General features: G+C 36.4%; 3 protein-coding genes across 3 annotated transcripts; 2 read left to right on the forward strand and 1 right to left on the reverse strand.

Annotated features, from left to right (window-relative positions):
• Positions 1–13447: 13447 nt before the first annotated feature.
• LOC149796792 (uncharacterized) lies at positions 13448–42818 on the forward strand. The gene is made up of 17 exons (XM_089961443.1): positions 13448–13576; positions 14009–14143; positions 17840–17977; positions 19768–19905; positions 20510–20644; positions 22788–22925; positions 24702–24839; positions 25421–25555; positions 27623–27760; positions 29554–29691; positions 30171–30305; positions 35306–35443; positions 37657–37791; positions 38922–39059; positions 39824–39961; positions 41468–41620; positions 42444–42818. The coding sequence occupies exons 1-17, from the start codon at positions 13566–13568 to the stop codon at positions 42496–42498; spliced, it is 2136 nt and encodes a 711-aa protein (XP_089817569.1). The 5' UTR covers positions 13448–13565; the 3' UTR covers positions 42499–42818.
• Positions 42819–44088: 1270 nt separating this feature from the next.
• Positions 44089–56975, forward strand: LOC149796793 (uncharacterized). The gene is made up of 7 exons (XM_089961444.1): positions 44089–44173; positions 49304–49441; positions 51812–51946; positions 53077–53214; positions 53978–54115; positions 55625–55777; positions 56601–56975. Exons 1-7 carry the CDS (start codon positions 44115–44117, stop codon positions 56653–56655), a joined length of 816 nt encoding a protein of 271 aa, XP_089817570.1. The 5' UTR covers positions 44089–44114; the 3' UTR covers positions 56656–56975.
• An 11231-nt stretch (positions 56976–68206) lies between these two features.
• On the reverse strand, positions 68207–120628 carry LOC149796794 (ATP-binding cassette sub-family E member 1). The gene is made up of 16 exons (XM_089961445.1): positions 120529–120628; positions 116540–116706; positions 114146–114231; positions 107832–107929; positions 105961–106078; positions 104894–105031; positions 103669–103738; positions 101948–102044; positions 95173–95384; positions 93762–93911; positions 87134–87265; positions 84858–85027; positions 77927–78069; positions 71797–71919; positions 70958–71069; positions 68207–69218 (listed from the first exon to the last, which is right to left on the reverse strand). The coding sequence occupies exons 2-16, from the start codon at positions 116670–116672 to the stop codon at positions 69171–69173; spliced, it is 1830 nt and encodes a 609-aa protein (XP_089817571.1). The 5' UTR covers positions 116673–116706; positions 120529–120628; the 3' UTR covers positions 68207–69170.
• Between the last annotated feature and the right edge of the window lie 23551 nt (positions 120629–144179).

Genomic DNA, 144179 nt, shown 5'->3' on the forward strand with positions numbered 1-144179 from the left:
AGATAAGGTGTATCAGATAAGGTGTATCAGATAAGGTGTATCAGATAAGGTGTATCAGATAATGTGTATCAGATAAGGTGTATAGGATAAGGTGTATCAGATAAGGTGTATAGGATAAGGTGTATCAGATAAGATGTATCAGATAAGGTGTATCAGATAAGGTGTATCAGATAAGATGTATCAGATAAGGTGTATCAGATAAGGTGTATCAGATAAGGTGTATCAGATAAGGTGTATAGGATAAGGTGTATCAGATAAGATGTATCAGATAAGGTGTATCAGATAAGGTGTATCAGATAAGGTGTATAGGATAAGGTGTATCAGATAAGGTGTATAGGATAAGGTGTATCAGATAAGATGTATCAGATAAGGTGTATCAGATAAGGTGTATCAGATAAGATGTATCAGATAAGGTGTATCAGATAAGGTGTATCAGATAAGGTGTATAGGATAAGGTGTATCAGATAAGATGTATCAGATAAGGTGTATCAGATAAGGTGTATCAGATAAGGTGTATCAGATAAGGTGTATCAGATAAGATGTATCAGATAAGGTGTATCAGATAAGGTGTATATGATAAGATGTATCAGATAAGGTGTATCAGATAAGGTGTATATGATAAGGTGTATCAGATAAGATGTATAGGATAAGGTGTATCAGATAAGATGTATAGGATAAGGTGTATCAGATAAGGTGTATCAGATAAGGTGTATCAGATAAGGTGTATAGGATAAGGTGTATCAGATAAGGTGTATAGGATAAGGTGTATCAGATAAGATGTATAGGATAAGGTGTATCAGATAAGATGTATAGGATAAGGTGTATCAGATAAGGTGTATCAGATAAGGTGTATATGATAAGGTGTATATGATAAGGTGTATAGGATAAGGTGTATCGGGAAAGGTGTATCAGATAAGGTGTATCAGATAAGGTGTATCAGATAAGGTGTATAGGATAAGGTGTATCAGATAAGATGTATCAGATAAGGTGTATCAGATAAGGTGTATATGATAAGATGTATCAGATAAGATGTATAGGATAAGGTGTATCAGATAAGGTGTATCAGATAAGGTGTATCAGATAAGGTGTATAGGATAAGGTGTATAGGATAAGGTGTATCAGATAAGGTGTATAGGATAAGGTGTATCAGATAAGGTGTATCAGATAAGATGTATCAGATAAGGTGTATCAGATAAGGTGTATCAGATAAGGTGTATCTGATAAGGTGTATAGGATAAGGTGTATCAGATAAGGTGTATCAGATAAGATGTATAGGATAAGGTGTATCAGATAAGATGTATAGGATAAGGTGTATCAGATAAGGTGTATCAGATAAGGTGTATAGGATAAGGTGTATCAGATAAGGTGTATAGGATAAGGTGTATCAGATAAGGTGTATAGGATAAGGTGTATCAGATAAGGTGTATCAGATAAGGTGTATCAGATAAGATGTATCAGATAAGGTGTATCAGATAAGGTGTATCAGATAAGGTGTATAGGATAAGGTGTATAGGATAGACTGAGAATATTGCATGGGTTTACGTTTAATCTTGAAATATATTGTTTTTAACGTCATCTCAATCATTCTCTCTTTAGAACTACACCTGTCTGAAACCGCGTTTCGGGTTTCAGAAACTTTAACCAGTGCGTGTATGACCGTGTAAATTAGTCAACTGCCTATATACCTGCCTATTTCTCAATCAACTGATGCATACTTTCTTTGACACGATGAGGGTTTTTATTTCTTCTATATTTTCTAAGTAATTCCAATTAGATTTTCTAAGAGGTAGTTTCTATATGTTTCTACCTAATGAAGAGCGCTTAAAGTCATGGCCTGAAAAACATAAAGCTTACAATTTTAAGCTTAACATTTTATGTCGACCAATCGCAGTTGACTTACTTTTAAAAGTTCATTTTTGATGTCTGATATCTGAAGCTCAGTTTTAGACTGAAGTTCAGAGTTTTATGATCTCCAGTCCTCAGAATCACGATTTTGTCTGAGAAAGAAAATCGAATTAAAACTAAACATGCTCAGAGTCGATCGGTCTCATTAAAATTGGGCACGTTTGCAGACTAGAATTAATTAGATACACCCAAAATCTGTGTGACTCTTAACTTGAGTGAACTTAGTAAAGATACCGTAGATTACATTTTGCACTTCACGATTCCGCTCCTGTGACCTAGTGGCTAGAGCGTCCGACTCGGGTGCGAGAGGTCGCAGGTTCGAACCCCAGCAGAGGCACACCAAAGACTTATAAAAATAATACTAACACAGCTGCCTCGCTAGGCGACTAGCATTAAAAGGTTAGTTTAAGGACTGGTCGGCCTGGAGTCAGGATAATGTGACTGGGTAGGACATGATGCTACATGTCTGCGGCATGATGCCACAGTGCTAGGCATAGCTGTAGACTGCCACACTGCAGACACTGTAGCGATATGACTGGAAACTTGTTAAAGCTACGTCAAAATCCAGATCACACACACTCACAATTCCACAACGACGGACCACGTCCGTTACTACAATGCCTCTCAGCTGAAGTGTACACTCAAACTAACAATAACGTTTGTCATAAGTTTTTGTTTTATTTTCTAAAGTAAAGTATAACCGTCATCTGTAACAAAATGTATTGCTACTTTAAAATTTCATGTTCTGTAACATGTTGTCTTCACTGGAAAACATCAACATTTGACTTTGAATGTGCACTCAGGTAGCGTAATGATGTCGATATAAGACGAGGCTTGGAGCGATTGATGAACACCTACAATGGACCGTAAGAACCTGAGATAAAAAAGAAGAGAAAAGAACGCAGATTAACTACAATGAGTCGAAAGTTAGATGCAGTACAAATATATACTGTTGAAATGTAACAATGTGAAAGAAATCAGCAATTAAAAACAGGAGCGTACCTAGAGTATTTGACACCTGGGGCGGATCCTTTTTTTTGGAACCCCATAAATAATTTTAAAATTTAAACACTGAGAAAAATATTTGTGTTTGCAATCATATTTTTAAATAGTACAATACTGTCATAAGTAAATTGGAAATAAGAAAAGTGCAGGATAGTAAATCTTCAGTGAATAGGTAATACTGCATTTTATTTATACAAGAAACACAGACATCAAATTCCGAGGGCACCCTCATCCTGGCTGTTACCCTAGGTGGACCGCCCATTCGCAACCCCGTTAGTTCGCCACTGTTCTAAAAGTATAGCAATAATAATAATAATAATAATAATAACAATAAGAAGAAGAAGAAGAAGAAGAAGAAGAAGAAGAAGAAGAAGAAGAAAAGAAAGAAAGAAAGAAAGAAAGAAAGAAGGTGAAGAGGAGAAGAAGAAGAAAAAACAGTATATAAAGTAGTCTTATGTCTGTCGTTTAAAGATGGACGAAAATCATAGACTGGTATTTGCATGAAAGAAAGCAATTACCAAATTATTTTTTCATGATTTGAAAGTTATCTGAAACAATGTTTCAAAGATGGGCATAAAGTGTTAGTCAACATTCTAATATAAGGATACGTTTTAGACGATAGCTTAATGCAGGAGGAATACTTTCGCCATCTAAAGACGCAAATGTATTTGCCACGATACAAACAGTTATCGTGTTTTTGGACAATTGAGTCTTTCATATTTTCATGAAATTGTTTACAGATATTGGAAAACCTTTATGTCGTAATGAAAAATTGTATACATTTTTCTGAATATTAAAAATAGTTTTCACAAAGACTCTAATTCTCCACTATAAAAAGATAATTGTAGCTCACGATAAGATGGGAATGGTGGCTGCGTCATTTTGGTTTTTAAAACTGTTTAACTGTTCTCTATTATCTTATAAGTTTGTAAAAGTACCCATTTTCTGAAGGGCTAAAGAAATATAAGCAAAATGAGTTATAAGTCATCAGAAAATTTTAAAATCTAGAATTGAACATTTAAAAAATTTCTAAATAGTTTTGAACAGATTAATCTGCCATTTAAGAAACATAACACATTATCAATTTTCTAATACTTGCAAAGTTTCAAAATCACTGAAAATGACAAATTTGTCCATGTTTGTTGAGTGCGCAGACCAATAACGGCAGGCTTCTTCGGGCTGAATCTCTTTACGTTTGACGACGGGTAACTTTACCTTGTAATGCTGTCTTACATTGATTTGCATAATACAGTCACATGACACTTTTGACATGCAGACATATGGTCTGTTAAATGCAACGTACACACAAAGTATAAAATCATCAAAGAAATTAACTAAGAAAATACATGAACGAACTGACATCGAATAATGAGAAGCTCGATTAGAAACACTGAATTTTCCAAATCAGTGTTCGCATTGGAAATATTCAAGATAATAATAATAATAATAATAATAGCAATAATAATAATAATAATATTATTATTATTATTATTATTATTATTATTATTATTATTATTATTATTATTAAAGTTGCGAAGTTTTACATCGTCAATATTAAGAAATGAAGTCTTAGGAATTTCAGCAATTACATTTAATAATTTTCTCAACATGCACAATAATATAAACATTCATACTCTAAACTAGCATTAATTTATTATACTTGATATTGGACAATATTGATATCCTTGATTTAAGCACATGACGCAAATGCATAAATAAATATATTATATTATAGCAAACAAACTAGTATATGTATAAATCTTGTTTCTGATACATATTTTCGCCATTAAGTTTACAAAGGACACATAATTATAAAATGATATTCATATTGTATACGTTCAATATTTCTCAGTCCATGCATCAAACATTATTATGTTCACCTCTTTCTGCAGTATAGTATCGACCTGTACCTGTTCTAAGCCCATGCGCAAAATCATGTACCTGTTCTAAGCTCATGCACAGACACGCCTTACACACACAATCATGATAGTAGTAGCAAATCAGTCCAGATAACATTCCCGTGGTCTGGATGAATGAAGGAAAAGTGTGCATTGCAAGTATGGTTTTATGAAGATTCTACCGGGAGTGAAACAAAATGAATTCAACAGAGTTTGACTATCAATTAAGTTGTAAAATTATGTCATGGATACATACATAGAATGCTTATTAGTATTCACAATTGATACAATGCCGTAACTGATGTCATGCGCATAAAGAGACATTCATAAATAGCAAATGAGTAAAGAACTATTAAATGTACTTCATAAAAAAACAGTATCACTTTGGAGATGCCAGTTACTAATATAAACGTGTGGACTCTTCAAGAAGCAAACAAAAATAAAAGAAAAGCAGCAAAAAAAAAACAAAAAAAACCAAACAGTATAAACAAAATAAATGAAAGGAATATTTCCTTTAATAATTGCCTTAAAAGTTGACATGCAACTGATACCACTAATCTCTCTCTCTCTCTCTTCCAAACACCCACACACGCACACACACGCGCACACGCACACAAAAGCTTTCTTTTTCATATAGGATCGCCGATCCACATAATTTGTCGTTGAGAACTTATATTTTGAATGGAAGAATATGGTCATATTGCAATTTATTGGATACGATTTATACCAGACTCGATTTATTTTACAAAAATGTCGAATGCAGTTTTGCCTCATTATCATTGTATTGCTATACGCAGATAATACATAATTTATTTCATTTTGCATTTGGGTAGGGCCGAATATTCTGAGCTTACATTGTTTTAAATTTTATTTTAAACATTTTAAATAAATATTCGTATTAACGATTTAAAGAAAAAAATCTTCGATAAAACGTCGAAAAGTTTGACAGTGCATACTTTTGAAAAGCATGTAAGAGAAGGGTGGTCTTACGGCCATCAGGAGAAAGTCTTACTGTTTTAAAGAATGTATTGTGTATTCTTCGACTTTAATGTTTCAATACTCAAAATGATACTTTCTCAAGTAGTTGACCGCATGTATTTGAACAGTTACATGTATTGAATACATGGTACAGAGTGTATGCTAACAGCCATTTGATGTTACAGCTGATGTAAATTTTTCCATGAAAAGTACTTGAAATTATCTTGAAACTGTTTGGTACAGGGACGAACTTTCTGTAAAAGCTGTGATTACTCAATGAGCCAACAACAAACTTCCCGTACCATCCCGTTACCGTGATGATAGAGTCGTATATTTCCAGTCATATCACCCTAATGAAATGGCCTAGGTAGACCCTACGTGAATGACTCAGAAATGCTTTCTTATCAGATGAGATGTGGATACAGACAATGTCCATGACTGAAAAGTCCGTAATAGGAGTGAGTAAGCAAATGGACGTGCGCATGGTGAACCGTGATCTTCAGAACTGTCCTCAAGGCTGAAAATCCAGAGCTCCCACAAAGATATGAATATTGCACTACGTCATTGTTCTTGAGAAAAGGTTTGCGCTGAAAACGATATAAATTAAGTACCAATCAAAAGGGTATAAAAAGAAGCTATTGGACACTGGGGCCATCACAAAACTGCTGGACGTTGAGTACGCACATAATCCTATCGAAGAAGGAGTAGACACCATGCAGTCTGTCCTAATTGTAACTCTTTTCGGCTTTGTGGCCATTACAGGTGAGAGTGCCAGTCTCTCTCTCTCTCTCTCTCTCTCTCTCTCTCATCTGTAAGTACAAATGGTGTGCTTGTTTGTTTAACTTTGAAATTACTTCATAGAATTTAAAGAAGTTGTCATTTTATGCATACCGTTTGAAGCAATTAACATGGTGCATATATTTGCAAAATGAAAGAAGAACATTACAGTTATTTAAATAGCTTCACAACTTTTGAAATAGTCAAAGCAGGGCTTATATAGCAATTACCGTGTTAGACATCGTCATAAAGATGCTTGTTTGTGTGGGGGTGGAATAGGGTGTCTTTTTCTTATTTCAATAGTAGAGAAGTATGACGATAAATTATACTAATTTATCCCGGGTTTCAGAAACAGAAGCTTTAACGTACTTTAGTGGACATAAATTGTTCATTTCGGTTGTGATAATAAACTTTATTTAGTTCGAATCTATTATATGTTATTTCATTGATAGTGTTTAAAGCTAATCATGCAAGTATATTACACAAATCACACATAGTTTCACTAAGTCCGTGTTTCTTTTTCAGCCGGAAATCCAGTTTGTTTGTGCAAGATGGAGTATACACCAGTATGTGGGCTGGACGGCAGGACATATAGCAACCAGTGTGAAATGGAGTGCAAGTAATGTCAATATATGGCCCTAAAGCATGTCAATATCAGTATATCTATGTTTATCTTTATTTATGTCTACATTATGATGGAAATTGTATGTATCATTTTGATATTGCTATATTAACAATCATAGCATTTGTAGTATCCTTGGTGATATTTGAAGAATGAAGTATCACTAAGATTATTTACCAACTCTAAAACACGTTTAATTTGCCCGAAATAATAAAAGAAAATTAGGGAACATGCAGTTATGTCAACGAGTACCATATTATGAACAATTACGGATTAAGTCTTTTGAAATAGTAAGATTTTCCATAAAAAGAATCATGACCATTTTTAAAAACGGTTGGACTGTTTAGAAAGAAAATCTTCCATGTACAGTAACACACAGATAAGTCTTTAATTTGCTTAGCACTAAGAGTATGGCAAATGACTAATATGGCGATAAACATTTTCTCAGCTTATTGAAAATCTATTTAATCGATTAAAATCAATCATGTATTGCTTGTGCTGAATGAATACTCGATCTTATAGTTCAACGGGTCGCAATGCTATGTGAGGAAAGCAATGAATTTGATTATGTCAAGAAAAGAAATATACAACTGAGACCGGTATGTATAAAAAAAATCCAGACTTACGCATAAAATAAAATTTGCATAACCGACAAAATCACACCACTTCTCTGTCCGCACAAACAAACACACACACGCACACACATATATTTACGCGAAGTTATCATAAGTAAGATCGTCGCAAGCACGAAAAATGTAGTAAATATAATCTTTTGTTTTGTCCGGTGCATGGGATGACAAGTTTGGTGATAGGATCACATAAAGTGACGTAAAAGTGTTATGACATTTCTTTAACTGAAGGAAAAAATTGTGACTGGGTGTGTGTCAAGAAGCAATGTTAATCAAGAATATTAAATGTTATAATGACCGTAGAAATTGTCAGTTCAATTTGGTATCAAAACGCTTTGCCTTAAAAACATTGCTTAGTCGTACTTTTATTAAGCCGGTGTTGTTCGGTCATATGTTGCGATACATTATTGCATGTATTCTAATTTGTGTAATTAATGCAATAATTAACATGGCAACTGAATGAGAGCAATGTTGACTAATTTATAATATTCTCGTTAGGTATAAGGCCAAGCAAGTGTTAAAAAACTAAATATATTCTTGAGTTGATTTTGTTTATTCACATGGATGGGCATGACTCATTTTCTTTCCTTTGCTTAAATCCATACCATTACTATTTAGTTTGTAATAATTTGATTTAATAAGCTTGGAATGAAACTAACAAATGTAATGTACTCATAGACATGTGGATGGGATTATCCGGTTCACGAGTTTAATTACTGGATCAGTCGATCCGTGATACCCACAAATTCAATCCAACTGAAATCTCTCTCTCTCTCTCTCTCTCTCTCTCTCTCTCTCTCTCTCTATATATATATATATATATATATATATATATATATATATATATATAGATAGATAGATAGATGATGATATTCTTTTATTCCTCCATTTTCTGAAGATTTTAAGACAAAAAAGAAATGCATTTAAATACATAGAATCACAAAAATAGTAGATTCGTTACTTATTGAATTATTTCCAATAGCAAACGAATAAATAAATTAAAATCATTACTAATCTAGATAGAGATATATATACGATAGAACATTTGAAAATGTATCCTCACAACAAAAATAGTTTCCTACTCTCTTTGCAATCCAGTACAAGTATTTCTTTCGTTATATTTTGAGTGAGTTCTCTATTGAATCGAATATATAATATCCTTTATCTTAATGAAATACTTGGTAGATAGTCTGATCATATTTATCCATGCCTCAAATTCTAAACGTTCTGATATATCATTTAAACCACCAAGTAGTATAATCAGTATAACATCATCGATCTGATCACAGAAATCACGGTAAATCACTGGAGGCATATACAAAAATAGACTTTCCATCAAGTGGTTTCTGTCGTCTGAGGTTAAGGCACAATTCATCGAAATGTGCAAAATACGGTCATGACTTATTTTGCCACATAGGGGACACAGTCCAGGTCTTGCTTGCATTCCTCCAATACGAATTAATGTACCATATTCCATTTTTCTGCTTGACTCAGTGTAAGCTATTTTCCATAGATGATGCATTTTTAATCCTGGATTAATTTTTAAAAATCTACCAAATCCCTCTGATGGATTTCTGATACTCATTTCATGTTTTCTCTCCTCTAATATCTGTATTCTTGTCCCAATTAAGTTTTTCCATGTTATTTTGTCTGGAAATTTTCCAGTGAAAATAAAGTCGTTGAGATAATCTTCTAAATCATACTTTTTTAGTACAGTATTTACATCATATATAAAAGAGTTGTAGCTATGTTGGGGGTCAAAAATAAAATTTCCAACAGCCCAGAGGAAAACCTTTTTAGCCGTTAAATTTGCTGATGTTCTACACATGCGACCAAGGAATACGAGTTTTTGCTTATCTATGCGAGCTTCCATTGATATCATCCCCAAGCACGATGTCGTAGATCCAATAGGCGATCACTGAGGGAAACCTTGTACTCTCTGGGCGAAATATCGTTGTATTTTCTCCATTGATTCAATGCCCTGATATGACATATTAAACCAGAGTTCTGAGCCATACAAAGCAGATGGCAATATAACTATTTCCCAGACTTTCACAGAGACTATAGGATTCATTCCATTTGCATTTAATCCAATTGAGTATAGTGAGTTTGTTACACGTTTAGCTTTATCGTAGGAATAGATTATACGATCATTAGTTTTCATTGATTGCGAAAAGGTAACTCCTGCATATTTCACTTTTTTTGCTCTAGGAATATTCTGTGATCCCAGAGTAATTCCATTTGATGAGTACACTTCCTTTCTTTTACTAAATATCATCCAATTACTCTTGTTAGAGTTATATTTCAATTTCCACTTCTGTGCATACTGATAAGCTGTATTCACGAGTATTTGCAATCCATTCAGCGTAGAGCTTAGTAGAGTAGTGTCGTCTGCCAAAAGCATGCCAGGTATGTTCATCTGATTCACTGTTATCCCGCAATTAGTCATTACTAGCTCATTCAATAGGTCATTTATGTACACGAGAAATAAAAAAGCCGACATTACACGCCCTTGACCAACGCCTCTCCGTAATGGAAATGTGTTAGATATACATCCTCTACACGCTACACAAGCACTTGACTGTGTGTAGGAATGGGCGATTATTCTCCATATTTTTGCATTAATTCCTAATATTTTTAGTTTTTTTAATAGTCCACAATGCCACAGTCTATCGAATGCCTTTTCGTTATCCAGAAAAACAGCATATACATTATTAGAGTTATGATTATTAAAGTACATCAAACATTCTTGAAGAGTAAAAGCAGCGGAGATAGATCCAGCCTCCTTACGAAATCCAAATTGATAAGGATGTGGAAAGTTTATTTTGTCTAAATACTTTTGAATTCTAGTCATCAATATTTTTTCAAACAATTTTCCCAGACAAGATGTCAATGTTATACCACGATAATTCACTGGATCCTTTTTATCTTTACCATTTTGTTTGTATATCGGTATAATCATCCCACATCTATATACATTAGGTAAATACTCATACTGGATCATGTAATTAAAGAGGGCAGTTAAATGTCTGATTAAATATTTTCCACCATACTTTAAGTGTTCATTCGATATGCAATCAATGCCTGGTGATTTTTTTGTTTTTAGAGACTTGATATGCTGCAACACTTCTTCCTCTGTAATATTATTACATTTTATGTTATCAGTCTCTAGTTTGCTTTCTTCGTACATATTCTTCATTTTGACACAATCATTATGTTCCTCATCTGTTGTACCACTTAATTCAGAAAAATATAGTTTCCATAGATTGACACATTCATCCAAAGTATTAGATTCTACCCCTCGAAATGCAGTATTACCAATGTCCGATTTATCTTTTCTATTTTCCCGTATGACTGCATAGAATTCGTCTATTCCCATTTCTGCACTCTTTTCTATCTCTTCAAATATGCACTCTTTATATACCTTTTTCTCTTGCCTATGTTTCTTTCTAAACTTTCTTTTCGCGTCCTTGTATCTTCTTTTGATGCTACACTCTGTGCTTCTATTTTTTCCTGCTTTGATCCATTCTCCGCGCGCTTTTCTCATATTCTGATGTAAATTTTCAAGCCCACTTTTCTTCCAGTATGGTTTCAAGTGCGATTTGAATTCGGACTTTGGAATATATCGGTCTGATGCAGTTATTACACTCTTAGTTATCAATTCATTATACTTCTCTATATCTTCTACCTTTTTCCACTCATAGGTGAAATTCAAGAATGCACTAACATCAGATTTATACATGCTCATTTCTAATGGATTTGCCAAGTTCCATATCATTCTTGGAGATACACATGTCTTTTTATTTTCCTTCAGTATATCTTTTGTAAGTGCCGATGTAATAGGTAGGTGATCCGATATTGAGAAATCAATTTTGTCATTTACTATGTGTCTTTTTACAGTACCTCTAATTATTTCAGGTATTAATATATAATCAAGTGTGGACGTTCGTGACATGTCTTTTGATCTATACGTGATGTAATGTTCATGTGGTTTTATCACCAGCGTAGCAACTATGTTTCTCTGTTCTATTCTTTTTTTGAGAGCAAGATCTCTTCTTGTTGGATTTTTATTTTTTTTGTTGTTGTTGTTGATCTAGGGTTTAACGCCATTTTTCAGCACAAGATAGGCTATACATGGCGGCCAGTATAACTGGTGGAGGAAGAACCCTGGAAAACCCAGGGAAGAACCACCGACCCACGAGAAGCTACTGGCAGGCTTTCCCACGTACCCACGCTAGCCGAGCCTTGGACTCGAACCCATGCAGACAGAGGTGAGATGGCAGTGATCCGGAACGGTGAGCGCTTTAGATCACTCGGCCACTCCGGGCCCCGTTGGATTTTTACACACAAGATCTACATTCATGTCGCCTATAATTATGCATATATTTTCAGCAGAATACCTATCATACACATCAAAAACATTTTCACAAAATTTGTCATATGCATCATCAGTTCTAGTTGTCGAGGGAAAGTAGGTTGCAATCAAAATTATAGGTTCCAAGTCTCTCACTAAGATTTTCACTGTCATAATATTTGGGAACTCATTTTGTAAGGTGCTTGCTTTGCATAGTGATGATCTATAAAATACGGCAACCCCGCCACTACCTCTATAGCATTGTTGTATCTCTTCAGTGGGATGACAAGTTTGGTGATAGGATCACATAAAGTGACGTAAAAGTGTTATGACATTTCTTTAACTGAAGGAAAAAATTGTGACTGGGTGTGTGTCAAGAAGCAATGTTAATCAAGAATATTAAATGTTATAATGACCGTAGAAATTGTCAGTTCAATTTGGTATCAAAACGCTTTGCCTTAAAAACATTGCTTAGTCGTACTTTTATTAAGCCGGTGTTGTTCGGTCATATGTTGCGATACATTATTGCATGTATTCTAATTTGTGTAATTAATGCAATAATTAACATGGCAACTGAATGAGAGCAATGTTGACTAATTTATAATATTCTCGTTAGGTATAAGGCCAAGCAAGTGTTAAAAAACTAAATATATTCTTGAGTTGATTTTGTTTATTCACATGGATGGGCATGACTCATTTTCTTTCCTTTGCTTAAATCCATACCATTACTATTTAGTTTGTAATAATTTGATTTAATAAGCTTGGAATGAAACTAACAAATGTAATGTACTCATAGACATGTGGATGGGATTATCCGGTTCACGAGTTTAATTACTGGATCAGTCGATCCGTGATACCCACAAATTCAATCCAACTGAAATCTCTCTCTCTCTCTCTCTCTCTCTCTCTCTCTCTCTCTATATATATATATATATATATATATATATATATATATATATATATATATATATATATATATATATATATATAGATAGATAGATAGATAGAGAGAGAGAGAGAGAGAGAGAGAGAGAGAGAGAGAGAAATTGTCTAATGCAATTTCAAAGAAATTTCCAAAGAAATGCACAAAATATTGACATTTCCATCTAACATATGAAAAGATGTTTGGAAACAACAATCGCGAAAGTGCGATTGGATTATAGATGCGTCACTGTTTTCAGCATTTTTGTTGTTGTATATTTGATATTTTTTTCGATAGCGTACAGTATGTGGAAGTATGGTAGTAATGCACTTTCTTTACATTTTGTAGTGGCGTTAAACTGGACCACACTGGACTCTGTCGCACACCTAAAGTGTTCAATTGCCCTGATCCCTGCCCTCGGACTTACGATCCCGTTTGTGGAACTGACGGTGTTACCTATGCCAATGAATGTGAAATGAAATGCAGGTGAGCTACAAGGACATCATCAATAGGTGTGCATGAGTGCGTACATATGAGTGTGCGTGCATGATTGAATGTGCGTTTTACTCAGTCAGACAAGTGAACCCAGGCATTGACCAACGTAACGGGACAACATTTAATATGGGGGGCGGGGTCTGGTCGCTATGCGTTAAACCTCAGTAATGAAAACTTCCTTTTCAAACTTTTGAGGGATATATTCTTATCATATTAAAGGGATTCAACAAACTGAGTAAAAAATGTGTCAGTCTGAGCTTCATGCCTTCTTCATCGCCCCACCACTAGTCGCTTACCATTATTTGTTCTCTTCCTTTCATTAAAAAAACATCGACAGATTAAATGTAATGAACAAACAGTATTTGAATAAAATGTCGAAGTAGACGCAGAAAGAGTTTTAATACGTACACGTTTCCTTTCCAGAGGTGTTGCAATGGCTTACGAAGGCGAATGCAAGGCCAAAAGGTCCACTGATGGATGTGCATGTCCTACGATCTACACGCCCGTGTGCGGAAAGGACGGACAAACTTACGGCAACGATTGCGCCATGAAATGCAGGTAAGCCTTGAAAATATTCAGGTCAGTTTACGTTGGAGGCCTTAGCTCTGTGTGTGTGTGTGTGTGTGTGTGTGTGTGTGTGCGTGTGCGTGCGTGTGTGTGTGTGCGTGTGTATGTGTGTGATTTGGAATTTTAACGTAGCTTTAACAATTTTTCAGCCATATCGCTACGATGTCTGCAGTGTGACAGTCTATAGTGATGTCTAGCAATGGGGCATCATGCCGCAAACATGTAGCATGATGTCCGACCCAGTCACATTATCCTGATACCAGGCCAACCAGTCCTAACACTACCTCTTAATGCTGAACGCCAAGCGGGGTACCATTTTTGTAAGTCTTTGCATGACTCGGCAGGGGATCGAACGCATGACCTCCCACGTCCGAGGCGGATGCTCTAACCACTAGGCCACCTGAGCGGTTCCATGCCTCCTTGTTCCTTTTGATCATCTGTAGGACCTCATTTTACGCTATAGCCATTGTTGTGTTGATGTGTCGTTAAACCCTAATATAAAAACATGTATTTTGCACCCATGCAACATGGAAATCTAACTGATTTGCTTTAATTTTTATTTTTAATTTAGCTCCAGTTGTCTAAGCCCGGTTGTTTTTTTTCTTCATCGTATTACTTCCATTTATTAAGCGTGATTTCGCAATTCTATCAGATGTTTTTTGTTGTTATTTCCTCACGAGTATAACTTGTGTACTTTGGATCGACTAGTCACGGCATTACCTTCATTAACATATTCGGATTAATGCGCTCTGAAGGTCAAACATGTAGCACGTGACGCTCAACGTTGTAGGTAAGGTTGCCGCTCTACAGTTTCGTACCTTACACAGGAGGATTTGTTGTCGTTGTTGTTGTTGTTGTAGGGTTTAACGCCATTTTTCAGCACACGATAGGCTATACATGGCGGCCAGTATTATTGGTGGAGGAAGAACCCGGAAAAACCCCTGAAAGAACCACCTACCCACGAGAAGCTACTGGCAAGATTTCTCACATACCCACATCAGCCGAATCCGAGACTGGAACCCCCGCAGACAGAGGTGAGATGGCAGTAATCCGTAACAGAGAGCGCTTTAGACCACTCGGCCACTCGGGGCCCCGTGCACAGGAGGAAAATTATTTCCTAGGTTTTCCTTACGTTTTATCTTGGTTATTAAAAAAGACCTTGTATATGGATGGTGTAGTTAAAATAACTTTTAATTCCCTTCGTGTATAATTAATGGGCGAAATCTGGATTACATATTATACCTTAATTTAGAAGTGCATATCTCAAAAGACCGCTAGCTCCGTTTGGTTATTTTCACTTCTTGGTCTTGAGAAGTAAGTTGTGGAGAAATAGGTAGTAACTATTTTTTAAATAAAATAAAAATTGTATAATTCATTCATTACACTTTCAAAGGTTAGTATTGTCTACTATGGCAAAATTCATTTTCTCTATTGTAATAACTGCTAAAATCAACGTACGTTGGACTACTTCAAGTTCATATCTTGAGCAAATAACAAATAGGAGCAGCATTTCGATTCGGCGGATGCTTTAGGCATTATTATGCGTTAATATTTCCCTAATTTATACATAAAGAAATTTCAGTTATAACAAGTGTTGATGAACTTACTAAAGCATATTGTAAAATTTAAGGTTTATTTTAATTTGAAAGGATGGAGCTGGGTAATAAAAATAATGTCGGGGTCTGCACCAAGACAGGGAAATCCAAGTCAAGGTGCATAGTCTTTGTCTCTGAACTCGGCAGAGCCTCGTGGGAGACAAATAATGTGCCTCGACTGAGATTTCTTTGCCTTGGTGAAAACCTCAACATAGACTGTATTAATCAATGTTAATTGCACAAGTTCTAAATATTTAGACTGCCAATAACTTCCGCTGGATTTCAGCCAAAGAACGTTTGACTAGATATAACAAATGCTTTCTGGTTAACTTGATGAAATCCATTGGAAAGAAAGACACTCAAAGTTTTAACGGTCATATATGTTGACAGATTGGCACCATGTGTATAATCAGAAAGTTCGCCAAGTTGCAAAAGTTCTAAATATTTAGATATCACACTGCAAATACCTCCCGCTGGATTTGAGTCGCAGAACGCATGTCTAGATATAGCAGATGCTTTCTGGTAAACTTGGTGAAATCCTTTCAAGAGAGAGACACTCCAAGTTTTAACGGTCATATATGTTGACCGATTGGCAATATGTGAAAGTTCGCCAAGTAAGGAGGCTATCTTTCCAATTTGGTTCACTTTTTTTTAGAAAAATAAGAAGTCGTTTGAAAATTTTTATACTTTAGTAACGACGGTAATATTTGATGGCGGACCGGCATCACTGGTATAAAAATTACAAGGCTTTCGTGCTGTGCCGATTTCTTTCAAATTTGGTCAGAACCTGTTGAATGCTGTTTAAGAAGATTTTATTTCTAAATTAATAATTACTGAGCATGAAGATGGTAGCGAAATAGTCTTTACAATAGTCAATTCCACGATTACAAATACATATAATTTTTTAACTAGGTTAAAACAACCATTACACGTTATGTTTAAAAATTCATGTTAAATAATTAAAAGAAATACAAAAATGTTTCAAAGCTTCTAAAGAGACTTGAATCCAATTGTCTCCAAAAGAAGTGTATCCTGGTGTTCCTAACATTTAAATCTTTGCATTGATTTCATCAAGAAAATGTATAAAATATAGTACAGTCTTGTTTTTATCGCTACAAAAAGGCGAACTAGTATCATGGAGTCTAACGGAAAACTATTCATTGACGGCTTAGGCGTTGCTTAAATACGATTCAGGAAAGCTGAGAATCATAACTCGCTACCGAAAAAAAGTCATCACCTCTAATGATGATCTTAAACGACGTTCTTCGGCGTTACGAACAATTACTAGGTCCGTTTTCCGGTGTTTTACGGAAATGTGCGAACCGTGGAATAATATTTTCGTTTTCCAAATATAGTCGATTGCCTGGGTATTTTAGCTTCCGTTTAACTTCATAGTTCATAACCTTTCCAGTATGTTTTTTCAGGTTTACAGATGTCATCACATATAGATAGGCTGTACTAGAACTTTCACGATGGACTGATAACTTGTTTATAAAGCAACTATTCGTGTCTGTACTTGTACAATGTTACTGAATACTGAATACGCTAACTTGAAAGATAATAATAAGATTACAATACACTTATGCAATGCAAAAGGTATTGTGACCCATTTAGCAACCCAAATCTTTATTAAAATAGTATACATTTGAATTATAAGAGTAAAAATTGCTTTGAATAAAAATTGTTAAAAATCCAATCCTATCATAGTCACCAATCAACAACATTTAGGATACACAGCGTAAGTCAAACCTCTCAATATAGTCACCAATCAAGAACATACAGGATAGATACCTAGGTAATCTAAGTCGAACCTCCCAATATAGTCACCAATCTGCAACATATAGGTTACACAGTCTAAGTCGAATCTCTAAATAGATTCACCAATCAACAACAGATATATCACACATCATACCTTTCTTAAATTTTTGTCCAGTAAGTTTTCCCCTATATGTTAACGCATCTTGGTAGAGACGCCTTTCAGAACGAGTTATCTCAATCTCGAAGTTGACTGGTAAAAAGACTTTTACTGCAATGGATCTGCAATGGATCGTATCATCGCTTCTCACCCAGAATAATCTATAAATATTTGCAGTGGTGTCGAGTTGGCTCATGAAGGAGAATGCAAAGCGACAAGTTCTGCTGAGCACGCATGCATCTGTACCATGGAACATATCCCTGTGTGTGGGACTGACGGTCAGACCTATACGAATGAGTGCGCCCTCAAGTGCAAGTAAGCTAAACCAATTTTTGGTGTGGAAAATCTTACATTATACATGAAAAAGCATAGAAAATATATCCAATCGATTAAAATAACTGATTGATTTATAATAGATCTTTGCTTCTGAACTTATTAAAAGGTGCTAATAAATACAAGATATTTTACATAAACAGTCACTTCTTATAGATAAAATATGAATACACACTATCTACAGCCATGCTGATTGTGTATTTAAGCGAGCAACAAATTGTTTTATTTAAAAATCAACCATGCTTACATTTTAACAGCAAGCCGGTGAATATGCCATCTCCGTAAGGAGAAAATGATTAGTGATGGAAAAATACACATCTGTATTAGGCATGCCTATAATAATACAGACTTGTACACCTAATAAAATCTGCAAAGTCAAAAACTAGTACACATACACGCCCCGCGCAGGATTGGGGTAGGGGACAAGTGCCCCTGTCACGTGGAACCCATTATTTGCCGTGGATAAAATTGCATGTGTTTAAATAAACCATATTTAGGTCTAAACCGTCTAATACTTAGCCTAATATAGTTATATTAATTATACACATAAAAACGACAGTTTAAGCTCTAGTTTTAGAGTGTATTTGTAGATCTGCAAGATTATCACTGTCTTAATTCCGCTGGTCCCCCAGAGCCCACCCCACCCCCAACACACTGATACGAATTTATCAAAAGGCAGATGGTCGCAAATATGGAAATAACATCTTAATGCACATGTCAGAAACTGTAAATTTAACTTTTTATTGTCTCAAGGGCAGCGGATGACAACCGTGGTCGTACGGTAACATCACACACACACACACACAGAGAAAAAAAAATGGTTTTAGTCAAGGATGTGAGTTGTTGTAACGGCCGTAATTACTGCGAATCCAATATGGCACTAACATGGTTAATTTTTAATCAACTTTTGCTGAGTTCTAATATGCTTTTACAATTGTTTTGTGATACTTTGTTGTAATATGTTATTGCATGTAAACTGACTGAGATAAATAATGTTGCAATTAATATGGTAATTAAATGAAAGCCAGGAAGATTGGTTTATAATTCTATCATTAGTCATAAGGTAATGAAGGCTTGGAAAAATGCTATTGGTTTTAATTTCGTTATCCTAATGATGGGAATGGACTATTTTTCTTTCTTTTATTTAATTTAATCTTTTTGTTCTTCCGTTTCTCTTGTCATCGCATCAGAGTTAGTCGGAGTTTAATTTTTGTCTGATCCCACGACGAAGTCCCTACTCAATAATAAGAAGAATTTGTGAAAATTTGATCTCCTATAATAAGCTTGGAACAAAACTAAGAATATGCTAAAAGATAAATTTTTCCCATTCTTTTCGAAAGTTTTGAATTTCAAAGAATTTCGAAAGGAACTGAAGCAATATGAATTACATTGCCACATAAACTGCGAACGGATATTTGGAAGCAATAATTTCCTATTGTCGAGTTATATTTTTGCTTTATTCTTAACGTACAACTGGCGCTATATCACTAGAATTGTGCAGACGTAATTTGAACCCTATATATGCAACAAAAAAAAAATGAACAGAATTGGTGTTCGAAATCTAATTTCTAACAGATCTTTAAAAAAATACGTGGAGAATTGGTCTAAGTGCCATTTTACCTAGCTGTACTCCACGATGTGCTTCGTAAGCGCACACATGCGCCAAAGTTAAAACATTCATGGTTTCTATTAACAAGAAAGCTGATTTTATATATCAGATAGCGTATCACCTGTGGAAATGTGTTATGAATACTTTTTGTTAACATTTTTAGTGGAGTTCAATTGGAGCACACTGGACCGTGTCACACACCTAAAGTGTTCAATTGCCCTGAGCCCTGCCCTCGGACTTACGATCCCGTTTGTGGAACTGACGGTGTTACCTATGCCAATGAGTGTGAAATGAAATGCAGGTAAGCAATGAGGAGGTCATCGACGTGTGTGCATGTGTGTGTGTGTGTGTGTGTGTGTGTGTGTGCGCGCGCGCACGCGCGTGTACATGTATGCATATATACTAAATGGAGTCGGAAACGCGACCCCATACATTGTCCAACGCAATAGGACAACATTTAGCCTGGTAGTAAATTCACTTGTATATATGCAAAAATATTACTCGTTAGAGATTCAACAGTCTGTTAGATGATAAAGCTAAATGAATCACATTATTTCACATACGATAAAAGCTCAGAAACAGAAAAAGAACGAAGCTTGCATTTAGTCGCTACGCTTTGAACCACAATAATAAAAGTTTCGTGCTCAATATTTTGTCATATCATATCTCATGTATTTCTTGTTTCACAAAAAGGAAAACAAATAAGTGGAGAAAACATGCGTTAGTCTGGGCTTCCTGCCTTTTACATTTTCAGAACACTACTTGCTTGCGCTTTATTTGTTCTCTTCCATTCATTACAAAAACAATATATACAAAGGAAATTTAATAAGTAAAAGTATTTGAATACAAATATCGTTGAAAACTCAAAATTAAATTTTAATTGTTACAAATACTTCGTTCTCCAGAGGTGTTGCCTTGGCTTATGCAGGCGAATGTAAGGCCAAGAGGTCCATTGATGGATGCGTATGTCCTTTGATCTACGTGCCCGCGTGCGGAAAGGACGGACAGACGTATAGCAACGACTGCACCATGAAATGCAGGTAAGCCTTAAAAGGATTCATCTCAATTTGCTCTGGAGGTCGTTGCCAGGAACGGGTCTATGTTATGTTTGGTCCTAAACATGTGTGTCGTACCTTTTTTACGTTATATCAAAGATTGTGCTGACGTGTCGTTAACCATATATATATATATATATATATATATATATGCACAAAACACACACACACACACACACACACACACACACACGTCTCTAACCTCAATTTTCATATCTCGTTCAAGGTCTCTAAGCCCAGTTGCTCTTATATTCATATGTCATTCATTAATTTAGTATGAGATCACCATACAATCACATGTTTCTGTTGTTACTTCCTCGCGCGTAGAACTCATGAACATTGGATCGACTAGCCTTGGCACTACTTTAACATATTCATATTAATGTTCTGTGAAAATACAGTATGTCGACATTGTCGCCAATTTGTATATTGCAAATGTACACAACTTCACCTTATACCAGTCGCAGGTTTATAAATACTAATTAACTTTAGAGCGGAACCAAAATCCAAGCATGCAAAATTATAATTGTTTATATGTTTGTTTGTGCGTGTGTGTATGTGCGTGTCTGTCTGGCGGCGGTGGTTAAGAACGGCAACACATATACACTGACTCCACTGCTGTAATTATATAGATTTTCATGAAACGTTTTATTGCCGACTTATCAATGAAGGTGAGGAAATAAGAGTACATGAGGAATACAATATTGTTGATGAATTGAATAAAGTATAGTGAAGAAATGAAAGTATATTTTAATTTGAAACAATGGACATTGAGCTTGAAAAAATAATGTTGCGGTCTTCTCCAAAACGGTGAAATCCAAGTCAATGTTGATCTTATTTTCTTCTGGCTCGGCAGAGCCTCGTAGGAGGCAAATAATTTACCTCAAATGGGATTTCCTTATCAAGTTCAAATCCCCATCATAGATTTTATTAATCTGTGTTAATTACGCAAGTTCTAAATATTTAGATATCGTTCTGCAGATACCACCGCTGGATTTCACCTACAGAACGTGTGCCTAAATTAAACGGATGCTTTCTGGTAAACTTGGTAAAATCCATTTGAGTTTAAGACATTTAAAATTTTAACGGTCATATCTGTTAACCATGGGCTCTATGTTTATAATCCTAAAGTTCTCTCAACTACGATCCTTTCAATTTCGTTAACTTTGTTGTTGGATAGTTTTCATTTTTTTTTTATAGACGAGGTTGTTTGAACATTTTATATTCGAATAACGACGGTAATATCTGATGGCGGATCGGTTTCATTTGTACAAAATTAAAAGGCTTTCATACTGTGCTAATTTCTTTCAAATCTAGTCAGAGACTGTTGAGCCTTGTTTAATTACACATTTAAATGTTGTCTTAGCGGCGGCCATATGTGATGAGAAGCCGAGTTGGTTCAGTGGTTATCGTAACAAACTTGCAACTGAAAAGATGCAGGTTTAGATCCTACCATCGGATCAGACCAGGCCGGCTAACGTAGTGTATCCTTGGGCAAGGAACTAACTGATCTGTTTGAGTTGCTGTGCCATAAAACACCAAACCAAATCATACAACATATGATGACTAATCAGCATTTATTACATACATTTGACATACATTGGTACCAGAAGGCTTCTTATCAAATCAGGTACAAACTGGTGAAGTGTTTTGTGAGAAGAGGTTGTAAATGACATTTTGAAATGACGACGCAAAACAAGAGCTAGATCCTAAACATGTTTTATGATACACAATCCAAGTGGAACATCTCAAAATAGTCACCAATCAATAACGTATAGGACAAAATATAAGTCGAACATCCCAACATAGTCACCAATCAACAGCACGCAGTATACACAATACAAGTAGAACTTCCCAATATAGTCACCATTCAAGAACACACAGGATAGACGATCTAAGTTGAACCTCCCAGTATTGTCACCAGTCAACAACACATACCTCAAACAGCATGCCTTTCTTAAATTTTCCTTCCAGCAAGTCCCCCGCCCCCATATTTTACGCTTCTTGGTAGCGAAACGTCTTTCACGACCATTTTGTTTTCAATCTCAAAGTTGACTGACCAAGAGAGTTCTACTGTAATGGATTAAATCATCGCTTTTCACCCAGAATAATGTACCAACATTTTCAGTGGTGTCGAGTTGGCTCATGAAGGAGAGTGCAAATCGACGAGTTCTGCTGAGCACGCTTGCATCTGTACCATGGAATATATCCCTGTGTGTGGCACTGACAGTATCACCTACACAAATGAATGCGCCCTCAAGTGCAAGTAAGCTAATCCAATTTTTGTTGCTGAAAATCTTACATTGTCCATGAAAAATTATAGAAAATACATCCAATCAATTAAAATAACTTATTGATTGTGATGTATTTATCATCGATCTTTGCATTTTGAACGAATTCCAGGTGTTAATGTCTGCCATATATTTGATTTTATAAACAGTCACTTCTTTAGGGATATAGCATGTATAGTCACATAGTGCACATAGTGTATTAAACGAGCAACACAGTGTTTCATGGGAAATTCAACCACGTTATATTTTATCAGCAAGCTGGTGAATATGCCATATGTGTGAGGAGAAGTCGACTAATGATGGAAAAATACACATCTGTAGTCAGCATACCTATAATAATAAACCCGATTTGTACATCCGGAGTGGGTGGTGGGTGGGGAGGGAGTGTCCCAATCACGGGGAATACATTATTTATCGTGGGTAAAATTACATATGATTAAATAAAGCATATATAGGTCTAAACCGCCTAATTTTTATCCTAATATAGCTATAATAATTATTTACATCTAAAGGTCAGTTTAAAAGCTGCTTTCAATGTGTATTTGTAGATCTGTAAGGTTCTCCCTGACTTAGGTCCCCCAAAGCCTGAAAACACACACACACACACACACACACACACACACACACACTTATACGCATTTATGAAAGGGCACATTATCGTAAATATGGTAATAATTGCTTAATGCACGTGTTAAAAATAGTAAATGTAACTTTTTATTGGCTCAGGGGCATCGGATGACAACCATTGTCGTACGATAACACTATAAAAAAATCACATTGAAAGATTCAAATCGTAATGAAACAATCCTAACTAGGTCATGTTTTAATCAAGGATGTCAGTTGTTGTAACGGCCGTAACTACCGCGAATCCAAGATGGCACTAACATGGTTTGGCTTTAAAAGTTTTATATGCTTAACCTTTGCTCAGTCCAGGTATGCTTTTATAGTTGTTTTGTGAAACTGTGTTGTAATATATTATTGCAATAAATATATACTGGGATAAATAATACTGAAATTAATATTGGAATAAAATGAAAGCCAAGAAGGTTATTGTACAAGTTTCGCATTACTCAAATTGTAAAGTAGAGTAGAAAAAGAAAAAAAGAAATGTTTTTTTATTCTAATTTCGTTTTTTCTATAGGTGGTCATGAGTTAATTTTCTTTTTGTATATAATTTAACCTTTTTGTCCCTCCTTTCCTCTTGTCACCGTATCAGTGTAAGTCGTAGTCTAGTTATTGTCTGACCCCACTTCGAAATCTCAACTCAATAATAGGAAGAATTTGTGAAAATTTGATCTCCTAAGCTTGGAACGAAACTAATAACATAATAAAAGATAATGTTTTCCAATTCGTTTTCACTTTCAAAGATTTTCGAAAGGAAATGTAGCAATATGAATTAGATTGCCACATAAAGTGTGAACGGATATTGAAGCAAAAATTTCCTATTAACTGCAACAATATAGTTAGAATTGTGCTGATGTGATGTAAACCCTATGCATGCAATTAATGAACTAAAGTGGTATTCGAAATCAAACTTCTTACATGTTGAACTTTAAAAATGCGTGGAGAGTTCGTCTAAGTGATATTTTATGTAGCTGTACTCCGCGATTTCCGTCTTTCGATCACATATGCGCCAAGCTTTAAAACATTTTCACATGATTTCTATTAATAAGAAAGTTGCTTTTCTATATATCCGATAGCGTGTCACCTGCTGAAATATGCTAGGAACCCATTTTTTATAACAATTGTAGTGGAGTTCAATTGGAGCACACTGGACCGTGTCACACACCTAAAGTGTTCAATTGCCCTGAGCCCTGCCCTCGGACTTACGATCCCGTTTGTGGAACTGACGGTGTTACTTATGCCAATGAGTGTGAAATGAAATGCAGGTGAGCAATGAGGTCATCGATGTGTGTGCGTGTGTGTGTGTGTGCTTGTGTGTGTGTACATGTATGTATGTGTTCTAAATTTAGTCGGAAACGTGACTCAAGGCATTGTCCAGGGTAATAGGACAACATTTAACCTGCTAGTAAATTCACTTGTATATATGCAAAAATGTAACTCATTAGAGATTCAGCAGTCTATGAGATGATAAAAAGCTAAATGTATCACATTATTTCACATCCGATGAAAGCTCCGAAACAGTAAGAGAACGCAGCATGCATTTAGTCGCTACGGTTTTAACAAGAATAATAAAAGTTTCGTGCTCAATATTTTGTCATATCATATCTCAGGTATTTTTTATTTCACAAAAAGAAAACAAATAAGCTGAGAAAAAATGCGTTAGTCTGGGTTTTCCTTCCTTCTACATTTCCAGAACACTAGTTGCTTGCTGCCTTTTATTTGTTCTCATCCTTTCATTAGAAAAACAATATCTATAAATGAAATGTGATAAATAGAAGTATTTGAATAAAATGTCGTTGTAGGCTCATAAATAATTTTTAATCGGTCCATATATTTCGTTCTTCAGGGGTGTTGCCCTGGCTTATGCAGGCGAATGCAAGGCCAAGAGGTCCGCTGATGTATGCGTATGTCCTATGATGTACAAGCCAGTGTGCGGAAAGGACGGACAGACGTATAGCAACGAATGCACCATGAAATGCAGGTAAGCTTTAAAAGGATTCATCTCAATTTGCTCTGGAGGTCGTCGCCAAGAATGGATCTATGTTATTTTTGCTCCTCAATATATTTGTGGAACCCTTTTTACGTTATAGTAAAGAGTGTGCTATATATATACAGACACACTTCTCTGACCTCAATTTTCATATCTCTTTCAAGATCTGAAAACCCGGGTATTGTTATTTTCATTTGCCATTCATTGATTTAGTACGAGATCGCCATACAATCATATGTTTCTGTTGTTACTTCCTCGCACGTAGAACTCCTGAACTTTGGAACGACTAGCCAGGACACTACTTTAACGTATTCATATTAATGCGCTGTGAAAATCCAGTATGTCGATATTGTTGCCAATGTGTATATTGCAAATGTACACAACTTCACATTATACCAGTCGCGGTTTTAGAAATACTTATTAACTGTAGAGTGGAACCGAAATCCAAGCATGTAAAATCATAATTGTTAAACTGTTTGTTTGTGCGTGTGTGTATGTGCGTGTTTGTCTGAAGGCGGTGGTTAAAAGCAGCGGCACATATATGATGACTCCACTACTGTAATTATATAGATTTTCATGAAACGTTTGATGGCCGACTTATCAATGAAAGTGAGGAAATAAGAGTACATGAGGAATACAATATTGTTGGTAAATTTAATAAAGTGCAGTGTAGAAATGAAATTATATATTAATTTGAAATTATTGAGCTTGTTCCGGTCTGCACATAAACGGAGAAATTCAAGTCAATGTTGATCTTATTTTCTGCTGGCTCGGCTGAGCCTCGTAGGAGGCAAATAATGTACCTCAAATGGGATTTCCTTATCAAGCTCAAATCCCCATCATAGATTTTAGTAATCTGTGTTAATTACGCAAGTTCTAAATATTTAGATATCGTTCTGCAGATACCACCACTGTATTTCACCTACAGAACGTGTGTCTGAATTGAACGGATGCTTTCTGATAAACTCGGTAAAATCCATTTGAATGTAATACATTTCAAATTTTAATCGTCATATATATATTAACGAACGGCACGATGTGCATAATCCAAAAGCTCTCTCAACCACGATCCTTTCAATTTGGTTAACTTTTGTTGTGGGATAGTTTTCTTTTTGTTTTTTATATTTTTATTGACGTGGTCCTTTGAACATTTTTATATTTGATTAGCGACGGTAATATCTGATGGCGGATCGGATTCATTTGTACAAAATTAAAAGGCTTTCATACTGTGCTAATTTCTTTCAAATCTAGTCAGAGAATGTTGAGCGGTGTTTAATTGCACATTTAAATGTTGTCTTAGCGGCGGCCATATGTGATGAGAAGCCGAGTTGGTTCAGTGGTTATCGTAACAAACTTGGAACTGAAAGGATGCAGATTTAGATCCTACCATCGGATCAGACCAGGTTGGCTACCGTAGTGTATCCTTGGGCAAGGAACTAATTTGTTTGAGTTCCTGTGTCATAAAACACCAAACCAAATTATGCAATATATGATGAGTAATCAGCATTTATTACATACATTTGACATCCACTGGTACCAGAAGGCTTCTTATCAAATCAGGTGCAAACTGGTGAAGTGTTTTGTGAGAAGACGTTGTAAATGACATTTCGAAATGACTACGCAAGACAAGAGCTAGATCCTAAACATCTTTTACGATACACAATCCAAGTGGAACATCTCAAAATAGTCACCAATCAATAACGTATAGGACAAAATATAAGTCGAACATCCCAACATAGTCACCAATCAACAGCACGCAGTATACACAATACAATTCGAACCTCCCAATATAGTCACCATTCAAGAACACACAGGATAGACAATCTAAGTTAAACCTCCCAGTATTGTCACCAGTCAACAACAGATACATCAAACAACATGCCTTTCTTAAATTTTCCTTCCAGCAAGTTCCTCACCCCCATATTCCACGCTTCTTGGTAGCGAAACGTCTTTCACGACCATTTTGTTTTTAATCTCAAAGTTGACTGACCAAGAGAGTTCTACTGTAATGGATTAAATCATCGCTTTTCACCCAGAATAATGTATCAACATTTTCAGTGGTGTCGAGTTGGCTCATGAAGGAGAGTGCAAATCGACGAGTTCTGCTGAGCACGCTTGCATCTGTACCATGGAATATATCCCTGTGTGTGGCACTGACAGTATCACCTACACAAATGAATGCGCCCTCAAGTGCAAGTAAGCTAATTCAATTTTTGTTGCTGAAAATCTTACATTGTCCATGAAAAATTATAGAAAATACATCCAATCAATTAAAATAACTTATTGATTGTGATGTATTTATCATCGATCTTTGCATTTTGAACGAATTCCAGGTGTTAATGTCTGCCATATATTTGATTTTATAAACAGTCACTTCTTTAGGGATATAGTATGTATAGTCACATAGTGCACATAGTGTATTAAACGAGCATCACAGTGTTTCATGGGAAATTCAACCACGTTATATTTTATCAGAAAGCTGGTGAATATGCCATATGTGTGAGGAGAAGTCGACTAATGATGGAAAAATACACATCTGTAGTCAGCATACCTATAATAATAAACCCGATTTGTACATCCGCGCGCCGGAGTGGATGGGGAGGGAGTGTCCCAATCACGGGGAACACATTATTAATCTTGGATAAAATTACATATGATTAAATAAAGCATATATAGGTCTAAACCGCCTAATTTTTATCCTAGTATAGCTATAATAATTATTTACATCTAAAGGTCAGTTTAAAGGCTGCTTTCAATGTGTATTTGTAGATCTGTAAGGTTCTCCCTGACTTAGGTCCCCCAAAGCCTGAAAACACTCACACGCACACACACACACACAGCCACACACACACACACACACTTATACGCATTTATGAAAGGGCATATGGTCGTAAATATGGTAATAATCTCTTAATACACGTGTTAAAAATAGTAAATTTAACTTTTTATTGTCTCAGGGGCATCGGACGACAATCATTGTCGTACGATAACACTATAAAAAAATCACATTGAAAGATTCAAATCGTAATGAAACAATCCTAACTAGGTTATGTTTTAATCAAGGATGTCAGTTGTTGTAACGGCCTTAATTACTGCGAATCCAAGATGGCACTAACATTGTTTGATTTTAAAGGTTTTATATGCTTAACCTTTGCTCAGTCCAGGTATGCTTTTATAGTTGTTTTGTGAAATTATGTTGTAATATATTATTGCAATAAATATATACTGGGATAAATAATACTGAAATTAATATTGGAATAAAATGAAAGCCAAGGAGGTTATTATACAAGTTTCGCATTACTCAGATTGTAAAGCAGAGTAGAAAAAGAAGAAGAAAAAAAGAAATGTTTTTTATTCTAATTTCGTGTTTGCTATAGGTGGTCATGAGTTAATTTTCTTTTTGTATATAATTTAACCTTTTTGTCCCTCCTTTCCTCTTGTCACCGTATCAGTGTAAGTCGTAGTCTAGTTATTGTCTGACCCCACTTCGAAATCTCAACTCAATAATAGGAAGAATTTGTGAAAATTTGATCTCCTAAGCTTGGAACGAAACTAATAACATAATAAAAGATAATGTTTTCCAATTCGTTTTCACTTTCAAAGATTTTCGAAAGGAAATGTAGCAATATGAATTAGATTGCCACATAAAGTGTGAACGGATATTGAAGCAATAATTTCCTATTAACTGCGACAATATAGTCAGAATTGTGCTGATGTGATGTAAACCCTATGCATGCAATTAATGAACTAAAGTGGTATTCGAAATCTAACTTCTTACATGTTGAACTTTAAAAATGCGTGGAGAGTTCGTCTAAGTGATATTTTATGTAGCTGTACTCCGCGATTTCCGTCTTTCGATCACATATGCGCCAAGCTTTAAAACATTTTCACATGATTTCTATTAACAAGAAAGTTGCTTTTCTATATATCTGATAGCGTATCACCTGCTGAAATATGCTAGGAACCCTTTTCTTTTATAACAATTGTAGTGGAGTTCAATTGGAGCACACTGGACCGTGTCACACACCTAAAGTGTTCAATTGCCCTGAGCCCTGCCCTCGGACTTACGATCCCGTTTGTGGAACTGACGGTGTTACCTATGCCAATGAGTGTGAAATGAAATGCAGGTGAGCAATGAGGTCATCGATGTGTGTGCGTGTGTGTGTGCCTATGTGTGCGTACATGTATGTATGTGTTGTAGATTTAGTCGGTAACATGACTCCAGGCATTGTCCAGGGTAATAGGACAACATTTAGCCTGGTAGTAAATTCACTTGTATATATGCAAAATGTAACTCATTAGAGATTCAGCAGTCTATGAGATGATAAAAAGCTAAATGTATCACATTATTTCACATCCGATAAAAGCTCCGAAACAGTAAGAGAACGCAGCATGCATTTAGTTGCTACGGTTTTAACCAGAATAATAAAAGTTTCGTGCTCAATATTTTGTCATATCATATCTCAGGTATTTTTTATTTCACAAAAAGAAAACAAATTAGCTGAGAAAAAATGCGTTAGTCGGGACTTCCTGCCTTCTACATTTCCAGAATGTTGTTGTAGACTCAGAAATAAGTTTCAATCGGTCCATATATTTCGTTCTTCAGGGGTGTTGCCCTGGCTTATGCAGGCGAATGTAAGGCCAAGAGGTCCGCTGATGGATGCGTATGTCCTTTGATCTACATGCCCGTGTGCGGAAAGAATGGACAGACATATAACAACGATTGCACCATGAATTGCAGGTAGGTCTAGAAAAGATTCAACACAATGTACTCTTGAGGCTGTCGCCAGGAATGTATCTATGTCATTTTGTTCCTCAGAACATTTGAGGTACTCATTTTACGTTATAGCCATTATTGTGCTGACGTAACCCTAATTTTCTTATCTCGTTCGAATTCTCTAAGCTCAGATTTTGTTACGTTCATATGACATTCATTAATTAAGTGTGATATCTTCATACAATGACATGTTTTTGCTGTTGCTTCCTTATGCGTAGAACTCGTGAACTTTGAATCGACTGGCCATAGCACTACTTAAACATATTCACATTAATGCGCTGTGAAAATCAAATATGTAGCACGCGATGCTCAACGTTTTAGATAAATGTGCGGCTTTAAAGTTTCATACTTCTCACAAAGGAAAAATGATTCTCCAGGTTTTACTTCAGGCAGCGCATTGTTTCTATAAGGTCATACATAAAAAAATTTCAGTAGCAGTCCATTAAAGTACTGTAATATCATCGTGGGGTAACTTTTCTCGTGGTTTTCGTTGTTGCCCTGAACCACGAATTTAAATCCCCAACAAAAAATGAGCCAAGTAGGATGATGACCCCCACCCCGTTTTCTGACAGTGTTTTATTCCAGTAGATTTATACAGCTACTAGTATTTGATAACTCAAGGTGAATACTATAATCTGGTAATTAAATGTTAGATCTTACGTGAGTTTTATTATTTTTAACCTTTTGAAACAAGAATTCTAAATCATTTTATATTGCTTCAATGCAAACGTTCGATAAGGTATCCAACAGCTGTAATTTTACACTCACTGCCTTAAATCGCTATGTGAGGTAAGTAAGGATAGAGAGAAAATAGAGATAAAACATAAGCAGTCAAGCAATAGTAATACTGAAAATGAAAAAAAAAATAACAAAAAATAACAGTATATGAAAATTACATTTAAAACTTATTCAAATCGATCCTTCATTCGAGTACAACTGAAGCATTTAAATCCTTCTGAACGCACATATCATTTTATCTATGCATATTTAATTCAAAAGAACAACAATCCTGTAAAATACCATAACTATTTCTTGAAACACTATTATTAATGAAACACTATGCATATACATTAATTACAGCAGAGTATTAAAACTCACACTTCACAGATTTTTGGACAAAGCTACTGTCTCAACATCGTGTCAATCAAGTCGTATGGTACTCACTAATGATTCTCAGGTAAATAATCCCCATATTGCTGAATTAAACAAATCCAGTTTTCTCAAAACCACTGATAATTAGAGTCCGATCTATTACTCATTGTCGCGTGAGCTACAATTATCCATTCAGCGTGAATTGGCTTGATTAACGAAGTTGCAAGGTTTACTAATACTGTGCACTGATCGTCACCAGTAACATCTTCATTTTCCGTAATGGCGTCCATGGCCTGTTTAGCATACCCACTCGTGGAAGTGTCACTTTAATTCTTATATGTACTCTTTATTTACTGTCAAGTCTAGTGATTAAAGTCGGTCTGCACAAGAGACAGACACAAACAAAGGAGTGATTCCACTGTTTTTCAATTTAGTTAGCATCTTCGCACTTTGGTGGGCTCTAAACACATCAGACATTGCCACTGCTTACTGACTGTATTGCACAAGGGGAAGCCAGTCACGTAGTTTGTCCACTTTTAGAATAGTGACATTGTCCACATAACGTGTCGTAGATTCTTCGATACTCCAGTGTGAGTCTGCGTGAGTCACATCCCATTGGTCAGGGAAAACAACACCCTTAGACAGGCATCTGCCAGTCTTCCCTGCGTAAATGACAGGAGAGTTCCGATTTTACTATTGCGAGTAAAATCGTAGTCGGCTTCTTGTCATCAAGTGCGGACTTGCTTAGATCCAAGGTCCTCCATCGTGCAGTCGACACCTGGTACCAGTCTGATTCCAATCTATTATAAGACAGTCTGGAATATTGTGATGTTTCACTAGTGTTAACTTTCTCCAAGAACGTTTTCTTAATGTCTTCAAAATCACGGGCAGCTGTTTTATGCTTTTCGTTCCTTTCCGCTTAACAAATCCCATACGGCGAAGTAACGACCTCACCCAATGCTTTGTGATGCGTAACGTGCCAGCTGGCTGAGAGCAATGTTTGATGATCACAGCCTGTGCCCCAGCCATTACATTCCTAATATTGGTCACTCCTCCATTAATTCTAACTTTCTTGATCCAATCTTGTATCTCCGCATCAAGCATGCTTCCTAGCATGAAAGGATTCCCCTGGGGTGATTTGGGTAACATAGAAAGTTCTTGCCCACGTTGCTTTTTTAACTGTATGTATTGGTCTCGCATACTCAGTACAGTGGTCTCACTGATCGCTACTGAATGCGCGGGTTGCCTTGGCAACACTATTATCGATGGAGTATCTGGCTATCTGTGCCCGGATTTCTTCGTTACAACTCTCCTCGCTTTCTTTCTGGGACAGCCAATGGTATCAGAGTTCTTCCTATAAAATCAGGTGCAAACTGGTGATGTGTTTTGTGAGAAGTTGTAAATGACATTTTGAACAGACGACGCAAGACAAGAGCTAGATCCTAAACATATGTTGTGATACACACTCCAAGTCGAACATCTCAATATAGTCACCAATCAGTAACGTATAGGATAAACAATCTAAGTCGAACCTCCCAATATATTCGAAATCGACAACATATACATTGTTCGTAAGTTCTTGCTTATGTTTTCCTTCCAGCAAATTTCCATCTATATTTTACGTTTGTTGCTAGCGAAATGTCTTTCACGGCCATCTTTTTTTACAAGCAGTATGTTTGTTATTTTCAGTCTGAAAGTTAACTGGTAAAGAGAGTTTTACTGTAATGGATATGTAGAATAATGGATTTGTACAATAATGGATATGTACAATAATGAATATGTACAATTATGGATATGTATAATAATGAATGTGTACAATAATGAATATGTACAATAATGGATATGTACAATAATGGATATGTACAATAATGAATATGTACAATAATGGGTATGTACAATAATGAATATGAACAATAATGGATATATACAACAATGGATATGTACAATAATGGATATGTACATTAATGGATAGGTACAATAATGGATATGTACAATAATGGACATGTACAATAATGAATATGTTCAATAATGGATATGTACAATAATGGATAGGTACAATAATTGATAGGTACAGTGTGTGGCACTGTCGGTCACACCTATGGAAAAGAGTGCGCCCTGAAGTTCAATGAGCTATACTATAATTTTGTTTTTGAAGTACATTACATTCCATGAAAAATTTAGAGAAAATATATCCAATCGATTAAAATAGCTGATTGATTATGATGAATTAAAAATCGATTTTTGCATTTGACCCGATGCCAAGTACTAATGTTTATTATATATTTTATTTAAACAGCGACTTTTTTTTAGAGATAAATATGAGGACACATATCTATAGCCACGTAGTTCACTTAGTGTAACAACGTTTATATTTTAAGAACATTCCTCGAATAAGGCATCCTTATCAGGCGATGTCGATTATTTGGGAAAAAGAATCAGCTTAGGCCGGATCGTCTATTATAATACCAACGTGTTCATCTAATTGAATCTGCAAAGTTGAAAAAAGGACACACACACACACACACACACACACACACACACACACACACTTAAGCTAATGTATGTACAGTAATAACTTCTTAATACACATGATAAAAATAGTACATTTAATTTTTTATGGGGGGGGGGCATCGATGACAAATTTGTTGTTATAATAACACCACACAAATATATCGTATTGATAAATCTAAAGGTTAACGAAACAGTGTAAACTGGGGTATGTTTTAATCAAGGATGTGGTTTGTTCTAGTGGCCATAAGCGCTTCTGATCTAATAAGGCATTAACATGTTGGGCTTTAAAGTTTTACTCAACCTTTGCTCAGTCCTAATATGCTTTTACAACTGTTTTGTGATTTTATGTTGTAAGATGATATTGCATGTAAGCTGATTGGGAGACTTAATGTTTTAATTAATAGAGTAATTAAATAAAAGGCAGGGAGATTAGTTTTATCACGCTATCAGTATGATGAAGGTAAAGCAGGGTAGGAAAAAAATGTGTTTGATTTTAATTTGATTATTCCTATGGCTGGGCATGACTTATTTTTCTTTCTTTTATTTAATTTGATCCCCTTTTGTCTTTCCTTAATCTTGTCATCATATCAAAGTAAGCCGTGGTCTATTTGTTTTCTAAGCTTATGTTTAAATCCCTACCCACTGAGAAAGAATTAGTGAACATTTGATTCCCTGTAATAAGCTTTGAACGAAACTAACAATATACTGTACTCACAAAATATGGATGAAACTAGCAGGTCAATTATTGTATAACCAGTCGATTTACTCCAACTGAAGTAAGGAAAAGAAAAGAAATTGTTTTCAATTCTTTTTCGTAATTTTAACCGGCATGTCACACGTAGAGTCCATATGACATGAAGAATTATAATATTACCCTATACTTATTTTATTCAAAATTTTTCTCACCCGAATTCAATATTGTCGGAACTGTGTACTACACTGCGCCATGTTGCACAAAACGCTACCAAGTTAGGAGTTATTTGAGCATTCGAATGCTCTGTTGAGATCCCATAAGAATAAGATAGTGTGTCTGAGTTATCAAATTTGCGTTGTTATTTAATCACAGACACACATACATACACGAACGCACGCACACAAAACGTGCTTTAAAACTATCTATGACATTAATGAATTGTTATTCCAAATATCATTTTTAACGAAACTTAAAAATGCGTGGAGAAATTGTCTACGTGTCATTCTATGTAGCTGTACGTCACGAGTTGCCTCATTACGTCACAAATGAGATCACGTTCGAAACAGCTTGTCATGGTTTCTATTAACAAGAAAGTGGATTTCTATATTTTCAGATAGAATATCACGTGTGGACATGTGTTAGTACTACATTTTGTTTACATTTTTAGTGGAGTTCAATTGGAGCACACTGGATCCTGTCACACACCGAAAGAGTTCAGTTGTCCTGACCCTTGCCCTCGGGTTTATGAGCCCGTTTGTGGAACTGACCATGTTACCTATGCAAATGAATGTGAAATGAAATGCAGGTGAGTTATAGGGTCATCGGTATGTGCGCGTGTGTGTACCTGTGTGTGTGTGTGTGGCTGTGTGTATGTGTGTGTGCATCAGTGAATGTGCGTTTTGTTTAGTCAATTTACGAACACATAGATATAGCCAGTTTTATTAATATTTTTATTATTATGTATAATGTATTAATTTCAATATATTATATCTATTTTTAGTATTTGAAGATTGTTCATTAGTCTATCAGAACTCCAGCTATTTAATGGCCGCATACTACTTGCAATAAATATAAATATAAATTTAATAAATAAATTAAAATGTATTAATCATTTTCTTATGATATTTCTTCTTTTTAAATTAATCAGTTAAATTATTGTTATAGTATTAGTTAACACTTTCACTATTTTAAGTTATTCCATAAAGTAGAATAATATAAAGTTATTCTTAAATAATTGGAAAAAAGGGACGTAATTCATATGCCAATCCCTAAATTAAGATAGTTTTAAGAGTATAACATATTATATATATATATATATATATATATATATATATATATATATATATATATATATATATATATAGAGAGAGAGAGAGAGAGAGAGAGAGAGAGAGAGAGAGAGATATTCTTGTGTATATTTGATTTAAATATATCTAATTTAATATATATTTATTTCAATGTAATTGTTTGTTTGTCAGATTAAAATGTTTTGTTTATTTTTCATTACATGCTATTGTAATGAAAATTTATTCAGTGGAGATGATACTGTTTCCAGAAAATTGTTTAATCTTTACTGTTCGTTTTAGTAAACACCAGGTGTTGACCTAGATCCTTACCTTAATTCAAAATTAGTAGCAACCACGCATTTTCTATTTTTTTAAATGACTGGTTGTTGTCGAGGTCATGATGGGACTACTTGGTGTAAGATGTAAACAATTTTTTAATTTTATTTCTTAGAGTAAAATGATTGATTTTCGTCAGGGCCACTCTGGGTGTACGTTATTTTTAACAGGTTAATAATTTCAACGAGGTTCTGGAAGATGATCACGTGACCCACCTTTTGCGTTTTAGAATACGATATGACCTTTGCTTTGGAGAGATATTTTCAGTCTGGGGCTTTTATTTTATACTGGAAAGTGTCTGTGACCAGTTTTCGAGTTTTCGAGTTATATGTTAATTTTTCTCCAGATTATTTGGACTTAAAAGGATTAATTCTTTTTTCTTGGAAAATACGTGTACTCATGTGAAATTCTTGAACAAAGACAGCTCTTTTAAAAAATGTATTCAGATTTCCAAAATCGGAGGATATTTCTTGTTTCTACAAGGAACTGTAGACTCCATCACTACAGGTTACAGCATACGTAATCGTCTTCCATCTTGGATTCTTCGTCAGGACACGAACATAGGACCATTTTATTATTAGGACTTCAAAAAATTTATTCGTGGATTATTCTTGGATTATTTTTGGATATTTTACATAATTTTTCCAGTGAAATAAACTTGTATATTTTTCAAACCTTGTTGTTTTCACTCTTTACTGTTTATAGGAGCCTAAACACGTAACATAAGAATATATATATATGGGGTTGAAATGAAAAATCGTTCAAACTTTGGGAACTCTCGTTAAAATGTATGGCAACAGGAGATGAAAACGAATGATAAATATAATTTTTTATGTCTGATCTTTGATGGTTCATACGTTTAGATATTTGTTGACTGATTTGTCTAATATATAGGATGTCACAATTTTTAAACGTAATAAAATATTTAACATTTGATGTTGCGCAGTTTAGTCAGGCGTTCAACCCAGAGAAAGAACATAGTAAAAAAACGAAAAAAAAGGTAGGACTAATAAGTCAACTTGTATATGGAAATCTAAATCATTCGTGAACTGAGTCTGTGAGATAAAAACGAAAGGAAAATGAAATTATTTGCACCGATAAAACTCGGCCAATAGCAGGAGAAAAGTAAGACAACGCAATGAAGGCTTCGTGTAAAAAATAAAAATTGGGGAATAAAATCATCTTATTTGGTTTTGTTAAAAAAATTTTGAGAAAATACTTGTTTAAACATCCTTCTGTCCACATGGCTTCGCCACTAGATGCTTACCTGTTCTTTAAGTCTATTTTATTAAATTAGATCTGCAAAGAAAATGTGATAACTATATAGTAGTTTGAATCCAATTGCGAATTAGGCCCAGTCATCGCTTTTAAGGGGTACGAATGTTTCGTTTTCCAGAGGTGTTGTAATGGCTTATGTAGGTGAATGCAAGGCCAAACGGTCAACCAATGGATGCGTATGCCCTATGATCTACACGCCCGTGTGCGGAAAGGATGGACAAACATATGGTAACGACTGCGCCATGAAATGCAGGTAAGTCTAAAAGAGATTCAGCTTTATTAGCTACTATTGAGGCCGTCGCCGGGGAACATGTGTTTCCATTTGGAGGTCCTTATTTTAGGTGATACCTGCAGGTAAACCCTAATTTGTGGACACATACATGTAACTTAATTGCACAATATGTTCTAAATACTTTTACCATCTACAAATGATAGCTATCGTTAGTTGATACGAAATGAACTTCAATAAAAGTTGGTCAAACTCCGTTCACCTCCCCACCTATTTAAGTAACAACGGTTATATCTGAAAGAAAATCGGCATCATTTGAATAAGTCTGAAATCCTTTTATACATTGATTCTTTCTGGCAAACTTGGTAAAATTATTTTAGCGAAAAGTCGTTAACATTTTTATTAGCGACTATTTCTGATGAAGGATTGGGAACGTTTGTACAGTCAAAAAGCCCTTTGAGTCGGGATGTTTTCTGTCCAATTTGGTAAAATTCTGTTTTGTGATTGTTTTGTGCGGGTTCAAATCCTACCAATTGATCGTACGATATAGACTATTGTGATGTGCTCTTTGACAATCCACTTTGCTCCAATTGCCTTGGCAGTAAAAAATAATTCTTGTATTCCTGTGTCGTAAAACACCAAAACCAACCCGTATATGATGAGGAATCGGTACATAATTGCACAACTTTGACAGCCATTAATACGACAACAGTCGCTATTAAATCAAGTGCTAATTGTTCAAGGGATTTTGGGGGAAGTTTTAAATAAAAATGTTAACAGATGAAGTACATACCGTAAGCTCACTTCATCTTGCGGCCAGGTGAGCTACGAACCGAAAGAAAAGGAAAAAACAAAAGAACAACCAACGCATCGCTGTCCTTACGTTCCAAGAATACAAGAGGAACCTGATTGTAGCCAGATTCTTGAAGACATAGTATAAAAAGTCAAGTCGAACCTCCCATCAGCAGCTCTTAGAACCAGTCTTTCCCACGTTTTCTATCAAGCAATTTTTCACCGTCGAGTTTTTGCTATTTGCTAGTGAAATCTCTTCAACAACAGATTTTCTTTTTCTGTTGCAAAGCGGTCTGGTAAAGAGAGTTTAACTTCAATATCGTATCATTTCTCGCCAAGAATAATGTAGTAACTTTTTACAGTGGTGTCGAGTTGGCTCATGAAGGAGAGTGCAAGGCGACGAATTCTGCTGAACACGCTTGTGTCTGTACCATGGAATATAACCCCGTGTGTGGCGCTGATGGTCACACCTATGGAAACGAGTGTGCCCTCAAGTGCAAGTAAACTATGCAAATTTTTGTTCTTGGTGAATCTTACGAGCGATATCTATTCTTCTTTTTGAATGTCATAAAGCTATTTTTAATTTTCTAAACACTTTTTCGCATTAGCTGGTCTGGGCGGGTATCGAACTCGCATCGAATGAATTACGAGTCCGACGCTGTACTGAGTTAGTGTGACTTCCATAAATCTAGATCTCGTGTAGAAAATAAACGTTGATGTGAACGTTAGGTGAAAATTCAATGTCAAGACGTAAACGTCGATGTGAACGTTTGCAGAAATTCTAATACGGAACAGTAGCTGGTTATGTTTGTGCAGGTCAACACAAAACGAACAAACTACAGTAAAATGTCATACCATTGATAGTGTATCAAACTAAATGCCAAGGCCAATGGAGACATTGATCAAACAGCTACCATGTTGAAAAATATAACAACGTAATACAACGCAAGCAAAAATAAGGCGAAGCGTGGAATTATAATCTTAACACGCTCATATCTGATTCCACAGGAATACTCATGTGAGATCAAACGAACCCCATGTTTCTTTTATAGTAGACCAGCTTGAAAAGACAAGAACAGAACAAAAAAAAAAACAACAACAACAACAAAAACCAACAAAATACAAATATCAAATGCAACCCCAAAAATAACTTTTGCAGTTCCAGTTTTGGTGAAGTTTAGTAAATAAAAGTCCTTCAGAACACAATGTTCCCACACAATTTCATAATGCGTACCTATAGTTTATTGTTGAAATTTCATTTCAGGGGTGTTGCAATGGCCCACATGGGGCAGTGCAAGGTGAAGAGGGCAGCTGAAAGTGTCTGCGTCTGTCCTTACAACTTCGAACCAATGTGCGGCAAGGACGGCAACACATATAGCAACACGTGCACCATGAAATGCAGGTAATGGTGAAGTCACAAAGATACATTTTTTTGTCCTGTTCAATAGTTGTTGGAGCAAACGTCTCTTAGTTATAGTAGATGATCGCTTATTTAACGAGGTAAAATATATATATATATATATATATATATATATATATATATATATATATATATATATATATATATATATATATATATATATAATGCTATGTAGTGAATTACTGGATTTTTTTATAAAGAAATAATCTTAATATTTCACTGGAGTGAAAAAATATAATTTTTCACTGGCCATCGATATACAGTGATACCATTATTGCCATGAAATTTGTAATTATACACAGACGATATTTTATTCCAGAGGTTAATATGGCTGCATATCGTTAGAAACGAGTTCAAAATTCAACAAGGTGTGAATTAGTGTCAGTCTTAATTTGCTATTTTACTCGAACCGAGAAGGAGAAATGTGTTTACTGTTTATATTTTCTATGAGAATAATCATAAAACCCAGCAGGATATAAACGGTAAACCGCTGACATCCACATGGATCTAGAAAGAAAAAGGCTTCTTAAATTTGTTATACAACACATCCTGATAGGCAATAGCTTTGAAAATACATTTGTTTTTCAAAAATGTGCTTGCTACGAATGGATAACGATATCTTTCATCTCGTGGATGAATTTTCACCCACTTAGTGCAATATATCCGTTTTTCACTAGTTTTATCCATATATATATATATATATATATATATATATATATATATATATATATATATATATATATATATTATCTCATCTAATGGAGATAATGCATTTATCATGTACTTATTACTGCTACTTTTGTATTAGCTGGTAAATATAACTGGGATTTTCACATGCATATCAATAAAAGGGATTTAAAATAGAGCTTTGAGATACATACATTTTCATGTACCTTTCTCTTCACAAGGAGAGTTTATACATTCTCCATTTTATGGAATTCTCAGATTTGAAGCTGTGTAAAAAGGACTTATTTCTGATAATTTTGAATTTGTGTCTGCTTCAGAGTCCTGCCTTAATGTAAGTGTACATTTCATGAATGAAAACAAAACCGTACACAAAAGATGAACATAATAAATTGAAGAAAATATGAGATATAAATAGAACCAGTTAAATCTCCAACCTTGCTTCGAGTCTCATGGTAAAGAACGATGATTTTGTCTCAGTGATGGCAGAGGTAAACATTCTGATAAAGGCTAATTATCACAAAACAACCAAAATATTGGTCAATCGATGGCATAGGACTTTTAGTGTTGACAAGTTTTGTGTATCATGTGGAACATCTCTAAAATGTATGATGTTAGTTCCAATGTGCAACGTGGAATATACTAATTAAGAAATAAGATAAAGCATAAATAAATAAGACTAACGTAAAAGAGCATTACACAATCCAACAACCCTCAACCCAGACAAAATTCTGACTTTTTGCAATGTGATATTCCATAGTCATTCAAATGTACAACAAATACTCATGGTTGCCTGAATTTCAGTGGAGCAGAGATGGATTACCAAGGTGAATGCAAGCAAATTGTCCCCATGGTCAAGGAGACAGAGGATGCTCCCTGCATCTGCACCTTTATGTACCAACCTGTCTGTGGTCAAGACGGACAGACGTACGGAAATATGTGCAACATGGAATGCCTGTAAGTATTTTCATACTTCCTTTTAGACATACGGTCCTAACACTAACCTTTTAATGCTGAGCGGCAAGCGAGGAAGCTGTTAGTATCATTTTTATAAGTCTTTGGCAGGACTCAGCTGGGGTTGGAACTCGCGACCTCCCGCATCAGATGCGGACGCTCTAACCACTAGACGACCGGAGGGGTCAGTTTCGAAATGTAGCTTTTAACATTGGTAGTAATGGCACACATATTTGATTATTTGTCTTTATTATTCGTACATGCTTAAGTTCGCGATGCATGGTTTTGGAAGCTAAGATGAACAACGTTGAAAAGACGTACGACGCCATGATGCATGATTGGGGCAAAACATGAACGACAGACTACATCGTACAGTTCCATGAACACCTTTAGCATGGAAGTTAAAATTTATCACCTCGAGTTGTTGTTATGGGTTTAACGCCATTTCTCAGCGCAGCTATAAATGGCGGCCAGAAAAATGGTGAGAGAAGAACCCGGGAAAGCCTCGGTAAGAACCACTGACCAACGGGAAACTGTTACATCTACACTGACCAAGCATGAGACTCAGACATAAGCGGGCAGAGGTGACATGACATTGATCGGTAAAGGCGAACGCTTTAAACCACTCAACCAACCGGGGCCCCTAAAACCTTTATTTGATATCTAAGCTGAAAAAAATAAAAAGAGGATGCAATAACATGAACAGGTGAACTTGTGTGTTATTGTCGTTGATTAAAATTTTTATACAATTATATATAATGTACGGATACAAATGGCTCATTTAAATTTAAAATCCAGTCTTTAACAATCACTTTATTTTTTTCAGTCGCGTGAAATTGGCTCACCTCGGTGAATGTGCATCAACTACTACTAAAAAATAACACAAAAGAACAAAAACCCTTCCAAGTTAGCATTTGCTGCATTCCAGGCTTCATCGATATTGAGGAAACAAAACAAATAAACATGCGTCATATATAGTTTAGTAATTGTGTCGTTTAGCAAGCATCTTTCTGACCGGATTATTTCTGGTTCAAGAGGACCCAGGTTGTATGTGATACTAGTTACAACAAGGATTAAATAACGGATTATCTACCTGGATTTTAGCCTTCAGGTGACATATCAGTGTTAAGTTTGGCATCGTTAATAATTAAAGATTCGGTTATTTGTGTTTTAAAATGAATAAAATGTAATTTCACTTGTATACCCTTTGGATTTGTTTGTTTTTATTGCGCAGTCATCATCATCTTTATTTCCTTCCATGGAAGATTACACGATATCAAAATAAATGATCTGAATACAATCAATAAATACGTATTTAAAAAAATATACAAACAAAAACAAATTAATATTAGAATACAAATTCTTACAGTATATCATTCAATAAAGTGTTCGTCATCTGCATAAGTTGCAAGTTTCAGTACCTTTATTTGCAGAAGATAGCTGCACACTGCATGACAAGGTATGCTGCATACAGGACGAATAGCTTGGAGTTTTCTTTGTCGATTACACCTGATGGTAACCTTTTACCTAAAAGATATTGTAGTTGCAGCTCATCTTCTGCATTAAATAACATAATGTGCAGGCTCAGTGGAAATTTATCAGTAAGGAAATCACAGAAAGAGTTTCTAAAATTCGACATATAAGGACAAGTAACACAACAATGAAGTATGAAGTCTGTATAAACATTCCCACATCTAATACACATATCAAGCTGTGTTTGAGGAACAGCAGCCCATAGTTTAGCTACATATATAAATACCTTAGTGTGTTGTCTGGTTTTAGCCGACTGCCACACTGAGGCAGGTCGTAAGTATTCGTGTATCGAAGAGAATCTATCAAAATCTACTTGTTTAGACATACGAACTCTCCAGAGGCTATTTTCAATTGTGCAATTATAATAATAATAATAATAATAATAATAATAATAATGAGAAGAAGAAAAGTTGATTCAAAATAAGACTTGTAATTGTAAAACATTATTTACATAAAAAAAATAAAATTAGGAAAAATTCGGTTATATCAGGGTGCAGAGTATAGTTAAAGACTGCCGTTCTTTAAAAGTATCAACAGATGTATACAGTACCACATCAATTAGAAGGTTCCTGCTGATAATGGTGCGACGGAAACAGGAATACTGAAACGTCTTACAATGACTATACATGTTGTGATGGTACTATCTTTGTCACCAAGAGTTAGTATGTGTTCATGTGGTATTTCTATCATGTTGTGGACTATTTTATATTAATTAACCGAGGGAATTCATGTTGTGGGCTACATTACATTAAAGAACTGGTTTAGAATTCATGTTGTGGGCTACATTACATTAACGAACTGGTTTAGAATTCATGTTGTGGGCTACATTACATTAAATAACTGGTTTAGAATTCATGTTGTGGGCTACATTACATTAAATAACTGGTTTAGAATTCATGTTGTGGGCTACATTACATGTAAGGCCAAGAGGTCCGCTGATGGATGCGTATGTCCTTTGATCTACATGCCCGTGTGCGGAAAGAATGGACAGACATATAACAACGATTGCACCATGAATTGCAGGTAGGTCTAGAAAAGATTCAACACAATGTACTCTTGAGGCTGTCGCCAGGAATGTATCTATGTCATTTTGTTCCTCAGAACATTTGAAGTACTCATTTTACGTTATAGCCATTATTGTGCTGACGTAACCCTAATTTTCTTATCTCGTTCGAATTCTCTAAGCTCAGATTTTGTTACGTTCATATGACATTCATTAATTAAGTGTGATATCTTCATACAATGACATGTTTTTGTTGTTGCTTCCTTATGCGTAGAACTCGTGAACTTTGAATCGACTGGCCATAGCACTACTTAAACATATTCACATTAATGCGCTGTGAAAATCAAATATGCAGCACGCGATGCTCAACGTTTTAGATAAATGTGCGGCTTTAAAGTTTCATACTTCTCACAAAGGAAAAATGATTCTCCAGGTTTTACTTCAGGCAGCGCATTGTTTCTATAAGGTCATACATAAAAAAATTTCAGTAGCAGTCCATTAAAGTACTGTAATATCATCGTGGGGTAACTTTTCTCGTGGTTTTCGTTGTTGCCCTGAACCACGAATTTAAATCCCCAACAAAAAATGAGCCAAGTAGGATGATGACCCCCACCCCGTTTTCTGACAGTGTTTTATTCCTATAGATTTATACAGCTACTAGTATTTGATAACTCAAGGTGAATACTATAATCTGGTAATTAAATATTAGATCTTACGTGAGTTTTATTATTTTTAACCTTTTGAAACAAGAATTCTAAATCATTTTATATTGCTTCAATGCAAACGTTCGATAAGGTATCCAACAGCTGTAATTTTACACTCACTGCCTTAAATCGCTATGTGAGGTAAGTAAGGATAGAGAGAAAATAGAGATAAAACATAAGCAGTCAAGCAATAGTAATACTGAAAATGAAAAAAAAAATAACAAAAAATAACAGTATATGAAAATTACATTTAAAACTTATTTAAATCGATCCTTCATTCGAGTACAACTGAAGCATTTAAATCCTTCTGAACGCACATATCATTTTATCTATGCATATTTAATTCAAAAGAACAACAATCCTGTAAAATACCATAACTATTTCTTGAAACACTATTATTAATGAAACACTATGCATATACATTAATTACAGCAGAGTATTAAAACTCACACTTCACAGATTTTTGGACAAAGCTACTGTCTCAACATCGTGTCAATCAAGTCGTATGGTACTCACTAATGATTCTCAGGTAAATAATCCCCATATTGCTGAATTAAACAAATCCAGTTTTCTCAAAACCACTGATAATTAGAGTCCGATCTATTACTCATTGTCGCGTGAGCTACAATTATCCATTCAGCGTGAATTGGCTTGATTAACGAAGTTGCAAGGTTTACTAATACTGTGCACTGATCGTCACCAGTAACATCTTCATTTTCCGTAATGGCGTCCATGGCCTGTTTAGCATACCCACTCGTGGAAGTGTCACTTTAATTCTTATATGTACTCTTTATTTACTGTCAAGTCTAGTGATTAAAGTCGGTCTGCACAAGAGACAGACACAAACAAAGGAGTGATTCCACTGTTTTTCAATTTAGTTAGCATCTTCGCACTTTGGTGGGCTCTAAACACATCAGACATTGCCACTGCTTACTGATTGTATTGCACAAGGGGAAGCCAGTCACGTAGTTTGTCCACTTTTAGAATAATGACATTATCCACATAACGTGTCGTAGATTCTTCGATACTCCAGTGTGAGTCTGCGTGAGTCACATCCCAGTGGTCAGGGAAAACAACACCCTTAGACAGGCATCTGCCAGTCTTCCCTGAGTAAATGACTTGGGGGGGGGGGGGCAGGAGAGTTCCGATTTTACTATTGCGAGTAAAATCGTAGTCGGCTTCTTGTCATCAAGTGCGGACTTGCTTAGATCCAAGGTCCTCCATCGTCCAGTCCACACCTGGTACCAGTCTGATTCCAATCTATTATAAGACAGTCTGGAATATTGTGATGTTTCACTAGTGTTAACTTTCTCCAAGAACGTTTTCTTAATGTCTTCAAAATCACGGGCAGCTGTTTTATGCTTTTCGTTCCTTTCCGCTTAACAAATCCCATACGGCGAAGTAACGACCTCACCCAATGCTTTGTGATGCGTAACGTGCCAGCTGGCTGAAAACAATGTTTGATGATCACAGCCTGTGCCCCAACCATTACATTCCTAATATTGGTCACTCCTCCATTAATTCTAACTTTCTTGATCCAATCTTGTATCTCCGCATCAAGCATACTTCCTAGCATGAAAGGATTGCCCTGGGGTGATTTGGGTAACATAGAAAGTTCTTGCCCACGTTGCTTTTTTAACTTTATGTATTGGTCTCGCATACTCAATACAGTGGTCTCACTGATCGCTACTGAATGTGCGGGTTGCCTTGGCAACACCATTATCGATGGAGTATCTGGCTATCTGTGCCCGGATTTCTTCGTTACAACTCTCCTCGCTTTCTTTCTGGGACAGCCAATGGTATCAGAGTGCTTCCTATAAAATCAGGTGCAAACTGGTGATGTGTTTTGTGAGAAGTTGTAAATGACATTTTGAACAGACGACGCAAGACAAGAGCTAGATCCTAACATATGTTGTGATACACACTCCAGGTCGAACATCTCAATATAGTCACCAATCAATAACGTATAGGATAAACAATCTAAGTCGAACCTCCCAATATAGTCGAAATCGACAACAGATACATCGTTCGTAAGTTCTTGCTTATGTTTTCCTTCCAACAAATTTCCATCTATATTTTACGTTTGTTGCTAGCGAAATGTCTTTCACGGCCATCTTTTTACAAGCAGTATGTTTGTTATTTTCAGTCTGAAAGTTAACTGGTAAAGAGTTTTACTGTAATGGATATGTACAATAATGGATTTGTACAATAATGGATATGTACAATAATGAATATGTACAATTATGGATATGTACAATTATGGATATGTACAATAATGAATGTGTACAATAATGAATATGTACAATAATGGATATGTACAATAATGAATATGTACAATTATGGATATGTACAATAATGAATGTGTACAATAATGAATATTTACAATAATGGATATGTACAATAATGGATATGTACAATAATAAATATGTACAATAATGGGTATGTACAATAATGAATATGTACAATAATGGATATATACAATAATGGATATGTACAATAATGGATATGTACATTAATGGATAGGTACAATAATGGATATGTACAATAATGATATGTACAATAATGAATATATACAATAATGGACATGTACAATAATGAATATGTTCAATAATGGATATGTACAATAATGGATAGTTACAATAATTGATAGGTACAGTGTGTGGCACTGTCGGTCACACCTATGGAAAAGAGTGCGCCCTGAAGTTCAATGAGCTATACTATAATTTTGTTTTTGAAGTACATTACATTCCATGAAAAATTTAGAGAAAATATATCCAATCAATTAAAATAGCTGATTGATTATGATGAATTAAAAATCGATTTTTGCATTTGACCCGTTGCCAAGTACTAATGTTTATTATATATTTTATTTAAACAGCGACTTTTTTTTAGAGATAAATATGAGGACACATATCTATAGCCACGTACTTCACTTAGTGTAACAACGTTTATATTTTAAGAACATTCCTCGAATAAGGCATCCTTATCAGGCGATGTCGATTATTTGGGAAAAAGAATCAGCTTAGGCCGGATCGTCTATTATAATACCAACGTGTTCATCTAATTGAATCTGCAAAGTTGAAAAAAGGACACACACACACACACACACACACACACACACACTTAAGCTAATGTATGTACAGTAATAATTTCTTAATACACATGATAAAAATAGTACATTTAATTTTTTATTGGGGGGGGGGCATCAATGACAAATTTGTTGTTATAATAACACCACACAAATATATCGTATTGATAAATCTAAAGGTTAACGAAACAGTGTAAACTGGGGTATGTTTTAATCAAGAATGTGATTTGTTCTAGTGGCCATAAGCGCTTCTGATCTAATAAGGCATTAACATGTTGGGCTTAAAGTTTTACTCAACCTTTGCTCAGTCCTAATATGCTTTTACAACTGTTTTGTGATTTTATGTTGTAAGATGATATTGCATATAAGCTGATTGGGAGACTTAATGTTTTAATTAATAGAGTAATTAAATAAAAGGCAGGGAGATTAGTTTTATCACGCTATCAGTATGATGAAGGTAAAGCAGGGTAGGAAAAAAATGTGTTTGATTTTAATTTGATTATTCCTATGGCTGGGCATGACTTATTTTTCTTTCTTTTATTTAATTTGATCCCCTTTTGTCTTTCCTTAATCTTGTCATCATATCAAAGTAAGCCGTAGTCTATCTGTTTTCTAAGCTTATGTTTAAATCCCTACTCACTGAGAAAGAATTAGTGAACATTTGATTCCCTGTAATAAGCTTTGAACGAAACTAACAATATACTGTACTCACAAAATATGGATGAAACTAGCAGGTCAATTATTGTATAACCAGTCGATTTACTCCAACTGAAGTAAGGAAAAGAAAAGAAATTGTTTTCAATTCTTTTTCGTAATTTTATCCGGCATGTCACACGTAGAGTCCATATGACATGAAGAATTGTAATATTACCCTATACTTATTTTATTCAAAATTTTTCTCACCCGAATTCAATATTGTCGGAACTGTGTACTACACTGCGTCATGTTGCACAAAAAGCTACCAAGTTAGGAGTTATTTGAGCATTCGAATGCTCTGTTGAGATCCCATAAGTATAAGATAGTGTGTCTGAGTTATCAAATTTGCGTTGTTATTTAATCACAGACACACATACATACACGAACGCACGCACACACAACGTGCTTTAAAACTATCTATGACATTAATGAATTGTTATTCCAAATATCATTTTTAACGAAACTTAAAAATGCGTGGAGAAATTGTCTACTTGTCATTCTATGTAGCTGTACGTCACGAGTTGCCTCATTACGTCACAAATGAGTTCACGTTCGAAACAGCTTGTCATGGTTTCTATTAACAAGAAAGTGGATTTCTATATTTTCAGATAGAATATCACGTGTGGACATGTGTTAGTACTACATTTTGTTTACATTTTTAGTGGAGTTCAATTGGAGCACACTGGATCCTGTCACACACCGAAAGAGTTCAGTTGTCCTGACCCTTGCCCTCGGGTTTATGAGCCCGTTTGTGGAACTGACCATGTTACCTATGCAAATGAATGTGAAATGAAATGCAGGTGAGTTATAGGGTCATCGGTATGTGCGCGTGTGTGTACCTGTGTGTGCCTCTGTGTGTGTGTGTGTGTGGGGTATGTGTGTGTCTGTGTGTGTGTGTGTGCATCAGTGAATGTGCGTTTTGTTTAGTCAATTTACAAACACATAGATATAGCCAGTTTTATTAATATATTTATTATTATGTATAATGCATTAATTTCAATATATTATATCTTTTTTTAGTATTGAAGATTGTTCATTAGTCTATCAGAACTGAAGCATTTAATGGCCGCATACTACCTGCAATAAATATAAATATAAATTTAATAAATAAATTAATTATAATGTATTAATCATTTTCTTATGATATTTCTTCTTTTAAAATTAATCAGTTAAATTATTGTTATAGTATTAGTTAACACTTTCACTATTTTAAGTTATTCCATAAAGTAGAATAATATAAAGTTATTCTTAAATAATTGTAGAAAAGGGACGTAATTCATATGCCAATCCCTAAATTAAGATAGTTTTAAGAGCATAACATATTATATATATATATATATATATATATATATATATATATATATATATATATATATATAGAGAGAGAGAGAGAGAGAGAGAGAGAGAGAGAGATATTCTTGTGTATATTTGATTTAAATATATCTAATTTAATATATATTTATTTCAATGTAATTGTTTGTTTGTCAGTTTAAAATGTTTTGTTTATTTTTCATGACATGCTATTGTAATGTAAATTTATTAAATGGAGATGATACTGTTTCCAGAAAATTGTTTAATCCTTGCTGTTCGTTTTAGTAAACACCAGGTGTTGACCTAGATCCTTACCTTAATTCAAAATTAGTAGCAACCACGCATTTTCTATTTTTTTTAAATGATTGGTTGTTGTCGAGGTCATGATGGGACTACTTGGTGTAAGATGTAAACAATTTTTTAATTTTATTTCTTAGAGAAAAATGATTGATTTTCGTCAGGGACACTCTGGGTGTACGTAATTTTTAACAGGTTAATAATTTCAACGAGGTTCTGGAAGATGATCACGTGATCCACCTTTTGCGTTTTAGAATACGATATGATCTTTGTTTTGGAGAGATATTCTCAGTTTTGGGCTTTTATTTTATACTGGAAAGTGTCTGTGACCAGTTTTCGAGTTTTCGAGTTATATGTTAATTTTTCTCCAGATTATTTGGACTTAAAAGGATTAATTCTTTTTTCTTGGAAAATACGTGTACTCATGTGAAATTCTTGAACAAAGACAGCTCTTATAAAAAATGTATTCAGATTTCCAAAATCGGAGGATATTTCTTGTTTCTACAAGGAACTGTAGACTCCAGCACTACAGGTTACAGCATACGTAATCGTCTTCCATCTTGGATTCTTCGTCAGGACACGACCTTGAAATCATAGGACCATTTTATTATTAGGACTTCAAAAAATTTATTCGTGGATTATTCTTGGATTATTTTTGGATATTTTACATAATTTTTCCAGTGAAATAAATTTGTATATTTTCCAAACCTTGTTGTTTTCACTTTTTGCTGTTTATTCGAGCCTAAACACGTAACATAAGAATATATATATATATATATATATATATATATATATATATATATATATATATATATATATATATATATATATATATATATATTAAAACGGTGAATCCAATAGGTTTCCTTTAACAGACGTTCCAACTTAGAATCGACTATGTCAATTGGGGTTGAAATGAAAAATCGTTCAAACTTTGGGAACTCTCGTTAAAATGTGTGGCAACAGGAGATGAAAACGAATGATCAATATAATTTTTTTATGTCTGATCTTTGATGGTTCATACGTTTAGATATTTGTTGACTGATTTGTCTAATATATAGGATGTCACAATTTTTAAACGTGATCAAATATTTAACATTTGATGTTGCGCGGTTTAGTCAGGCGTTGAACCCAGAGAAAGAACATAGTAAAAAAACGAAACAAAGGTAGGACTAATAAGTCAACTTGTATATGGAAATCTACATCATTCGTGAACTGAGTCTGTGAGATAAAAACGAAAGGAAAATGACATTATTTTGCACCGATAAAACTCGGCCAATAGCAGGAGAAAAGTAAGACAACGCAATGAAGGCTTCGTGTAAAAAATAAAAATTGGGGGATAAAATCATCTTATTTGGTTTTTTTTTAAAAAATTGAGAAAATACTTGTTTAAACATCCTTCTGTCCACATGGCTTCGCCACTAGATGCTTACCTGTTCTTTAAGTCTATTTTATTAAATTAGATCTGCAAAGAAAATGTGATAACTATATAATAGTTTGGATCCAATTGCGAATTAGACCCAGTCATCGGTTTTAAGGGGTACAAATGTTTCGTTTTCCAGAGGTGTTGTAATGGCTTATGTAGGTGAATGCAAGGCCAAACGGTCAACCAATGGATGCGTATGCCCTATGATCTACACGCCCGTGTGCGGAAAGGATGGACAAACATATGGTAACGACTGCGCCATGAAATGCAGGTAAGTCTAAAAGAGATTCAGCTTTATTAGCTACTACTGAGGCCGTCGCCGGGGAACATGTGTTTCCATTTGGAGGTCCTTATTTTAGGTGATACCTGCAGGTAAACCCTAATTTGTGGACACATACATGTAACTTAATTGCACAATATGTTCTAAATACTTTTACCATCTACAAATGATAGCTATCGTTAGTTGATACGAAATGAACTTCAATAAAAGTTAGTCAAACTCCGTTCACCTCCCCACCTATTTAAGTAACAACGGTTATATCTGAAAGAAAATCGGCATCATTTGAATAAGTCTGAAATCCTTTTATACATTGATTCTTTCTGGCAAACTTGGTAAAATTATTTTAGCGAAAAGTCGTTAACATTTTTATTAGCGACTATTCCTGATGAAGGATTGGGAACGTTTGTACAGTCAAAAAGCCCTTTGAGTCGGGATGTTTTCTGTCCAATTTGGTAAAATTCTGTTTTGTGATTGTTTTGTGCGGGTTCAAATCCTACCAATTGATCGTACGATATAGACTATTGTGATGTGCTCTTTGACAATCCACTTTGCTCCAATTGCCTTGGCAGTAAAAAATAATTCTTGTATTCCTGTGTCGTAAAACACCAAAACCAACCCGTATATGATGAGGAATCGGTACATAATTGCACGACTTTGACAGCCATTAATACGACAACACTCGCTATTAAATCAAGTGCTAATTGTTCAAGGGATTTTGGGGGAAGTTTTAAATAAAAATGTTAACAGATGAAGTACATACCGTAAGCTCACTTCATCTTGCGGCCAGGTGAGCTACGAACCGAAAGAAAAGGAAAAAACAAAAGAACAACCAACGCATCGCTGTCCTTACGTTCCAAGAATGCAAGAGGAACCTGATTGCAGCCAGATTCTTGAAGACATAGTATAAAAAGTCAAGTCGAACCTCCCATCAGCAGCTCTTAGAACCAGTCTTTCCCACGTTTTCTATCAAGCAATTTTTCACCGTCGAGTTTTTGCTATTTGCTAGTGAAATCTCTTCAACAACAGATTTTCTTTTTCTGTTGCAAAGCGGTCTGGTAAAGAGAGTTTAACTTCAATATCATATCATTTCTCGCCAAGAATAATGTAGTAACTTTTTACAGTGGTGTCGAGTTGGCTCATGAAGGAGAGTGCAAGGCGACGAATTCTGCTGAACACGCTTGTGTCTGTACCATGGAATATAACCCCGTGTGTGGCGCTGATGGTCACACCTATGGAAACGAGTGTGCCCTCAAGTGCAAGTAAGCTATGCAAATTTTTGTTCTTGGTGAATCTTACGAGCGATATCTATTCTTCTTTTTGAATGTCATAAAGCTATTTTTAATTTTCTAAACACTTTTTCGCATTAGCTGGTCTGGGCGGGTATCGAACTCGCATCGAATGAATTACGAGTCCGACGCTGTACTGAGTTAGTGTGACTTCCATAAATCTAGATCTTGTGTAGAAAATAAACGTTGATGTGAACGTTAGGTGAAAATTCAATGTCAAGACGTAAACGTCGATGTGAACGTTTGCAGAAATTCTAATACGGAACAGTAGCTGGTTATGTTTGTGCAGGTCAACACAAAACGAACAAACTACAGTAAAATGTCATACCATTGATAGTGTATCAAACTAAATGCCAAGGCCAATTGAGACATTGATCAAACAGCTACCATGTTGAAAAATATAATCACGTAATACAACGCAAGCAAAAATAAGGCGAAGCGTGGAATTATAATCTTAACACGCTCATATCTGATTCCACAGGAATACTCATGTGAGATCAAACGAACCCCATGTTTCTTTTATAGTAGACCAGCTTGAAAAGACAAGAACAGAACAAAAAAAAAAAAACAACAACAACAAAAACCAACAAAATACAAATATCAAATGCAACCCCAAAAATAATTTTTGCAGTTCCAGTTTTGGTGAAGTTTAGTAAATAAAAGTCCTTCAGAACACAATGTTCCCACACAATTTCATAATGCGTACCTATAGTTTATTGTTGAAATTTCATTTCAGGGGTGTTGCAATGGCCCACATGGGGCAGTGCAAGGTGAAGAGGGCAGCTGAAAGTGTCTGCGTCTGTCCTTACAACTTCGAACCAATGTGCGGCAAGGACGGCAACACATATAGCAATACGTGCACCATGAAATGCAGGTAATGGTGAAGTCACAAAGATACATTTTTTTGTCCTGTTCAATAGATGTTGGAGCAAACGTCTCTTAGTTATAGTAGATGATCGCTTATTTAACGAGGTAATATATATATATATATATATATATATATATATATATATATATATATATATATATATATATATATATATATATATATTGCTATGTAGTGAATTACTGGATTTTTTTATAAAGAAATAATCTTGATATTTCACTGGAGTGAAAAAATATAATTTTACACTGGCCATCGATATACACTGATACAATTATTACCATGAAATTTGTAATTATACACAGACGCTATTTTATTCCAGAGGTTAACATGGCTGCATATTGTTAGAAACGAGTTCAAAATTCAACAAGGTGTGAATTAGTGTCAGTCTTAATTTGCTATTTTACTTTGAACCGAGAAGGAGAAATGTGTTTACTGTTTATATTTTCTACGAGAATAATCATAAAACCCAGCAGGACATAAACGGTAAATCGCTGACATCCCCATGGATCTAGAATGAAAAAAGCTTCTTCAGTTTGTTATACAACACATCCTGATAGGCAATAGCTTTGAAAATACAATTGTTTTTAAAAAAATGTGCTTGCTACGAATGGATATCGATATCTTTCATCTCGTGGATGAATTTTCACCCACTTAGTGCAATATATCCGTTTTTCACTAGTTTTATCCATATATATATATATATATATATATATATATATATATATATATATATATATATATATATATATATATATTATCTCATCTAATGGAGATAATGCATTTATCATGTACTTATTACTGCTACTTTTGTATTAGCTGGTAAATATAACTGGGATTTTCACATGTATATCAATAAAAAGGGATTTAAAATAGAGCTTTGAGATACATACATTTTCATGTACCTTTCTCTTCACAAGGAGAGTTTATACATTCTCCATTTTATGGAATTCTCAGATTTGAAGCTGTGTAAAAAGGACTTATTTCTGATAATTTTGAATTTGTGTCTGCTTCAGAGTCCTGCCTTAATGTAAGTGTACATTTCATGAATGAAAACAAAACCGTACACAAAAGATGAACATAATAAATTGAAGAAAATATGAGATATAAATAGAACCAGTTAAATCTCCAACCTTGCTTCGAGTCTCATGGTAAAGAACGATGATTTTGTCTCAGTGATGGCAGAGGTAAACATTCTGATAAAGGCTAATTATCACAAAACAACCAAAATATTGGTCAATCGATGGCATAGGACTTTTAGTGTTGACAAGTTTTGTGTATCATGTGGAACATCTCTAAAATGTATGATGTTAGTTCCAATGTGCAACGTGGAATATACTAATTAAGAAATAAGATAAAGCATAAATAAATAAGACTAACGTAAAAGAGCATTACACAATCCAACAACCCTCAACCCAGACAAAATTCTGACTTTTTGCAATGTGATATTCCATAGTCATTCAAATGTACAACAAATACTCATGGTTGCCTGAATTTCAGTGGAGCAGAGATGGATTACCAAGGTGAATGCAAGCAAATTGTCCCCATGGTCAAGGAGACAGAGGATGCTCCCTGCATCTGCACCTTTATGTACCAACCTGTCTGTGGTCAAGACGGACAGACGTACGGAAATATGTGCAACATGGAATGCCTGTAAGTATTTTCATACTTCCTTTTAGACATACGGTCCTAACACTAACCCTTTAATGCTGAGCGGCAAGCGAGGAAGCTGTTAGTATCATTTTTATAAGTCTTTGGCAGGACTCAGCTGGGGTTGGAACTCGCGACCTCCCGCATCAGATGCGGACGCTCTAACCACTAGACGACCGGAGGGGTCAGTTTCGAAATGTAGCTTTTAACATTGGTAGTAATGGCACACATATTTGATTATTTGTCTTTATTATTCGTACATGCTTAAGTTCGCGATGCATGGTTTTGGAAGCTAAGATGAACAACGTTGAAAAGACGTACGACGCCATGATGCATGATTGGGGCAAAACATGAACGACAGACTACATCGTACAGTTCCATGAACACCTTTAGCATGGAAGTTAAAATTTATCACCTCGAGTTGTTGTTATGGGTTTAACGCCATTTCTCAGCGCAGCTATAAATGGCGGCCAGAAAAATGGTGAGAGAAGAACCCGGGAAAGCCTCGGTAAGAACCACTGACCAACGGGAAACTGTTACATCTACACTGACCAAGCATGAGACTCAGACATAAGCGGGCAGAGGTGACATGACATTGATCGGTAAAGGCGAACGCTTTAAACCACTCAACCAACCGGGGCCCCTAAAACCTTTATTTGATATCTAAGCTGAAAAAAATAAAAAGAGGATGCAATAACATGAACAGGTGAACTTGTGTGTTATTGTCGTTGATTAAAATTTTTATACAATTATATATAATGTACGGATACAAATGGCTCATTTAAATTTAAAATCCAGTCTTTAACAATCACTTTATTTTTTTCAGTCGCGTGAAATTGGCTCACCTCGGTGAATGTGCATCAACTACTACTAAAAAATAACACAAAAGAACAAAAACCCTTCCAAGTTAGCATTTGCTGCATTCCAGGCTTCATCGATATTGAGGAAACAAAACAAATAAACATGCGTCATATATAGTTTAGTAATTGTGTCGTTTAGCAAGCATCTTTCTGACCGGATTATTTCTGGTTCAAGAGGACCCAGGTTGTATGTGATACTAGTTACAACAAGGATTAAATAACGGATTATCTACCTGGATTTTAGCCTTCAGGTGACATATCAGTGTTAAGTTTGGCATCGTTAATAATTAAAGATTCGGTTATTTGTGTTTTAAAATGAATAAAATGTAATTTCACTTGTATACCCTTTGGATTTGTTTGTTTTTATTGCGCAGTCATCATCATCTTTATTTCCTTCCATGGAAGATTACACGATATCAAAATAAATGATCTGAATACAATCAATAAATACGTATTTAAAAAAATATACAAACAAAAACAAATTAATATTAGAATACAAATTCTTACAGTATATCATTCAATAAAGTGTTCGTCATCTGCATAAGTTGCAAGTTTCAGTACCTTTATTTGCAGAAGATAGCTGCACACTGCATGACAAGGTATGCTGCATACAGGACGAATAGCTTGGAGTTTTCTTTGTCGATTACACCTGATGGTAACCTTTTACCTAAAAGATATTGTAGTTGCAGCTCATCTTCTGCATTAAATAACATAATGTGCAGGCTCAGTGGAAATTTATCAGTAAGGAAATCACAGAAAGAGTTTCTAAAATTCGACATATAAGGACAAGTAACACAACAATGAAGTATGAAGTCTGTATAAACATTCCCACATCTAATACACATATCAAGCTGTGTTTGAGGAACAGCAGCCCATAGTTTAGCTACATATATAAATACCTTAGTGTGTTGTCTGGTTTTAGCCGACTGCCACACTGAGGCAGGTCGTAAGTATTCGTGTATCGAAGAGAATCTATCAAAATCTACTTGTTTAGACATACGAACTCTCCAGAGGCTATTTTCAATTGTGCAATTATAATAATAATAATAATAATAATAATAATGAGAAGAAGAAAAGTTGATTCAAAATAAGACTTGTAATTGTAAAACATTATTTACATAAAAAAAATAAAATTAGGAAAAATTCGGTTATATCAGGGTGCAGAGTATAGTTAAAGACTGCCGTTCTTTAAAAGTATCAACAGATGTATACAGTACCACATCAATTAGAAGGTTCCTGCTGATAATGGTGCGACGGAAACAGGAATACTGAAACGTCTTACAATGACTATACATGTTGTGATGGTACTATCTTTGTCACCAAGAGTTAGTATGTGTTCATGTGGTATTTCTATCATGTTGTGGACTATTTTATATTAATTAACCGAGGGAATTCATGTTGTGGGCTACATTACATTAAAGATCTGGTCGAGAATTCATGTTGTGGGCTACATTACATTAAATAACTGGTTTAGAATTCATGTTGTGGGCTACATTACATTAAAGAACTGGTCGAGAATTCATGTTGTGGGCTACATTACATTAACGAACTGGTTTAGAATTCATGTTGTGGGCTACATTACATTAAAGAACTGGTTTAGAATTCATGTTGTGGGCTACATTACATTAACGAACTGGTTTAGAATTCATGTTGTGGGCTACATTACATTAAATAACTGGTTTAGAATTCATGTTGTGGGCTACATTACATTAAATAACTGGTTTAGAATTCATGTTGTGGGCTACATTACATTAAAGAACTGGTTTAGAATTCATGTTGTGGGCTACGATACATTAACGAACTGGTCGAGAACTCATGTTGTGGGCTACATTACATTAAATAACTGGTTTAGAATTCATGTTGTGGGCTACATTACATTAAAGATCTGGTCGAGAACTCATGTTGTGGGCTACATTACATTAAAGAACTGGTCGAGAATTCATGTTGTGGGCTACATTACATTAAAGATCTGGTCGAGAATTCATGTTGTGGGCTACATTACATTAAAGATCTGGTCGAGAACTCATGTTGTGGGCTACATTACATTAAAGATCTGGTCGAGAATTCATGTTGTGGGCTACATTACATTAAAGATCTGGTCGAGAACTCATGTTGTGGGCTACATTACATTAAAGATCTGGTCGAGAATTCATGTTGTGGGCTACATTACATTAAAGAACTGGTCGAGAACTCATGTTGTGGGCTACATTACATTAAAAAAACTGGTCGAGAATTCATGTTGTGGGCTACATTACATTAAAGAACTGGTCGAGAACTCATGTTGTGGGCTACATTACATTAAAAAAACTGGTCGAGAATTCATGTTGTGGGCTACATTACATTAAAGATCTGGTCGAGAACTCATGTTGTGGGCTACATTACATTAAAGAACTGGTCGGGAATTCATGTTGTGGGCTACATTACATTAAAAAAACTGGTCGAGAATTCATGTTGTGGGCTATATTACATTAAATAACTGGTCGGGAATTCATGTTGTGGGCTACATTACATTAAAGAACTGGTCGAGAACTCGTGTTGTGGGCTAAATTACATTAAATAACTGGTCGAGAATTCATGTTGTGGGCTACATTACATTAAAACACTGGTCGAGAACTCATGTTGTGGGCTACATTACATTAAATAACTGGTCGTGAACTCATGTTGTGGGCTACATCACAATTAAACACTGGTCGAGAACTCATGTTGTGGGCTATATTACATTAAATAACTGGTCGGGAATTCATGTTGTGGGCTACATTACATTAAAGAACTGGTCGAGAACTCGTGTTGTGGGCTAAATTACATTAAATAACTGGTCGGGACTTCATGTTGTGGGCTACATTACATTAAAGACCTGGTCGGGAATTCATGTTGTGGGCTACATTACATTAAATAACTGGTTTAGAATTCGTGTTGTGGGCTACATTACATTAAAGAACTGGGCAGAAATTCAGACGTCTTTCATTGCGAGTCAATACATGGAACGTATCATGTTAGAGACATATCTCGTGTTGTGGTGTCACGTACCTACCTATCTTACCTGCGTCTCTGTACCCTCTCCTTCTTGGACATCATTAGGTTATGAATCACCAAGCTTTTTAAAACGGCATCAAAAAACATTTGGTAAAATAATGACTGTTGTCCGCCGCAAATAAATTTACATTAGATGTGTTTGCTCGGTTAGTGATAATTGTAATGCATTGATATACTCATTGTTATGTTTTCTATACGGATTGGAGTTTCAGGCAGTCATCAGGTGAGAATATATATTCTCAAGGGTAATTCCATCACAATGACAATCCCATTTGCAAATTTATTTTATGATATATGCATATTTAATTAAGTAAGATAATGACTGAATGATTTGATCAAGTATAGTATAACCGTATACTCGCTTGCAAGTCGGGGGGCCCCGAGTGCCGGAGTGGTCTAAAGCGCTCTCTGTTACGGATCACTGCCATCTCACCTCTGTCTGCGTGGGTTCGAGTCTCGGATTCAGCCAATGTGGCTATGTGAGAAAGCTTGTCAGTAGCTTCTCGTGGGTCGGTGGTTCTTTCCGGGGTTTTCCCGGGTTCTTCCTCCACCATTAATATTGGCCGCCATGTATAGCCTATCGTGTGCTGAAAAATGGCGTTAAACCCTACAGCAACAGCAACAACAACCTACAAGTCGGATCCAGCTGCAACCTCATATACACATAGCGTAGATAGTCCGCACAATGAGGTGGCAGATCTGGGTCGATAAAGTTTGTTAGGATTAATCATTGGAACAGACAGCAGATCAGGGTTAATGTTGTTTGCAATTGCATCCGACCTTTACACGAGTATTAGCTTTGAGGCTGGACACGTGTTGAACTGCGTATAATTTGCATATTCCTTTAATAAATATGATAATTATGCCCCTCACTGAATGTTGGACATAATGACGAATGTGAAAAGGCTTCATCGTCGGGATTATATGCCAACAAAGACATCACGGCATTGAATGCAAATTTTTTTTTATGGTCACGTTTCTGGAGGGTTAGTGGCTTACATCTCCGGTCTGCTCCACTGCATAAAACAGTAATGACGTTACACAGGGTTCCTGCAGTCTTTAAAAAATTAATTCCTGGAAGTTCCCAAGACCTTTTACCGATTTCTAGAGTACTTATTACGACCTCCAATACTTACCTAACACAAAAACATTTGTCAGCTTGCTTTGCGCATACTTCATCCTATCGGATTGGTCAATCTCTCTCGAATGCCGTGAATACGATGATTTTGAATGGCGTTACGATCGACAGATGTTGTCTGTCTGTGAAGTTTTAAGGGAACCTACTAAACAAAACAAAAACATCGAAGTTAGGTAGGTTGTTAAAACTTTTGGCAAACAAAATGAGACCAGATGACAAATAACCAAATTCCACGACTTTTCAAAACTTATGGAAATTTGAAAACCTTTAAGGCCCTTGAAATGATTTTCTGTAATTCACCAACTTCACCAGGATTTCCATGACTGCAGGAACCCTGGTCACATTGTTATGCAATAGGAAATAACTGAGCGCCATCACTAATAATCGGATACCTTATTTCCGTGTGAAGTCAACGTCAAACAAATTTTTTTTTTTTTTTGGTTTAGCTTGGTGAAACAAGCCATCGTCTTAATTTGTGACTTGTTGACTAAGTAGGACTTGAACCATAAAAAAGCTGTATCATGAATACCAAGGCATCTGTCAAATTCATATTGTGGACTTTGCCATATTGTTCTAGCAATAACTTGAAGTCCAAAATCTGCAGAATATGTATTATGATCTTAATTACAACTCACATTTGAAGAAATAAAAAAACTTAATAAGGTTTTCAAGCCATAGCATTATGTTTTTTAAACATACTTTTGAACTTACTGGCATTTTTCTTATTTACAAAAACAAAACTGATTCAGCAAAACCAGTAGAAGTAGACAAAAAAGAATTTTCTTGTAATATTTGTATTGATATTATTTAGAGGTAGACTACCTCTCAAACTTTCAGGACATTTTAGGAAGTGTCAGTTTCTTGCAGCAAACCTTTTTAAAACATTTTGACGAAAACTTGTTACAATGAATAGGCAAAGTTGTTGATGGGTTTAATGACGTTTTTCAGCATGTGATGTAGACTATACACGACAGCCAGTATATTTGGTGCAGGAAGAACCACCAACCCACGGTAAGCTACTGACAAGCTTTCTCTCATTTGTCGAGCTGAGACTTGACCTCACGCTAACAGAGTGGGATACTCTGTAAGGCAAACGCCTTGGACCACTCAGCTACCTGGAATCCCAATGATTAAATACAAATCAATTGTAGTAGACAAATTAACTCCCCTGTGCATATTTGTATGCATATCTCATTGACCGTATCCACTTTCCATTTCTTTAGCGTAATTTTTTGAAAGAATATTTTTTAGGTTTTTAGTTTTGGGGCTTTTTTTTATCTGCATTGGACGCACCCGTTTTTTCAAACACTAATCTAGTTATTTATAGATTTACAGACCACTCCGTTGGTCTAGTGGTCAGAGCATCCGCCTCGGATGCGGGAAGTCGTGGGTTCGATCTAAGGCCGAGAAATACCAAAGACTTACAAAAATGGTACTAACAGCTGCGTCGCTTGGCACTCAGCATTAAAGAAGTTAGTGTTAGGCCTGGTCGGCCTGGTGTCAGGATAATGTGACTGGGTGGGACATCATGCTACATGTCTGCGGCATGATGCACCAGTGCTAGACACTATAAAATGTCACACTGCGGACATCGTAGCGATGACTGAAAACTTGTTTAAGCTATGTTAAAAATCCAAATCACACACACACACACACACACACACACACACATAGATTTACAGTATCCATTTAATACTAGGATCAGTAGAGGCAATACGTTTCATTTTTCATACCACCGTTAAACAAGTTAAATCAGGTACCAAAAATGTGATTCACCAAACCCATATTTGAACATGAGCTCTGATTGACATATCATATGCCTGCCAGGTTTTCACCAATCCTCTACTTTAGACACCAGTAGATCAAAAACCTTGCCCTAAAGTTAGACAATTATTAAAGTGTTTCTATTACAATTTCCATGACCCTCATCTCAGATCTTTAATCATCATAATCCACAAAATTATTTAACAACCAAAACGAAAGCCATCCACAAAGTTCATTTGAGGAGCTTACTCTGTAAGTTGTTCTGGAAAACCCATCGTTCTCTGAGCAACATTAAAAATGACCTTTGACTTTTTGACATCAAATTCAAGTCTTCTTTCATGCCTCAGATGCAAACCTACTATACTGGTCTGTGGAATGGAACTAAAATTAACACAAATTTTTTTTTTCTTCTCCATTCCCTGTTGTCTTGACCTTTTAACCTCACAATCAACAGGTTTATTTCCCACCAAATGTGCAAGTCATCCGCAAACTTTGGTGATGATACATGGTCTATAACAAATCTTTATCTTTTTTCAGTTAAAATTACCTTGCCACATGGATCGCAAGAAGTTCAAACCATCCACAAAGTTTGGTACAGGTCTGTGATGTGTAACTAATGCTACTGTGCAAAAACCATTTGACCTATACATCTCCAAGGTTCTCCCTTACCCAGAATGCAAGTCATCCACCATCTGGTAATTGTAGATTGTGGACGACTGAGTTAATGTATTTCCTTCTTTCATTCAGTCACAATTACCTTGACCATTTGTTGGTTTCTTCCTTACCCTAAGTACATAATAACTGCAAAGTATGGTGACAAATGTCAAGAAGGTTCTGCCAAAGCCATCCACAAAATTTGGTAAATGTACAACTTGAATTATTGTGCAAAAATTGGTAAAGTATCGATGGATGATGTAATACCACATATTATACCATATGGAAGATATATAAAAATCCATACTGCAAAAGTCTAGGGGGAAAAAAACAGATGATAAAAATTTCAAGATGGGTTTGTAAAAGTTTATATTACCATTTTCCATTAATTTCTGGAGCACTCTTTCTTCTTTTGGTGTATCCTCAAAACAAATATTTATATTTACCGACGGAAATATCCTAAAATAAAAAACGTCAAAGAACTTAAGGTAAAACCATTAATATTCATGACACCGACAGTATGGGAGCCATGGCAAGTCAGTTGGAAGAGTGCCAGACTTGTAATCAAAGGTTTCCAACCTGATCTGGCTGCCTCGGTGCATCTTTGGGAATGGCACTTGGCTCTCATATTTTTGGCACAATAGTCAAGGTGTTAATAGCTTTTAAACCCCACAAAAACAAACAAAAACCAAACTGTATATTTGCACAAACTGTCACACTAATTTAGGCATTCAACACTGCAAGAAAATTCTGCTTAAGAGATGTTTTCCTTCTTCAATGATGTAAGAGACCTGTAATGCAAAATGAAAATTGCACAGGACTAGTGAAGATCATATATTCTTCATAACCTAATCTCTCCCGACTCCATGCACTGATATATCACCCCCCTCCACCCCCATGTACTGACTTGCAACTTCAAGGCCTCACTGTGAACAGAACTTGCACACTGTTGACTACAGTATCACTGCTGTTAAAGTGACACTTGTGTTTCAGCACATTAACACAGGTTTGACAAAAAACTTAACCGAACAGTAAAACAAATTTTTCAATTTAAAGTTCATCAAAACAGTTGACTAGGCAAGTAATGTTTGATTCCTGTACTATGTTCATCTTATATCTGGTACTCACCAAAAAAGATGAACGTCAATAAGAAACAAGACACGATTTAATTAATTATATAACCTGAATACAATTTGCATCGATGATATTATTCTTGATTTTTAACCTTGTTTTCAGTAATCTTAATAATGCTGTGTTTTCGGGAGCATTCTATGTACGATACCACTTCTTTCCAGGTTTCTCAAGAAAAATGAACAGCATGAAAAAGGTTTCGTGGATTGCTTCGTCTCTCCCATGACCCATAACATGATGCATCATCAATGTACAACTTAAAAAAAAACTAACACAAAACTTTAACACAGTACCTTAAAGCCCATGCTGCCAACTGCAAGGCTGTTTGTTATTCATACGTGACCATTTACTAGGTATATAACTTGTATACCAATTACCTACAAAATGATATATAAAAAACAGACCTTGAGAAACATTGGAAGTCTGAGTACATCTTTTACCACAAGTTGGATTTGACAGTCATCATGGAAGAATATAAAATTTAGTTGTTTAATTTTAGCACCGTTGGCATCATCTGCAAAGACAGCTAAAATACACCTACAATAAGGTCCTGTGTACATTTTTCTTCATTAAGAAGCTAGCCAGTTACCTTTTACAAACTTCAAATGTGAACAATTTAGGAGTTAAACAACCAGGTAACAATAAATAAAAAAAAGTAAAAAAGACTTTAATAATGATTAGTATATAGGGTTCAAACTGAACTCTGAATGATAAATTCAAAGACTTTTCCCAAACTTTCAGAAGCCAAAAACAGATTTCCAAGACCAATTTTTGCTAACATTTTGTATACAGGTTATGAGAAAACAACAAACGCAAAATACTACAATATTGTTTAACGATGAAATTCAAACTACAATTGATTTTTTAAGGGCTATTCCATTTAAACATACCCCTGGAGGGGAAGGCACATTCAAAAATGGGTGACCACCCATAGAAGTGATTTTTTTCCATACCAACACCAGTCATAAAAGTGAATTTCTGACACCCATGCCCATGCATATAAGCAAATTTCGGAAATTCATGACCGTGCATACAATTTATTTTTTTATAGAGGTGAATTATACATTAATTTTTATTATTGGTAACTTGAATAGAAGTATTAAACTTAATAGAAATAAAATGTATCTAATTAATATTTATAATTAAAGATAATATGATAAATATAAAACATTTTGTGAATAGTAATAATAAAGAGTTGTTCATTGTTAATCAACCAGGTATTTGTGATTTTCAAGTTTAAGGATGAAAGAGTCTTGACAGTTTGTTTGGATTAAAAACCCAATATTTACCTTGTTTAAGATGAATCTCTTTATAAGCACATAAATAATAGTACCCAGAAATTATAAATGAAATTTGATATCAGGGCCATACATGTATGTTTAAAAGTTTAACGCCACTTTTCAGCACACAATAGGCTATACATGGTGGCCAGTATTAATGGTGGAGGAAGAACCTGGGAAAATCCCCAGAAAGAACCACCGACCCATGAGAAGGTACTTGCAAGCTTTCTCACATACCCACATTGGCTGAATCCGAGACTCAAACCCACGCAGACAGAGGTGAGATGGCAGTGATCCGTAACGGAGAGCGCTTTAGACCACTTGGGGCCCAAAAAAATGGAATACTGTCCCCGTTATAGTCTTCTTAAAATCAGTTTATCCCTGGGTTCAATACCTCATTTTCGGTCAACCAATGAGAAGACAGCATTCAATTCTGTGTGTTGCACTTGCATACTAAGTGGGCGCAATCATGGCCATGTCGAGCTATAGCGTGGGAAAATGGCCTGGCATTCCATAAATGCATAATAGTACGTTAAAGTTTTAGTATGCATACAATGTCGAATGCCTGAGCTAAACATCGTTACAAAATTTAGCAGTGTAGCTTAAAAGGTCACGTTAAGTTGCATGAGAAAGTGCTTAATCCAGTTTAATTCAAGGTCATGTTTGTTGTTTTTGGAAGCATGTGCTTGTTATAAAAACAGTTCTAACCAATCAAATGGAAGCTAAGAGAAGGGGAGTTTTTTAAGTTTGCAGAGTTTCAAATGTACGATTTTCAAACTTAATTCTGAGGCTGATGAATGTCTCAACCTTGTATCTGTCTATGGTCAAGTTCTCACCTCTAAAATTAGCCACAGATGACTCCAGGCCGACCGAAGTCAGCCATATCCCAACATCTTTGATGGACCACATGTTGTATTGTCTTTCTGTTGCCATTTTTAGTCATGTTCTAAATATTCGGCTGCAGTATCCATACCATATATGGTACATCTGAAAGCTTATGGAGATCCACATTCCGATTGTTTTCATATTTCCGTTACAATTCATCAGAAAATGTTGATTTGGTTTTTCTTTTCCCTGAAATTCTGCGAATTAGGATGAGTAATCTGGAATTACATTTTTTGTTAAAAGGAGGGGGGACAGAAGAGAAAACAAGCACAATGGTGGCATGACAGAAACATATTATTAACCCTTTACTTCATACAGTATGTGGCTTTTAGGCCTTCGATACACATGTAGCCAAGTTACCCAGTGCAGTGCACTATAAAAAGAACACCTGTTACCTATTCAACTCCATACACATAGGCCTGCCTGTTAACTGTTAACCACTGTAGAGTATAATTTTAACCAATTTACATTTCTGGTACACATCTATTATGTATGGAAAAATTTTATGAGTAATATCTGATCATGATAGCTGTGTAATTATTTTTCATAGAATAATTTTTTATGTGCTTTAAAATCTTAAGAGAACTTGTTTACCATCAAGTCGTGTGACAAACCGTAGCTGCCATTTCTCATAATCAAAATTTACAAGATTTTTGTCCACATCTACATCACTAAGTCAGCTCAATTTGATAATTTCTAAAAACTAATTGCTGCCTACATCAATATCAGCACCTTTACCTAAGTTACTGAAGATTTCATAGTTGTGATTCTAATCGTGAAAACTTCTCAAGTACTTTACGAAATCTGTGACCTCCATTTTGAAGAGCGGAGAATACGACCCAGATGCTTCAAATAGCAGATTTTGACCAGAGCATAAATAGTTATGTGATCTGACGTAATGGTCATTCGCACAAATGAATGTAGTAGCTAACAGGGGGTCTCCTCTGAAGGTGGCGCAATGAAAACCTGCTCAAAATGGCTGCTGTTTACAGAAGGCGTCAAAAGGTGCTTCCATGCAAATGAAGGCATCCAAAGGCGGTTGCATGAGGTAAAGGGTCAACATAAAATAGGCACCATCGATAGAAGCATTTTTTCTTTTGATTATTGTTTATTGATGACCATGCATGGAAGTTTTTTATTTTGCCGTCCATGGGGTAGGGGTATGTTTAAATGGAATAGCCCTAAAATTGCTTTATAATGATATGGAAGATATGTTAATATTCATTGTTATTTCAGAAATTTGTAACTTATGCATCAGATTTAATACAAAATAAATTGTTCTCTTAACAGAAATTAAAATGTTTGGATTTTATTTCAATTTTCAAAGACTTTTAAAGACCTCAGGGTAATCGGCTATATTTTCCCAAAATTTCAAGGCCTTGAAAATGCTACCTCATTTTTCCCAAACCATCAAAGACTGTTAAGAACCCTGGTATATTATTGGTGTGATTTACTGATCTAATCTGGTCTGTTCATCTCTTAGAAAGCAAATATTTTTTCCAGTCCATCAATACATGAAAAAAACGAAAGAAAAAAAAAACATTAAAGTTTACAAACGGCAGAGATATTAACATTTCTAACAATATATTCTCTGGATCTGGTTTTGCAAAAATGTAACAATTTGCGATCATTCATCTAAGCTGCTTCTGAAAGTGACTGAATTATTGAAATATATCAAACAAACTCGGCTAATTCAAACTTGTTTTATTGATCAATTGCAGTACAGATGTATATGCAGGTAATTATTTTAAAAATCATTTTCTTGCAAATACATTTCTTTCGTGAAATAAGTTTTAGAATTACATAAAAAATTTAAAAAGAGATACAGTTAACAAAATATACAACAGAATTTGTAAATGCTTTAGTTTATTTAAACTAAACCTGCACAGTTTAAGAATTTCTCTAATTCATGAGGTACTATGTATTTCACTGAAAACACATACTTGATATCCATATGGTGGCAAGATATTGTGATGACACTGTTGGAGAGTAAAAGGAATTACAATTAAAACAGTTAAAAATGTCATACTGATCTTATGTAAAGACAATCTTTTACCTTATCAGACATCTATTTTGTGCTTTGCTATTTAAAGATTTGGCATAAAAGATTAAAATGTACACTTCAAATCTGTAGGGCTGTTACAGAAAAACAAAACTGGGATTGTGCTAGAAGGCACTTGTTTTATAAATGGATGGTTAGGGTTCATCCACACAAATCTTTATGTGTTTTGTTTTGAGCAGTTCAATTAACAAAATATGATGGGGGTGGGGCTTTGAACACGTGCCCATATCTTTAAGTTCTGGAAAAGCCCTTAGGAACTTGAAGGGAATTTAAAGGTTTAAATTTTCTACTTGCCCTAGCCAAGAAATATTTAATTTATCCACCTGGACAAAATTTAAATCATCATTTTAGATCATAATGTAGTATATGCAAAGTGAGCCTTCCTTCAGCCTGGTCAAGAATGAGATGACACTGCATAATCGTGATGAAGACAAATTTCTGGGCCTGCAGACTTCATGGCTTTCTGACTGACCCCAGCTTTCTTTGAGCCAAGTCCTTCAGAGCATTGTAACATGGCATCACAAGACTGACATTCATCTGCAGGCCGGGGGGCTGAGGCAAGGGGTCGAGGCTTTGGCTTTAGCCAGCCTCAGTCTTCAAGGAAGAAGTAGTTACCACCTTTCTTCTGTTCAACATCCTGGAAAAAGCATGAAAATACAACATGAAGATAAAGGAAATTTGAATTAATTTTGTGTGCTGTAAACCATGACCAAATTTTGTGTGTTGTGGTAAATTACAAATTAAAAGCACAGCAATAATGTTTAAATTCACCAAAGTGTGGGAAACATATTAAGTTCAGTTATGTAAGGTAATCAGATGCAAGGGTAATTACAGATGTAAATTTGTATGGGTAAGTCAGATGTGAAGTAAATTACAGTATTATATTTGCATTGGTAAATCAGACATGAAGGTAATTACAATATATTAAATTGTTTTATTTTAATTTTATTTGCTGTATCTATAAATCATAAAGAAAACAAGAGTAAAATAAGTAAAATAAATACTAGATAGTAAAAAAACAAAAGTAAAGCAAGTTAACATATTATAACAAAAATATTTCATGGTTATGTACCTTATATAATTTAGATGATGACTCCAATGGGTCTATAGTAAATTTCTTCTAAAATATTCTTTTAAATAATGCAGAGATTGACTTCTGACGTAAAATTTGTTAATGGTCTACAAGAAAGTAAATCAAAATGACTGCAAACTCATTTTGTATATTGTTTCTGAATATGAGCCATGAAGTATGTTACGCTGTTAAGAACATAATGCAGATTATAACAACAACATACTGTCATAACATAATGCAGATTATAACAACAACAAACTGTCATAACATTTTTTCATGTTCAGTTTTTTCAGCAAAAAAGCAAATTCCGGTACAAATGTCTGCTGTTGGCCTTGTCAACATCAAGCTGCCTACAAAAATTTGGTTGATAAGTTTGTTTAGATGGTTTTTACACCATTATTCACCAAATGATAAGCTATATATGGCAGCCAGTATATTTGGTAGAAGAAGAACTGGGAAGACAATGGGAAAAACCAACCACAATGGCAAGCTGCTGGCAAGCTTTTTCCACATATCAACATTGCCAAAAACTTGAACTCACAAGTATAGAGTTGATACGTGTGAGTGATCTGTAAAGGCAAGTGCCTTTGACTATTCGGCCACTCGGGGCCTGTAAAAATTTCGATATTAATCAAGGAATTTATTGTGCATAAATAAAAATGTGTGGGTCTGACAAATATGTAATATAAAACAGCTAAATGGTAATGCAGTAAAATGAAAATCAAACCCAGCCAATTTCTCACCAGCATTAAACTGCATACTAAATTTGGATGAAATGTCAAAATGTTTGCAGGATTTATTGTGTGGGAATAAAAATGTGTGACTGACAACCAGGATAGGTTACAATGCTGCTAAACAGTGATGTAAAGGTTGACAGTCAAATTTGGCAATGTCTTCACAATACTAAGCATTATACCAAGTTAATTTAAAACCAACAGCAATTAAGGGGCATTACTGTGCAGTAGCAAAAATAGTGGATCCAACAATCAGGGGCTTGGACTATAACTGTGCTAAATAATGACGTAAAATGGAGACAATTAAGTTCATCAAAAGTATCATCAATATTAAGCTCCATCTCAAATTTGGATGAAATCAAATTTTAATTAGGGAAGCTATTCTGGTGAACAAAAGGTTGGTGAGTATGACAGTCTGGGGATATAACTCCACTCAAGATATATATATATATATATATATATATATATACACACACACACACTACAATGGTTGAATTTTGACAAATGTAGTGATATAACTTAATGTATTGAAACTTAAAGCTGACGACATTTTTTTTAAATCACCAATACCTTTACAGAGTTCAGCTTGTTTATACGAGGCCTGAAATTGTTAGGATCCCGTCTGAAGGTAATGTCCAGGGACTCGAGGAACTTATTCATACCATTCAACAGAGACTGTGGGCTGAAAATTTAAAGAAATATCAGATAAAACCTTGCCTAACAAGATCTGTAATTATAGTAACTGGTTCTATTAAGACAGTAACAATGTGAGTTAAGCAGGACACAATGTATATCACATGATAGTTAATGTTCGTTTCATTTTCAATGAAAGATAGGGACAAATTAAGAATATGAAACCTATTTGCCTTCACATCAAGTCAATACTCATAATTTTCTTCAACAAATTTTGAAAAAAGATTTAAAATATATAATACATATTTATAACACAAATTTTTTTCCCTATAACTTTCTTAAATTTCATGAATTCTCTCTAACAAAAAAAAAATATTCTCTGGTGCTTCCTTCCATTTCCCAAAGACTGAATTTTGCAAACCTGCAATGTAGCCGTTAAGAAGCCTACTACCAAACTGAGACCAACTAGAATGAGAGATGGAAGTTGTGCAAATATCCCTTCTTCTTTTTTTTTTAATATCACCTACCCTCTCAATTCAAACACTGACAACTATCATTATTGGCTTTTCATTCTTGTTAAACAGCACATCAAGTATGGATACCTCTTAAATCAGGTGTGTGGCCTCCCGAGGATCCCTTTAAGAGTAGGACCAATGTATTGGAATAAATGAGACGAATTAAACCATTAATACTGAAATAATTGTGTACCAGTCTTTTCTGAATATACGACACGAGTTAAACCAGAATTAACCAGACAAAAGTACTGAAATACTTACGTATTAGCCTTAGTATCTATGGAAGGTATTCCTTCAAAGACAATAACCCTATCGGCCAAGTATGTAGCCATGATGAAATCATGTTCCACAACAAATGCAGTCTTCTTGGCATGAAGGATGAACCTGCCAAACAAAAAGAAAAGATTATTTCTTATAAAAACATTCTTGACTCTGTTCTCTTTTTGGGGATTGTGGGTATCAAGAAAAGCCCCTTTTTTTTAAAGCAAACAGGTTCTATTTAAAAATAAAATTCAGTGTATCCCTTAGAGGTGCAAGATTGGGAGTCAGAAATCCCCTCAGTGTCAGAACTGGGGGTCAGACTAAGCAAAAACCAAATTCTGGTATCAAAACTGGGGAGTCAAATTAAAAATTAGGAGGTCTCTGAAGCACAAATGAGGGTAAAGAGAGACACTGAAAATTTCTAAACCTGATATGCCCATTGCCAGCCAGGGAAATTAGGGACAAAAAGGTTAAAGATTTGTGATTCTATGTTCTTACTGCAGCAAATAAATATTCCAAATCAAAGCCAGAAGAATAAGAAAATCATTTAAAAACATTACAAAACATGTCTACATGCAGTTATATAACATTATTTACAGTACACAGCTCTGTTATATAACACTATTTACAGTACACAGCTCTGTTATATAACATTATGTACAGTACACAGCTCTGTTATATAACACTATTTACAGTACACAGCTCTGTTATATAACACTATTTACAGTACACAGCTCTGTTATATAACATTATTTACAGTACACAGCTCTGTTATATAACATTATTTACAGTACACAGCTTTGTGTGTTCTTTTAACTGTTCTTCAAACTGCTACTGGATCTTTTCAGCTTTGCCAAAAGATCCTTTTCCAAAACTGTTTTCACACGGCAAATGTCGGATCCCCATTTACCACACCACATGGCTTCATTCTCAGCTCTCTCAATTCTTGGGATGGATTTTTGTATCTTTAAAACATGAAGGACACATCTTTTTTCTTTAATTTAATTAAATTTGATTACATATAGCCTACAGGATGGGCTTAAAATCACTGTCTGACATTTTAATGTCCAGGCACACACAAAAGATTTATAGAAACACTGTCAATTGTATTTCCTAAGTAAACACAACTTTTGCAGAAATCAAATTTGAAAATAAAAACAAAAACAAACAACACAGTACATCATGAAGAAAACAATCAAGTGAAATGATGCATTCTGAATAATGGCGCGAAAGTCATCATACGATTCAAATTACCAGAAGAGACTAAAGAACGAAACAAACTGTTCCAATAATAATGCCATGTTATATGCTGGAAATTAGTCTTGTGTCATAAATTACCATAAAGACAGCAAAGGACCAAAAACACCATAGTTGTAAGCCAATAACTTGTTATAAATTACCGGAAAAGACCTGAAAGGGACGAAAATACTTGCATGGCTTCAACTTCCACAAAGTTTTCTTCAGTTTATTTTTTTTAAACGAGAAATCTTGATTTCTTTATACGGTGGGATGATTTGTGACCAGACTTGGCAAGTCAGGACTTTCATGCCAAATTCGGGATGATGGGCATCTCTTTTAAACCATGGTGAATTGCAAATTCTTACAAATAACTGCTGAAAATATTGTTATCAAGTGATGAATCTGCTTTGCCTCAAATGACAGGCAGGGGGCACTCAATCACACAATAAAAAAATCCCTAATCTGAGATTTGTATTTTAAATGTATATGTATATGTATATGAAGTCAAAACCTCAATGTGTATATATTCCATTTTAGAGACTTAACTAGATGTGAACAATGACATGAGATTTCCAACAAGTTGGTAATAATTACATCGTAGAAAAATCAACTCATAACGTGGTATCATTCATCTTTTGCACTTGTGTCCAGAAAAACTGTCAAATGACGTATTATATTAATGAAATATTTCAATGCTTTGCCACAAAGAAAGAAATGGACAATCTGATTCAGGACCCCCATTCCCCCTACTACAAGTAGACAACATGAATCCGATATGAATAATAAAAATTGTGGAGTGAGGATGAATTGCAGACAAGAATTAAAACTTCTTAGATTATGAACTCAGTGGGTCCAAAGAGTCAAAATAATACCAACAGCCAATGCCAGGGTTATAACAATAACTGCTATTGCCAGGATTATAATAAAAGTAATAGCCATTGCCATGGTTACAACAAAAACAATGAATATTTTTTACATATAGCATTTTCTGCAATTCCTATCTTCTTTTAATTTAAAAAAAAGAAAGAAATAATTCAACTGTGCTGATACTTAAATACAATCATTTCTTCTAAAACTGTCAATACATATGGGTTGAACACACAATCCAGTTCTTCACAATGAATCTTCCTGGCCGACTTTCTGGTCTGATCTAGCTTGCTCTCAAACGTTGGCTTGTTGACAATTGGTTTGACACATGTCACCAATGTCATGGTGACTGAAAACTGCTAATGATGCAGCTCTCCAAGTTTCTAATAATGGTGTGTTTGGAAATAAAAAGCACTTGCCTCTGTTACAGGTGTGTTTGGAAACGAAAAGTTTTTGTCTCTAATGACTGGCCGTGTGAATTTCTCTAAATATACTATTGACAAACTGAACACAGCCACTCACAAGCAATTACTGGAGACCATATGAACTGTGTTGACAAATAATTGCATGGACACATGGAGTTTTACAAAACTGCCCTCATTTCTATGATGAACTTTCATTCTTATATTGTTCATATAGTTCTTGAGAATGTTAGCATGTCTATCTCTGTTCTTCTAACTACACATGCATGTACTATTCTAACTATAAGGTAGATATTCTAATTGATGCCCAGGTGGCAAAGCAATTTCCAAAGGTAGGGAAGGGTGTGTGTGCTTAATACCATACATCATTATTTGGCTGAAAACGTTCATAACCTGTTTTTAATTTTCTAAGTCACTGGATTACTATGCAGAGTTTTAATTATTTGGACATTTCATAATGGATATATATGGATCTATATACATCGATTAGGAAGGATTTTTTTGGTGGAAAAAAGGAGGGAGCATTTATTAGAAGGGGGGCTTCCATCAGAATAACTATGGTAGGTACTATTTTAATTAAATATGCACTATTTTAACTATAGATATATATACACTAATCTAACTAAAAAGGCACTTATCTAACTACACAGGCTCTATTTTAACTATATATGCACTATTTTAACTATATAGTCACTGTTCAAACTATACAGTTACATCCTGGCAAAATCCATGTAGGACTTACATCCTTGCAAAATCCATGTAACAATTATATCCTTGCAAAAGCCATGAGAGTTAAAATCTTTGAAAAATTGATGTTAGATTAATTGTTCAAATTACATCCTTGTAAAACTGATGTTAGATTAAATTCCTGTAAGAGTTGTATATATGCAAAACTAATGTAAGAGTTATATATATATGCAAAATAAATTAAGAGTTATATTTATGCAAAACTAATGTAAGAGTAATATATATGCAAAACTAATGTAAGAGTCATATATACGCAAAACTAATGTAAGAGTTATTTTTTGCAAAACTAATGTAAGTTATATATACGAAAAACTAATGTAAGAGTTATATATACGCAAAACTAATGTAAGAGTGATATATACATGCAAAAGCCAATATGTTTGCAAAAGCAAAGGAAGAGTTACAACCATTCAGATTTCATGTAGGTATTAAATGCTTGCAAAATCAATGTAAGAGTTATTTTAATAAATATCTAGATAAGAGTTTATTCCTTGCAAAATCCAGGTTAAGAGTATCCATGCAAAATCCTGGGAAGAGCTAAATCCTTGCAAAAGCTATGCTAGAATTAAGTCCTTACAAAATCCATGCAAGAGATAAATTCTTTCAAAATCCATGTTGGCATTAAATCCATGCAGAATCCATGTAGGAGATAAATCCATGAAGAAGCCATGTAAGTGTTAGATCCATGCAAAATCCACAAAAGGTTTAGGTCTTGCAGCAGCTATTTAGGATATAAATCCTTGAAAAATCCAGGCCAGAGATAAATTGGTCAATATCTTTAACAGGTAACATGTTCACAACATCTAAAAGACTTAAGATTTAAGGCAATGTCTCATTTTCGGGAAAATGGTGCAGCACATGTCATCAGAATCCGTAAACTAATCACTGACATTGCATCTTCTATCATTTTACCATGAATGTATTAGTCATACCTGCCACATGAATATAAGTACAGTACAATCAGCGTATAAAGGACAAGCCTGCAAGGTTTTATTTACACATGAATAATGACATCTGTCTTTATATACGGATTACCTACTCATTAAGACCAGTGCTGTAAATGGCCATGATGTACTGCAAAATCCTGGCCAAGAGTTAAATCCTTGCAAAATCCAGATAGAAGTTAAATTCTTGTCATGTAAGAGTTAAATACCAACAAAATGTAAGAGTTATATCCTTGCAAAATCCATTTAAGATTTAATCTTTGCAAAATCCATGTAGGTGTTAAATCCTAACAAAATTCAGACAAGTAACAGTTACATACATGCAAAAGCCAATATGCTTGCAAAAGCAAAGGAAGAGTTACAACCATTCAGATTTCATGTAGGTATTAAATGCTTGCAAAATCAATGTAAGAGTTATTTTAATAAATATCTAGATAAGAGTTTATTCCTTGCAAAATCCAGGTTAAGAGTATCCATGTAAAATCCTGGTAAGAGCTAAATCCTTGCAAAAGCTATGCAAGAATTAAGTCCTTATAAAATCCATGCAAGAGATAAATTCTTTCAAAATCCATGCTGGTATTAAATCCATGCAGAATCCATGTAAGAGATAAATCCGTGAAGAAGCCATGCAAGTGTTAGATCCATGCAAAATCCACATAAGGTTTAGGTCTTGCAGCAGCTATTTAGGACATAAATCCTTTCAAAATTTAGGTACAAGTTAAATCCTTGAAAAATCCAGGCCAGAGTTACATTGGTCAATATCTTCAACAGGTAACATGTTCACAACATCTAAAAGACTTGAAGATTTAAGGCAATGTCTCATTTTCGGGAAAATGGTGCAGCACGTCATCAGAATCCGTAAACTAATCACTGACATTGCATCTTCTGTCATTTTACCATGAATGTATTAGTCATACCTGCCACATGAATGTAAGTACTATCAGTGTATAAAGGACAAGTCTGAAAGGTTATTTACACATGAATAAAGACATTTGAATTTATATACGGATTACCTACTCATTAAGACCACCATAAGATGGTGCTGCAAATGGCCATGATGTACTGCAAAATCCTGGCCAAGAGTTAAATCCTTGCAAAATCCAGGTAGAAGCCAAATTCTTTGTCATGTAAGAGTTAAATCCCAACAAAATGTAAAGATATCCTTGCAAAATCCATTTAATATTTAATCCTTGCAAAATCCAGGTAGGATTTAAATCCAAGCAAATTCCATGTAAGAGTTAAATGCTACCAAAAATCCAGGTACGAGTTAAATCCTTGAAAAAGCCATGTAAGAGTTAAATCCTAGCAAAATTCAGGTAAGAGTTAAATCCTAACAAAATCCAGACAAGAGTTAAATCCTTGAAAAAGCCATACAAGTGTGTGTGTGTGATTAGGATTTTTAATGTAACTTTAACAATTTTTCAGTCGTACGCTCTAATTACTAGGCCACCTGAGCAGTCCCATGCACGAGTCAAATCCTTGCAAAATTCAGGTAAGAGTTAAATCCTTGCAAAATCCATGTAGGAGTTACATTGGTCAATATTTATAACAGGTAATATGTTCACAACGTCTAACAGACTTGAAGATTTGAGGCAATGTCTCATTTTCGGGAAAATGGTTCAGCACATGCCATCAGAATCCGTAATGTAATCATTGACATTGCAACTTCTATCATTTTACCATGAATTGTAATAGTCATACCTGCCACAAGAATAGAAGGACTTTCAGTGTAAAAAGGACATGTTTGCAAGGTTCTATTTGCACATAAATAAGTATGTATCTGTCTGTATATAGGGATTACCTACTCATCAACACCACCATAACATGGTCCCATAAATTGTCATGATGCACTGATGTGCTGGTACAAGGTGAATCAGTCTGTTATCATTCTCTATAGACTGATTTACTGACCTTTTGATGACCTTAGCAGCATGAAGACGCTGTTCAGAATCCAGGTAGGCAGAAGGTTCGTCTATCAAGTAAACATCAGCTGGCTTACCCAGACACAAAGCCAAGGCCACTCTCTGCAATTCTCCTCCAGACAGATTCTGCACCTACAATCATTAGTTGGATAAATGTCAACAATTTACTACAACACATTATAAGAGCAGTAAGAAGGAAAGCAACTATTGTAATCTACACGTTTCTCCTCCATCATACAGAATAATGTAATTTACAACACCTGAGATGTTAATGATTTGTGCACATGTTCCAAGTCTAAAACCAAATCTGATCAGAAATATATTCTAAAGAGCAGGAACGTCATCCATCCAATGCAAGATGACCTCATTAATATATTTTGATCTTGTCCATTACTGAGCTTTATTTTTTGACATTTTTATGATATATGCCCATATTTAATGAATGATGAAATCAGATCAGACATGCGCACTCCAAAGTGTGTGTGTGTGTGTTTGATTTTTAACAAAGCTTTTAACAATTTTTCAGTCATATCGCTACGATGTCTGCAGCGTGGCAGTTCAAAGTGATGTCTAGCACTGGGGCATCATGCTGCAGACATGTAGTATGATGTCCCACCCAGTCACATTATCCTGACACCAGGCCAACCAGTCCTAACACTAACCTCTTAATGCTGAGCGCCAAGTGAGGCAGCTGTTAGCACCATTTAAGTAAGTCTTTGGTATGACTCGGCCGGGGATCGAACCCATGACCTCCCGAATCTGAGGCAGACACTCTAACCACTGAGCTACTGGAGCGGTCTACTCCAGGGTAGTTATTAGCAGGAGTTGATGGATGACCCATAATGTACAAGACACAAAAGACATGGGGTCATGGCATAAGGTCACTGTTATGGTTAGCAGCAAAATTCCTGTCTGGTGAACAACCATAGATGCAGAAATAGCTAAGTCTTCCTTAATATATAAACAATCATCAGAATAAAGTAAAGACCCTTAATCAGTGAATCTGAAGCCTGACAATATAAAGCATTTAAAACACCAAATGGTGAACTTCAGTTGCTGGCCAGATGGTTCTTGTTATCAGTTCTGTCATACAGATCGATGTAAAAATAACCGTATGCATTTTTTATAATTAATTTTATTTTTGCCTGAACTAAATGCAACACTTTTTGTCACCTTCTAACATTAACTGCCCACTCTATATTTGCTTTCAATTTCTCCTACAACCAAAGTATTAGGGCCTGACAAAATTATTTTAATGGCAGCTAAAATTTTCAAGTAGGTTGCCATTTGATGACAAAAGTTTTAAGGTACTAGAAGTTCTGTAATGAAATAGCACAGCCTGATCATGGAAAAAAGTTGTAAAGATGTAGGGAATTATGTCATTATTTTCTTTCCTAGCAATCTTAAATACACATCTACTGTTTGTACTACCATCAAAGGCCTCATCAAGAATTCATATCTACATTATATTATCAAAATGCAAACAGCAGTTCCTATCAAATCAATAGCCTTTTGGGGGGTCAAAATTCTAGAAACAATCAATCTGGAAAAACCAAATTTTTGTATATAAAAAATCACTAAGTTCTAGTATAGTGTGGATATTTTTCATTAACCTGGGTGTAAACAAAGATCTGTATACAGATAATTATACATGTAATTTTGGCTGATGAGCTAAATTTGGGTTTTAATGAATAAATTCATTGGTCAATAAGGTCTACTATTCTCATCATTTCTAATTTTACTACAATAATAATAGTAATAATACTATCAACGATTTGTGCTGAAATAATATGCCCTTTCTGAGAATCATTTATGCATCTGAAGTGCCATGTTTTAGTTTAAAATGTGATCATCTAGGAGGACAATTACCATACTTATTTTTATTTTGGACAGAACTGACTTAAATTTGGTCAAATTTCTCTATATTTAGGTGGCCATATATGACGGCAGATCAGCATGATTTGAGTTCATTTTAAACACCATTATACCAGGGGCGAGATGCCAATCCATGAACATGCTTATATGGAATTTATTTCAAAATTTTAGGCCAATCACCTGACTTGGATAACATGCTCATTAAAAGTATTAACCCACTATCCAATCGTATCACTTTTTTGTGTCAACAGATACACATAGGCCAGACAGCCAGTAACAACTACGGTCCTATGAGAATAAATACTCTTAACCATTCCTCAAATTCCATGAGCATGAATTCCTTCAATATTCTTGGCCTAAAAATAGAACTATAAACATTAGTTTTCCTTACAGATTTTCAGTATCTTTAATTTTGACTTCATCTATGATGTCATTTTGCCATCTAATTTCAGTCTAACCAACTGGTTTCTTGTTATTTACATTCAAAATTTTACAATGAGAAATGTAAAATGTTTACTATAAATTTTTTAATAATTCTGACAAGTCCAGGATAATTGACATCTCTACCAGTGTTGCACCTTGAGCTAGCAATGCTAATAATTTCCCACCTCAAACTGTCTGTGTCAAACATGATCAAAATGATAAACAATCCATTGTCATACATGCCAACCCCTGGTGAAGAAAAAGTGTAATCCAAGTGGGCAAAAAGAGTAATCCAAGCAGAAAAAGAGTAATCCACATATAACACAATAAAATTCATTGAGCATAGATACAAAATGTTTTATGTATCCCTCTGGAATTTTAACATCAATTACTGTGTCAAAATTACATATAGCTTTAAAAAGCAACAGACTCTCATGTGCTGGTTACAGAGCCTGGATCTGAATTCAGCCTTATTTTTGTTAACAATACTGAACAATCTCTCACAGTCAGCATTAGAATGGTAAAGAACCAATATTCCTTTCATAACCTGACAAAGAAGAGGAAATTTATCTTCCAGTTACTGGGTCTTTTCACTTGGAAATAAGGTGTCATTGCACATCAACTGTCCGCATGAAGTATGTTGTCAGGTAGAATACGAACTTGATACTTCTGGAGTTCCCCTTCTAATTTATCGGCAGCCTTTCCTGCAGCAAGGTGCATCAAATGACAGGGACGAACTGATTTGTACACTGATGGAGACATATTTCAAAATACTGAATGCAACTCCTTTTTGAATTCCAATCATCACTGATGCATTATCAGTTGAAAACCTCGTACAGTTCTGCCAACATGGCCTTATCAAGCAAATAAAAAATATTTTCTCCAGTGGAATCTACTGTTGATTCTGGTAATGAAAGAAGAGCATGCTGATTTGGCTCTTTTCATGTCAAAGTCTCTTACACAGACTAAGTGTACTGATGGGGTGATGACTTTTTGTCATCATAATCACTACTCCTGTCTGTGGCAATACTAAATGGCCAAATTTTCATGGCTTCTGCAACTTTAAGTGAAGTATTTTCTGCTAAACACCTAACAATATCAGATGGTTTTGTTCTTGCACATGCATATTTTCTCCAATTTTGGAATCAGGAAATAGCCTTTTGAACAAAAGACCAACGTAGTCTTCTACCGCTAGGGGTAGTCTGTGTTCTCTCAAGAATTCGGTAAATAACGCCCCTGTATTTATAAAATTTGTGTCCACAAATGAATTCTGCTGTACAAAAAAGAAGTTACCTTAGTATTGGAGTTAGTAAAATGAGCTAATTCAACGTTTCTTTGTTTTACCACCATGACCAATATCAGCTTGTGTAGTATTAAATTTTGACCATTGATTTCAGGTTAGGTTTTTCAACGATCGTGATCAAAATATCACATTAAAATCTGACCTGTTTTTAAATGTCCTGTTAAATAACGACCAATGTGTAGTATTAAATTTCGACCATTGTTGAATTCCAAACCTTGTTGGGTCATTTTCAAAGGCTGTGATCGCATCAAAATCAATTCAGTAATTCAAAAACACCTTTGAAGATACGCCACTCTCATTCTCAAGTCGGTGTTGTTTGATATAACAGTCAAAAATTAATACTACACCTGCAATGGGCGTGTAGCTGCCCTAGAATGGAATGCTGTATTATATAATTCATGTATTCATCTCTGAATAGGTTTTTCTTTTTCTCATCCATCTGTGAAATTATTTGAGAAACATTTCTGCATCAACTAGAATCAATCTGACGACTTTTAGCACCAAACACCTACAGACTGGTTCTATACCAGATACGAATTAGAACAAAGAGTCTGTGAGCAAAGAATAAAAATTAGAAAACCAGTCTATTCTCTCCTAACTAAGCCATAGAGCTGCTATAAATAGAAACTGAGGGTCAAAAGTTTGAAAGTAGAAACCAGCATATTTCTTGGAAATAGAGAAGCTGCTATAAATATAACATAATACTAATATGAAAGTGCATGAATGTCTATGGATAAGTGTACTTTTATGTCATAGTTACAAAGAGCCATTTTGTCTAGAATACGGGCTGTGGGATTAATGGGATGTTAACAAAAAAGAGAAAACAAATTAATTTTTTTGAAGAGGGAAGTGTGTAATCCAAATATGCTTATGCATAATGTGTAATTTAGTGAAAAAAGTGTAATGATTACACGAAAAGCATAATGGTTGGCATGTATGCATTGTGGGTATGGTTGATGGTTAAAATTACCAACAATCAGTTGTGGGTGTGTTTGTTTGAAAAAAACTACATCATCCCAAAACTGTGCAAACAAATATCCCGAGGCTGCCAGTCAATATTTCAATACTATGTCTAATGCATTAACTATCTCTTCTATTTTTTTCAATACAATCTTGGAAGATAAGACGTTCTGCCTAGAACTAAATGACTTCATTCAACTCATTTTGTCCACAGTGGAAATTCAGAATGTGAACAGCAGTAAGGTTTTAATCATCAGTCATTTGGATTTCCTCCTGAGTTCCTGTAACTGACAAATAAATTGATTAACTGGTTAATGTTACTTACTTTTAGCTCCATTTGCAAGATTCTACTTAAACATTACAACACCTGTATCTGGATAATTTTTAATTCGACAGTATTTAAATGTTTGTTTTGCACAGGCTGTTCAATGAATTAGATCTCTGAATACATTCAAATCTTTCAATTCAAAACCCATTTATATATATAATAAGCCCTAAACACTGGTAGAGATGCCAGCCAAATACAAAGATTTCATTTCCGCACTAAATTCCTGAATTGGTGCTAATGAAACTGATGTTATTGTCTCGGAATGTTTGTGTCAGCATCCAGATTCGGATCCACAGCCTTCTTTTAACATCAAGGTCTGAAAATCTTCTGCATGGTGTCTTGGGACTACCAGAATTATAAGTCTTTACTACATGGAATCCAGGGTCTACCAGAATGTTGGGTCTTGGCTACCTGGAGTCTACGGTCTGCCATAATGATGGGTCTTGGCTACTTGGAGTCCATGCACTACCAGAATCATATGTCTTGACTATGCAGAGTTCTGGGTCCACCAGAATGATGGGTCTTGGCTACCTGGAGTCCTGAGTCAACCAGAATGATATGAATTGTCTACCTGGAATCCAAGATCTACCAGAATGATAGGTCTTGACCAGTTAAAGTCTAAGGGTTACCAGAATGCCAGTCTTTGGTATCTTGTGTTGAATATTGGCAGCTGGGTTAATATGCAACATTATGATTTGGGCTTGAATTTTAAGGAAATAAAATATTTCATGCTCCTAATAAAACATTTGCAAATCAGTAAAGTGAATTTTGAGAAGATGCAAAGAACTGTGAATGGAAAATATATCCAACGGCATGTAGCCGTCACATTTGACAGCAGATGCCTCAAGAATTTTCTACAATTTTTATGTCAGTATGTGAACAGCAAAGTTTATCTAATCACTGACCTCATAAGAGATTATCAACATCTACAGGTTTTATTAGTATGTAACCCCAATGTTTTCAATTTTCCATAAAGCAGAAAACCCACATTCATGACTAAGTTTCTCTTTTGGGACCCTAACTGAAACATTTTATGAGTCAAAGGGACACAACTACTGAAAACTGTGTTATTTATTTTACACTCAACTGTTTTACATATGATCACATCGGCAGGGGACATGGTTTTCCCCACTTTCCAAATTTGGAGGTCACTAACACTTTAAAGAGACAATGAAAAACAACAGTAAATAGTGATACACAAAGCACTAATATTTTTATAAAAATGAGATGATTTTATTTGATTTGACAGTTTTGCCACCTTAACTTTGTGTTCTGTGAAGATATATATTTTCCTTGAACATTTACATCATTGCAAAATAATACAAGTTTTATCATTTGCTCACATAACTCACGAGAAAATTAGCACGTTTCAATATCTGGTTAACAAGAAATAAGCTGCAGCACGGAAATTTCCATTTAACTTTTATAACTTTAGTGTACCAGCATTCATTATAATAAATACCTTGCTTAGCTAAATTACTTTTCTTTCCAAACTAACAAAGCATGAATTAAATGACAAATTGTATGTCTGCATAACAAACCTAAAAAAACCCAAATCTTCCTTGTCAAAGGGGTGTATTTAACTGTAAAAGTACATTACACCAATGGCTGTCACACTTTACCCTTGCAACTGTGCAGACCACCACAAACCATTTTCATTTCCAGATACATTGCTGTAAAACAAACATTCATTGTCATTTTAGTTTTTATCTGAGACTTTGCCTATTGCTAAAACCAACATGAACAGACATCCACTAACGAAAGGTGATGGGGCATTTTTTTTTTCTGACCAAAAAGTCCACCCAGGAAAATTACACAGGGTCAAGACTTGCGGGACACAGGAAAAAAAAAATATCATGGCAAACATGCGAGCCTGTTCTCAATGTGCAACGCTGATTACAGATTCAGGACCCACTTGTAGGAAGCCGATGAGTGAAGGCACTGCTCAATCTGTAAGCTATGGAAAACCTTGCTAGCAGCCCAATACAAAGCTACCCATTAACATTATTCATGTGAAATAAAAGACTGTACCTCCTGATCAATGATGTTGTCCATCTGAAGGGGCTTCATCACGTCACTGACAAACTGCGGATGGACATAAGCATCTCGTATTCTCTCATGAAGCAACTGTCGGACTGTGCCCTGGGATTTTGGACTAATTTTCTGAGGCTTGTAACTGATGTTTAAAAGTGGGCAAGGACCTGTCAAAAGAGAAGAAAAGTGTAATCAGTGACAACATCCTTCACATAATCAGCAGTTACATACCTCTATGAAGTATTAAGTAGTCATTGGTAGCCACTGTTAATATTCATTATCTAAATAAAGACTAAAGTGATTTTAACAACAAAATGTTGGACCCCGTGACAGAGCATAAAAGACAAAACAAACAATAAAAAGAACTGAGCAGAGGTACTATAATAAGGTGATAAAAGCAAGGTTTTAACTTTGCTAATGGTCAGCTTTTACTGGGTGAAAGTCATAGGTTTTGAGTAACCACAGACTAATACCTGGCAGAACCATTATTTAGAAGCACAATTCATGTATCAGTAATCACTTTAATTAGCTACTATAGCCTAGGTCCTACATGATATGCATGCAGTTCACTTATCAAATTCCAACTTTTATTCACATAAACAAGACTTAATCACCTGCTGAGGGTAAAGTATCACATTTAACCATGTATAATAATTAATCTGGAAGATTACCACTGAATAATTATATTTATCCGCACTTGGCTTCAAGGTTGTATATAGCATATAACATTGTATATAGCATGGATAAATCAATATGACCATGAAAGATGCCAACAGGTATCCAGGCACATGCCCTTTGATAATAACTCCATGAGCCATAGGTTACCCATTTACTTTATACAAGTTTTCTGCCAGTGCTTGTATAGGCAGTACTCACTGTTGTTCACAAGGTCAATTGTTTTGATTGAGTGCAAATACATGTAATTTTTACAGTGCCAAGCAGAAGTCTTCCTCTTCCAGTAAATAACTGACCATAATCCTAAAACTTTCCTCCGAGTCACGAGTTTGGTACAGTGGCAAGTAACAGGGTGCAAAAGTGAGTAAATCTAATGGGTCAAAAAAATGCAACATTGTAACCTAATCCAGTAAAATATGTAATACCGATCGCAGTGACCTTCTTTTGTCACATGCGTGTAGTACTGATAAAGATGCATCCAATTGTCTAGTTTTATTGGTTCTAGTTTGAACCATGTTTAAGAAATGAACATAAAGCATAATTTAACCAAAGTCAGTAAAGTATGAAATATAGTTCATGTTGACCTACTTTTGTGATGAAGGTGTAGTTCTTGTCAAGATGCATCCCTTTATTATCAGTATAACAATAAATAAACAGGGTGCAACAAAACCCAAGCTAAATTCAAATACCAAGAATGTACAACTCATTTAAGCGCTTGTCCAAAAATTGGCCCCCTTAGCATGAGGAAGCTGAAATGAATCCCACACACAGCTGCTGTCTACAACACAGGAAAGATTATTTCAGATGCAGAGGATCTGTACATATCTGCATGCTATTATATGCAAAGACACCAATACAACAGAACTCCTCTGCAGAGGTGATGATCTAAAATTAAACGAAAACTTCATATAAAGGAACAAAATTTGAAACACAGCAGAAACAGCCTTTAAAGCAAATGCTGAATCAAATGGAAATGTACAACATTACGGATGCATTATGCAGATATATGTGATGTGATTTGAACGTAGCTTTAACATTTTTTCAGTCATATTGCTACGATGTCTGCATGTGGCATTTTATAGTGATGTCTATCACTGGGGCATCATGCTGCTGACATGTAGCATGATGTCCCACCCAGTCACATTATCCTGACACCAGGCCGACCAGTCCTAACACTAACCTCTTGATGCTGAGCGCCAAGCAAGGCAGCTGTTAGTACCATTTTTGTAAGTCTTTGATATGACTCGGCCTGAAATCGAACCCACGACCCCCCGCATCTGAGGCAGATGCTCTAACCACTAGGCCACCGGAGTGGTCATGCAGATATAAAAAGCTATGAATAACCACTTTCTTGTTAACACTGTAAAGGTAATTTTTTTTTACAAATACTTGTTTAATGCTTAACAAATTTGTCCTAATTTTTTTAACATTTAGCCTTTTACTGTAGAACTGAAACTGATTGATTAGGAAATCCAAAGCAAAAAGGTATATAAAAAATGCAAACATATGTAAAACAATTACCAGCAAGATATACTGATGGCTTGCCACCCTTTTTAAACAACGTTTCAAGGAAAAAACAGAAAAGAAAAAGAAAATACCTCCTTCATCTGGTGTCAGTTTCCCTGCCAACATTCTAATGAAGGTTGTTTTTCCAGTTCCATTTTCTCCCAGCATCACAATTATTTCTGAGTCTGTAAATTGGCCAGGATCTACTTTGAGCCTGAAGTCACCTGAAATACATGAATGTTACAAGTTAGAAATCATTTTATGACTTACAACAGCTTAAAGTACAACCTTAAACTCACAATTGCATTTAACCTATCATTGTTACACAACACAAAACGAGTAAATTTACCAAGTCATTTGCACTTCATTTATAACTGACATGTTTTAAGAATTCATTTTGTTTAAGCTCTATTTGCATTCTGTTCACAGCGGCATTCCAACTATCATCTAGTCTCAGAAATGCATTCAGACTTGGCATTTATCACTTCATCATTTCCTTGAATTTTCACTTGTATGGATCAAACTGGAATGGTGCCCCAAATGTCTGAGTAGTCTAAGGCACTTGCCATCACAGACCACAAACATACCGCTTTCTGTATGTGTTCGAGTCACTGGACTGACGAACATGGGTTATGTGAGAAAGCTTGCCATTAGCTTCCTGTGGATTGGTAGTTCTTCCCTAAGTTTTCCAATTCAAACAAACTGGCTACCACATATAGCATATTTGTCTTATCACTTACATCTCACCCCTGTCAGTATAGGTTCACGTCTCTGGACTGGCCAACATGGGTATGCGAGAAAGCTTGTCAGTAGCTCAGTAGCTTCACGAGTATTGGTAGTTCTTCCCTAAGTTTTCCCAACTCAAATATACTGGCTACCATGTATAGCCTATTTGTGTATCAGTGGGTCTTCCCTGGTTCTTCCTGAACCAAATATACTGGCTACCACGTATAGCCTATTTGTGTATCAGTGGGTCTTCCCTGGTTCTTCCTGAACCAAATATACTGGCTACCACGTATAGCCTATTTGTGTATCAGTGGGTCTTCCCTGGTTCTTCCTGAACCAAATATACTGGCTACCACGTATAGCCTATTTGTGTATCAGTGGGTCTTCCCTGGTTCTTCCTGAACCAAATATACTGGCTACCACGTATAGCCTATTTGTGTATCAGTGGGTCTTCCCTGGTTCTTCCTGAACCAAATATACTGGCTACCACGTATAGCCTATTTGTGTATCAGTGGGTCTTCCCTGGTTCTTCCTGAACCAAGTATACTGGCTGCCATGTATAGCCAACCGTGTGTTGAAATATGGGGTTCAACAACAACCTGGAAAAGCATTTAATGATTAAGATTTTCCAGCAAGTGAAGGAAGGGATCCAGTCCTTTTGCTTTCAAATCTGTCTTATTAAAATTGCTTTCAAATCTGTCTTATTAAAATTGCTTTCAAATCTGCCTTATTAAAATTGTTCCATACTAAAGTAGCACATGTATGCATAAAATGTAAATGACAGCAATACATTTAACAATAAATAAGAATTATCACGGCAATGTGAAGATGCAGTTGCAGAACAAGTGTCACCAAACTGTACCTCTCATCTTTTTTCATTTCAATTTAAATTGGATAGATACAACCTGTGATGATGTCTATGGCTGCTGTTATATCCACCTGTATAAGATAAGTACTGAAAGCTTGTCTCCTAGTGTAAAGAATCAGATTCCAGGTTATCATGTGGTAGGGCTTTTCCAGGTTATCATGTGGAAGGGCTTTTGACCATCAAAACTACTGGCAGCTTTAAACTAATCAATTTTCAAATCCATTCATAACAGAGTTAGTTGTATTTCATTTTCATTCATCATGCTGCATGTTGCTTTTGCACCTGCCCTCTTCTTCAAAATCATCATTTTGTGTGTTCATTCTGTTTTGTTTTTTTTAAAAATTCAGTTTTCATTTCCCTGATAAAATTGACCCGTTTCAGGGCCTGTACATCATTCAAAATAACTGCTGTTGACATCACATTGTATTCTCTTGCAGTAAAAAAACAGAGGTAAGCAAATAAACAAAGTAGTTGTCATAGTAAACTAAATAAAGGAAAGCAAAATGACCAAAGCAACTTTGCCATCTTGCTATATAAATCCGGACATGTTTTATCATTTGTTGTACAAGAGGAACATAATTTAGGCTGAAAAGAATGTCCACAATTCCAAGTACTGAAATCATCTCTGGCATTTTTCTCTAATGCAACATACCAAATTTGGTAACATAAATATTTTCTTTGCATGTTCACAAGATATCTTAAAGTGCAACATGCACTTTTTACCCACAGCCAGAGAAACTGAACCAGATATTATGAATAGAAAACCGTAGTCTAAGTCTGATTAAAACCAGGGCTTGAAAATAGAATTTCAGTTCACTGATAACAAGATCACCATAGTAACATTTTTACTTAACCTTCCTAAATTTCTGCTCTGAACGCTTCGGTGTTTCTCCTAATACACGTCTCCCTCAATATATCCGCACATCAGGGTATAAAAATATAAGCAAGGGTGTGAGTTATTAAGGGACTGCTAAAAAAAAATCAATGGGTTGCCATCCTGGCTAGACATCAATAAGTTGTGTGCATGTGTGTGTGTGGGGGAGGCTGAATACCACTTTTAAAATAGTGGGCATAATGATTGGCAACAAACAGCTTTTCATAATGAAATGTTTCACTTTTCATAATAATTTACCATATTTTCAAGACTGCCAAACTTCAAAAGATTGTGAAAAACAACTCCAAGAGATTTCAACACATCACATATGTGTGCTTCATTGTGTACCTGCAAGGCATTATGTATTATGTCATTGCTTCTTGCACAAGAAAACAAAATACCTTTTGTTGAAAAAGTAGAGGCTCTGTTCATGAAGAAAAAAAAAAGTACATTTTAAAACTATTTTTAAAAAAAAAACCTGGTTTATTAGTTTAATGCTGCTGCTTTGATTTCATCACAAGAAATCAATTTAATTGATACTTACACATTAATTGTTATAAGTGTCTGAACAGATAACTGAAAGGAGGTGACAAAAAGCAGGTCTGCTGTTATCCATGTAACAATACAACAAATATGTCTGAGGACATAGCTGTGAAAGATGATCAACGGAAGATTGAATGCAAGTGGACATGTCACATTTATGATTATACTGAAACAGGACTAAAATAACTAAAACACAAATTTCAATTCACAAACTTATTTCATTGATATTTTAAAGTGCTGCCATCGGTAGGCATTAGTGACAACTTTTTTTTGACTATTCAAAATAGTAACAGCAATTTACTGTTTACATAGAATCTTTTTAAAAAGGAAAATCTCATAAAATATAGACTTCTTATTATAAGCTGAGAATTTGATTAGTACACTAACTGCCGCTTTTGACCATTAAACGAGCAATTTATCATGGTTTTGATTACCAATTTTGATCACTATTCTTTTTGAATTTTCTACAAAACAAATGGGATCCACATCTGCCCCCCCGTTTTAAGCATGTCAGCAAGTTATCTGGGAATGAGTTTTCAAGGGAGTGCTCACAAGGGATAGATGACCAAACACCACTTCCTTTTCTGGGCAATATTTCCTGCATGTACATTTATTTCCCCAAATTTCTTGTCATTTCTCAAGATTACATTTCCAAAAGCAATCTTTACTGAAGTTAGATTTCTGATATTTTGGTTGCAACAGCTGCAAGCCTTGCAAGAACTTATTAGTTTGCAGTGTGTGCTGTTTTGACAATCAGCACCCTTATTTACCCGATTTTTGCAATACCCAGCCCCTTCCCCTTCCCACCACACACACCAGTCAGCGTCCAGACACCAATAACCCCAATTTTACTTTATATACATCTGCTCAACAATACTACCTCATCTCTCCAACTTGGTCTATACTATCCAACTGTGGGTTTGATGTTAAGTTTGGTGATGTTGTTAAGCTTCTCTCTGGAGTTTTCATTATATATATTTTGCCAGGTATGATGAACATGCTAATTTATACAATATTTTAAGTTTGTCTTTGGAATCTTCCATTCAGAAATGACTGCATGGCAGATTTCTGTGCCCTTTCATTACCCGAAATATATCAATGTGACTAGGCAGTGGACTACTTTTCCCAACCCGCATAAGAACATTGGTTTGTGTAACATGTGGGATACTAACAGCTTGTCTGATTTAAGAGTCTGTGAGCCTTTCAGTGTAAAAAGAGAATCCCAAAATATGACAAAACCTATTCCCCAAAAAGGATTTTAAAGGTAGTTTGAAGATTTTAGCAAGGCCATCTTTTCTGACCACCTGTCATTTATGACTGTAACTGTCATGCATGAATTGATTTTAATATGTAAATGTGCTGTTGTCACCTGCACAACATGATGATTTTCAGGCCCAAAAAATGCATTTTGACACTGCTAGGAAAGAGTTTTGCATCCACAGTATCCACCACCATGTAGGAGTGTCTGTAGATAATGTGCTAATTGTTGTAAAACAACATGGTTACGTGTGACCAAACTTGCGTGTGACCAAACTTGAAAAACAAATAAATACTGGTGACTTGTTCTTATTCCTCTGAGCCACGAATGCTTATAAGGGAGTTTGTGCTTAGAAAGTCTCCAAGTTTAGTCTGACTACCAGTTCTTAAAATCAACAAGTGATGCAGTTAGCAATCGTATGCAACAAACTGTAAACCAGACTAAAATACATGTCACAAACTGCCATTTTAGTACCGAAGTTCTGTACATCCTTATTACAATTAAAAATTTTTAAATAAAAAGCAACAGTCACACAAGTACACAGACAATTCAAAGGTTTGTATTGCTGATTTATTTTCTCTGAAAAACAGTCCCCATAAATCCCTACCGAGAACTCTTTTCATTGAAGCAGATGGGTAAGACTTTTTATGTCGATCCATAATGTGTGGAGTGAATGAATTTTTTACCCATCTTAAATCAACGACTGTCTTCCAGATTCAACTGTCACTGTGAAAGGTTCATGTTGTTTTTTCTTTTTTTAATGCTAACTTTACTAAAACCTATACAAACTTAAGTCATCTGTTCACTGTGGTGCAGCATATTACAACCTTTCTTCATCTAGTTAATCTTTCTTTATGTCATTGGTAAATAAAGCACTGTGGGTTTTGTTTTTAAGCACATTTTGTTTTCTGGTTAGGCTAGTTGTATTTTGATTTCATTCATTGGTACATATATATTCCATACTTACTCGAAGCCTGAATACAAATGCTACAATGCAATGCATACAAGTGTCATCATAACCCAACTGTGCAATATCTTATGCTGCATATGAAGTGAGAATGATATTTATGGACACGTCAAGTTAACTTGTGCACATGACAAATATTACCTAAATTTTTCATATGCTGTACAGAAGATTTACAAATTTAACTCTTAATGTTTTATGACAGATGCATTTCCTGAATGCTATAAAAATTTCTTTGAGATGAAATGATTTCATTATTTTAGCAATAACCATGAAAAATGAATAAAATTCATCTGCAGTAATTGCGGACATATTCCCTTCTCATCTTGCACAAACCTTTTATGAGGCCACCTGTCTTGAGAGACCTTATTTTAATGGCAGATGGGGTGGTCTCACAAGACAGGTTTTAATGTATTTCCAACACAAATTCACGCTGTTTCTAAGTGTGGATGAATCTGTGTTCCAGAGGGCAGAATGAAGTTTTGTTTCTGAATGTACAATGTTTGGTATTGAGGCCTAAAGAATACATGGGGTTAGATGAATCAGAAGATAGCCTGCAGCCGACTGATGCACCAATTTAATTTATACGAGAAAAGTGACATTTTGTTTGCCTCAAAATAGCAACATTCTGAAGGAGAAAGTTCTGAATTCACCAAGAGATAGTCCAAGTCATTGATTGTATATTAAATCAAGCATCTGCAGATGACATTTGCAAGCTGGCCCAACGCACAACTGAGCCACATTCAAGTTACTGACCTTTATAATGCAAGTAAGACCTTCTGATCTGATCTCCAGTCTGTGTTTGCCACAACTAATATTAAATCTGGGACATTTTGATATTTCTCCCTGGGGTATCTGATACATCTAAGAAAGTTAGCTTACTGCTGAAAGTAAGCATTAAAAAGTGTGGTCTCCTCCACAACAGGAAGATGACACACATCAGAGATAGAGGTTTGGGTCATCACAAATTATCAGCTGATGTGGATCAGTTAGTTTTTGATTTTGAGAATTTGAACCAGTTTCCATCTGCTCATTTCTGAATTCTGTTTATGCTCATCTGTAGTTGACTTTAGTAGCATGCACACTCTTTGATCTTTAGCCGATCAAAAAGTCCTCAACATATAATGAGCAGACAGTTCCTGGATTAGAGCATTTCAATGTGCTGTTAATTTTGTTGTTGAACAAACGGACAAACAATATGCTGCCCAGAGATTCATTCAACTCCTATGGAAAGCTTTCAATAAGGATGCTGCCAACCTCAACTCTTAGGTTTCCGTCTTTCAAAAATATGGGTAGGTTAAGTGGCCACTTATACCTAGATGGAATAAAACATTCATTGCTTTACTTCGAAGTGGTGAGATATGCTTCCAGCAAGTTGAAAAAGACATGTTTTTTTATTTATGAATATGTTTCTGATAAATGCTTGAAGTGATGGGAAAGAGTGGGAGGAACAAGCTTCTGAAGACTGACCAGAAAGGACAATTTACCCATTAACTTCATCATTCTTGGATACTCATATCTGCACATTCTTTTGATTTCCTCCTCTAGCGCAGTCTCTGCCACCCTGAATGTTAGAGAAGTTTCTCTGAACCTCAAGTTCTCTGTTGGCACAAAGCCATCCAGGAAAATATTGATACCTGTGAAGAACAAAATATCAAGTATACACTTTCTGCTTTCATACATTTAAAATATTGCTATGCAGTACGTGATGACATTTATGGATAAAAAAAAGTCAAGCATGCACACACATTCAGGTTTGCAAACAATACACACAAACACATTCAGGTTTGAAAACTATGTACCAAATTTTATGTATACATGCTTTAATAAGTGCATCCCCTATTTTGCTTAAAGCTTTCATAAAAATCAATTACAAGGCATACTTATTTCAACAGCAGCATGCTTGAAGTGAGGCAATTGGTTGCTGTAACTAAAGCTAGACAATCATGGTTTTCTTATAAATTACCACTTCGGCATGTCCTGTTTTTAATAATCACTTAACTTTGTGTTTTTATTCACCAGGGCCATAGTCGGAAAACGAATGCACCTCCAAAGTGTAGATTTCATGAAACATAGAAAAGGGAGATAACCCTTTTATCAAGGACCCACATAATGGGGATGGTTTATGACACTGTCTGTGTGCATCGATTATGACAAACTTGAATATGACAAAATCCCAGTAATTTATTGAATGTTTACAGTGCATTTATAATGCCAAACAAGGTTATTATATTTCTCATATACTCAATCTCATACTTTAATAATTTTAAGGAAATAAAAAAAACCTCTAAAAGCTGTATTCTCATTTCAACCACAATTGATAAAGTAGATCTAAACATGCTTATGAATGTTCTGATGCATCACTATTTTATTGCCTCTAAAACCTTCATGGAGCAATTTTAGCAAGTTTGACATGAATAAGTGTTTCCCTGCATCATACCCAAACCTGGAAATTATACAACATGCAGCTTTAGCATCTGACCAAGCATTTAATAGACTGTTTCCAGCCAACTTGGCAGACCCAGAATATCTGTTATGTGTTTAACTGTTTCTCTGATTGGGTGCATGCAAATAACGTTTTCATCTGTGACATCATAATGTTTATCCATATGTCATATTCTGAACTTTCGATATAATGGGAAAAATCTAGGAAGCAAAACGACATACCAACATTGTTTGACATTAAATTCATTTTGAAAGAAATAAATTAAATCATTACATTTCAAAGCTGAGTGAACATGGGAATGAAAACCTTTCTACAGTAATTGTGACAGCAGTCAGTTTTTTAATAAGAAAGTGATTCATCTACAATAAGATTACCCAAGGTTGGCACAAAATCTCACCTCAAAAAGTTTACAAGTTCTAGGCAGGACAGCTATCTCAGTAATTATGACTAACCTTCTCTTACGCTGAAGGGCATTGTCACAACGCCATATGCTCCTGGCACTCCATAAAGACAACAGATGAAGTCAGAAAGGTAGTCAAGAACTGACAGGTCATGTTCCACCACAATGATGTACTTGTCAGGGTGGATCAGACTTCTGATGGTCTTGGCAGCATTCAACCTTTGCTTCACATCTAAGTAACTGGAGGGCTCATCAAACATAAATCTGGAAGGAGTCACACAAGATTTGCATCATTATCAAATCATAAACCAATATAAAGATATCTCTAATGCACTACCAACTTAAAATTTTAAAATGCACCATTCCTGTCTTTGCCATGTGATTGCTTTACTTAATCTTGGTAAGAGATTGTGTTTCCCTGTTCTTTAAGGTGAAGAGTATTTTTGTACCTCACTGAACTCATGTCCATGGTGTGAATATAAAACGTTAACAACAGTCAGGTCTTAATCATCAATCATATGGATTTTTTAATAAGAAACAGAGAAATGCATAGGTTCATTGGTTTACTATTATTTACAAATTTATTATCTGACAGGGCAACCCTTGTCATGAGCTTTCCTTTATGCATGGACAATCGGTGACAACAGATGCATGTAAAATTGCAAGAGGTATATGATTTAACATGCAGTTTGAAACTTCTGTTTGGAACAAGACCAAGTTCATACTGTTTAATGAACTCAAATAAGCATGACCATTTTTTGATAATTTTCAAGCTTTTTGCATTTTATACCCAGTTTATGCAAATTAATCTAATTATATAACATACATTGTCAGCCAAATAAAAAGAATCTTGTAAAGCAAAGTTACTATGCATACATATACTGACATCCAAATGAAAGGAATCTTTTGTAAAGCAAAGCAACTATACACACATACACTGACAGCAAAATAACAGGAATCTTTTGTAAAACAAACACAGACATTGACAGCTAAATAACAGGAATCTTTTGAAAAACAAACAGATAGTGACAGCTAAATAACAGGAATCTTATGTAAAACAAACACAGACACTGACAGCTAAATAACAGGAATCTTTTGTAAAACAAACACAGATAGTGACAGCTAAATAACAGGAATCTTTTGAAAAACAAACACAGACATTGACAGCTAAATAACAGGAATCTTTTGTAAAACAAACACAGACACTGACAGCTAAATAACAGGAATCTTTTGAAAAACAAACTTGATCTGGACTGAAATGAACAGACATGAAAGCGAGTACTATGGACCAGGAATCAGTAGGGGCTGTGATTTATATTTGTTGCTATGGGTTTAATTCCATTTTTCAGTACAAGATAGGCTATAAAGTGTAACTGGTGGAGGAATAACCCAGGAAATGACAAGAAATAAGCATTGACCCACCAGAAGCCTTTCCATGTACCATACTGGCAGAGCCCGGAACTCAAACTCATGCAGATAGCAGTGAGATGGCAGTGATCCAAAAAGGTGAGTGCTTTAGAGCACGCAGACCTGCTGATAATGGTTTGAAACAAACTAGACCATCTCAACACTGTGTAAATATCCTCAAGTTATCAGTCAATATCTTCATACTTCTACTGCACAATGCATCTCTTGCAATTCTTTTCTCTCCTCAATACCATCTTAAAAGACAATATACATGATTCTTCTAAGAACTAAATGACTTCATTCAACTTGTTTTGTCCACAGTGGAAATTCAGAATGTGAACAGCAGTAAGGTTTTAATCACCAGTCATTTAGATTTCCTAATGAGAAAGTTTAACATAGATATAGTGGTTAATTCGCTTACAAGTAAGTTTACCTAGCAGTGAGTATTTTGGGTGGAAGAAGGCCCCAAGAAGAACTACCAAACCAAAGCAACTACTGGCAAGCTTTCTCAATACTCACATTGGCTGAGCCAAGACTCAAAACCCACACTACTGAGGTGAGATGTGAGTGATCCTTAAAGCCGAGCATCTTAACACTGAAATATGTGCAACTTGTTGCAGTTACAAGATTCTGTCATACAAAACATCAAGCTAAAAGTTAATAAGGACAATAGCTCTGTCACGTTTGCCTGCGATTACGCAAGTCAGGAACAAAGGAATGGGTTAGCGCAATGAGTATGTCGACCCTGCACTGTTACGGCGATTTTGTTTGTACAAGAACCACCCCCACCCCCGTTAGGTGTTAACACTGGCATACAGATGTTAGAAGCTTTGTTCTAAGAACAAAGGGCCCTCAACGCTATTGTAAATCTCCCCGCTTTGACAGATGGCCTGAGGCTCATCTGTTAATCTGAACTGACTGGGGGTAGAATTGATATCCAATCAGAACTGAGGAAGGGTGGAACCATCAATTTTCGAACCAGAACTTAATAGTCGTCCCGACTGATAACGAATTAGTGATTTGTAAGCCGTCGTACTGGTAAAGCAGAATATACTCACTCCGAGGGAGCCACTCGTGATTTGGCGGGAAAACTCTTAGTACACTCTAAGGACAGAAAGCTTCGTAAAGGTCAGTGAGTTATTTGCTCAATTGTTGCAGAATGTTACGGCATTGTAATTAAGTGCAGTATGTATATTTACTTACTAGAATCGTTAGTACATAGTATTACCCTTGTATTGTTTAATTTACATGCGTACTTGAGAAATGAGCTATGATTACGTAGATTGCTCGCTCGTCAGAATTAATATTGTATTTCGCTATTTAGTTACTACGTAGTAAACTAGTGTATTTATTCATGTGATATTCTAGATTTTGCAATTGTTGAATTAAATTGTAACTTTGGAAATAGTTACAGTTTGTAAATTTAAATAATATGAATATTTGTGTACACTTGTGGGAGTGTAATGTACAGAAATGCGTCGGATTACTGTGATATTGTTGAGAATAATGAGATTAAGGAAATATATATATTGATGTGACGCAATTTAGTGATTTCTGTATGGTAGGTAGGATACAGCTCTAATTGCAACGTTGTTTTATAAGAACGTGTGTTTTTCGATGTGCACGAATGCGTGACCAAAGATGTAGATAACCTTGATGATTGATTGATTGTTGATTTAGTGTGAGCGAGATGGCTAACACAAATGCTAACGTCCTTGTGTTTTTCATAGGAAGCTTTTGGGGACTTGGGGACAGATTAGTCAAGTCCCGAGTCTCAGAGAGACAGGACAGAAGTAGGCGGAGAACAAGCTCCGTTGAAGGAGAAATAAATAGAAGTAGGCGGGGAACAAGCCTCATTGAAGAAGAGAGAGAGAAAGAAAAGGAGGAGGAGAAAGGAAGACAGAAGGTGAAGAGGACAGGAAGAATCGGAGAACGCCGGAAGGAGGAAAACAATTGGCATAGTAAACACAGATGAGTAGAAACCAAGTACAGGGGAAAGCCATCTCACACTAAAATCACGTGATGAAATAGGTTGTCACATGGTTGAGAGGAAACAGATTGGTTGAGAACTTAATATCGTTTAATTTGTATTAAATTGTTATTCTTTTGGATTTCACCTTTGTGTTCTTAATAATTTTTTTGTCGGTATTGCTGACTGGGGGCTCGGAGCTTTACCTCTCTCTATCACTAATTTCACTTCCTACAAAAACGAGCCAGGGTGGGAATTCCACAGTAATTCAAATAAATTTGGGAGCACCCCACCCCAACGCATAACAGTGAGTCACATAGAACTTCACAAGCTCTAGCAACACAAAGACCACATTGGCTGCGTTGATTCCTGGGGCTACTAGAATACTGGATCATGGCTACCTGAAATCCTGGGTTTATCAGAATGATGGATCTCGGTATTGTTATAAAAATACAGGCAACACAGTGGGTGCAGAATGTTTTCCAAAGATACACAAATATCTTATAAACTTGGGATCTAAGTAATGCTCACAATGAGGAAGTCTTTAATAAAGTGCTAAATTTGGTTGTACAACCAATTTTGTTGTAATAGGTAATCCATTGGGCTACTATCTGACTTAGAATTACAATCTAATCTGACCACCGGATTTAGAGTTACTACCTGATTTATCAAACAATGAATACAGAAATAACCTTAGCTTAGCTCACATCACCAAAGGTCTACAGTCTTGCTGAAGCAAAGAAATAAAGGGGGTTCAACGTCTAGTAAATTAAATGGCGGTTTAGTTTGGTTTGATGGTTTAATGACATTTTTCAGCACGTAACAGACAATCCATGTTGGCCTGTACTTTTGGTGGAGGAAAACCCTGGGAAGAACCAATGACCTAAGAAAACTTTCTCTTCTGTCACGCAAACTTAAATTTCTGACTGAACTGAGTCATAAAAATGCAGGTGTTTTAAATTATCAAAAAACAGCTGAAGTTATGGTTACCATTTGAAACAAATTATGCCATCTCAAAACTGTAAATATCTTGAATTTGTCAGTAAATCTCTCAATAATTTAAATACATATTTCTCAATACTTTAAATGCTTCTCTTGCACTTTTTTCCCCTCCTCAATATTATCTTGAAAGACAAAGTAAATTTTCTAAGAACTAAATGACTTCATTTAACTCGTTTTGTCCACAGTGGAAATTCAGAATGTGAACAGCAGTAAGGTTTTAATCATCAGTCATTTGAATTTCCTATAGAGTTCCTGTAACTGACAAGTAAAGTGATTAATTAGTTTACCTTACATTAGCCACATAAAGAAGACAAAAACATTTATATCGGGATAATTTCTTATCCTGCAGTGTTTTATTGTCATTAAGTAGGACTTGCGGACACATGAATTGGATTACCAGATATCTGGGTCTTGGTTACCTAATGTCCAGAGATACCCAAATGACTCAAATTGTCCACCACAAGTCCAGGGGCTACCACAATACTTGGTCTTGGCTACCCGGAGTCCATTTCTATTCTTATGTACAAAACAGGCAGCCAAGTTGCCTGTTTTAGAATATCAATATTCGTGCTACAATAGGTTTAAAATTATAAAATTAGATGCTAATGAGAATGAAGTGCTGTCTACAATAAAATGATAAACTATCTTTCATTGGCTTCAAAATGCTTGCTGGACAGAACCGCCATCCCATGGGAAGCTACTGGAAAGCTTTCTCTTTTGGAAAGCAAATTTAAAACCCTGAATGAAACAGACATGATGGCAATTGTTTTATCTGACCAGTGATCCGTTATGTGTCATGATTACCATTTGAAGCAAACTACACATTCTCAAAACTATGCAAACACCGTCAAGTTATCAGTCAATATCTGAATATTTTCACTGCATAACACATCTCTTGCAACTTTTTGTATTATACCAGGAACATCTTGAAAGACTGATTTTGCAAAGAACTAAATGACATCATTTAACTCGTTTTGTCCACAGTGGAAATTAAGAATGTGAACAGCAGTAAAGTTTTAATCACCAGTCATTTGAATTTTCCTATATCATGGTTAATACATTTACAAGATAATTTACATAGCAGCAAGTATTTTTAGTGGAAGAAGACCCCAGGAAGAATCACCAATCCACAGCAGCAACTGACAAGCTTTCTCAATACCCACAATGGCTGAGACGAGACTCAAGCCCAGGCAACTGAGGTAACATGAGAGTGATCTGTAAAGCCAAGCACAGTAATATTAAACTCTGAGAGACTAACTGCAATTACAAAATTCTGTCATACACAACACGAAGCTACAAGTTAAAAGGGCAATAATTCTAACAGCATGAAAACCCAAGTTGGCCTGATCTGGTATAAAAGGCTTATATAACTTAACAGTTAACAATTTCACAATGCAAATGCAAATGTATATGGTAAGAACACAGATGTAATCCAATGCCCAAAATTGATACAATTTGATTGATTTTAACTATTTCACTATAATGTGATAAAATTCTTTGCAAAGATACAGGAATAATTAGCATCCACCATCTCTTGCTAATAATCAGTCACGCTGAACATGACAACAACAAAAAAAAAGACTATAGATAAAAAATTTGGCTTCAAGAGTAGTTACAAGGCCAGCCTATCAGATGCAAGATCAAATAAAAATTTTGCATGGATCATGCTTATTTTTGAAATTTACCAAGGTCTTGATGATGCAAGACCATATACAATGTTGATCAAAATCGGATAACAATTATGGCTTCTAAAGTGGTAATAAGTGACACAAATCAATACAAGATCACATCATAAATATGCTTGGACCTTCGTCGTCACCAACATCCAAGATCTTGATCATACAAATACACATTCCAAGTTTGATCAAAATCAGATCACAAACATGGCTCCCAGAACGGTAACAAGCTCAGCCATGACATAACACGATTAGATCACTAACATGTGATGATCTCTCTCATTATCAAATGCATCCAAAGTTTTGATAATACTTACCCATATTTCAAAATATTATCATAAATATTTTTTCTCCAAGTGGTGACGATTTCAGCCAATCAGAGGCAAGGGCAATTTATTAATATTTATCAAACTTGTACAAAATCTTGATGATACCTGCATATATTTAAAATCATGAAAACTGGATTGGAAATATGGCCTCCAGTGGGGTAACAAGGTCAGCCAATCAGATGCAAGGATCACCTCATTAGCTTGGTTCTTGTTCAATACAGAACTTGCTCCAGATCTTTATATAATCATTCATCAAAATAAGATAGAAATTTGGCCTTCAGACTGCCAGCAAGGTCAGTACAGAGCATACTCAAAAAGTCTAAACAATAACATTAATTTTGTGTATAGATGGATATGTGAGACACCTGCATCAATGATGAGGTGTTCACAATGTTGGGCTTCCATCAATGATAAATGATGCCATGCCATGATTTTCAAACTTACATGTCAGCTTTCTGAATGCAAACCATGGCACATGCAAATCTCTGTAGTTCTCCTCCTGATAAATCCTCAACATTCCTGTCCTTTACATTCAGTAAGTCTGAAAGATAAGCAATCATTAGATAGGCCTAGCAATTAGATAGGCAATCATGAGATAGGCCTAGCAATTAGATAGGCAATCATGAGATAGGCCTAGCAATTAGATAGGCCTAAAAACATACAAACAACACTGCATGCTTAATAACAATGAAAGAAGGCCAAGTTTGCTGGTCTTACTACTAATCAAAATGAAAAGTGTTAATGTGAACAGAGAGCTGGAAAAATACCAGGGCTCACACATCCAGTCACCAAGGTCACCAGTCATGATATTTTCCCCCAATTTTTGTGCTAAAAATATGAGCATGGACACAACGTTTGTGACCATCTTTAATCTGGTTTATGTTAACTCAATGAGTTATGTCAGTTGGCTATTGGTGTGGCTGTGTGCATGTAGCCATTGATGATGTATCAAAGCAAGCTTAATCAGTAGGGGCCATTAACAGGGATTAATTAACTTCAACTGAGACGTAAACAATGTCATGAATACACAATTAACAAGAGTATCCCTAAAAGAAATTGGATCAATATCCTACTGTCATGCAGTTATCAAAACATTTCACATTCTGACGCAAATATCAACTTAGTATCACTATACATAGCTAAGCTAGCCTAATTTTTGGATAAATATTGAGATTTCACTGTGTGCTTTTTAAATTTTAACATAGCTTTAACAATTTTAGTCATATCACTACAATGTCTGCAGTGTGGCAGTTTTATAGCGATGTCTAGCATGAGGCATCATGTCTCAGCCAGTCACATTATCTTGACACCAGGCCAACCAGTCCTAACACAAACTTCTTAATGCCAAGTGCCAAGCGAGGCAGCTGCAAGGACTATTTTTATAAGTCTTTGGTATGATTTGAGTGGGGTTTGAACCCAAATCCTATTGTATCCCAGGCAGATTTTCTAACCATGTAGGCCACTGGAGCGGTTAAAATTTCACTAAATTCTTTTCTATCTCACAAACTGTTTCTGACATACAATAGGGAAAAGAATGCTCAATTTGATACTAGGCATTGACAAATGTATGGAGCAACAACTGTCTGAGGTTATTAATGCTGTTGAAACTGGTTCAAAATACAATGAACTTATGATAAGCAAAAGGAAACAACTTTTCAAAATAAAACTTACTACTACATTAGACAAATGATGAAAAAACAGTATTCCTCTAGGTTTTATTTTTTAACACTACCAAACTTCTTTGAAATTTTTGAAAATGGCTCTTGGCTATATTTTGCCAACGCAAACAGTAGATTACAAATAAATCTCTGTTATTTTCTGTCAACATAAGTTAACAGAAACAAACACCCTCCCCAAAAGACTAGTTTTTCTCAAGTCCTAATTTGAGGGTAACTGCACTTAGAATTTTAGTCAAATCATAAGGGTTTGAAGATGTCAATAGAAAATTAAACAAAAATAGAATAACAGCAGATACCATACAAAGTGCCATCCTTGTGCGTTTAACAAATGGAGCTTACAACTTCAATTACAAAACAAATGCCCCCTCCCCCATATCAGATAGGCAAAACCCTAAACAAAATATTCTAACATTGCTGCCGGCAGAAAAAGGAAACCTACGTCACACACTATTTACGCAGTTTAGAGAAAAAGGTGCATCTTCATACCTAACTGTACACAGACTGTATCCTGAACCTTTCTGTCATCTTTCTTGTCAAGAAGCTGCTGTACTGAACCCTGCGGAAAGAAATATTGACAAAACATTGAACTACACCACTTTACAAATAACACAACCGGACATTATAACTGAACTTAATGGAGTGCCACTAACATCTGAAAGATTTACGCTCACAAGAAACCTATCCTTGTAAAGGAGAGATGCCAGGTAAGTTCTTCCTCCATGAACAGTGTGATTGGATTTTGCTTGAACAATTTTTCAGTTATATCTCTACGATGTCTGCAGTGTGACAGTTTATAGTGATGTTTAGCATGAGGCATTATGCTGCAGATATGTAGCATGATGTCCATCCCAGTCACATTATCCTAACACCAGGCCGACCAATCCTAACACTAACCTCTTACTGCTGAGTGCCTAGCAAGGCAGTTATTCAGACCTTTTTTTCCATATAAATCTTTGGTATGACATAGCCGTGGTTCCAACCTGCAACCGCCTGCATCCGAGGTGGACGGTCTAATTACTAGGCCACCGGAGAAGTCTCTCCTTCATGAATAAATAAGGCCACCTGGATTTATTATTTGGAACATAAGTATTGCCTCCAACGGAAAGTATGCATTACTGCATCTGATTAAGAATACGGAATCTAAAAAAGAGGCCCGAGTGAGCCTTGTATCGCTCAAGTTCTTCTAAAAATAAGCTTATTTAAGTCTGATAAAAATTCAACCAGACACAGCATTAACATATTGCTATCAGCCATTCTGATGGCAGACAAACTCATCAAACCACAACAAAGGATGCTATTTCATAGATGAGAAAAGCGTACCAGAAAATAACATGAAGAAAAGAAAAAAGAAGATAGTTTTTTGAAGCATTTAATGCTTTCAAACAACAATTTTTTTAAAGGCTCTGCATTGACAAATGTCATCACCACACACACGTATGAAGTTGCGTAATCACAACCTTAAACACATTAAATTTAAAATATACAAAGTTTAGCATCCATTACAAGTTTAGCATCCATTACACAGTAGAAAGATACCTGTATGGCCTTTTTAACACCCTACCCCTTACACACACTAATTGATTCACTGCAGCAAAGATGACATTTACTTAAGAGTGAATTCTACTGTGTAATGGATGTCATCCACACTTTCTGCTGTCTCCTGATCACATCTCAATGTATATCTAATACAGCGAGAACACACTTTACATACCTTGACAGCCTTTGGGATTTGGTCCACATACTGGGGTTTGATAATAGCCTTCAGGTCATCCTCCAGGATCTTTGTAAAATAGTTCTGTAGTTCCGAGCCACGGAAGTAGGTTAGAATCTCTGTCCAGTCAGGAGGATCCTGCAACAGAAAGTAATGGCTCTTAATGCACTACCTGATGAGAACCAATACAGCAAAAGTCTGGGGATGGGCCAGTGTCAATTTGCAAGAAAAATCAGTAAAGAGCTCCAAAATTACCAATTCTGAATGGGCAAAAAATATGTCAAAACTATGGAATGAACCCATGACAACAGTTGTGCAAAGCAAGCACTTTATCTCTTGCATTTTGGTTAATTTATGGTCATGAAAATAGCTGTGGTCATTTTCATGTTTAATGGTAAACCTTACAGGTAGACACCGACTGACAAGTAGAATAGGTAGACGGAGCAGAAATGAGTAAAATATGTAAGACAGTGGAAATGAGTATAAGAGTTAGACACTGATTGACAATGAATAAAATAGGTAAACACCAACTGACAAGTTTAACAGAAAGATGCTGATTGATAAGTAGAAAATGTAGGTACTGACTGAAAATGAGTAGAATCCGTAGACAGCAACTGACGATTAGAATAAGTAGATACCTACTGAAAATTTTAAAAAAATAGAATCAAATGTTATGCTCACGTGTTTCTCTTTTTGACATAAATTCACTCTGCTGTTGTTGTTGTTGTTGTTGTAGGGTTTAACGCCATTTTCAGCACAAGATAGGCTATACATGGCGGCCAGTATAATTGGTGGAGGAAGAACCCTGGAAAACCCAGGGAAGAACCACCGACCCACGAGAAGCTACTGGCAGGCTTTCTCACATACCAACGTTAGCCGAGGCTGGACTCGAACTCACGCAGACAGAGGTGAGATGGCAGTGATCCGTAATGGCGAGCGCTTTAGACCACTCGGCCACTCGGGGCCCCAAATTCACTCTGCTAACAATATAAACGACAGTGGAGTGTAATATACACAACTTTTGCAGTACTACTTAAATATTTAGAGGGAACTCCACAAATACGTACATTGTATTTGCCAAGGTTTGGTTTCTGTTTGCCAGCTAATATCTTGAGTGCTGTAGACTTTCCAATCCCATTAGTACCTACAAGTCCTAACACCTCACCTGGGCGTGGAGTTGGTAGTCTGTAAACAAGAAACAAACAGATGCAAATAACACAAATCTGTTCATGTACCGACTGAACCTTACTAATTAGACACATGGTGCAGAGAAACAAATCAGAAGGAATTCTATCATACTTGTTTCTAAGAATAAGAGTGTGTGTGATTTGTGTGTAATTTGGATTTTTAACGCAGCTTAAAAAAAAATTCAGTCATGTAAACCACTGTGATATATTATCACTTTGATAAATTTTTCATGGTTATATGTCCACTAGTGCGTGTTATATATGACATTCTGTGTAGAAGAATGTTATTGTCATATGTTCGCCATTTACAGAAGGCAAATATATCTTGTGCATCTAATAATTAGGGGTATAAGGAGTAATTTTTTTTATCCAACTGCCCCCGATATCTAAGAATGACACCTCTAGTACCATAGCTGCCAACCTTCCAGGCTCACAATTAGTGAAAATAGGGATAAAAAGTCTTGAATTTGGACATGAATTAGTGAAAAATACCATGACAATATCTCCATCCACTCTGACCGTCAATACTACACTATATCAAGTTCGCAATATAAAACTAAAACACTACATATATGCAGACCTGAACTTCCTCAACTGCTTGATTGTAAATTTGTTTTCTAAACAGTTCAGACTTCTTGCCTGCTGTTTGATCTTGGTGACTAAAATTGCTGACAAATTTTCTGCAGCTAAGGAGACCCTAAAGTCTCTTATTTCTTTTCACTAGAGAAAATACTCTATCGCTATCACTGTTGCTGTGAGGAATGCACAGGAGCTGCAGCACTTTTGGTTCAAATTTCGAGTCCGGGAACATGTCAGAACAAATGTTTAGCATGGTCTCCAGCTGATAAAGGTAGATTGTGTTCGACAAGAAAACTCACAAATAATGCTTCAGCGTTGGTAGCCTGCAGGTCTTCCGCCGATGGCTTAAAATATTCCAGAGCTGAAATCTGTGAACTCTTAATTTTCTCAACTTCTACGTGTTTTTTTGCAACTGACGTGCTTCCTCACATCGTCTCCGTGATGGCACACCGAGTGCAAAAAGCATGGTGAATATCAATGTTTAATGGCAGAATGCATGGCCAATTTTTGATATATTCCAAATTAAGCTTCACTTTTTGAGTAATACATTTCTTTTTCCTTGCTGGTGAAGACCTTTTCAAAATCTTACATGCAAAGCAAAATTCCGGTTAGGCCCCAGTTTCTCTCAGAAGCATTTGTAAAACTACTCTTATACATATAGATTAAAATAGGCTAAAATGCTTGCTTACCGGCCCAACTGTACTAATCGGCTGTAGATCTACTAATATTGCGACCAGCAGTACTGGACCGTTTCGGCAACTACAAATATTACGACTAGCGCTTAACGGGAAATTGGTTATTTTATTAAAGATTTAAAATAATCGAGGATTGGAGAATTCGTGAATTTTTGGCTTGTGGCGTGAATCCATGAATCTCTGAAAACGTGAAATTCACACCAAATTTGTGAGGGTTGGCAGCTATGTAGTACTGTCCTATTCTCATTGTCGCAAAGAGACTCATTGCTAACACGTTTTATATTTCAGCTGTGGTCATATCTGCCACGTGTATCCTTTATATCTGTATTTGTGTATTAGATATTTAATATCTAAAGTATCAAGGGTAGTCGTGTATTTGCATGTCCTAGTTTTCGCTAAGGGTTACATATTTCACAAACCCTCTTTACATATAAATAGAGTTTCTTTTAGAGATGAAGAGCCACGACTGATTCTTACCTGTGAAGTTTGAAAGAATTTGCACTGTATCTATGAGTTGTTTCTTTGTGTAAGTTACTTGGCAGGTTTATAATGCTCAGAGCTTCAAAAGGACATTTCTGAAACAAAACAGCAGTCAAGTTAAACCAAAATAGAAAATAAAATTGATTTACTATTAGAACGTATTAATCCATGGTTCATACATTTGGCACAGTTTTGCTTTTACAACGAATTTTCAAATAGAATGTTCCTTATGGAAGTTGAACTTTTGGTACATTGTTTATCATTGCATACATTAGAACAAAAGTACAAAAGAAAAAAAAATATTAGCATGCCACTACAGCAAAGGGATACAACTCAATCTGGGAACTTCCCATTCGGTGTCATTTTAACCACCAAATAGTGTACTCCTTCAAACACTTTTTTTTTTTTTTTTTTTTACATATCCAAGGACTTTTCAAGTCAAAATAGTTTTCCCTAGAAATTCAAGGAGTTTCAAAGAGAACTCCTTATACTCAAGGATTCTTCAAGGTAGTACAAACTGAAATCTCTATAAGCATTTGATATTTGAGATCATACACATTTCACTGCATTACAGTCCCAGAAACTTATTAATTTGTCAACTATATTTAGACTTTTTCCTCATTTGTCTTTGAGAATCCTTCTCGATGATGTTCCTTTAAGTACACTAATTCACCATAATTATTTAAAATCCAATTACCTGAAAACTGTCACATTTTTAAATTGTAATGCAAAGCATTAACAAGAACAAAGGCAAACTCAGGATATCATTGACCAATGGGTGTTAATGACCTGGACTTTGAATCCAGGTAATCTACCTTGAAATTAAAATACTGTACAAAAACCATTATAGCCCAATTTGTGTTACCTGTCTATAACCAATGAACTTTAGAAATAAATACTCATGGCATTCTTTATCACCCTTAGTGCAAGTCATGCACAATTTATTTTCATGTAAGTTACTCTAGAACAAAAGTCATTGTGCAAAGCCAGTTTTTCTTTGACCCACAATGACAGAAACCTGACCTTTTGCTTTCAAAATCAACAGGTCTCTTCCATACCCAAAGTGCAAGCTCTCCAAGGTAAATGATCTAGAATTGAAATTGTGCAAAAATCACTTTGTTTTTTTCAGTCATAATGACCTTCAAGTTTGACCACTTGACCCCAAAATCATAGTTTCTATCCTACAGAAAGTACAAGTCAACCACAATCTTTGGTAAAGATACATGGTCAAAACTAAAACTGCAGAAACCATTTTTCCCCTCTTCAACATGTGTACTTACCCTTCAACATTTTGATCCTACGATCAATAGGTTTCTGTCTTTCTCCAAGAGCAAGCCATCAACCAAGCTTAATCAAGGACTATGATGAAGTCAAGTATCATGCTGAAGTAATTTTTCTTCCGTAGTTACAATGACCTTTAACAGTTGATCCCTTAACCCCAAAATCAACAGACTTTTTATTATCCCAAGTGTAAGCCATCTACACACTTTTGTCCAGTTATGTGATATATTACCAATGTTACTGTCTGGAAACCATGTTTCTTAGTCCAGATGCAGTGATCAAAACCACTGACCGTTTTACCCCAAAATCAACAGAATATTTCCTTAACCCAAAGTCTGTTATAAAGATTTAAATTTATTGTGCAGAAGTAATAGTTTTCTTCTTTTGTGACCTCTTGGATGCCACAAACTTTGCTCCAGATTTGTGATGTTGAAATATTGAGAATAAATAAATTCTTCTTTCAGTCACAGTGATCATAACAACTGACCCATTAACCCCAAATCGGTAGGCTTCATTATTCCAATTATAAGCCATCTACAAAAATTTGCTCAGGGGCCTGGAGTCGCTGAATAGTCTAAAGCGCTCTCCGTTATAGATCACTGCCTTATCAACTCTGTCTGTGACGTTTCAAGTCTCGGATTCAGCTAATGTGGGTATTTGAGAAAGCTTGCCAGTAGCTTCTCATGGGTCGGTGGTTCTTTCCAGGGTTTCCCCTATAGCCTATCGTGTGCTGAAAAATTGCATTAAACACAACAACAACAAAGTTTGGTCCATGCATGTAATGTAGAACTAATGTCATTGTGTCAAAACCAAATTTCTTCTTTAGTCACAGCGACCTGAACATAAGACCTTTTGACCCCAACACTGAGGCTATTCTTTCGTAACCCAAAGTTTATCATTCAGAATAAACTTTGGTCCTGGGTTGTGATCTTGAACAAATGTAATTATGCAGAAACTCTTCCTTCAGTCAGTTATCTTCCCCTTTGACCTCCAAATCAATTGTTGTCTTCCTTATCACAACTGCAAGTCATGCAAAATGGTAGTCCACTAGAGTTATTGTATGGAAACAAAACTGAACCTAACAAGCCCACTATGTACATGAATAATAAAAGCAGCATGTATATATTTCAAAATTGTGGTCTTAAAAGAAGCATATTTTACATTCCAATTAGATTCATAACTTTAAATTAAAGACTTATGGCAACACAATAACAGAGACAAATAAATTGTACCAATAATCTTCCCCATCTCTTACCTTCGCACATATACCACAGCCAATACACAAATCTTACCCATCTCTTACCTTGACACATATACCACAGCCAATAAATACACAAATCTTACCACGTATATCACAGCCAATACACAAATCTTACCATGGCACATATACCACAGCCAATACTCAAATCTTCCACATCTCTTACCTTGACACATATACCACAGCCAATACACAAATCTTACCGTGTCACATATACAGTGGAACCCCGCTATAACGCGATGATCGGGGTCCATAAAATCGGATCGCGTTAAAAGCGGGGTCGCATTAATGCGGGGTTTTACAATATTTAACTTTTTTTCCGAGAACATATATGTGTATACATGTACAATGATCAAAAGTCGGCTTATCATCAGATGAATATTAACTGGAATGCATTAATTAAGATATATTCAAAATAATCGATGGCTAATATATTTATAGGTCATTACTGTGCATTAAAAACATTTACTAATTTTTATTTGTTTGAACGATAATACAGATTGACCGATAATACCAGACTATCGCTATATCATGAAAAGTGTATCAACACCGTATGCTACCGTGCCGTCTTGGCTTGCAGTTCATCCATAATGGATGTAATTTCATTGAAAATTGTACAGATTTAAAATATTCAATAATTTTGTAATAGTCTGAATTCGTCGTGTAAAATATAGGATGAACAAAATATTGAAACCATTTACTTGCCGTCTGATATCGTACGGTCATTGCATGCAGCTATTCCCGGGTCTACATACGGTGTCTGTACAAATTTCATACCGCTAAAATTTTATCATATGCGACAACTGCAAGAATAATTAACAATCAACGCATGATTTCAGCGTGCAAATAACTTTTATTTCAGATTTTGTGAACATCAAAAGAAACCTGTGAAAACTGCTAAATTAATCGTTGCGCAAAGTGCAAAGTCAGTGTGGTTCCAAATTTAAATTTCATCATTTCTTGAAAAATATATCCAATGACGTTTGCTTCTTTGCCGCGAACTGTTGGGTTCTAGCAAAGTCAAGAATGTTTCTTAATTGAAGGACTTTGACGCTGTCAACATCTTGTGTTTCCAGCCACCTAAAACTTGCTTCTAAATGTACTACTGCTTCAGACACTTTTGGTGGGGGAGTTGGGGTGCCATCGTCATCGTTATCATTATCGTCACTGGTTTCAGGTTCTGATTGTGCAGCTTCATTCTTCCTGCTGACATTTGTAACAATTTCGTCATCTGATATGTGTTCGTATATAGGGCAGATGTCATCTACTGAATACCAGTTAAGGATATCATGATGACTGTGCTCGTATTTTTTGAGTGCTTCTTCTGCTAAACGTACGTCATCTTCAGTGAATCTTGTAAATTCAAGCTCATCGTCACTATCATTTTGTGTCGAGGGCGTAAAAGCTGGCCCAAGACCCTTTATCCAGCATCGTTCAATGCAGCGTGCAGTGATAGCATCCCAGGCTTTACCTCCAAGGTGACATACTTCTTTTAAGTTGAGTAATGCCAATGATGTGTCGACGGATGCATTATTATCTGCTACCATTCCCTTTATCATTTCACGGCGATAATTTTGTTTAAATACGGAAATTATGCCTTGGTCAAGTGGCTGGATTTCTGACGTAGTGTTTTTCGGGAGGTACGAAACTTTGATCTTGCCATCACTGCTGACAAGATTTTCCGCTGGGGGGTGGGCAGGGCAATTATCCAGCAGGAGGAGAGCTTTTTCCTCCAGCTTGAGTTTTCGTAAATGAGCCCGAACATCTGGAACGAATGTTTTGTGAAACCAGTTGTCAAATATGGAGCTATTCATCCAAGCATTCTTGCTGTTAGTGTACTGAAATGGAAGTGCCTTCATATTTACATGATGAAAACATCTGGGAGCTTTCGATTTTCCAATCATCAGAGGTCTGACTTTGTGCCTGCCAGACTAGTTAACACAAAATAAGAGAGTCACTCTGTCCTTCCTCTTCTTGAAACCTTCTCGTTTGTGACTGTCAGTCTTGGTTGCAAGGGTGCGATCGGGTAACATTTTATAACATAAACCAGTCTCATCGCAGTTGTAAACTTGGTCGGCTGTGTAGCAACCGTCCTCCAGCAACTTTTTAAGCCCAATCGGGTAGGAATTGGCAGCCTCTTTGTCAGCGGAGCGGATTTCCCCAGACACAAGAACTTGGCTGATAGCGTGCCTTTTCTTGAATCTGTCTAGCCAGCCATTACTCGCCTTGAATTTGGAATCATCTCCATTGATACAGCGATCAAATTTCTCTGCTTGGGCTTTCAGAATTGGGCCAGAAATTGGAACACCTTCTGAGCGAGCTTGTACAAACCATTGGTACAAAGCTGAATCTAGGACATTGTCATTAGCTAACTGAACCCTTTTACGCTGTAAACCAGTTTCCTCTTCAAGAATGTTGGGTAGACTACAGAGCTTTCCTTCATCTGTTTTCCACCCTCGCAAAGTGGACTCGCTGATTCCTAGATCTCTGGCAAGCTGAGTTTGTTGTTTGCCCTTCTTTAGTTGATCTAGGGCATACAGTTTCTCTTTAGCAGAAAACGACTTGCGTTTTTGAACTTGCTTTTCCATAACAGTAAAATATTTTTTTATATAAGCAAACAACGTACACAGATAAAGCTCGATAACTAAGTAATGAAGGCCTGCAATGGTTACGAAACACTTTTTATATAAAACAAAATTAAGCTGAACGGATGTACAATTTCATACCCTTTTAATTTACAGATAACAAAGTGGATATTATTTACTTTCAACTGTTTGTTGTTTGATCACACCGCCAAGCACAGCATACATGTTGGCCGCTTTCGTCCTTTGATGTTTATTAAATTGTGCGACTCTTGTATCAACCACAGCTTTGTCTGCTGCTTGGCTGTGATTGCAGTTAAATAAGAAGCCCATGTCGGCTATTGTTTGAGCAACGACTGTATACATAATTCATGGAAGACAATCACAAAGACGATTTACTGGCTTTACTCATGGATCCGTAATAAGTAACACTTCCGATAATGTTTACTTCGGCTTAACAATTCAAAAACCTAATGAAACCAGTTTTCTCTTCTACAGTAGAATATGGAGCTTCACCACAACCTGTTCAAATTGATAAATTTCAGAAGCCAAGCGTTGTACACACTATTTCTCGTACGTTATATATATTGTATTATTTTAGAATTCATACACGATCACTTCTCCAAAATCACTTAAAGAACCTGGATAAATTGTTAAGTTCCGATCGTTTATTATTAAAAGTCATATGTGAATTCTTCCACCAAATTATAATAAACGTTTTTACACACTATTTCTCGTACGTTAAACAAATATTTTCACGGTCCGATAAAAATACACGTAAATGAATTTCAAATTTCAGGAACCATGCCACGATCATATTATTTTAAAAGTCACAACTAATCTCATGCCCAAAATGAAGTTAATTTCTTGTTTTGTTTTTTTTACTTTTCTCCACATTTTTTTCTCCATGTGTGAATGAATATACGAAATTTCGGGAGCCATGCTACGACCGCGTTATATCCAAATTCGCATTATGGCGGGGCGAGTTATAGCGGGGTTCCACTGTACCAGAGTCAATACACAAATCTTACATTGGCACATATACCACAGCCAATACTCAAATCTTCCACATCTCTTACCTTGACACATATACCACAGCCAATACATAAATCTTACCTTGTCACATATACCAGAGTCAATACACAAATCTTACTTTGGCACATATACCACAGCCAATACACAAATCTTACCTTGGCACATATACCACAGCCAATACACAAATCTTCTGAGATAAAGGCAATCTTGTCCATCGGTGACACTTCAATACACAGTTTTCCTTTAATAAAAGAATCAGATTTCTTTTCATAAATGCATGACAAACAATAGCTACTTCTATCATTGTTCATGGCAACACTACCTTTTTTAACATATCCACCAATAATTAACAGACTTGCCCCAACCAAAACATGTCCATCCATAACAACCAGGCCAGAACCAATGGAACAAAATACAAAGTTTGTTATATATGTATTCTCATACAACTTAAGTTTCTGATTGATAACTGAGATACAGTAGTACAGTGGTGCTATAACACATGCCCCAATACCATCATATCAATGGTAAACCAGGTGTACAGTATAGTACGTGTTTAATTAGGTACTTCTTGTGATCAAAACAAGAGTCCATTGAAGGTACTTACACTCTAATGGGCAAGAAGAATTTCCAGCATTCAAGATCAAACCAGCCAATCCTTCTCAGCAAAGTGGTGGATTTTTTCCCTTAAATTGTGCCAGTTTTTGATAAGGTGAAACAAAGTATCATGCAATGATGTTGTTCACTTGAAAACATGCAGTCAACATTTATTGCTTTTAATTTAAAAAAGTTCAGAAGTTATAGTCGACACTGATGAACGTTCAACTAAAACATTCTTTAAATAAACAACCTTTAATAACCTCCAGTATGTATTCACATACTCCAGGTCCAAAACCCTATGGAGCTTAATGGCTGCTTGCTATCTCCCAACCTGACATAATTCTTGGATTTTTTTTCTCTCACTTTTACTATAAAAAAAGAGCAATCAAATTCCCTATATGAGATTACTCAAATCAATACATATCCAACAGATTGAATTGTTCCCAGCCAAAGATTCTAAATATTCCTTTTTTCTTCTTCTGTACTGTGCGACTATTAACACTTTTCATGATGTTTGTTTTCCTTTTTGTCTTGAACATGCATTATTTATCGGATGCCATTTTGTTGAAAATCCTACAAGCAATTGATTGATCATGTAGAAGTTTGTACAAATAAACCTGCTGTTTAAAGCATCTGAGGTACTCCTGTAAAGTTAGTCTGGTTCCCTGACCAACTCCATTAGATCTAATATGAAACCTGGACTCAAATCAAATATGGACAAGCTAATATCTGGATTTTACTACAACAATTACATTTCCATAATGTTTGCTTTTATTCAGTCATCAATATTTTAAGTGTAATTTTTGTATCACTAGCAGTCAGATCATAATGCTTGGCAGGTCTACAAGTTAAAACCATGTTTTCCTTTTAACTGTAGAGCTGAAACCATCTATTATATTCGTCAGTAATAACAATGTTTCCAAATCTATACCTGTGGTATACCTATTGTATGTCTGTGTGGCTTCATTTTCATTTCAAACAAAGCAGACATAGTTAAAAGGTGTTTGGTAAAAAGCCCAAGTTATAATGATCATCCATTCTGGGAGAGCAATGAGAAGAACAGTTTTAACAGTCATCATGGCAGCCATATTGGACGTACAACTGGCACAATTTTCAATCAGGAAAAATCCACATATCATAATGATTATCCATCTGGGTGGTTGATCGGAAGTATTAACAAATTTTTATTAAGACAGTTGTGGCAGTATGACTGGAACTTTTCAGTCAGGACCAACTTGTTTCACAAGAAGTGTATTGGTCAAAACCCCAGGTTGATATATCCATCTGTCTGGACTATATGACTTTCTATTCAGGTAAAGTAACAATACTGTTGTCACCCTCTTATACAGCCACCCCTTCTGCACTTGGAAAGTGGTCTTATAAGAAAGGTGGCCTTTCCAGAGAGGGACCAAATTTATGTGAGAAGTATATGTAATGTATGCAGTAAGAAATTTACATACTTGAACACATTTAATATCTTCATTTCAAAATAACATTAATTATTAAAACGTTCTTCTTGACTTAAGAGTAGACTTACTTATGTCATTTAAGATCATGGTACATACTTAATCTCTCTTTCCATCTGCTACATTTTCCCCATGCTGCCAAATATTCTCCTTGTTACAATGTTGATTATTCAAGTCATTTTAACATAAAATTGTTCAGCAATCCCCCTATGTCACTGAGTTGATTAACTTCGACTTTCTTGAAAGTTACAAGTCTCCCTTTTACGTGATGACATGTTAAAAGTTTTGCATTATTTATTCCTATGTTGCAAATTGTACAGCACTATGATTTAATCATGCAGACAAAACTTTGCTGTTTGACTTGACTTATAAACAAGTATATACAGCATGTAGCTTGCTCAACATTTGTACATACTTTGTCCCATTTAATGAAGTTCAATACAAGATTGTTAACCTACAATGGCTATCAAACAAAATTCTACATACCCATCCTGACCACAGGACAAGATTTCTTGCATTCCTGTCTACATTTTTTTGGTTTACACTTATCGTTGTTAACAATGGCAATCCTTGTTAACTTGTCCTGGGCATCCTCTTCTTGTGGTCTTCGCTTGGACATTTTGACTATCACACCTCCAACAGGTACCTTGTACCTGAAAAAAAGAGCAAATTTTCAAGACTATGATAAAACATGACTCACAATCTAGAATCAAAATCAATTATACATTTCTACTTGAAAAAAAAAAAAACAACCAAGACAAATAAAAAAAAAAATCCATGCGATAATTGGTATGAAAACAGTTTCTTTAAAAGTCTTTCATAATTTCATTTATCCTCTCTCCTAGCTAGGACTATATATTTTAAGGACCTTATGTCTTAACATCTGTGTTATTTTATATATTTTACAGCATTTAAAAAACTATGCCTTTCATCTATTATCTTTGAAAGTACAACACGCTTGTTTTTTAAGGATTCATGAACACATTAAAACCCATTCTCATATTTCATCTATGCAATTTTTAAGTTAAAAAAAATGATTTCTGTTGATGCTGGGTTCACTGAAACAGTAACATGATGTCTCTGCAAACACTGCGACCTCCATAGATCTCACTGGACATGGCATATTTTCATGGTGTTCCTTGTGCTTTTGTAAAGTACAGAATAAAAAGAATACTACATAGAAGACTGTCCACACCCTGTCATCTTTTCAAGCACTGATAGGTCAGTGCATGAATGTTAAAACAGGAGTCTATTAAGCCCCAAACAGTACTATGTAAGTCCTCAGCACACTGACATCTAGTTACATGGCAGAAAATTATTGAAGCTGCTGCAAGTTAGGTGGCTTCCTATAAATCAATTAAAAAACAAGAGCTTTTAGTTTTGAAACTATGTTAAACTACTCGTAAATTTGCCTTATATTAAATAATGTTCATTTTGTTTTGATTTCATTGTAAAAATTAAAATTACTGGAATGAGGTATAAGTGAACAGTGCTAGTAACTAACAGGACATGTATTGGACATGTACTTAAATGCCAACCCTTGGCAATGAAAAAGTGTAATCCAAATACACAAAAGGAGTAATTGGAGCAGAAAAGAGTAATCCACATATAACATAATCAAATTCAACGAGCACTTAAACAAAATTATTTATTTACCCCTCTGGTCATTTAATATCAATTATTTGTATCAAGGCACAAGTCAATACATTTACAACTGGCTGTCATATTTTGAAGGAGTGTCACCAAACATGAATCCAGGTGGGGTAAGTAATATTATGTTAATTTTGCTCATTGATCTTTTCCCCTTGCCATCAATCCAGTGTTACGACTGCAGAGACTTAAACTAAGTAACATTGCTCATATCATGCAGAGGTCTCGCTAGGATTTTAAAACTAGGAGTCCAGGACTCCCATTTTGGTCCCACCATCAAAAGTTGCAGTCCCTTCTTTCCTACAGAATCAACACAGACGTGAGTGCATCTACTTTTAGATGGAGAGGTTTTCGTAATGTAATCACTCACTATAATATAGCTTCATTACAACAGTCCATTGACAGGACTGCAAATTTATGGTTTATTTATTTGTATACGTACTTGTAATTTTAGGCAAATAGTATCTGATTTGCTGTTTTTTCACGTATTTTCGCAAATACATGTCAAGTCAGAAAACAGCTTAGACATTAAAGCGCATCTCGCGAATTCCACAAATTAGCTTTGTCCCATACGTCTCGGTCCTACATAATTTGTATGTTAAAGTTAAATCTTTAATAAAATAATACCTAGGCTTTGGTTTCAATGATTTGTATATTTTTCTGAATATATTTGCCAGATGATTTAAGAAAACAGACAATCTAATAAACTGGTACATCCCAAACTTTGCAAAGTCCGCCATTATTTCCTGTTAAGCCTACTGGTTCACTTACAGTTTCAAACTAATTTTATGACGAAACAGTGTATAAGTCAGTTAATATATATCCAGATCACAGATTCTGATCTTAAAACACAAGTTTGTATGTTTTATCATCAAAGGATAACATGTAGGAAATTGACAGTTGCTACATTACTCAGGAAAGGGTTAATGGTCAATCAGCTATCAAAACATAATGCCTGTGAATGGGCAAGAGTTTGTCAACATAACTGATATAAAAACTAGGCCTTACTACTGATGCCTTGATTAATACATTTCGCTACAACACTAGAACTAACCCCGCTAAGGAGAGGGGCATTTTAAAAAATATGGTATGGTCAGTCAATGTGCCTCTTAAATAATCAAAGGGCAAAGTCGTTTTGGCTTTCCTAACAGAAGAAGGCGAAGTTTACATTTTTTTGGCGACTTGTCACCCACTTACAAGTGGCATTTTGTCAAAGTCTCAACATGCCTTGATTCTGAAGTTACGTGCATTGCTTATTCCACTACATTCAGAAATGACCACAATAAAAAAAGCTAAAGTTGTTTAGTTGATGTACTTTTATAAATGACCACATGTACATCTCTGGATCTTTCTGACTCTGAATTCAATCACTATGAATATCTACATTCTCCCATGTGGTCGCCAGTCAAAGCCATTGAACTTGCTGCCCAGCTATTGCATCATGTTCTTTTTTTATGTACTCTTATAAAATGGCAACATGTATCAAGGGGTCTTTCAGTCACTGAATTATATCATTGTAAATATCATCACAGCTAATTGATCAACACATTTTCCCACAAAGCAGGTGGCTGAAGCAGGACTGGCAAGTCTTTGAATTTTGTCGCACACCTAATACATGCGTAAGGAGGACTTCCGCCTCAGTGATATTCTGCACCCCAGATCAAAAATTGGTGTCCAAATATGCGTAATTAAGCGTTTCCGAGATCTGTCATGTGACTAAATGACATCTGATGTTATTGACGTTTTTTGCGATATTTGTATAGTCATGTGACTCAGGATGCAAATGGACAGATCCAGGTCAAATTTCAGCAATGACACACTTTCATCTATCTGTCGGCAGATTCAATACATAATGAATGCTATGCTCATGATGTTTGAGAAAAAAAATCATTTTCTTATCGACTTCATGCAGGTATATCTCAATGAAAGGTTTTTCAAGTTTGCTGGGCTGGCTAGTAAGCAGCTACCCCATGCCGACATCAAATGATGGCGAATTCAAACTTTTCAATAGGGAATGGATTCTAACCCTACACCCAAACATAAATATCCAAATATCAATAATGGGGTGACAAGGGTCAGAGAAAACTCGGACTAAATGTGGACTTGCACATAGCATTCAATATCGTGCATATGCAGAACGAATTTGTTCACATGAAAATATCAGGGATCATCCTGGGCTTCGCCAATGTCGCAAATTGCGATTTTTTTTCCTTATTGGCGACACAAATATCCCATCTGGCGATTTTTTTGGCGATAGCTTTTTAAAAGCCAGGACCATCCCTGAAATATTACTAAATTTCAAAGGGTGTGGTAACCTTTGTTGGGACAATTCTTAACATTTATATTACATCTGTTTAAAAACAGCAAATAATATATGTTCAATACTATTTAAAGAACCTCTCCATTCTATATATGCAAGTGAAATATAGAATTTCTAGGGAAAATTGCAGACAATTATTAGAATTAAAGATTAAAAAAATTAACAAAAAATAATTATGAACATTTTAAAATAAAATTTCGATAGCAATCATAAGCACAATCCAATTTTTGTGGAATAAAAATAAATATGATAAAATCGAGTTTTAGCTCGCTGCATCAATCGAATACCACGTTTACTTCAATATGCATCTTAACAATGCATTCACGTTCAGTCCTTTAAGTCCCATATGCCAAGGCATACATGTACACGTCTCATTACTGTACATTTCTGGAGTTACATGAACCGACTTACCCTTTGATTCAAAATTAAAAACTAAACTTATGACACTTAATACAAAGAATAACGTATAAACACAATTAAACAACTTAAAGACTTTTTTGATTACCAGCAGCAGTAAACGGCTGTGCTGTATCCTCAATATGGCTGCCCCCAGCCAGTCAACGTGCACATGCAATAAATGATCTGCGTAGCAAAAACGCTTGACCTTTTCAACGGAAATAACTACTGGTGTAACGATAAACCGGTATATGGCGGTTTGCTATTCTGGAAATACGTACTGCAAAATACGATTTTCTGTGATGCGTAATTTTTTCGCGGTCTTGCTTTCGTCATACAAATCTGTGTATTTCTCACGATGTTTCCAATTTAATTGTAGAAACGTATTTTCTTTTCCTAATAGATTCCCGCTTACCACGAGATTCAAGAGAATGTAAAACACGAAGCAGAATAGCATCACTGGGGCCAAATTTAATTCCCTGTAAATTTAATTTAATTGGAGTTGTGCCATCATCATGGCTTTTTTTTTTCTTCAAGTTTTTGTTGCCTCAGATATATATGTTCTGTTCGTAATGACACTAATGAACAGAACTCAAGAGTCAGTATTCGTAAATGTATAAATTCATCGAAAATAATTTATTTTTGTATTTTCAATACTCAGAATGTTCATAAAATAAAGCATGCAACATGTGATGAATGATAATTTAGCTTCAGAGAATAAAACAGGAAAACATTTAGGAAACAGCGACATAACCTGATTTTGTTTTTCCGTATGAAATACATGGTCGGTCAGATCAAAGTGCTTTCGTCACATTCACTTCATGTTCTTAGTTGACAGGTGTGTATTTAATTGTCATTATTATTTTTGTTGTTGTTGTTTTTTTTTTGTTTTTTTTTTCTTTGTTTTGTTTTGTTTTGTTTTGTTTTTGTTGTTTCTTTTAAATAATGGATTTAGAAATTATTCCCAACAAAAAAAAAGCAAAATGTTCCGTGTGGGAATTTGTCGGTTTAAGATAAGGACGAGCAGTGGCGAAATTGAAAAAGGCATTGGGCATTGCTATATGCAAGACACGCTTGGACCATGGTGGAAAGTGACACAAAAACTATTGCGGCAATGTCTGAAGTTGCACCTACATTTATGTATATCGACACAGATGTCCGAAAGATGTCCGACATAAGAACATAACAACCGTCATCGCTAGATTTATTATAAAAGATCTTAAAGCTTTTAGTGTTTTTGCAAATGATGGTTTCAAATAAATGGTTAGAGTTTTGAATCCATTATATGATTTATCGTCGCGCGTGCATTTCTCTGAAACGGTGGTGCCACACATATTTTAAGCTTGCAAACACATGATGAAAACAAGTCTATTAAACGTGCATGTAACACTTATTACAAATGTCTGGACGAATAGATCTAGTCCGATAAATCAACTCCCCCAAATCTGTGTTGATACTGATGTACGATATGTGGCTATGATGTCACCTGCTTATTAAAATGCTCACTCTAAATCTAGCGTCCGCCTCATATGTGGTAGGTCGCAGGTCGGAACCCTGGTCGAGTCATATCAAAGATTTATAAAAATGGTACTAACAGCTACATTGCTTGGCGTTCAGCATTAAGAGATTAGTGTTTAAAAAAAAGTCCAAATCACGCACACACGCACGCACGCACGCATACACACACACACACACACACACACACACACACCAAACCTGGCAGTACGCAAACGTTACTCCTGCCGATGATATTATGAAATGTCTGATTCTACTTCGAGAAATTACGAAAACCATGAGCTTAGAGAAACATCAAAGCGCCACTCATGCTTTCATTCCAAAAATAAAAATAACGCCTTTCTGTTACCTTAGCAGCCCAGAAGAAAATGACATTATTGTCAGACAAACGACTACCATTTGAAGTCTTATAAGGTAGCAACTCTCTGAGATGTTGTATTTTAACATAGTAAATGTTATAGCTATTATTTTATTGTCATTAATTGTTACTGTATTGATTGTTTTCATTTAGTGTTACTGTATTGCAATATAGGTTTGGTGAAAAATACATCGCAATGCGGTTTTAGGTGTATAATTGCACCCCAAGAAATACGTGTCGCCAAATTTGTTGTCTAAAAATTCGTTCCCATTTATCAAATTGCAGCCGTTCTAAGACCACCTCGCTGTCAAAAGAACGAAAGAAAATTAATTTAAAGAAAACATACCCCTATTTTTCCCACAATAACATCCCCCACCCCCCCACCCCCCGAAAACTACAAGGGAGAATACATAGCTGTTCTTCTTTACTGCAGTCATTTATTTTATTCATACTTCTATATTTCTATACACCATCTCTATCACGAAATTGTCAGCTATATGGACCGCTTGCGAGTTCATTTAAGTGTATTGATTATACCAGTCAATAAGTTGCTACACGCGAAGGTTATTACTCAAATGACTGTGCACTGACTTTGTGAACACGCGTCTTAATGGCTTAAAACCAAACACAAACAACCAAACAAAAACAAGCAATAATCTAGACTTTCTAAACTAACATATTTTTGAAAATGCACATTAAAACGACATAGAATGTTGTTGTTTGACATTATTCCAATATTTTAATTCACAAATAGTGTGCCTGTGTGTGTGTGTGTGTGTGTGTGTGCGCGCGCGCGCAAAGTGTATGCAGCTGAGTGCACAAGATTGATTAACTATTTTTGTCACCACGGGAAGTGTTGACGCATACGATTTTGAAAACGGTTACTGTCTTGAGAGTATTTAATATAATAATAATAATAATAATAATAATAATAATGAGGACTTTGTATAGCGCCTAATCTTTAGAGGCTCTAAGCGCTTTACAACATTAGACAACACCTATAAGATAAAAAAAAGACGTATACTAATATTATTAAAAAAACAAACACCATGAAATTAGAAAAACGTTAAAAAATAAAAAACATGCTGAGAATATTTCAGGAAGGAAACATTATTAGGTCTTTAAGTTTGTTCTTGCAGTCGAAATAAGTGAGTTTTGAGAGCCCTCTTGCATGTGATCACGGTGTCTTTGTGTCTAAGTTCAGTGGGCAATTGCTGGGCCCTGGTATGCAAAAGAACGCTGTCCATATGACTTTGTTTTCATAGTGGGAATAATGAGTATACGATTGTCAGAAGAGGAGCGTTAAGTATCTTGCTGGTGTGTACACATAGGTGAGGTCAGATAGATATGTTGGACTCGAGTCCGACAGTGAAACATAGGACAGAGAACAAATTTTGTGTTTGATTCTGGATCGAATGGATAGCTAGTGTAGGGTACAGAGCAGCGGGGAGGTGTGCTCTGATCGTGGTACTCAAAGTATGATCAGAACAGCTGTGTTTTGAACTTTTTGAAGTTTCTGGAGCAGATATTGAGATGAACCAGACATAACTGAGTGATGACAATATGAAGTGATAAGAAACAACTGCAAGGTAATTAAAGCATTAGTTATATAATTTGTATATTTAATGCTGTGTCTAGAGTGTGTATGTGTGTGTACGATTTGGATTTTTAATGTAGCTTTAACAATGTTTCAGTCATATCGCTACGATGTCTGCAGTGTGGCAGTTTTTATTGATGTTATTGATTCTAGCACTAGGGTATCATGCCGCAGGCATGTAGCATGATGTCCCACCCAGTCACATTATCATGACACTAGGCCGACCAGTCCTAACACTAACCTCTTAATGCTGAGCGCCTGGCGAGGCAGCTGTTAGTACCATTTTTTTAAGTCTTTCGTATGACTTGGCCAGGGTTCAGGACCAATGGGGCTAAGGTGCTGGCAGATTTATTACTTATCGCTTGAAATAGGTTTTTGTAATCTTTCTTTTCACTTTTTCCAATGACTGCAGAAAAAAATATGTGTGAGTAGTGAAGGGGGTAGGATTAGCCTCAGTGGGAATTAGCATTAAAAACACAGCAGCAGGGGGGGGGCGAATCGGACATTTTGTCCAATCGTTATTTTGCTTAATTATTACTTTCTGCACTCAGCGGATTCGGTGTAGTCAGCGCCTGGTAAAAAAAAAAACGACGTCGGTCCATCTTACACGATGGTGACGTCATTTGGTTTAATTAATACCTTCTGCGCGCCGATCCCCAGCGTCGTCAGCGTCCGGTAAGCACAGCGACGACCGCGTCGATGTCATTCCCCCCCCTGCTGCTAAGTGGTTATTTACAACTAACCGAATATTTGGTCAAGTCCGATACGATATCGTGTCCGAGGATCATGTAAATTTATCGTTACAAATCCATGTGGGGTTGACTGAGCATGACTAAAAAAGTTTCGAAAACCATTAAAGTCCATGTCACCGCCACACCAAGTTTGCCAGATATTTCGTAGCGTGTGTGTATCAACGCCGTTGAATACAGCAAGAATATTACAGTTGTCTCTGATTACTTTTGGAATCTGAGTGTATCGTTGAGTGACATATATCACGTCGGTGTTTTTATGCCTGCCTCTGGAAAATATCCTAGCTGGGTTTTTTTGATTGTCTAACATAACATCATCGTACACGACTAGATTGTTAACGTCGCCATCAATATCATCAATACCTGGTGCATCATTGATATCTGTAATAAACTCAATAACATTTTTTTCAGCGATCGCTGATGCATTCTCGTTAAAATCTTTTAACACCTCGTAGCATCGTTGATCATCCACGCTAGGAGCAACTAAATACAACTTATCCCACTTCATCCATCTCATTATTAAATTGAGTAACAATTGCGTCTTGCCGGATCCAGATGGTCCGATGATAATCATCCGGATCGAGTTTGGTAACGCTGCAACATGCTTAACTGGTTCTCTTGTTTTAGTCGCCGAAAAATCAATTATATTCATATCTCTATACATAAATTATGGATCTATATTGTGTAAAGTGTAGAGTGCGTACTGGCACGAATGATATGACAACCGTTACAACAAGAAATAATAGATCGGCGCTTACTGGTAAGTGTGTACAATGCGGTGCAAAGAAATTTAGATTTATTTCTGCTAGACCCGGGGATGCTTTAAAAAAAAGCGAGGAGGTGATATTGCAGCCAAGTTATCAAAACTCCCCGGAACACCGTGGGCAAAGTATCCAGGAGAAAAGCACCTCCCAGGATATAGCTACTGTGGCCCCGGAACACGATTAGATATCAGACTCGATGATCAAAATCAGCCGCGACCCGGTGAGTATCCAATAAACGCTATCGACGAAGCATGTCGGATACATGATATAGCTTATCGTAGCGGTGATCTGCAACAGCGTCATATCGCGGATGTAAAATTAATTCACGCGTTAAATGCTATTCCTGATAAATCCGTCAAAGAAAAATTGGCCTCATGGTTGGTAAAATCGGCTATGAAAGGTAAATTAATGATTGGAAGCGGAGCTTCTCGCGCTGGTAATTGAATACGCTAGCGTTTATAATAACAACATGGAATCCATCTATTATTCTCCGAGAGGATACTGGAAAGGAAAGGCCGCAATTGGTAAACTCGCAAGCGCTGCAAAGGTAACAAAGGCCACTGCGGCTAATTGGTTATCCAAACAGGCTATATGGCAAATCTATCTACCACCGCCTAAACAAATCAACTTTTCGCGCTTTGATGTCAGCGTACCTAATGAAGTTCATCAGGCTGATATACTATTTCTGCCGCATGACAACGGTTACAAATACGCGCTAACCGTAGTTGATGTTGCGAGTCGATACAAACAAGCGGAGCCGTTAAAAACAAAGTCAGCAACTGAAGTAGCCAATGCGTTTGAGCGGATTTATCGAAGAGGTCCTCTGCGCTGGCCAAATCTATTACAAGTTGATCCTGGCAATGAATTTCGCGGTGCTGTTTTATCAACGCTGAAACATCATAGCGTCGCGATACGACGAGGTCATACTGCGCTACATCGTGATCAGGCAATTATTGAACGATTCAATCGAACTCTTGCTGAACGGTTATTTGGGTATCAATACGCGAAGGAATTCATCCAAGAAAAACGATCTCGTGAATGGGTCAAAAGGTTGCCAGGCGTAATTGCAGCGTTAAATAACGAGATTACCCGAGCAATCAACATGAAGCCCAGCGACGCGATTAAATACGAGTACATACCCGGAAGATCAAAAATAGATAGCGTTTCCAAGCCGATTCTCGGCGATGTCACTGTTAGATATCTGTATGAACCAGGAGAGCTTGAAGGCGGTAAAAAAAGGGCTACTGATCCTATTTGGAGTGTTACCACACATAACATATCAACGATAACACGATCAACTGGTAGACCACCGATCTATAGACTGGATTCAACTGCTCCTCAGCGCGGATTTACTCGCGAGCAACTACAAGTGATACCTGACGATACTCAATTACCCCCACGTGGCCTTAACTAGCGCCGTTGCGTCTATTGCACTCAAGACAGGTTAACCTTACATTACCACGGATATGACCGAGACTGTTATCGATCCTGTCCACGGTAAATTGGCAAGCGTCTTTATCCGAATAACGCCAGCGCATTATACAATTGCAACTCGCGCAGTGATTATTCTGTTGTTGTCGTAACGCAATTATTAATTCGGCATCAATATCAAAACGCCGCTGTTTTTTTTTTATCCTGTTGGCGGTAACCCGAGAGTTTTCTATCAATGACGCTAGCATCAATAATGTCATCGTTGTCGCCGGCTTCGTCGGTGGCTTCGTCAATAACAATTCTTCGAAGCTGATTTATCCTCCGTACTCTGGACACTGCGAGATAGACTAGATTTGACCATTCGATGCGATTATCAACCATCCAAACAATTGTGTCCGTGATAGTCAATCCCTGCGAGGAATGTATTGTCGTTGCGTATCCTAGCATCCACGGGGATTTATCAGCACGTAGCGCGTCCTCGACGACGCTGATATCAACGAGCACAATATCATTCAGCACGAGAATTTGTTTTTTTATCCCTGACGCTGTCGGGCCCGGGATTTCAACTTCAATGTTCTGCCGCCGTGTATCCGCGGGTCTATAACATAACGGCACTGGGCGCGTTGGAAACTTTTCCTTATGCAACGTAAACAACTTCCGCTGAAGTGTGTCTCTGACTATCTTTCTACTCGCTACAATCAAATCGTTTGGTCTCCATGTTTCCCAGAATTCATTTAACGGCGTTTCCGGAATCACCTCGCGGATTATTTCACATTGAACTCTATCCGGCTGTAATCTGATTAATTTTTTAACCTCGCGCAGTTGTTCATCAAGTGCTCGGTAATCAGTATCGGTTTCTTCATAATAGTCCACAAAACCCTTTAACCAATCATGTGGACCCTCGCCGACAAATGGTGGTGGTTGGCCATGGTCGCCACACATGATTACCGCTGTATTCGCGCGCAGCAACCACTCAAGAAACATTTGTAAAGTATCTAACGAAACAGTACATATCTCATCCCAGATGATAACCTCAGGAATAAATTTTTCGCCCATTCGATCAGGAGTCCACTCACCGCCGCTGTATCGAAAAAAGCTGTGATAAGTAACGGCGTCAACATTTCGTTGTTTTATCTCTCGCGCTAGTCTATGGGTCGGTGTAAGCACGATTATACTTGCCCGCGTTCGAAATAATTCAATTGCCCGAGTCGTCTTTCCTGACCCGCCACAGCCGCTTAAATAAACTGTTTTGTGTCTACAAATTGGATCAGAACACGGTGGTGCATTAGACCATTCTGATAAATTATCACCGCGTAAGTAATTATTTTCAACGGTGACATTTGCTGAAGGGGAATAATCGCGTCGTATTTCATTTTTAATTCTCCATATACCCCAACTCTCGTCCGGACTAGTAAACTCGGCTATGTTTTCCTTGTACTTTACGTCTATATAAAATGAATCAACGGCTACTCTAACCGCGGTGTCGGGGAATCTATTTATCATCGAGAATAAATTGATAGCGGCGTAACCCAGCATAGACGCCCTCAAATGCGGATACGCGGGGCTGTCTCCATCAAAGTAGGTAACAACTGTACCCAACTTTGTTCCATTGGACAAGAAAGCTGTTTTGCAGTTCACGTATCTATTTTTTGCCACTGCGTCCTTGATTACGAAATCATATTCTGCGTCATCTATAATCAGCCGTGAGCAATATCGTTTGTAGTCGTGGTTTTTTCCACCTTGTGTGAACTTACCGATTATTCTTCTACCGAGATCTTTTGCCTCTCTGTTTCGTTGGTTGAATATCCTCCTGGACCATTCGATGATATATTCCTCGTCGGCATCAATCTGTTTTCTGGATTCGTCAATTATGCTATCTAGACGCTCTGGTTCTGGTAACCAGACTTCAGTCTGCGCCCGGTATGATATAATCGCGTCACTGACAATCAACGATACAAGCATGCTACAATCAATCATATACCGTAGCAGCGCTATTGGCAGCCACTTCTTTTCAGCCATGTGTCTACCGATCCAAATATAGCAACAGCGATGAAGTCCTGCTGCGAATTCAAATGATACTATGCGAGCGAATCCGGTTAAATCAAAATCAGGCAGTGGTCCATTAATAGCAACATGAGTCATTTCATGTCTGGGGTGTCCAAATCGTTTGAAATACTCAGCGGCGGATCCATACCCGAGAAAACTCGCTGGATAACAGGCAACCATATCAACGGAAATCATAGCGTCGCGGTTGTATTCAATGTTCCATAGTCCACCGTGATAGTATTCCAAACAACTGGATTGTACATCCGGTAGAAATTCCTTGCGCGTTGGTCTCCACGCATTTTTCCTTGCTGCAACATGAGCCGCAACCGATGGAATCGTAAAACAATTTGCTAGCAGTTGTTCATCATGCTCTTCAAATTCCATGGCGGTTTTTTTTCATCTTGTTGTGAAACGCTTCAGTGCGATATAATTCACCGTTTGGTCTTACAAACTGATCAAAGGTATCCATGTCGTTTTCAGCGCTGCGAAGTAACCACACTGATACAGGGTCGTTTTTACACAAGCAGGCAATAGCATCAAATAGTTTCCTCTCTGCGAGAAAACCATCCTGTATAAATTCCCCCGGGATATACTTTACTGTTCTATCCCGTGGAAATATTGTGACCGCGGGCGTCCACGCGTGTTCGTTATGATCAATAATTTTGATTGGGGCTCCCTTTGATTTATACTTTGATTCATATAATACTTCACCGGTTATCGTTGTAACGGTTATTGGAAATCTCAGCGACGTTTCTAATTTCGCTATGTCGCTGATGGTTGCTCCTCGCTCGCGCACTGTCTTCTCCCATTGGTTTATTTTGCTACGTCGTAAATCGGTCAGTTTGTTTCCTCGACACGCATTTGTAAAATGCTCTATTATTCGTTCTGCTACACAATTTATCCCCGTTGACTGTTTCATCGGCGCTAGTTTTCCGATATCAGGTTTCTTATTTAACGGGTATATTCCATAGACAACTGCTGTTTCAGGATACGCTCGTTCATAGTATGGTCTGTCAACTCCGGTTAACAGCCCTGGCTTGGAGTCGCGGCTAACAATGACTGTTTTCTTATCGCTGAGAACCGGTTCAAATTTATCACGTATGATCCAATTACCTGATTCCACCCGGACAATGAATTTTACTCTGAAGAAATATCTTTTACCGTCAAGTTGTGATATTATCGTTGCTGCGCGGTTGTCGTTCATGGTAGCATCAACAACGCCATCAATTCGAAATGTTGACCAACTATGAGATGCACCATCACGCTTGAATTCATTGATACAATCGCGTATTTTATTCAACAGGGTTCTATCGTTTATTAACGCTTTTGGTGCGTCCTTGAGGACTCTATCGAGATTGAACTTAATATTTTTCCAGGGCTTAATTGCTGCTAATCTCTCGAACTCATCCATATAATTAAAACAAGTATTTAAATGAAAGAATATAGTATAATGAATCACTGCAAATGGTTGATGATTGGGTCGATAACCCCGTGCAATAAATCATGTAGAGGTGAATTCTGCGGGTATCATTTACAAAGCGTTCGTAATGGTTCTCTTGGCCCCCTCCCGTGCTTGGTTTGCCACGTTGGTGTAAGAGGAAAATTGCAGTTGTGTATCAATTGTGGCGGAAAGCGATACAGAGAGTTAAAACGTTATTATGATAAACGAATAAAAAATGCCGTCATTGACCCCACCGCAGACTTCGTCATCAAAACTCCTCAGGACTACATTGCAAGGTTTATAATTAAACCAAATAATGAATTAGACAAGTAGTATTATTATACAAATGAACCAAGAATCTCAGCCGCATCCCGTGCTCGTTAATTACGAGGCATCTCGCGATGGCGTTGTTAGAAATTGTAGACTAAAAAAACCAGTTGGATGGAAAAATAATCAGGGGTATTTGATGTTTGGTGCCGGAAAGAAGAAATATCTTGTTCACAGGGTGGTATATGAAGCGTTTAACGGATTAATCGAAGACGGTCTCGTTATTGATCATATTGATGGATGTCCTCAAAAAAATTCTCTTATAAACCTACAAGCTATCTCTCGGAGTGAAAACAGTAAAAAAGGAGGAACTGGTAAACACGCAAAAAAAGCAAGGGGTGTCAAATCGTTTGATACAACAACTCACGAGGAAAAAATATTTCAGTCGATGAATGAGGCAGGAAAATATTTCGATATTTGTAGAGCCTCAATACAATTTGTTGCAGAACGAGTATATCAAACAGCGATCTCAAAAAAGACGGGTCACAGAATTCGATTTTCGTATATAGATACGAAGTCACCGTGACAAGGTCACGTGTGTTCCGGAAGAAAATAAATTATCCTACGGTTAACACACCTCGGGATTGATACGCGGGGTTTCATTTTTTTTTTTGATATTAGAAATAAGATGTTTTATAAGAATATGAATATCGAAGACATCAATAATATATTAACCGAGATTTTAAAATTAAAAAATCAAGGAATTGAATTATCTGATAAGCTTGATAACCAAAAAATATTGTCCGATTATGAAATTATTAACGAGCAATCAAAGAAAGGTCGATATACCTTGCCACGCGAGTATTCTTTTATAAAGCGATTACAATATACGATCAATGAAAACTTGTATGGCAATGACGTAAATGCATTTATTGGACTATTTACTGCCGTTGAGACAGTACGAAAAAAACTCGGACAGGCTTTTGAACGACGTCGAGAAATCTCAAATAAAATTAAAAACATTAGAAGGATTATAGACGAAAACTCCGTGGAGCCCCTAGGACATATCCCCGACACACTCGGCGGGAAATTAGAAATTACGGAGCAATTGCAATAATGGTAGGCGAATCACTTACTACTCGGCTAGCCAGAGAGCGGCTAGTAGCGCTTAAAAAGTTCATACCGTTACGAGACAGGGTTCGAAAACAACTACAAACGCGGCAACAACTACAAACTGATTTTGCTGTTGGAAGCGAACAGCTCTTTGCTCCGGTAACTAAAGATGTTACGGCGGCAACTGTGTCCGTCCTCGGTGCGCTTGAAAAGATAGCGGCTCAGACCGAGCAAACAAAAAAGTCTCTGGAAACACTCCCTGCGAAAATAGCGGCTGCTACAACACGGAGGCCGCCACCACTCGCTATAACGGACCCACAAGAACCTTATGTTACAATGGCCGACGAGGAAGAACCAGGCGCCACCGCAAGAGAACCAGAAGAAGAAATACCGGAAGAACTACTGGAAGAAATACCGGAAGAAATAGAGAAAAAGGAGAATATACCCCGTAATGTACTCAAGAAGAGCACAATAGATAAAATTAGAGGCTTCAGCAGCAGGGAAGAATTAGTTGATTTTATTGTCTCTAATTTTGCTAAGAGCATACGAGATGAGCATATCAATAGCGGTTACGAGAAAAATATAAAGACGTTAAAGGATTGGACAAGAATAGTGTATTTAGCAAGTAAACACAAAGATGCGGTACCACGTGGTGATCCCGATTACGACACATTCCACAAGGAAGTTAAGAGTAGAACACCAAAAAAAGGAAAAGGATACTCTGTTGGTAAAGAATCCTACGGCGTTACCTGTCCTGGTAGTGTTCTCAGTGATATATCACGGCTGGAAATACTAATCGGAGGAAAACGAGCCGGAAATAACTCTCCGGAAATAATCAATGAGGCCGCTGATATTTGCAGGCGGTTATTTGCCGGTGGTATCATGGACATTAATGCATATCGAACGCTCATAGACGAACTCGTGGACCACGGTCATTACAGCGATTGACCAATCACTGGTGATCAATCACTGGTGATTAATCACTGGTGATCAATCACTAATTGGAAAACACTGGTGTTTTTATAATAAAGATGATCATACACTACAACCATGATAAACCAGTACTCGTCTACGTGGTAAACTCGCGATTGCCTGTTTACCGCGCGTACTATGGAGATGGTCTCGGTAGCACCATTGCGGGGTTATTTACAAGAATGGCTCCAAAAGTAGCCCCGTTAGCCAAACAATTAGGAATGAAGGCTATTGATGTTATTCGTGATAAGGGAATCAGCGCTATTGGAGATGTTGCCGGAAAGGCGCTTTCAGCCGCGCGGAACAAACTAATGTCGTTGGTGAGGAGAAAAAAACAGATGCCATCAACGACAGTGATGCCTGCGAATGTCAGTAAAGTAATAAATAACGCCGTGGAAGAAAAATTAGAGTCGTTGGCGGCGACTTCGCCATCCGCCGATGCGTCAACCAACGCGATCATTAACGCGATAGCGGGGAGTGGTCTACGACGAAAACGACGTTGATGGATTTCAATTGAAAACACCGACATGAATAATAATAGAAATGTTTGCGCGAACCGCTGATCCCGCGTTTGATATGGATGCCCCAGTGCGCAGGGATGATTCTGTCCGTGATTATCAATATTATTCTTATTATGCAGCGCAACCTGACCTACGATCGCGAATTGAACTTCAAGTCCAAGATACCAGTAAATATTTTTTGCCGTGTGAAGCGTTTATCGAAATTGAGGGAGAACTCGTGACAAATGCTGCCGATAATGCACCATACGCAGATGACGATCGTGTTCAAGTTGGCTTCGTTAACAACGGTATCATGGCGTTATTTGAGAGCGCCAGATATCTTATTGACGGGCGAGAAATTGAATCAATAGAACGCGAGGTTGATGTTGCAACGACGATAATTGGGTTAGCGAGGTATTCAGATGATTATACAAGATCGGCGGGCCCATCTATGATGTTCGCAAAGGACACCACTAATAACGCTAATCATCTTCAGTACGTTAACGTGCTAGTGGAAAGAGATACCGCAGTTGACCCACAGGCTGAAGCAAATAACCCAGACCGCAGAGCAAGACCAGGCGCTAATTTCAATATTATAAAGAGTATCAACAATGATTACAATCTAGGATTCGCAACACGAGTAGGGATGTTGCAAAGACCACGCCGGCAGTTTTCATGCGCGATTCCACTCCATCACATATTTGGATTCTGCAGAAATGTTAGAAAAGTTATCTATGGGGCTAAGCATACAATCGCGCTGACGCGAAGGGGCGATGATAACAATGCAATATGGCATGCTGCTGGCGTCGCTGCCGGTAAAGTCGTTTTAACTAAAATGGCATTGTGGATGCCGGTGTTGACTCCATCAGTTACCACGGAAGCACGATTGTTAGCATTTATGGAACAGGGAGGAAAATCGTTGTTGAGTTGGCTAGCGGTAACAACTGATGCTAAAGAGGATAACGTCGCCGATACGTTTACATGGCACCTGGCATCAAAACAGGGTGTTTCAGCCCCGCGTCATATATTCATAGCGCTACAGAATAGGGAACGATTGGGTAATCAAGAACACAGCCATATGATATTTGATCAATTAGGAGTCAGGGATGTTTCGCTGAGAATAAACGGACAACAGGAACCATCCGAGGATATACAGCTTAATTACGGCGACAACCATGTCGCACGTGTGTATCATCGATTGCTGTCATATATGGGTCGTGATCAAAACGTCGACACTGGTTTGCAAATATCACAACTTGATTTTAAAAAGCTGTATCCGATTTATTATTTTTCGCTGGAACATCTTGATTTAACGAGACAATCCGTCGTTGATATACACTTCCGAGCTCGTATAGCCCCGGGTGGTGTTAATTACAGAGCGGTTGCTGTCATTCTCAGCGATAAATCAATGCTGTTGGAAGGCGTTGGTGGACGAATGAGAATCGTTGATGCGCCAGTGGAAAACATGTAATTGAAAACATAAACGCGTTTACAATAAAATGTCGTATAGTGTCGTCAGTGTAGAGTTGACTGATGGTCAAGTCAAGAAATTACGATCAAAGTCGGCTAAACAATGTGGAACCACAATAACGCTGAAGCCGTCACAGATGGCAGGTGGTAATCATAAGATATCGTTGACTGCGCGTCAAATAAAACATTTCAATAATGCGATGAAGAATAAAAAGGGTGTTCAAATAGATTTTTCGGCCGCAGCGATTAAAAACATGGAAAAGACCGGTGGGATATTTCCGCTGTTAGCTGCGATTCCAGCGTTGATTGCCGCGGCGGCCCCAGCAGTGGCGAAGGCGGCGGCGTTAGGAGCCGTTGGTACCGCGGCGGGAATGGCATTGAAGAAGGCAACCGGGAAAGGCTATAAAAAAAAGAAACGAGGACGACCCGTAGCCGGAAAGGGTCTAAGACTACCGGGAACCCCGTATTCATGGTACTCGGGGAAGGGTCTAAGACTACCGGGAACCGTTTATTAACGCAAGAGTCTATGACTCCAATGTCTAATTTTGATTTAATAGATGCCGCAAACGCGTTAGCGATAAAAAACTTCAGAGGTGTTTTCATGAGAGATCAATTACCGACAAAACCAAGGAATATTGAAACCGGTATAATTAACCTCGATGGGTCCTCCGGAGCGGGAACTCATTGGGTTGCATACGCAATTGATCCGCGTGCGATCGTCTATTTTGATTCATACGGGTTAGCCCCGCCAAACGAGTTCATGCGGTATATCCGGGCGTGTTCAGCCCGGGCGTGTTCAGCCCCGGTTTTTTATTCCACGCTGCCAACACAACAATTAAGTGACCCACCGATATGCGGCCGTGAGGTATTGAACGTACTCGCGGCGATTTCATCATCGCGGAAACCACCTCATGTGGTTGTAAACGAATACACTAGTGGGGTCGTAGAGGCCCGGCGGGTTAATTAGAAACGCTGTTTTTTTTTTACAATAATAATGATTGATATCTGGGGACGACCGGTTTCGGCGCTGAAAAAGCCCACGGAAACGCCCGCCACCGATGACATAAAAAAACTAATCGAGGATGAAATCGCTGATACGTTAAATTTAACCAGTGTTGACCCGGGCGAAATAGTTGTATTTCAAGACCGCCAGGGTAAACTGAAATCCAGTAATGTGTCGCTGAATGACGTTTTAACACGAAATAATGATGCCTCCGAGGACACTATCGCGCTGTATACCGGCGACGGACGACTTAAATCAGGTGAATCCATCTTGACGATAAATGGAAAAATAAGTACACTTGACAACAATTATATATCCGTGTCGAATTTGTTAAAAAATACTATTTCGGAGTTTACAACGCTGTCGGGCCAATTTTACACGTTACGAAAAAATTTTAACAGGGGTGATAACACCATTGATAAATTCTTTGGTAAAAAAAATACCAGACCGGAAGAAATTACAATAACTATAAATGATATCACTGCATATGGACAGGAAATAGGAACAATCAAAACTGATGTTGCAACGAACAAAGCGGGGTTATACGTTCATATACAGGAAATAGGAACAGTCAAAACTAATGTTGCAGCGAACAAAAATAATATAAACGCGCATACACAGGAAATAGAAACAATCAAAACTGATGTTGAAACGATCAAAAAGAGTGTAAACGCGCATGAAGTTCTCATAAAAGCATTCAGCGTTAATGTTGCAGCGAACAAAGGGAGTGTAGACGCGCATACACAGGAAATAGAAACAATCAAAACTGATATTGAAGCGAACAAAGGGGGTATAGAAACGCATACACAGGAAATAGAAACAATCAAAGATGATGTTAAAGAGAACAAATTTGCTGTAAACGCGCATGAAGTTCTCATAAAAGCATTCAGCGTTAATATTATAGCGAACAAAAGGAGTATAGACGCGCATACACAGGAAATAGGAACAATCAGAGCTGATGTTACAGCGATTAAAGACAGACTACCGGAGGTGACAAAAATAAAAATCCCTCATGAAAACACCATCAACACAGTATACACGATTCATCATGGATCATTCGTTTGGACTTCTACACAGAATAAAGTAGAAATCACCGCAACTGTTAAGGGTATTTATCGATTGACACTGGTTTCAATTATGCATTTTAATATATTATCGTCGAGTTCATCCGGGTTTAACAATATAATATCAACAATTATAGACAAGGACGCAACTGAACAGTTTACAATTTATGCCGCCGATAGACATTTAACCGAGGCAAACATTACATGGTATGCGGAATTTGTAACGGATCTAAGTAATTAAAAACACTAGCTCTTTTAAAATAAAAATGACCACCAAGGTAATTGAATCAGAGGTATCACCGACGTCACATCAATATCGATTCAATACCGTAAAAGAATTCTCCGCGAATTTGAAAACGCTTTCCGAACAATACCGTGTAAAAATAAAAAAATACCGTCGAAAAATAACCACCATCGACGCGGTCGTGTACTCGGTGTCAGGTATAGTAGCCGGTACCGGTGTTATTTTATCCACGGTGACCATGATAGCCCCGATCGCTGTTCCAATCGCTATCTCCGCGGCGACAACAATTGCTGGAGTCGCCAACGCAATCACTAGAAAGATATCATCGTGTTCTCAAAAAAAACTCAACGAGTATACAGTAAAACATCAAATAGTATCCGACGCGTACTCGAAATTATCCGGGTTGATCTCGTTGGCGATAGATAATTCGTTTATATCCGATGCTGAATTCTCCACGATGGTCCAGTTGTATGACTCCGCGATGTCAAAAATCGAGGATTTTCAACTGGAAGCTGGAAACCACGTGGCTGAAACAACTTCAATGGGCTTAAAACATTCTCCTGAAACAACTTCAATGGGCTTAAAACATTCTCCTGAAACAACTTCAATGGGCTTAAAACAAGCAGGTTGTTAATATTCGGTGTTGAAATTAAACACTAGAAACGACGAATAATAATAATGTCGCTGAACCCCGAAGGGTTTCAATTGCTTCAACGGATCGCGGAGAACACCACTCCGGTACAAACAAGTATGATATCGATAACGTCAACGAAGCCAGAATTCAATGTAAACTTCCCTTCTCCGATTCCAGTAAAGGAAATAGCGCTGGCAAAATTGCGAATATATCACAGTTGGCCTAATATTCGAGCGGAAGCATTTAACGGACAACAACCTAATAACTCGCTGGTTTTTGCATGGACAAATAAACCCGATGGGACCCCAGACTGGAAGGAGGTTACAATACCAACTGGGTCATACCAAGTAGAACAAATCAATAAAGAATTTCAACGCAGGATAAAATCGATCACAGGAAAAGAATCAAAAATCGATATTACGGTTCATGAACCGACGTTATCGTCGACGATTGAAATAAGCACACCGGGGTATATGGTTAATATTTATAACAGTTCAATAAGAACCATACTAGGTTGGCCCGAGAATCCACCTAATGAAATCCCCGCGTATTTGCACACGAATGCGCAATCGTATCATGAGAGTAATCCCAGTTATCTGGATGATTTGTCTATTATAAGAAACACGTTATTACCCAGCGAGTTTATATTTCAAGACAGGAATACCATGCAATGGTTTTTTCCGTATAAGAAAACTCCTGAATTGTCAGCCAAGGTCACAGTTCGTTTAGATGATATCACTGGTGCGTTTGCCGAGATTAATCGTAATTACCAATCACAACTAGAACAGCTACGGAAAACAAAAGCACGAAAACACGTTGAGGTGTTAAATCAACTTATATCAGACATGGAATATATTAATGAGCGAATCGTTAAGACAATATCCGATAGCAGCGATGATAATAAACAAAAATTCCTAACCGGGTATAATATCACAGAAGCCGATTTACCCGATTTCAAGTTTCCAGGATACAACGCGCCAGAACTAAGAAAGTCTCTTAATGATTTTCTCAGCCCATCAACTTATATCCTCAGACACGATAACGGAGATGGTGGTAGGCATATTGCTCCATACAACGTAAATATCGCATCGGTGATAGCAATCAATCTAGTGTGTGATGTTATCGAAGGAAGTTACCAGGTAGATACCAAGCAATCAAATCAAGCTCAACAGGGGTATATCCTTTATTCATTTTCACCAACAGCCCCTCCCGGATTCTTAATCGTTGAGAGCCCGATTAATCCGGTCTATATGCGATGCCATAATCGGTTTTTAACGAGAATTAATTTTAGACTTACCGATCAGTCAAATAACCTAATTGATCTACAAGAGGAGGAGTTAGTGGTTACTCTGTTTGTAGATCATTGTAAGCAGCGGGGGGGGGGAATGACATCGACGCGGTCGTCGCTGTGCTTACCGGACGCTGACGACGCTGGGGATCGGCGTGCAGAAGGTATTAATTAAACCAAATGACGTCACCATCGTGTAATTTTTACCAGGCGCTGACTACACCGAATCCGCTGAGTGCAGAAAGTAATAATTAAGCAAAATAACGATTGGACAAAATGTCCGATTCGCCCCCCCCTGCTGCTAACACCCTTGGGTCAGATTAGCCTCAATGGAAATTTAACATGGAGAAAAATCGTGGGTAGGATTAGCCTCAAGGGAAATTAACATGGAGAAAATTGTGGGTCAGATTAGCCTCAAGGGTAATTTAACATGAAGAAAAATTGTGGGTCAGATTAGCCTCAAGGGAAATTTAACATGGGAATAAATTGTGGGTTAATATACGTACAAGGGGAATTGAACATGGGATTTTTTTTTTTTTTAAAAAAAAGGGGTAGGCAATGGAAAGGCTATCTCTTTTCGAGATATATGGCTGGCCCTAAAAAGGGCCTTTGGGTTTTCTTCTGCTTCTAATTTCTTCTTTTCCTCCACCAACTTCTTATTTTATCTCCAACACTCTTTCTCTTCTTTTTTTTCTCCTCCTCTTCTTTCTTCTCTTCCTCCTCTTCTTTCTTCCTCTTCTCATTTTCTTCTTCTTTTTCAATTTTTTCGTTCCATGTTCTTATTCTTATCTTTTCCTCTTCATCCTCCTTCTCCTCCTTTATTTCCTTCATCACACCACTAATCTTGTCCTTTGCTTTTCTTAAGTTATTAATTTCCATCTTTACACGATGGGGACTATAGGAATAATGGTCTTCAACGAGTCTTATTAGCATCTGTTCCATTATTCCTAAGTTGTCTAAAACGTCTTGTAAGGTTTGTATTTTGTCCATTTGGTTTGACGCCATCTTCTTTTTATTCTTTGCAGAATGGTTTGAACAACTAACACTGTGGGTTCTTATAGTGAAAGCGCGAACGTGAAGGAAAACATCCCCTAAAAACATAAAATTGATCTTACCTAGATCATGACCCAACAACGCGCGGACGTGAAGGAAAACATCCCCCACTTTCTCATTTCATATAATAAAACCCTAACTATACTCTTCACATACGCTAAGAAACCCATAATCTACTATTCACACAAACATACCTGAGCTCTTACAAACACAAACACACAAACACATACCCTCACATTTTTTTAATAAAGAGTTAGTGTTTATTTTCACACTACTCTACCTACACACATTGGCAAATCGATCGTTATTTCTTTTCTAGAGTATTGGGTAGCCCTGAAAAGGGCTGTTTTTTTGAACTCCTGATGCACCTATCTAATGGTTGCACCTTCCTGGCCTGGCGCCACACACGCATCTTCTTCCCCAGTCTTCTTTCACCTTTCTTCTGGGGAGCGCAGAGGGAGGATGATTCGCTTCAACACCCCAATCCTCTGTCTCGGGAATATTGAACGACATCCTCTCTTCTCTTTTCTTTTCCTCTTCTTCCCTCTCTCTTCTCTCCTCCTCTTCCTTCTTTACTCTTGCTTCTTCTACTATAGCCTCCGCTGATAGTTCGTTTACTATGCGCCTGACATATTCCAGGTGCATCTGGAGTTCTAACAGTTTCACTATTCTGCTATTCATTCTTCTGGCTGTGTTGATCAATCAACAAGGGTAGCTAGACTGCCCAGCGAGTTTCAATTTATAGTGAAAGCGCGGACGTGATGGAAAACATCCCCATATAACATAAAATTGATCTTACCTAGATCATGAACAAAAAAACAACAACGCGCGGACCTAAAAGAAACACTCACTCACTTTTTTATGCTACCCATCACTATTGTAAAATTTTTTATAAATCACTTCAATAGACTATCCACATACGCAAGGCAATCCAATCTAACCCCAAATATACACCTCTAACAGCCCAAAAAAAACCAAACATCATTTTAATCTACTATCCACACCAACCTACTTTATCACTTACAAACACAAACACACAAACACACAAACACATACCCTCACATTTTTTTAAGAAAGAGTTAGTGTTTATTTTCACACTACTCTACCTACACACATTGGCAAATCGATCGTTATTTCTTTTCTAGAGTATTGGGTAGCCCTGAAAAATGCTGTTTTTTTTGTTTTGCTATGGCATTCTTTTTTAGTTTCTAAGAATGCGATGTCCTCTGAGGATAGACTTTCTGGCGATAGGTCTGCTTCTTCGGAAAGAGAAGAAGAACTCTTTGGTGTCGATACGACAATCGACAAAGCCTCTGTCAGGTTCAGGTTGCTGCTGCTGCTGCTGCTGTTGCTCTTGTTGCTGCTGTTGCTGCTGTCTCTGAAGTCTGTACTTCTCTGTCCATTCTTCTTTTTCCCTGTTCATTTCTTCTCTGAAGAGCTCTTCTATCAGGTCTTCAGTGATTTTTAACATTCTCACATTCTCTATTTCTTCTGGCTTCGGTATCAGACTGTGTCTGACCCTATGCAAATTCACGTAGGCTTCGTTGAGCTTAGCTAGTTTGGAGCACATCTTCTTAGGAGGATGAGTCGACAATGGATGGTTAGACTGGAAACAACCCCGGTTCTTAAAGTCAAAGCGCGGACGTGAAGGAAAACATCCCCCACACGGTTTTCGAGTCGCAACGTTCAGTGAGTGTCATGAGAGGGATAGTAAGAAATGAAAGAGCATCAATCCAACATTCTTATAGCTAAACAAAGGACAAAGGCATTTTTTCAAAACACAACATTTTTTATTAAAAAATCACTTAACACTAACCAACAACAACTCTAACATTTTTTAACAATAATCCAACACTATAACATCAAACAATTTTTTTTCAAATCACAAACATTTTTTCTCAATTGACAATCTATTTTAAACAGGGCTGACAACGTTGTGAATGAAATTGTGATTTCCACTGTTGGAAATCATTAGGCCATTGATGGACACTACGTTTCCTAGCTTGAGACAAAAGATAAGCATAATGGTCACAAAACCATCGATCTACTTTCACATCGTTTCTAGCAGAAGAACGAGGATCGAAATGAGTCACTAAATGTTCTAAGGAATAGCCCAGGCTGCGATGATGCAGAAAATGCACACAATATTGTCCACACACCAAGGAATCTGTGCCTTGTAATTTCACATTATTGAATCGGGTGGTTTGAGCATTTCTTCTCATAAAGTCAATGATATCGTCTTCCAAAGGGGGCAATCCGTACGAATCGAAATATTCCACACATCCTTCTTGAGGAAAGTAAACGGCTACCCAGTGGGTTCCTGGGAGATGACTGTCGTCCGTGTTGATCACGTAAGCTTGATGGTCTTTAGGTTTGCGATGAGGGAGTTCATCTTTAGCACAGACGACAGGATTCCAAGAAGCCGTATACGAACTGTGGTTCAAAAGGTAATAAAGTTCCCAGGTATCCATTGATTTGTGTGTTTTTTTCTTCTTCTTCACAGGTAATAATAAGTCGTCAATTCGATCCTGACTTTTTGCTTGAAAATGTCTGACGAATAAACGGTTATTCGTTCTGTTTCCTCACTCTGATTCAGGAGAGCTTCGATACGATGGATCTCTTGAGTGGTTAATGGTGGACAAGAATGTTCACGCAAGTCTTTATACCACTGGTGCAACACGTCTTTGTTCGAGATGAGGCTCCAAGCTTCGTCCAGAAACTCGTCCAATTTTTCTTCTTGACTCAACATCAGGCATTTATCGTGTTGAATTTGACTGGGATGATCGTTTTGACATCCATAGCAATTTTTCTTGATCAATTCCGTCATTTTGTCGACCAAGTGTTTGGCAAAACAGGAGACTAAATGGGCTTCTTGTTCTGGCCATCTCGACTTCATCATGATATCTTCTTCGTCTTTATCTTGAGATTCTTCTCCTTCCACGGTCTCCTCACATTCCATGTCCAAAGTTTCTCCACTTTGTAAAGAGGGATAACAGTCTTCCATGGCTTCTAGTAATCTAGAATGACTTCTCTCAAACTGTTGATTTCTATGGTATTATCGAATTCTGCATACAGGATGACGTTCACCGTGTCTGGTAGACCACTCGCAAACTGAATTTCCACACGAATCTGGCCGGATTTTATAGGGTGGAAATGTCCCTCGTCGCTGCCCTGGTCAGGAGTGAAATCAAAAGCCCACAAAACATAGCCTCCGTCATAATCGTCGTACGTAATGCCGTGACTGGTGTTGGTTCCTAACTGTCCGGTGGCTTCGTACAGGGACAAGTACGATCTCAAGTAATTCGACTTAGTCTTATCGGCGGTATTAAAGACAGGTTCGAAAGGTCGGGTACACAAGGTCTTGCCGTCGCGACTGACTTCGATCTTGGACACTTTGTAATGTTGAAACTCAAAAGGATTTTCGTTATAGACACCATTGAAAGCTGAATTCTTGACGATACCAACAATCAAACGTTTGGGTAACTGTCCTTGGAACAGATGATCTTCGATCTTGGATCGGAGTCCAGAGGCAATGGTGAACGTTTTCACTTCCACGCGTCGTATGGGATACTTGGCGGTTGTTCTGCTCAATGTCTGACTGATGTCGTTACCTACTTTGGGTAACACTTCCACACGACGCACGTAGAGTCTGGCTTCTTCGATGATGGTTTTGTAAGTGGCATCAGGACCAGCCATCAAATGGAAAGCAGCACTACTGCGATTCAGTCTCAGGCGGACATCCACCCCGTTCAGCAAATACTTCTCTTGTAACCACATGTCCAAATGCAAGCGATCCATCAGTTCTAAACTACGACTTAGATGAATTTTCTTTCGTCGTTCTACAAATCCCGTTGTATTTGGATCCTCCCCAGCAACAAGTGTAACTTTGTTGAACCTAGTCGCTTGGTCAGGTTTCCATACCACGCAAGCATCTAGATGAGTGTTCTTGGCATTTATTCCGTATGTCAAGAGATTTTCCAGGTACGCTCGATAAGGATAAGTATCCATGCTGCTGCTGACCAGTTTGTTATTCAAGTACAAGTCCACTTCGCTAAACAAGGAATGCATGAAATTGTTGACGGGAGCTACTACATCATCATTGTCTATGGCACCGTTGTTCGCTTCGGTTACTTTGACTTTCAAGTACAGGTAACTGCTATTCAGATCGATGTAATCTTCGGGTTGTCCTTTGATTTCGAACTCGATGGGAGCAGAATCGGTCAATGAGGAGACGGGATGAAATTCCACCCA

The sequence above is a fragment of the Sinohyriopsis cumingii genome, chromosome 6 (assembly GCF_028554795.1).
Source record: "Sinohyriopsis cumingii isolate HCF-2022 chromosome 6, ASM2855479v2, whole genome shotgun sequence".
NCBI lineage: Eukaryota > Metazoa > Mollusca > Bivalvia > Unionida > Unionidae > Sinohyriopsis > Sinohyriopsis cumingii.

Excerpts from the sequence above, each read along its gene's own strand:
- LOC149796792 (XM_089961443.1), top strand. Across the intron at positions 17,978-19,767 it reads GAGTGCGCCCTCAAGTGCAA|TGGAGTTCAATTGGAGCACA; the intron begins GTAAGCTAAACC and ends TAACATTTTTAG. Across the intron at positions 29,692-30,170 it reads GAGTGTGAAATGAAATGCAG|GGGTGTTGCCCTGGCTTATG; the intron begins GTGAGCAATGAG and ends TTCGTTCTTCAG.
- LOC149796793 (XM_089961444.1), top strand. The coding sequence starts at position 44,115 with ATGCCCGTGTGCGGAAAGAATGGACAGACATATAACAACGATTGCACC. Across the intron at positions 49,442-51,811 it reads GAATGTGAAATGAAATGCAG|AGGTGTTGTAATGGCTTATG; the intron begins GTGAGTTATAGG and ends TTCGTTTTCCAG. Across the intron at positions 53,215-53,977 it reads GAGTGTGCCCTCAAGTGCAA|GGGTGTTGCAATGGCCCACA; the intron begins GTAAGCTATGCA and ends ATTTCATTTCAG.
- LOC149796794 (XM_089961445.1), bottom strand. The coding sequence starts at position 116,672 with ATGTCCAAGCGAAGACCACAAGAAGAGGATGCCCAGGACAAGTTAACA. Across the intron at positions 106,079-107,831 it reads AATTCTTTCAAACTTCACAG|ACTACCAACTCCACGCCCAG; the intron begins GTAAGAATCAGT and ends TCTTGTTTACAG. Across the intron at positions 95,385-101,947 it reads TGCATTCAGAAAGCTGACAT|ATTTATGTTTGATGAGCCCT; the intron begins GTAAGTTTGAAA and ends GACTCCTTCCAG.